We start from the raw sequence: 144,179 nt of genomic DNA, 5'->3' as shown, positions 1-144,179 counted from the left end.
TAGAAGACTACTCAGCCACCTCAAAACCATTCTCTGTGGCTCCCACCTCAAATCCCTATGCTTCATTATTTTCTACTTGTTAAAAAAGATCAATATCTGGCTTTTTGGTGAAATGTTGATCCCTCCCTCATGACCCAGTGTCGACTTTATAATTTAAAGATACTGTCAGATTGTCAAGAATGCCTTAAAATGGGATTAAGTGTGCCTGAAATCAGTGTTTGGCTCTCTGGCCTATTATTTCTTTATATAGTAAAAGAGATGGATGAACTGATTGAGGTCTTTGGATTTATGAAATAATTCCATACTGTAAAAGAGTGGAAGATGAGAATGCTTTTCCTTTCCTATTCAGCCCATGATCATTTCTGAGTCCTAACCTCAGGCCATGTCAGCATCAGTAACGGGCACTACTTTGAAAGCTGCCAGAGGAAGTGATGGTTCCAGGTACAATTACAACATTTAAAAGATATTTGGACAGGTACATGGATAGGAAAGGTTTAGAGGGATATGGGCCAAATGCAGGAACATGGGACTAGCTCAGTTTAATAAGTGTGATCAGCATGGACAAGTTGGGCTAAAAAGCCTGTGTCTATGCTGTATTCCTCTAGTTGGGCCAGTGTTGAGTTTAGTTAGATATTAAGGAGTGCCCTAAAGTAGGAAAAAGGTGGCAACAAGGATATTTAGGAAGAGACATGCAGAGCTTAGAGTGAGGTAACTGATGCTGTGATTGTTCTAAGTGTCAGGGTAGTCAATGGTCCTGGAATTTCTAGGTGTGCCCCATTGTTTGGCTCTTTGACCTTTGTCCTGGATCAGGCATAGGAAGCATTATGTATCCTGGATTTCTTGTTTTTCTCCAAGGATGGTCTCTCCACAAACTTTGGCAGTGACAGGCTGGTGATCTGTACCTGGGGTGATCCAATGTGTCCAGGGGTCAGGTATGAGCTGGCAGCATCAGCCTTGAGACAGGTCAATTCGATTGCAACAGTAGTCTCATGTATGAGTCAAGGGCCATCTATTCCTCTCCCCCACCATTTTCCTTCAGCATCTCACCTGTCAAGAGAAATTTACCCAATAGAGATCACAAAACACATCTCGAAGTGAAATTGACAAACAGTTTATTACAAGCGATATCGCTGGAAGGGAAACACACTAGGCTGACACAGAACTGACAGTCCATACAGATACATCAGACTTTCTCTTCCCAGGTCTGAGGATGAGATCAGTTTTATAATGATGCTGCACAATAAGGCTGATTAAGAAATGGGGAAAATACAATGTATCTGTAAATAGAGTAATCTAGTGACAAAGATGCTAATTAGAAAACAGTTATCGGATAAATGTCCTGTTCCTTCACACAATGCAACATCCTGTCAGTATCGATGGTACCATTCCTCTTCACAGGGAGGTGTTAATGTCTCCTCTGAAGTGGTGAGGTGCTTCCATTCTCCTGTTCCTGGAGCATGTCCTTGCTGGTGTCTCTCTGTCTGACCTGCTCTTTGTGTGGCTTTGGTATTGCTGGGTTGTGAAACTGCCCTTAGAGCTCTAAGATGTCCGTGGTGCTCTATAATTGTTAGCGAGCTTAAAGTGTATTCTCTTTTCAGTGTGGGCTGTCTGATTTGGTTTGTGAACCTGCTTGGGAATTCTCGGTGTTTTTGGTACAGTTTGGCCAATTTTGCTTTTGTGGGCCTCTTGTGGGTTAGCAGATCTTTTCCCATATCACCCTTCCCTGCTCCCAAAGTCTTTTCAACAACTATTCATAGTGAAATATCCCTCTTTGGCGCACCCAGAGCTGATCACCCTGATTGGTGGAGTGATGAAAAATGATGATGCTGTTAGAGAGTACGTTTCAAGAAAGAAGGCATAGGTAAGTATTTTTCTAGTTGTCAGGATGTAGCATCATGTGCTATTAGATTTGGAGTTGGTGCCTCAACTGTTTACAAATTTATATAAACGACTTCGATGTAGGCTCAAAGGTCTGATTGTCCAATTTGCTGATGATACAAAGATGGCTAGGAAAGGAAATTGTAAAGAATATGTAAGGAGGCTAAAAGAAGCTATAAGTATTTGTGTGAGTGGGCAAGTTGGGCAAATGGAGTGCAAAGTGGGAAAACATAGAATTGATCATTTTGGCAAGAAGAATAAAATGGCAAGAGGAAGCAGAGGTGTTTGGAAGTCCTTGTGCAAGAATTGCAAAAGGCTACAATGCAGGTGCAGCAAGTAATTAGGAAAACTCATAGAAGGATGTTGTTTGTCACAAAGGGTATTGAATACGAAAATAGAGAGACGATGCTTCATTTATACAGGGTACTGGTCTGACCACAAGTGCAGCGCTGGGTGAAATATTGGTTATTTATTTTAGGAAGTAAATACATTGGAAGCAGTTCAAAGTAAGTTAACAAGACTAATAACTGGGTGGGTCACCTTATGTGAAAAGATGGCATGGGTTAGGCTTGTAACTGCGGAAATTTCGAAGAGAACTGAAATGTGTAGATCTGAGGTATCTTGACATTGGAGGAGTGAAGAAGTCGTTTCCTCCACGGGTGAATCTAGAACTAAGGGGACACTGTTCAAAGGTAACAGGTTTACGGTTTAAAACACAAATGATGCAAAATAAGTTCTCAGGTTCATGAAACTCTCATCATGAAAAAGTAGAGGAAGCACAGCCTTTGAATATTTCTAAGGCAGATGGGGATATATTCTTGCTAAGCAAGGGGTAGGTTACAAGAGGTAGGCAGAATGTAGATTTGAGGTACAATCAGATCACCATAGCCTTTTTAAATGGGGAACACACTCGAGTGACTGAATGGCATACTCCTGCTCCTTTTGTGTATGTTGTCTGGGGAACTCTTGGAACAGGTAGATCTTTCATTTGATGCAGCTTTAACTACAATCGGAGCAAGGTAGTGGAACCTGAGGATGAATGCAAATTATTCCCTATTACCTTGAACTATCATTGTAACGTGTTGAATTTTTCACCACACCAACTCTCGGCCTGGCATGCTACATTTTAATGCAGCTATGTTCTACTGAATTGTCCTTCAGGGCATTAGAAGCACCCAAACTTAACATCTTCCTACTTTTCAAGGAAATGTCTCCTCAGAGAGGGGAACGAATACTCTGTGCACCACATGCTAAACTCAATAATAAAATCCATTTTTCATGATCAGTTATATAAAGTAGGTGAGAAACACTCTTCATTTTAAATATCAGATACTTGAGTATTGTATTCTTCAAATCTATATAAAATGTGAGTGTGTTATACATAAATGAGGAAAATTAAGCAAATAATTTTTCTATGAATTGGAAATAGTAAACTCATTTTCTGTCATGGGATATTAGGCCATACGGTTAACATTTTGTTTAGATGCTTTTGAAAGGATTGGAAGGAGCATCTACAATGTAGAAAGAGAAAGCTGTATAATTGTAGCCTGTGAACTTCTTTAGGACATTAATATCTCAGTAATATCTCTGATTAGGTTGGCTACATCATTCATGATAAACAAAATATCTTTTTTAAAAATGCTGACAATGCACATGTAGGCTAGTAATTACCTCTCTGGTGTATAGTTTGTATGCTTTCTTGGCTGCCTTGTTACTGTTTATCGTTTGAAACAAGAATCCAATCCTCTGAGAAAGCAGCATTCACAGAACAAATAATTATCCTTACATTGGCAATCTCTGAAGTAAATTGAGGTATTGTATGTGCAAATGCCGACTGCATAGAATAACTGCTCTGAGATTGGACTTTTTCCATATGCATTCCGCATTGTTGGTTTAGTTGAAATTTCTGAATTCAAAAGGAATATTGTTCTTGTGACAAAGTCTTCTCATTAATCTTTACTTGCCCTTCTGACTGCTGGCTTTTGCTGAGTTCACTGCTCTCAGTCAGGATGACATTAGGAATGCTACAACTGGCAGCCACATTTTTGGCAAGGGAGGGGGTGGATCAGCAAAGTTTTCAGTCCCTTATTATGATGTATGATCCCTGTTAAAACTGTATGGAATTTGGTAAGGCCAAATTTTTAATATCTGTGATCATTCCCATGGTCAAATAGTCACTGCCTTGGCTTATACAGGATGAATGCCTACTTGGGCGTGGGATCAAACGTGACCGATGTTTATTCGATTTTAGGCCAGTGCTGGATACTGCCTTCAAGAGTGGATGATGAAGGATATATTGTGTCATTTGGAAGCACTGAAATTTATGGCACAGAAGATACCATTTGGCCTATCATCTCTATCAACTGAAAAAAAGAGTTTTATTTCTACATTCAGCTTTTGATCCCTGGCTGTAGAGGTTATGGCACTTCAGCTCTACGTAGATCAAAGTGCTTTTTTAACAAGATATATGGTTTGAAAATTTCTGACTCTACCACACTTTTGGACAGTGAATACCAGATGCCAGACACCCCTTCCCCACTCTAGAATCTCTAGGTGAAAGAAATGTCCTTAATTTCCTCTAAATATTTTGCCAATTCTTTTTAAATCTATGCCTCTTGGTTATTGATCTTTCTGTTAAGGTAAATAGGTGTTTCCTTTCCTCTCTATCAATATCTCCCTTACTTTACACACTATTATGATTCCTGGCTGGGCCACCAAGTTTGTGTTACAACCTGATTAAGGACCAATGACTATTTTTTGTTTAAAGAAACAAAGTTGAAATCCTAGATACTTGATAAGCTAATAAAGTCACGGGTTTCTGTGGTTTCAAACAAACAAAATACACTTTACAATGTTAGAAAGATAGAGTAATCTACAATATACAGTATGTACAGCATCCAGAATTAACATGAGGTAACAATGGGCTGACAGATTGGTCAAACACATCTCTGAATACATCAAAAGCAGGTGCAGGAAGAGCAAATCACCACCATTTCTCAACAATTCACCCAGGTGTTAATGAGTCTATGGGTCACCAAATCTTATTAAATCTTTGTCTCCTTTAAAAGGGATTCTAAACCTAACTGTTGAAGATATAATCTTGAGGCTCCTTCAGAAGCTACATCATCATGGACTATCTCAAGGACTACTCATCCTGATAGTTCAATCTCTTCCGTGGAGACTTATGGAAGTTTATACAATAATGAGGGGCATGGATAAGTTGCATAGCAAAGGTCTTTTACTTGACGTGGGGGAGTTCACATTTTTTACACAGCGAGTGGTTCGTGTGTGGAATGAACTGCCAGAGGAAGTGATGGATGCAGGTACAGTTACAATGTTTGATAGATATTTGGATAAGTTCATGAATGGAAAAGATTTGGAAGGATATAGGCCAAAGAGTCTGTTTCCATGCTGTATGAAAGTATGTCTGTGTTCCACTGGATTCAGATGCTGTACCCCAGCACCTACTCATTGGATACACCAAGTTAGTGCTGATGCTGAATTCTCCCAAGCTCTAACATGTGTCAGCTGCACTAAATAAAGTTAAAGATCACACAACACCAGGTTATCGTCCAACAGGTTTAATTGGAAGCACACTAGCTTTCGGAGTGCTGCTCCTTCACCTGATGAAGGAGTGGCGCTCCGAAAGCTAGTGTGCTTCCAATTAAACCTGTTGGACTATAACCTGGTGTTGTGTGATTTTTAACTTTGGACACCCCAGTCCAACACCAGCATCTCCAAATCAGCACTAAATAAAGATTGCTTCTGGGTTTCCTTCACCCCACCCCCAGCTAACAAAAGGTTCCTTGGACTTCAACCAGCTCCAGCTCCTCAGAGTTAACCGCAGCACTGTAAGTCTCCTTGACTGCTCCTTTTACTCCTAACACACAGGCAGCACCTTTCTGCCACCTTTCCCAATCCTGACACCTTCTTCCAGGCTGTGACTGCCTACAGACTGCTAACACCAGCACCCCTGCTACCTGTAGACCCTTCCCTTGTACTTGCAAACATACACGTCACGCAAGTGCCAGGCAATGGCTATCTCTAACAGAGAATCTAACTTTCTCCCTTTGAAGTTCAATGGCATGACCATCACTGAACCCTTTTCTCCCCAAGTAGCTGATGCCATTCAAGCTGCTTGAAGCTGCTTGGCTCATACTCAATGCAAAAACTTAACTATCCAATCTTTCTGCCACCAGTGCACAGCGACAGTACTGTGTACCATTACAACCTGCACTGCAGTGAGATTCTTTGGACAGGCTATTCCAAATCTGTAACCTCTTCTGGAAGGTCAAGGGCAGCGGGTATATGGGAACACCACCACTTGCAAGGTTACACACACCACACTGACTTGGAGCTATATCGCTGTTCCTTTACTGTCACTGGTCCAAAACCATGGAGCACTGTGAATGTAGATACACCACATGGACTATGATAGGTCAAGATGGCAGCTCGCGAGTGATTTCTGAAGGATAACCTAGAAATGGCAACAAATGCTGGCCTTGTAAATTATCTTCACAAGCCATTAAATAAGTATTCAGTTTGCTTTCAAACCACATTTTCCATGTCCCCTGCTGCCTTCAAGGTTTTGTGGACATGAACTCCTAGGTCCCTCTGTCCTATGCTTCTTAATATTCTATCATTTATTATAAATTCTTTTGTCTTGTTTGATTTTCCCAGTTGCATTACCTCACTTTGCCAGTTTTAATTACATTTGCCACTTTTTTTGCCCTATCCCCTGACCTATTTCTGAATATTTCCTGGTGATCAATTATTAATAATTAAGTAGATTACATTACACTGTTGATCCTTCAATGGTTTCATTGTGGCAGTGCCTTGGAGTGCATGGCACCAGGATTTGACCTGTGAGTTACCGTCTGCAGCAACGTCAAAATACGCTAAAGCAGGATGAAGTGACTTGCATGCAACTTACAAAATAAATATTTATTATAAAATTAGAAGCTTGGAGTGATTTCAAGGCTTGTAATCCTATCCTGAGGTTCAGGTGAATAAATAATGTTTTAAGTTGCTCTTGAAAACAACATCTAAACCTTGCCAGCAAATGCCCGGTTTATCATCAGTCCCATCCATTTGCAATTTGACTGTTTCCTCATCATGTTACACAATTCACACACATGCTACAATTGCTGGCATTCTGCTGCACAGTCTTAGACTGATAATGCAGTTAAATGAACAGAGGCTTGGGGGTATATTGGAGTTTCTGATATATCTGTTTCATCTAATTACATTTTCAAACACTCCAAAGAGAAAAATGTGAGGAATCAAACTTCTGATGCCATGAATAATGGATGATACTCTTAACCATCACTGACAAGCCTGCACATTTCATATGTTAATGAAATTACTAAATGTTGGCCTTTCCCTTTCAAAGAAAACCTACATGTTCAAAAAAGACCTGCTTCACTGTGCAAATATGCAAAAATAAAGATTGCTCTGAGTTAATATTTTATGAATAGATTGAGCAAACTGAGCATAAATGTTTAAATAGGGTGCTACTGAAATTAGCAGAACGATTAGGAGCTTATGGGTTTATTTAAGTTAAAGATGTGAACTGCAGTCACATAGATTTCTTCAAGTGGTTTGCAAACAATATTTAAGGAGGGCGAAACCATGATGTACAAGTAGGATAAAAATAAAATACTGAGGTTTATAGAAATCTGAAAAGAAAGCAGAAATTGCTGGAAATACTCTGGGTATCACCTGTAAAGAAAGACCCGGTTAACAATAAATGACCTCTCATCACAACCCTGCAATGTTCTAATGGAGTTACCCCTCATAGGGTATAAATAGCACAGTTTAGGTGGTGTAAAAAGGAAAATGAGAGTAACCAATGGAGAGTTGGACTGAAGCATTCAGTCTTGCTATGTGAATGTTAGAAACACATACAGAGAAGAATGTCAAGCAGGTGCTCTACTCCCAGTTCTGAAACGGCAGGTGAGCCCCAGTGGGACAGAGAAAGCACCTCAGGGATACTCACAAGGCCTCACTGGAGAAGTGCAACATTCCCACAGACATCTCGGAATCACTGGCCCAAGACCATCCAAAGTGGACGCGGCGATTCCAGGAAGATGTCAAGCACCTCGAGTCTTGGCATCAGGAAACAGTGGAAACCAGACAAAAACAGCACAAGGAGCATGCTTCCACACCAATGTCCCACCCACCCCTTCCTGAAACCACTACCTGCCCCAAGTGTGACAGAGTCTGTGGTAGGCATATCAGTCTGTACAGCCACCTATGAACTCACGCTGAGAGTGGAGGAGAATCATCCTCATCTGCAAGGGACCACCGATGATGAAGACATGCACTCAATGACTTGGCCTCTACAACATTCTGTGGCAATGGGTTCCACAGATTCACCCTCTCTGGCCGAAAAAAATTCCTCCTCATTTCAAATTTTAAAGGGTCGTTCCTTCTCTCTGAGGCTGTGCTCTCAGGTTCCAGTCTCTCCTATTAATGGAAACATAATCTCCATGTCCACGCTATCCAGGCCCCTTAATATTCTGTAAGTTTCAATTAGGGACCCCCTCATCTTTCTAAACCCAATAGAGTATAGATCCAGAGTCCTCAACTGCTCCTTACATGACAAGCCCTTCATTCCTAGAATCATTCTTATGAAACCCCTTTGAATCTCCTCCAATGCTAGCACATCCTTCCTTGCATATCAGGGTCAAAACTGCTCACAATATTCAAAATGCAGTCTGACTAGAGCCTTATGTAGCCTCAGTAGTACATCCTTCTCTTTATACTCTAACCTCTCAAAATGAATGCTAACATTGTATTTGCCTTCCTAACTGCCAAATAACCTTAAAAGAATCCCGGACAGGCAATCCCAAGTCCTTTTATGCTTCAGATTTCTGAAGCCTTTCCCCATTTATGCTTCTATTTTTCCTATCAAAATGCATAGACTCACACTTTTCCACAGTGTATTCCATCTACCACTTTTTTGCCCATTTCCGAGCCTAAGTAGTTCTGCAGTCTCCACACCTCCTGAACACTACTTATCCCTTCAGCTAGCCAGTCATCTGCAAACTTAGCAACAATGTCCTCAGTTCCTTCATCCAGATTATTAACATATAACATGAATAGTTGTGGCCTTCCTTCTGAACTCCACTAGTCATTGGCCGCTGTGTTAACAAAAGACCTATTTATCCCCACTCTCTGCCTTCTGCCAGTCAGCCAATCCTCTATCCATGCAGTACCTTGCCCCTAACACCATAGGCTCTTATTATGTTTACTAGCCTCCTGTGCAGCATCTTATCAAGGGTTTTCTGGAAATCCAAATAGATCACATCTACTAGTCCTCCTTTTTCTAACTTGCTCATTATCTCTTCATAAAATTAGGCATGACCTCCAGCTGATGATGTCATGCAGACTCAGATCTATTTTACCATGCAAGCCCAAGAACTCTGCATCCTCATAAAATATTATCAATGACCAAGGTTTGGCTAACTAGTCTATAATTTCCTATCTTCTGCCTCCATTCATATCCTGACTACTGCTCGGAGGCTTGCACAGAATTACAGAAGAGTCTTTTTCCCTTTGCAGTACCTCAACTCAACCAACACAGATTCAACCTCTTCCAACTCCTTCTTGATACTGATTTAATTTAAGTTCTCACTAACAAGGCAACCCCACCCTCTCTGCCCACCTGCCTGTCCTTTCTATAGATGTATACATTTAGATCCCAACCCCGATTCCCCTGCAGTCATGTCTTTGTGATGTCCACATTGTACCAGCCAATTTCAATCCGCAATTCAATCTCTTTTATCTTGTTTCATATACTGCACCTGTTTTAAGTACAACATTGCTTTGGACTGATGTTACGGTGACAATGCAGCTGTACTCTTAAATGAATAACTGATGTTACTTTGTATCAGTCGGAATTTTGGAATTTGCAAAAGCTAACATTGGAATAGGCAGAATTGGCATGGAGATCCACAGTTAAAGGAAAACCTAAGAATAGTGACTGATGCCAATTGGCAGTAGCTTGGTATGTACAGGCCTAGAATGTGGTTAGTAGCCTGTCCCAAGAAGCCAGTTTGGAACTTAGTGAGGATGTAAAACTGGTCATTCAAGGTCAATTGAATTGAATCTATCCAATGGCACTAATTAAGAAAAAATCTCCTGCAATGATAATGCTTTCTATAATTCACGTGTATCAGGAGGTAATGTTTCCCTAGAGCAGATTAATGGCTCAGCATGATGGAGATCATACTGCTTATAGATTTTAGAATCCAGATCTGCCTTTGTGAATTTCCGCACAATAGTTACCAATCTCTGTCAGATCACTGAAACAAAATGAAATGCAGCCATTTTCTAAAACAAAGAGGAAGGAACTTGGAGGGAAAATCCAACCTGCAAATGCTAATGGCTGATTGTTGAGTGTGAAAAGAAGTTGAGAAAGAGGCATAGAGATGTACAGCATGGAAATACACCCTTCAGTCCAACTCATCCATGCCGACCAAATATCCTAAATTAATCTAGTTCCATTTGCCAGCATTTGTTCAATTTCCCTCTAAATCCTTTCAAATTATGTATCCACCCAGATGCCTTTTAAATGCTGCAATTGTACCAGCCTCCACCGCTTCCTGTGGCAGCTCATTCCATACACACACCACCCTCTGTGTGAAAAAGCTGTTCCTTAGGTCCTTTAAGTCTTTCTCCTCTCACTTTATGTGGGTTTCAAGTCAGTTCCATCATTAAATAAGAGCATGCCTGTTCTTCTATCTCAATTTGAACTTCCTACACCATCCCATTTTACTTAATTCTCCTTATATCCAAAGATCTGTCAAACTCTGTCTTGAGAATGATCAAGGGATGAACATTCACAGCTTTCTGGGGTAGAGAATTTCAAAGATTCTTAATTCTTACAGTGACGAAAGTTCTCCTGATCTCAATCTGAAATCACTTATTTGAAACACTGACCCTTAATCCTAGACTTTCCAGGGAAGGGAAACCTCCTACCACTTTCTATCCATCCAGGCCCCTTCAGAATCTTATATGTTTTAACTAAATCACCTCTCATCTTTAAATTCTGGAGAATATGGGCCTGATCCTCCAAATATATCCTCAAGGACAAACGTCGTAACACAGAAATTAGAGATAGAATCATAAAAAAAACTGGACACTACATGCAATTTAGCATGGCCAACCCATCTAACCTGCACATCTTTGTACTGTGGGAGGAAACCCATGTAGACATGGGGAGAATGTGTAAACAGACACAGAGAGTCACAAGTGGCTGGAATCGAACCTGGGTTCCTGGAGCAGCAATGTGAACCACTGTGTCACCATGCTGTCTAGTGAATCATTGTTGCATTCCATCCAAGGAAATCCTATCCATCCTCATGTAGGGAAACCAGAGCTGTACATAACATTTGAGATGTGATATCAACAAGGCCCCATATAATTGCAATAAGGCTTCATTACTTTGATGCACTAATATTTGTAACTGTGGCAACAGCTGAGCATTCCAATGATAAGCAGAGACAATATAAGACAGTAGGGTCTTCTGCTCTGCATTGTTTTTTTATAAAAGATTCAATGGCACTGATTTTTCATATCATTAGAGGAAACAGACTAATTTCATTCCAACATCATGAAATACAAAGATTTACAACTGCATATGAAACATTGAAATCAATAACCCAACAAGGATTAAATGAAAAGTATACTCACTGTGCAGAAATTCACAAAAGTAGATCTGCATTACAAAATCGACCTTCAGTACTAAATATATTGGATGCACTGATGAGCGAGTAAGCTCTAATGGAAGGTCAATGATTAGATATTTTAATTCAGATTCTCCCTATTTAAATGTTGCATGATCTGCTGAGTTTTGTCAGAATTTTCTGATCCTTTATTGTATATTCTACTGTATCACTTCGTAATCCTCTGATCACACAGACTTAGAGAGGTCTAACACATGTGGTGGCTTTAGTCTTGTTATTAAGTTGAATATCATTTGAAGTGATTTAGAACAAATGCTTCAGTGTCCTTCTCCAATGATACGTTATCAGATGAACCCTTAGCCCTATGTTCCCAATCAGAATCTCTCTGGTGTCTTCAGATTACATGAGGGAGAATTGTGATGTAACGTATTCGTTCCCAGTCTGCATCTGATGAGAGATTCTCAATACAGAGCAAGGTAATAAATATGGCTAAGCAATATTGGGATCAGTAATGGTGTTTCTTGTTAAAGAAAGACTTGCATTTAAATAGCACCATTCATAACTATCGCTTTCTTAGGGAACTTTAAAGCTAATTAACTAAAATCACTAGAATTAGCAAGCAAGCCATTTTGCCTATTGAGTCCACACTGACCAGCTGAAGAGCACATTACCCATACCCATCCCTGTAAACCTGCATTTCCCATGGTTAATCCACCTAGCCTGCACATCCTTGGACACTATGGGCAATTCAGCACAGCCAATACACCTAACCTAAGCATCTTTGGACTGCAGGAGGAAACCAGAGCAGCCAGAGGAAACGCACGGAGACAGTCATTCCAGGATGGAATTGAACCTGGTGCTATGAGACAGCAGTGCTAACCACTGAGCCACTGTGCCATCTCTAAGTATTTCAGAGTGTAGTTGCTGTTGTAACATAGGAAAGTGATGAAGGGTGGATGTGCGGTGGAATGTCTTTATGCAGCAAGTGCTAATGAATTGGAACTCATTGCCCTTGAGGTAGTGGAAGCGGAGACGATAAATAATTTCAAAGCTGAATGTGAATTTGAAGGAAGTAAAGTCCTAGGCCTATGGGAAGAGTGCAGGGAATGGTCCCAAAGTGGCTTACTCTACAGACAACCAGTATGAACTCGATGGGTTGAATGGCTTTTTTTCCTTGCTCTGAATGAAATAATTATTAATTGACATACATAGTTTTTTTTAAAATGGAGCATGTAGTAAGGCACTCCCTTAGGGTGCATTGGAGACAAGTTCAATTCTGCATTTCAAAAAGGAATGGGTTATTATTTGAAGAAGAAAGGCTTGCAGGCTGTGGGGAAAGGGCTGGGGCATGGCACTAGTTGGTTTGTTCGTGCAGAGAGCAAGTACGAACACGATGGACTGAATGGCTTTCCTGCGTGCTGTACCCATTCTTGTGATCATGGTGAGTGCTTCACTTCCTTGGTTGCTAAATGGTAGTAGTTGTTTGCTAAGTAAATAAGCACCTGTGACTTATAATTACCTGGATTGTGTGGGTGTAAGTATGTTATTTTCTACTAAATTTAGTTGACGAGAGTAACATGGTGTTTCTGCAATCATACCTATATCTGGTTCGCAATTTATATTGGATAACAATGCTTTTCAAAACAAATATCGCTGACCAAAAACAATCATGGCTTCCTCATGTGTGTTACACATCTTAGATATGCAGAACAAATCTACTAAGTGACCAAAATGAATCTCCTTCAGAATAGATTATTTGAATCATTTATCATTATCATTGTGTGAAGCATTGGTTTTGTTTCAGATACAGAGGGATTTAAGTTTTGTGCCTCCTAGTCCTAGTCCTAGTCCTTGGATGCTGCCTGACCTGCTGTGCTTTAACCAGCAACACATTTTCAACATACATTTGGAAACCATAGAGAAACTTGTTTCTTCTAACCTGCCATTACTGTTTTCCTTAATCTCTTGAAAACTTCAATCAAATCATCCCTCACCTTTCCAGGGATTGTTGAGGGTAAGATGGTGGTGTGAGGGCAATATCACTGTATTGCTTGTGGCTAGCCTGGGATTGAGGGTTCAAATCCTGTCAAGGAATTTAAAAATTCAAGTCATAGATTCTTGACTACTAACATAGTTTCTTTATAGCGAAAACACTTGATGTCATCTGATCTCAGAAGCTAAGCAGACTCAGGCCTGGTTAGCACTGGGATGGAAGACAATCTCAAAATATCTGCAGACGTCATTGTCGGAAGGCAGTGATGCATTGGTAATGTGGCCTACGAACGCTAATGTGCTAGAAAGCCAGGGGCAAAGGATCATTCTTTGGGGACATTGGTTCAAAGAGCAGCTGGTGGAAGGTAAGTTGCAAGCTCTTGAGGCACATTAGTGGTGTACACTACCCTTCAGCCAAAATAACCAGGTTCAAGTCCCACCTGTTCCAGAAGTGCATAATATCTGAACAGGTTGATTAAAATTTACTATAAACTGGTACAGTTGTAATGTCCCTACTTCTGGGCTAGAAGACATGGGTTCAAGTCCCATCTTCTGTATGTGCCCCATAACAAACTATAGACTGGTGAATCTGACATCAAGGCTGGATAAGTTGTTGGGGGGGATTCTGGGAGATAGGATTTACGTGTATTTGGAAAGGCAGGAACTGATTAGGGAAAGTCAGCACGACTTTGCACATGGGAATGGTGTCCCACAAACTTGATTGAAATACCAAAAAGAGTGATGAGGGTAGGTTGGTAGAAGTTGTCTACATGGCCTTTTAGAAGAAACAAGTTTCTTATGATCTCCAAACGTATGACAAAGTTCTGCATTATAGACTAATTCGTCAAGTTAGATCACATGGGATTCAGGGAGAGCTTATCAATTGGATACAAAATTAGGAGACAGAGGGTTGTGGTGGGTGTTGCTTTTTTGGATTGGAGGCCTGTGTTCTGCAGGGGTTGGTGCTAGTTCCACCATCCACCGTCAATTGTCGTTTATATAAACAATTTGGATGAGAATTTAGGAGGAATGGTTAGTAAGTTTTTGGATGACAGCAAATTGGTGGTATAACTGACAGTGAAGAAGTTATAAAGGAATCTTGATCAATTGGGCTAATGGGCTGAGAAGTGGCAGACAGAGTTTAATTTGGATAAATATGAGGTATTTCATTTTGGTAAAGTTAACAAGGGCAGGACTTATACATTTAATGGCAAGGCCCTGGGTGTGTTGTTGAACAGAAAGACCTATTGGTTCCAGTACCTAGTTCTTTGAAAGTTGAGTCACACATAGACAAAATGGTTAAGAAGACATTTACCCACAGGGAGGTTTCCTGTATTTAGGCAGTTTTATCACCCGGGCCTTCGATCAATTATATCAAGCTAACTTTGCGCAGTTGCTAGAGAAGATAAGACAGGATCTTTGGCGATGGGAGGATCTTCCAATATCCTGGTTGAGTAGAATAGCTCTGGTCAAAATGAATGTTCTTCCTCGCTTATTACATCCCATGCGAATGCTCCCTTCGATGCTGCCCAGGCAGACGTTACATAGGCTTAATAGTTGGCTTGGTTCTTTCATCTAGGCGGCCTGTTATTGCTAAATTGCAGCTTCCACAGGGGTTGGGGGGGCGTGTGGATTTCCCAGACTTTAAGAAATACCAACTAAGTTCCCTACTATCCTATGTGGCTGATCAGGCTTGCCAGGACTCGTGGTCAATCTGGCTGGACATTGAGGCCTCCCAGGCAAAACGCCCCCTCATTAATCTGTTGTTCATGGACAAGATGAGGACTGTTATGGACCATTGCAGAAATCCGCTTGTCCTTAACATGGATAAAGCATGGAGAATGAGGCGACAAAGTGAGGGCAATTTACAAAAAACTTCCCTTTTATTCCCTTAGTAGGAACATTAGGGTTCTGGCCGGGACTGATGGATTCTGGCTTTAGGCTCTGGGATTCTAGAGGAGTTTTCTGTTTGGGAGATTTATTTGACAGGGAGGACATGATGTCTTTCTACAGCTGAGCCAGAAATATGAACTATCCAGGAGGGACCTCTTTGGTTATTTTCAGATTAGGGATTTTATATAGAAAACTCTCCATTAATGGTTAGTCCGTACAAGTCAGATAGGGAAAGGAGAGTACTTCGGTCCATGGGCACTCTCTTGGTCAGCACCCTCTATCATTTATTAGGAGGTAGTGCCTTGAAGGACATTGAACGACTGTGCAGAATCTGGTCTCAAGAAGTGGAGGTGGAGATCTTGTCAGAGGCGTGGGAGTATATTTGGGATAACATAAGGAAGATTCCAATTTCCAACAGGACTCAGGCTAAGCAACTGAAGGTACTCCACAGGGCTTATTTGGCACTGGAATGGCTTGTGAAATTTAAGACAGGAGCGTCGCCAATATGCCCCAAATTTAAAACAGATATTGATACTCGTCCTCATTGCGTTTCATCATGCCACAAGCTTCGCAAGGTTTTTGGGGCGCTATAGCGAGTGTTTTGGAAGGGGTCTTGAGAACCAAGGTCAAGGTAGATCTGGTGACCTTCCTCTTGGGTTTGATGAATTTCCCCTCTTTGGACATGCATGGGAGGAAATTGTTTAATATTTTTTCATTTTGTGTGAGGAAGAACATTCTGATGAGCTGGTTGTCGGGAAATCTTCCAGGACTCTTGGGGTGACGTAGGTTACTTAGGGAGCATGTCCCCCGGACTTCCTCACGATTACGATGCATCAGAAAACAGAACTTTTTTATAGGACATGGTCATCATTTTTGAACCAAATAGACGCGGACTTATCGACTATATTGGTCAGGGCCTTTGTGTAGCCATGACAGCAGTGTTTAGTGGGCCGGGGCCCCTGGGAAGAAGAATTCCAAATAAATACAGGTACATCAACCGATGCTCCCGGTGTTGGGGAGCTTTGGTGTGATTGCGCTGAATGCGGTAACTTAATTTAATTTAATTTGCCTTGGTTCAACTTGGTTTAATTTAGTTTTTTTTGACTTAGTTATTTATTGAATTGTAGCTTGCATAGGTTTTTTTTTCTCTTTATTCTTTTTTTCTTCTCAATTGTTTGTGGAGTACAGTAGTTGTTTGTTTACTGTTAGTTATATGGAAGATTGTTACACTTTGTGGGCGGCACGGTGGCACAGTGGTTAGCACTGCTGCCTCACAGCACCTGAGACCCGGGTTCAATTCCCGACTCAGGCGACTGACTGTGTGGAGTTTGCACGTTCTCCCCGTGTCTGCGTGGGTTTCCTCCGGGTGCTCCGGTTTCCTCCCACAGTCCAAAGATGTGCGGGTCAGGTGATTTGGCCATGCTAAATTGCCCGTAGTGTTAGGTAAGGGGTAAATGTAAGGGTATGGGTGGGTTGCACTTCGGTGGGTCGGTGTGGACTTGTTGGGCCGAAGGGCCTGTTTCCACACTGTAAGTAATCCAATCTAAACTATTTTTTCGTAATTTTATAATTCTGTAAAAAAAATGCAATGTTTTTCTCAATAAAAATATTTTTAAAAAGAAAGAAGACATTTTGCATGCTTGTCATTCATCAGACCATTGAGTATAGAAGTTGGGATGTCATATTAAGGTTGTATTGCGTGTTGGTGAGGCCACTTTTGGAACACTGTGTACAGTCCTGGTCATAGAGTCATAGAGTGGTGGAGATGCATAGCATGTTTAGTCCAACTCGTCCATGCCGACCAGATATTATAACCTAATCCAGTTCCATTTGCCAGCACTTGGCCCATATCCCTCTAAACCCTTCCTACTCATATACCCATCCGATTGCCTTTAAAATGCTGTTTTTGTAGCAGTTTCTACCACTTCCTCTGGCTGCGCATTCCATACATGCACTACCCTCTGTGTGAAAACATTGCCCCTTAGGTCCCTTTCAAATTTTCCCCTCTCACCCTAAACCTATGCCCACTCGTTCTGGATTCCCCCACCCAAGGGAAAAGTCTCGTCTATTTATCCTATCCATGCTTCCCATGATTTTATAAACCTCTATAATGTCACCCCGCAGCCTCCGACATTCCAGGGAAAACAGCCCCAGCCTGTTCAGTCTCTCCCCATAGCTCAAATCCTCCAACCCTGGCAACATCCTTGTAAGTCTTTTCTGAACCCTTTCAAGTTTCACCACATCCTTTCAATAGGAAGCAGACTAGAATTGCACACTATAGTCCAAAAGTGGCCTAACCAATGTCCCATACATCCGCAACATGATGTCCCAACTCTTCTACTCAATACTCTGACCAATAAAGGAAAGCAAACCAAACACCTTCATCACTGTCCTACCTGCAACTCTACTTTCAAGGAACTATGAACCTGCATTCCAAGGTCTCTTTGTTTAGCAACACTCCCCAGGACCTCCCCATTAAGTGTATAAGTCCTGTCCTGATTTGATTTTCCAAAATGCAGCACCTCACATTTATATAAATTAAATTCCGTTTGCCTCTCCTCAGCTCATTGGCCCATCTGATCAAGTTCCCATTGTAACCTTCTTCACTGTCCACTACACCTCAAATTTTGGTGTCATCTGCAAACTTACTAACTGTACCTCTTATGTTCACATCCAAATCACTTATGTAAATAATGACAAACAGTGGACCTGGCATTGATCCTTGTGGCATGCCACTGGTCATAGGCCTCCAGTCTTAAAAACAACCATCCACCACCACCTTCTGTATTCTACCTTTGTGCCAGTTCTGCCTCCAAATGGCTAATTCTCCCTGTGTTCCATGAGATCTAACTTTGCTAACCAATCTCCCAAGAGGAACCTTGCCAAATGCCTTACTGAAGTCCATATAGATCATCAATCCTCTTTGTTACTTCCTTAAAAATCTCAATCAGGTTCGTGAGACATGATTTCCCATGCACAAAGCCATACTGACTATCCTTAATCAGTCCTTGCCTTTCCGAATACATGTACATCCTGTCCCTCAGGATTCCCTGCAACAACTTGCCCACCACCGATGTCAGGCTCACTGGTCTACAGTTACCTGGCTTTTCTTTACCACCTTTTTTAAACAGTGGCACCACATTAGCCAACTTCCAGTCTTCTGGCACCTTTCCTGTGACTATCGATGATACAAATATCTCAGCAAGAGACCCAGCAATCACTTCCCTAACTTCCCTCAGAGTTCTGGGGTACACTTGATCAAGTCCTGGGAATTAATCCACTTTTATGCATTTCACGGCATCCAGCACCTCCTCTTTTGTAATATGGACATTTTCAAGATGTCACCATCTATTTCCCCACATTCTAGGTCTTCCATGTCCTTCTCTACAGTAAACACTGATGCAAAATACTTGTGTAGTATCTCCCCCATTTCCTGTGGCTCCACACATAGGCTGTCTTGATCAGCCCTATTATATCCCTAGTTACCCTTTTGTCTTTAATGAATTTATAAAATCCCTTTGGATTCTCCTTAACCCAATTTGCCAAAGCTATCTCATGTTCCCTTTTTGCCCTTCTGAATTTCCTCATATGTATACTCCTACTGCCTTTATAATCCTCCAAGGACGCACTCGTTCTATCCTGTCTATACCTGACAAATGCTTCCTTCGTTTTCTTCACCAAAACCTCAATTTCTCCAGTTTTCCAGCATTCCCTATACCTACCAACCTTTCTTTTCACCCTAACAGGGATACACTGGCTCTGGACTCTTGTTAGCCCTGCTATAAGAAAAATATTATTAAATTGAAGAGAATTCAGAAAAGATTTACCCGAACTGGAGTTTTTGAGTTATAGGGAGAGTCTGGATAGGCTGGGACTTTTTCCACTAGAGTGTAAGAGGTTGATGGTGACCTCATACAGGTTTATAAAATCATGAGGGGATGGGCAGTAGAGGTCTTTTCCTTAGGATGGGAAAGTTCAAAAGTGGGGGCATATTTTTAAGTTTATTGGAGAAAGGTTTAATAAAGACCAGAGGGGCAACTTTTTCACACAGGGAATGGTTCATGTGCAGTTAACTGCCAGAGAAAGTTGTGGATGCAGATGCAGTTACAGCATTTAAAAAACATTTGGACGGGTACTTGAGTAGGAAAGGTTCAGAGGCATATAGGCCAGATGTAGGCAAGTGGGACTGGTTTTGTTGGCAAACTTGGTCAACATGGACAAGTTAGACCAAGGGTCTGTTTCTGTGCTGTATGACTCTATGACTCCATTCTGCAAGCCTAAACAGGTTGATTAAAAAGAACTGAAATGTGCTTTGAGCGACCCTTGCGACACTGTAGTATTGTGGACCAAATGGCCCAGGACTCAAATCCCATTTCCTCCAGACTGTGGCATCTCTGAATAGTTTGATATAAAATATCTTCAGGAACTACAACCTTAGTTTGTTTAACCTCTCCACATAAATTAATCTTGGAGTCCAGGTATGGTTCTAGTGAATCCACAGTGCACACCCTCCAAGGCCAATATATTCTTCAGACACAGTGAATCTTTCCAACTGACTGTCCAGTGATGTTATCATTACTTGATTTAAAGTGACAGATTTAGAAGCAAGATGGAAGAATTTAGCAATCAATCATGATTCTATTTTGGGATATACTCTTGCAAGAAGCTTTGATGATTAAATTCTACAAGCGCGTGGATTTGACCACTTTACAGTGATGTTAAAATCACAGCAGCTGCTAAAGCAATGTGGCTTTTTGGTGTTAAGATTAAAGTGGTTGAAATTACCAGTAATTATATCAATGTAAATTGTATTAGTTTTCTTGTGGGTTAGATTATTTCTTTGTGAATGTTTGGAAGGTTAGATATTGACGATAACCAACCAGTTGACGTTTTCCGCTAACTAAATTACGAGTTCATTGTGTCCTGGGTCCATCTGTTTATATTTAAAATTTATACATTCAAATTCTTTTATGAGGCTTTTAGGTTGTTGTGCTGCCATTGTTGAGAGAACTTTGATTTTCTTCTCAGCGTAGATGCAGCCTAGTTTAAATGTATCTTCAACATTTTTTGTTTTTATTTCAAGTTTCCAGCATTCACAGCATTCCATTTTATTTTATTTCTGACCATTTTGGTTCTTTGAGTAAATAAAAATCCATTGTCTACTCAAAGAAAACCTTTTAATATGTGTTAGTCCTATTCTAATGGTGGTACAAGAAGCCAGGCCTTTGGTTCCCATATTAATCAGCATTTTATTTTTAAGATTAGTTTAGTTCAGCAGAAGTATTCCCAATGTAGGTTAGGTAACCCAAACGGACTTTCCATTTTTGCTTTAGCTCATTACTTCATCCCTTCTCCTTGAAGACTATCTGACCGGAACTAGTTCACAAATGTGGTATCTGATTTGCCATGAAGTGAGCTTTTAACAGCATAGCTGTGTCATCATTAAGACTGCTATTTTCATTATTGTAAGTGCACTGCACATCAGCACTGCTTCAACTCATCAATGGTGAAACTCCATTGATGTCTTTTTTTAACCTCCAGATTTGATTAGGAGCAAAGGAAGTAGAGGCCATTCATCCCTTGGGCCTGCTGAACCACTCAGTTAAATCACAGCTGACCGTCTATCTCAATGACTTCTTCTCACTCTATCCTATGTTCCAATGCAACCCTAATCAGTCTCTTATGTTCTGTTTACTATAATCTTAAAGTCAGTAAAATTTTGTCCTCCATATCTTAATTCACACCAATTCCAGTGAGTCCATCATCCCTGTTTTCACATCCTTCCAATGTTCCCCCACCTACCTTCTTCCCCCTTATTGTGACATCAAACCCAGGCACAAAGCCCTCTGAAGTAACTGAGCTTCCCCAATCTTGGACTCTTGAGTGTTCCCTGCTTGTAACCACTTCACCATTGGTGGCTATGCCTTCCGCTGTCAAGATTCTAAGCTCCAGAACTCTCCTTTGTCAACTCTTCATGTTTTTAACTGGCTTTCCTCCTTTAAGATGCTCCTCTGAACTCTTAAAACTTAACTGTTTGACCAAGTTTTCTTTCACTACTTTAATATCTCCTTATTTAGATATATGGTCAATGTTTACTTGACAATGTTACTGAAAATCCTTGGGATGGCTCATTATATTTAAGATGCTATATAAATATGAATTGTATTGTTTAGGTTGTATTTACAAGTACTTGGTTGAATGTTTTGTGATTTGTTTCTATTTAATTTATAAATAATTGTAATAAATAATGTTATCTGCATATGTCATTGTAATTTTACCAGGAACGATAGTGTAATATGAAGCAATTATCCCATTTAACAGATTGCAATGAATAAATAAACTTGCTAAACTCTTTAGCAGCAGCATTTTGCAAAAGCAGAATATACAAATTGCAGGATTTGCAGGGAAAGATGTCTGTTCAGGGGAAACACAGAAAAATCACTGAAAAAGTGAATGAACCGTTGTATAAAATCAAAATTTATAACAGTATGACTCGCGCTCCAATGCATCTCCTATTTAAATCAATCAGTGTAGAAATGGATCAGTTATGGTGTTGCCTAAACTACTGCTGAGAAGGCAATAATCTCAAACTATAAACTATAAAAAAGCATTTTCCATTAACACTTGCAGGGAATAAATTTGCTTCATCAAATATCCTTCTTCATCAAGTATTTCAGTTAACAAGGTACCCATTAACTGACTTATAATGAGTACTGAAGATTACATTTCTGTACACTACAATTATTCTAGATATAGGTATAAATTTATGTTATAATTTAAGTTTTTATAGTGTTTTCTTTCCCCATGGATCCCTAAGCCAACATTATCCCCTGTGATCCAGTATCAACATTCATCATGATCATCTATCCTGAACTGGGGTTCACTTAAGAGTAATAATGTCTACTGAAAAGGTTTGAAGGGATATGAGCCAGGAGCAGGCAGGTGAGACTAGTTTAGTTTGGGATTATCACAGCAGATCAGGCAGCATCCGAGCAGCAGGAACATTTTCCTGCTGCTCAGATGCTGCCTGACCTGCTGTGCTTTTCCAGCACCACGACTTTAATCTCCAGCATCTGTAGTACTCACTTTCGCCTAGTTTCGGATTATGTATGGCATGGACTAGTTAGACCAAAGGGTCTGTGTCTGTGTCTATGACTCTATGAATGAGACATGTTTTATAGTTAACATCAAAGAATTAAAATACAATAAGACAATTACGAACAGCATAGATATTTGGTTAATACTGAAGTACTATGTATCTGAATATCGTGTAACAGAAAATGCTGTAATGAGCAGGTAACTCTCTATGAATTTTGAAGAATTATAATTCTGTAAGATGACACACAGGTTTCATTTTTCTATTTACAGAATCAATATTTCATAATATTGTGCTGTTTTGAGAGGGTGGATAAGGAGAGATTGGTTGCATAGGCAAAGAAGCAGTAACAAGGGTACACTGATTTAAAGGAATGGTGAAGGAATCAGAGAAAAGACAAGGAGAATTAATCAAGAAGTTATTATAGCTTTGAAATGCATGCTCGGGGGGTTATGGAATTGGATGATTACTTGAATGGAAAAATACAGGGAAATGGGGAAAGAGTGGTAGGATTGGGGGAAATGTGTGGGGAGTACTGCTGGGGGAAATGAATGGAATTAATTGACAGCTCTTTCAAAGGTTCTGCAGGAGCACAGGGGACTGAGCGATTTCCTTCCTGCTGCCTTATTCTACGACTATGTCTCAGAGTAGAAATAGAATCCTCAGCTGATTGTGAAACCAAGTTTTTAAAGGGTGTCTGAGGTGTTGAAATACATTTCTGTCTGCAGCGATGAAGACACATTGAATAAGACTGGCCTTTAGAAAGTCAATGTAAATACTTATATCTTTGAACAAAACTGCTTCTTAGCTTAAAAATGAAATGGATATGAAAGGATCCTTGAAGCCTTGCACTTACTACTGTTGAGATTCAAACAGTATATTAGTTAAAGGGAATTCTGTAAAATAAGTGTGGAGACTCAGGCCTCATATTCTTCTGTATTCCTATGTGTTCTCGACTGGTGTAAAAGGAAGATATTTGCATTGATACTGGCAATCTTAATTTTGGTGTTTTAATGGACATTGTGGACTCACATGTCATAGCTTTAGTATGCTGGTGGTTTCCTACTACTACCTCTCATCAGAACCATGGAAAAGTTACAGCGCAGAAAGAGGCTATTCAGCTCATCTTGTCAGTAGCTGCAACAGTAAAACGAGCCACCCATCATAATCCCACTTGCCAGCACCTGTTCTGTAACCGTGCAGGTTCCAGTGCTTCATGTTTAGATCTGTTTCTGCCTCAAGCACTGTAATGGTCAGCAAGTTCCAGACATCACCATCCTCTGGGTGAAAAAAGATTTTCCTCAAGTCCCCTCTAATCATAGAATCATATGGAACCATAGAATCCCTACAGTGTGGAAGCAGGCCATTTGGTCCATCAAGTCCATGCCAACCCTTTGAAGAGCATCCCACCCAGACCCAACCCCCCTCCTCCCCCAGCCTATCCCTGTAACCCTGTTTTTCCCACCTAAGCTACACATCCCTGGACATTATGTGTAATTTAGCATGGCTAAACCACCTAACCTGCACAACCCTGGAAACTACAGGCAATTTAGTATTGCCAATCCACCTTTCCTGCACATTTTTGGACTGTGAGAGGAAACTGGAGCACCCAGAGGAAACTATACCAATCATCATAAATCTGTCACTTCTAGTAATTGGCCACTCCACTAGGTCTTCCCTGACAAATCTACCTAAGCCCCTCATGATATTGTCTCAATTGTCATCCCTCAGTCTCCTCTGTTTTAAGTAAAACACCCCTAACCTACCCAGTTTTTTCTCATTGCTGCAATTTCAAGCTCTGCTAACAGTGATCAATGTTCAAAAAGTATTTCATCGATAAGTCATAGTGTAACTACATCTTAAGTTACCCGTGCAAGTTTAAGACCTGTCATAGAGACCTTTTTGGATTCAGCAAGGCTTACAAATGTCTTCCAAATGCCATAATCTTAGGGGAGATCGTTCACAATGTCCCGTACCTAAAGGCAGAAATGTGCAACATCACCTTGTGACAATAATGCCCACTTTTTTTTATTGACTCAGACTTTCTCATCTTTCAGTGTGTTTTAGAATTTTTGCATTGGCTGATGGAGTTCCTGCTGCACTCAAAATCACAGGTATGCTTGGGCAGCCATAAGGAACAGGATAATGTATTGCCTCTTTCCTCCTCACCAGTTTCCTCCTCGTGATAAGCCAACCCTGATAACACTGCAATCTGATGCTTGGCCAAATGCCTAAGAGCAAGTGACGACTGCAGATGTTGGAGATCAGAGTCGAAAGTGTGACATTGGAAAAGCACAGCAGGTCAGGCAGCATCCGGGGAACAGGAGAATCGACGTTTCAGGCAGAAGCCCTTCATCAGGAATGAGGGCTTATGCCCAAAATGTCGATTGTCCTGCTCCTCGGATGCTGACTGACCTGCTGTGCTTTTCCAGCACCACACTCTCAACCCCAATGCCTCCCACTCACCGCCTCCTCAATCATTCAATGTAACAAATGCAGAGAATGCTGGGGAAACTCAGCAGGTCTGGCAGCATCTCTGGAGAGTGAAATAGAGTTAACATTTCAGGTCATTGCAATGCTCCAACCACTGATGGCAACCCACCCATACCCCACAATACCCCCACCCGCCTCCATTCCCAACTAATCAATTCCTTGTCAACCCTCCACCTCCACTTCATTTTATTGGTACATAGTCGATGGACAAATGGACCTCTTCTGGACTATAAGATGATGACTGTCCCAGCCCCTCCATCAATGTCCTCCACACACGAACTCTCCCAGCCTTCCGTCTTCCTCTGTGCTCCCTACCTGTGGCCAGATAACAGATTCCAAAGCGGTAATCAGGTCCTGCTGTTCATTTTACCCGAGGGTTTCCACTAAACTGCCCACCACCCTCCAACTCCCCTCTTTAATTCCCTGGAAATTATCAACGCTAATGAGTTGAATCACTGCATTTTTCCTCACTTAAAACATAAAACATTTTACTGAAGAAGAGGCCATATTTCCTCACAACAGTGTCTTGGTTGAAAGAAAACTATTTCTAATGCTATGATGCATTTTCAAATATTGCCTGCTTCTGATTTCCTTAGTCTTTAGATAGGTGAGGGTGGGATATGTAAGGTAATTGTAAAGTTGCACTTGTCCTACTGGATCATTGGGCTGCTCTCTCATTAGGCGAAAGAGTTGACTGATGGTGGTTTAACCTGAGAGTCACCATGCCTCAGGCAAGTGGAGAGGTTGAGAAGGACAGTCCTTCATAGTAATTTCAATCAGTGCAGGAATTGAACTTAAACTGTTGTCATCACACTGCATTGCAAACTAGCTGTCCAGCCAACTCAGCAGAAGGTTGGGAGATTGCCAATATGTCAGAGATATTTATTTGTGAGCAAAGTAACAAATGACTTAGTGTTTATTTATTATTACACATCAGCCATCCTTTATTCATGAGCCTTTCTAAAAAAAATGGAAACTATTTTGCTTTGAAAACTGAATTTTTTTCCAAATCATTTCTGTGCAAATAATGGTTAAATGAATATTGGAATGTGATAGTTTATTCTTACAAGGAGCACTTTATACCTTGGCATCACTGCAAGTGGGACAAAGGAAGAAAATTCCGTACAAAGTATATCTGTTCCCTTGCTATCTTGACATAACCAATATTGAGCAGCGTTGATCAACTGGACACCTGGCAGCCATTTTTTGTTTTCAGTTAATCTTTCATGGGATGTCAGTATCACTGATAAAGACAGCATTTGTTGCATTATCTGGGATTGGCCTGAACTGAATGTTTTGCTAGAGTCATTTCAGGGTGCAGTTAAGAGTCATCATGTTCCTGCGGGTCTGGAAACACTGGGTAATGGCTGCAGATTTCCTTCCTACAAGGACATTACTGAACCATAATGTCTTGATCAGTAGGGGTATCAAGGTTTAAGGGGAAAGGGCAGAAAAGTGGATATGGGGAATGTTTTTGATCAGCCTTTTGAATGGCAGACTTGGCTTGAGGGGCTGAATACTCTACTCTTGTTCCAATTTCTTATGGTCTTGTGGTCCAATGGCAATTCAGAATGGTCATGGGAGATTGGTTTAACTTGGTTGGCCGGTTTGCAAAGCAATATGAGGCCAACAGCATGGGTTCAATTCTCATCATCAGCTGAGATTACCATTAAAGACTCTCCATCTCAAACTCTCTCCTTGACTGAGGTATGTGGACCTCAGGTTAAATCACCTCCAGTTGTCTCTTTCTAATGAGAGAACTGCTGTATAGTCTGGTTCAGACTATGGCAACTCAATACAATGCAACTGACCATGATGGTCATAGTCACTATTATTGAGATCTGCTTTCAGTTCCAAATTTATTAATTTGATTTAAATCTCACCAGCTGCCATGGTGGCATTTGGATTCATGTTGCCAGAGTTATAGCCTTTGAATTACTCATCCAGGCTTGCAGTGATTACATAAATAAAACTTGCACGGTTGCTGAATTGATTAAATGTTTGAATTAATTAATTCACTTTTTTCTAAACTAAGAGAAAAGGTGATTTGAATTAATATATTTACATTTTTTTCTAAATTAAGAGAAAATGTGTTTTCAAATACAATTTGCAAATAATGTATAAATAAAATTCTCACTTCCCACTCACAATTTCCTCAGGAATGTGCGAAAAAGTAATGTTCTGACAGTAGCTGCTCACAAATGCATTTCCTCTTGTTTTACTCAATTAATTGACCTAAAACAAATAGATTGCCTAAAGTTGAATTCTTGTGAAACGGGAGATCAGCATATGCCTATCCTTCAACCTGCCAAGCCTCATAAATGCTCAGCTTTGAGGTGTAACATTGGACAATGCAATGTTCAGACTACTCAAAGCAGTACCGAAATGTCATGTTTTCAATCACATCGTGAACAAGTACCTCACTTTGCTTCTTGGGTTTTCTTGCTTCCTAATCAACTTCACGTACAGGAGCCATCTAAGTTTACTGGAAGTAAATTTTGAATGTGATGTCTCTAATTATAACAAAGGAATGTTGCTTGATATATTTACTTTAATTCATAATCTATGTTAGGGCTGAGCTGATGCTGGCAGATGTTGTAGAACAGATCACTGACTAACTTCACATACAACAACTTGTATTGATGTATACCATAAATCATGCCACTAAAGAGTTACCTAAGGTTGAATATTTCCATATACACAATCCTTTATGTGCGGGTAGCATAAAATGCTCTGGTTTACAATTAGCACCATTTCTATACAATTAAAAGGTTATAACCATTTTCAGTTTCATTTGTTTTACTTTCCTCAATGAAACTATGTGATAGTATATAACATGAAATTCACGCCTGTGTAACAGAAAGATATTTTTAATAATTCCAGATGAGTTAACATTTTTATTGCAAATGGATTTATTGTTTTGCTAATGTTTATAAGACTAGCAAATGTTAACTGTTTGTGGTGTATTCGAGACGTCATTTCTAGTTCGGGGACTCTGTTTTTGGAATGTGTTGCCTCCATTCCTCTCTCCCACTTGCACCAAGTTTTGCATTGGGCCGGGGGGGTCTGTCACCAAATATTATTGAAGCAGTTAGGTAGTCAACATTGATTAGTGGGACAAAAAAAAAGAACATTGGTGAGGCCACTTTTGGAATATTGTGTGCATTTCTGGTCTCCCTACTGTAGGAAGGAGGGTGAAACTTGAAAGAGTTCAGAAAAGATTTACAAGGATGTTGCCAGGGTTGGAGGGTTTGAGCTATAGGGAGAGGCTGAATAGGCTGGGGCTAGTTTCCTTGGAGCATCGGAGACTGAGGGGAGACTTTATAGAGGTTTATATAATCATGAGGGACATGGATAGGGTAAATAGACAAGATCTTTTCCCTGGAGTGGAGAAGCAAAGCATTAGAGGGCATAGGTTTAGGGTGAGAGGGGAAAAAGTTAAAAGGGACCTAAGGGGCAACTTTTACACGCAGAAGGTGATGCGTGTATGGAATGGGCTGCCAGAGGAAATGGTGGAGGCTGGTACAATTGCAACATTTAAAAGGCATTTGGATGGGTATATGAATAGGAAGGTTTAGAGGGATATGGGCCAAATGCTGGCAAGTGGGACTAGATTAATTTCGGAGATCTGGTCGGCATTGACAAGTTAGGCCAAAGGGTCTGTGTCCATCCTGTACATCTCTATGACTCTACCAGGCTCCAAGTTTACGACCTGGTCAGGAGGGTGCTTGCAGCACATGGTAGTGTTCAGGTGGCCCAGGTTCATGTCTCACCTGCTCCAGAGGTGTGTAATAATATTGCCCAACAGATAAAGTGGAAAATATTCACATAGGAATGAGGAGATCATTCAGCATGACAAGTCTGTTCTGCCATTCAGTCAGATCATGTTGACTGATATTGCAAGCTCATTTTCCCACTCTGACTCCATAACTTTTGATATCGTTAGCTAATAACAGCTTATATCAATCACAGTTTTGAAATCTTCCATCGTGTCAACAACTTTCTTTGAAGAGAAAGTTTCAGTCTGTAATCTACTTTGTGTGAATAAATGCTTCTTTATATCACCTTTGAATAATCTAACGCAAAAGTCAACATCCCTTTGTTCTAGCCTCCCTCAGAAGAAGTAGTTTTTCTTCATTCACCCTATCAATTTCTTTGATGAATTTAAACATCTTTATTAGATCAATCCTTAGTCTTCTGAAAGAAATACAAAACTGGTTTATATAATGTTGATTAGATTACTTACAGTGTGGAAACTGGCCCTTCAGCCCAACAAGTCCACACCAGCCCACAACCCATGCAGACCCATTCCCCTACACCTAACACTACGGGCAATTTAGCATGGCCAATTCACCTAACGTGCACATTTTTGGACTGTGGGAGGAAACCGGAGCAAACCCATGCAGACACAGGGAGAATGTGCAAACTCCACACAGACATTCACCTGAGACAGGAATTGAACCTGGGTCTCTGGTGCTGTGAGGCAGTAGTGCTAACCACTGTGCCACCATGCCACCCGTGTTGCTTCATGATTTCAAAGACCATAAGATCCTAAGATGCAGGAGCAGAAGATATCTCTTCAGCTCATCGAGTCTGCTCCACCTTTTAATGAGATCATGGCTGATTTGATAATACTCAATTCTAATTTCCTGCTTTTCCCTATAACCCTTGATTCCTTTACTGATTAAAATTCTGTCTATCTCATTCTTTAATGAAGTTGTCCTATTGTTGTAGTGTCTTTGTATAACTGGACCTCCCACTCAGATCTCAAATTTCACTGCTCAATCATAAAGACCTGACATATTAAGTTGTCTTTGTTGTGGTTCTGTTCGCCGAGCTGGGAATTTGTGTTGCAGACGTTTCGTCCCCTGTCTAGGTGACAAAATTCCATGCAAGGACTGCACAAAACACTACATAGGACAAACAGGAAGACAGCTAACGATCCGCATCCATGAACACCAATTAGCCACGAAACGACATGACGAGCTATCCTTAGTAGCCACGCACGCAGATGACAAGCAACATGAATTCAACTGGGACAACACTACTATTATTGGACAAGCCAAACAGAGAACAGCCAGGGAATTCCTAGAGGCATGGCACTCATCCACAGATTCAATCAATAAGCACATCGACCTGGACCCAATATACCGACCACTGCAGCGGACAGCTGGAACTGACAACCGGAAGCGGCAGAGACAAACCACTATAAATGCCGGAGGAAACATCACAGAAGCGCTTCACAGGAGGCTCCCAAGCACTGAGGATGTCACCTAGACAGGGGACGAAACGTCTGCAACACAAATTCCCAGCTCGGCGAACAGAACCACAACAACGAGCACCCGAGCTACAAATCTTCTCACAAACTTTAAGTTGTCTTTCCTCAACCACATACTTTCAATACATGTACCTGTATTGGTAAATTCTAAGAGTCACAGTATAAATATATGAATTAGGAGCAGGGGTAGACTTCTTAGTCCCTTAAGCTTAGTCTACCATTCAAGAAGATCATGTTTCTTCTAATTACTCCATCCTGCCTACCAACCTGTCATCACATTGCACATCAAGAAAATGAAAGAAACAAAGTATTGATGTTAGAGATCTGGAGTGAAAACAGAATATGCTGGAGAAACTCAGCAGATCTGGCAGCGTCTGTGGAGAGAGGACCAGAGGTAATGTTTTGACTCAAGTATGACTCTTCTTCAGGATGGAATACCAGACTGGAAATGATAACTGTTTCCCTCAGATGCTGCCAAACCTGCTGAGTTTCTCTAGCATTCTCTAGGTCTGTTTCAGATTTCCAGCATTGGAAGTATTTCGCTCTTACTTGGCTCTTCTTCTGAGCTGTTCCAAAGAAGAATCTTAGAATTTAAAAGGTTAGTTTTGTTTCTTTCTCCACAGATGCAGCCAGATCTGCTGAGTTTTCAGTGATTTCTGTAATTGGACGTGCCCCATCCCAGCCCCATAGCTCTCAGTCACAAATACCTGACATATTAACTGTCCCGTTTCAGTTGTACACTTTCAACAGAAACTGGTTTAAATCAACAAACTGGAGGTGATGATGTTCAGGGCCCCTGAGTGGCACAGTAGTTAGTGCTGCTGCTGCTGCATAGCGATAGGGACCTGGGTTTGATTCCAGTGTTGGGCAACAGTCTGTGTGGAGTTTGCACATTCTCACTTGTCTATGTGGGTTTCCTCTGGGTGCTCTGTTCTATTCTTGCAATCAAAAGATATGTAAGCTAGGTGGATTATCCATGGTAAAATGGGGGTTAGGTCTGGCTGGGATGCCCTTTGGTGACTTTACACTTTAATAATTTCAAAGTTTCCTTTTTCACTACACCAAATGACACATGGAGATATAATTTGCAGGTAACATGGAATACTCCTGGCATATGGAGGATATTGCCTTTCCCTTTTTTTCATGCACAAACTTCAATGGCCTATGCTCCAAACCCCTAATTCAGGATTGATTACGTGTAATATTTCTTGGGGTCCATATTAATCAACTGGTTTTCTTTCTAATGTCAATTCTCTGCGCGGCTGTACAGTGCAGGACTGCTATACCCCTTCCCCTTCCCGTTCCATACCGCCATAATACACATTTCCATAGCCACTGCTCCCAATGTCATGTCCTACTCACGATTCGCAATTTAATTTTCCTATTACAATGTCATACATGCAATCAGAGTTCTCTTTCTCTGGTTCTGTTGCTTTCAGAGTAGGGCATGCCATTGGGAGCAGTGACAATGACATTGGGTATTATGGCAGTATGGAACAGGAAGGGGTGATGCTGGCTATGGCAGCCCTGCCCTGTCCAGCTGCACAGAGAATTGACTTAAGAAATAAAGCCAATTGATTAATATGGACCCCAAGAAATATTACATATAATGTAATATTGTCTATTCCCAAAGTGGGTGACAGTGGCAGCCAGCAGCTGGTCAGGAACAAGGATCCAATACAACTTGCCTGAAGGGTTAATGATCATGCTTAAGCTTCATGTAACTTCAGTTGGGACCAGTCCTTCAACTTCAGCCCTCTCCTTTAATATCCACTAGAGCACATGTAATAATTACCTTGTAGGGCCTGACCCATTGCCATCGCAGTCACAAACATTCTGGTAATATTGTCACTCTGACTTGATCTCCAGGGTTAGGATTGTCAGCTTGGATGTTGCTGTGCTCCCTTTCCCAATCTCTGATTCTCTGTCTGTTTGCAACTTGCAAAATGTCCAGATTACAGAGGAGGAAGTGCTGGATGTCTTGAAACAGTTAAAGGTGGATAAGTCCCCAGGACCTGATCAGGTGTACCCGAGAACCCTGTGGGAAGCTAGAGAAGTGATTGCTGGGCCTCTTGCTGAGATATTTGTATCATCGATAGTCACAGGTGAGGTGCCAGAAGACTGGAGGTTGGCAAACGTGGTGCCATTGTTTTAGAAGATTGCAAGGACAAGCCAGGGAACTATAGACCAGTGAGCCTGACTTTGGTGGTGGGCAAGTTGTTGGAGGGAATCCTGAGGGACAGGATGTACATGTATTTGGAAAGGCAAGGACTGATTCAGGATAGTCAACATGGCTTTGTGCGTAGAAAATCAAGTCTCACAAACTTGATTGAGATTTTTGAAGAAGTAACAAAGAAGATTGATGAGGGCAGAGCAGTAGATGTGATCTATATGGACTTCAGTAAGGTGTTCGACAAGGTTCCCCATGGGAGACTGATTAGCAAGGTTAGATCTCATGGAATACAGGAAGAACTAGCCATATGGATACAGAACTGGCTCAAAGGTAGAAGACAGAAGGTGGTGGTGGAGGGTTGTTTTTCAGACTGGAGGCCTGTGACCAGTCGAGTGCCACAAGGATCGGTGCTGGGCCTTCTACTTTTTGTCATTTACATAAATAATTTGGATGCGAGCATAAGAGGTACAGTTAGTAAGTTTGCAGATGCCACCAAAATTGGAGGTGTAGTGGACAGCGAAGTGGGTTACCTCAGATTACTACAGGATCTTGACCAGATGGGCCAATGGACTGAGAAGTGGCAGATGGAGTTTAATTCAGATAAATGCAAGGTGCTGCATTTTGGGAAAGCAAATTTTAGCAGGACTTATACACTTAATGGTAAGGTCCTATGGAGTGTTGCTGAACAAAGAGACCTTGGAGTGCAGGTTCATAGCTCCTTGAAAGTGGAGTCGCAGGTAGATAGGATAGTGAAGAAGGCATTTGGTATGCTTTCCTTTATTGGTCAGAGTATTGAGCACAGGAGTTGGGAGGTCATGTTGCGGCTGTACAGGACATTGGTTAGGCCACTGTTGGAATTTTGCGTGCAATTCTAGTCTCCTTCCTATTGGAAAGATGTTGTGAAACTTGAAAGGGTTCAGAAAAGATTTACAAGGATATTGCCAGGGTTAGAGGATCTGAGCTACAGGGAGAGGCTGAACAGGCTAGGTCTGTTTTCCCTGGAGCGTCAGAGGCTGAGGGGGTGACCTTATAGAAGTTTACAAAATTATGAGGTGCATGGATAGGATTCATAGGCAAGGTCTTTTCCCTGGGGTTGGGGAGTCCAGAACTAGAGGGCATATGTTTAGGGTGAGAGGGGAAAGATATAAAAGAGACCTAAGGGGCAGAGGGTGGTACGTCTATGGAATGAGCTGCCAGAGGAAATGGTGGAGGCTGGTACAATTGCAACATTTAAGAGGCATTTGGATGGGTACATGAATAGGAAGGATTTGGAGGGATATGGGCCGGGTGCTGGCAGGTGGAACTAGATCGGGTTGGGATATGTGGTCGGCATGGATGGGTTGGACCGAAGGGTCTGTTTCCATGCTGTACATCTCTATGACTCTATAACTTCCTCTCTCAGCTCATGAAGCTGCTTTGCCAGTTCTTTCACAAATTGTTTAACCATATGCTTAAATTTGCACATCTCTGGTCCTCTCATTACCATGTCTTCTAGGAGCAACATAACCCATCCAATCACTAATTCAAAGCAGGTTAGCCCCGTTCCCTTTGCTGGTGTTGACCTCAGTTTCATGAGGGTGGTGGGAGTACACTAACCCATCGTTGCCCTGTCTCTGTCAGGGTGTTAGTCAGACTAGATTTCAGTGTCCGATTCATTTGCTCTACCATACCTGAACTTTGAGGATGGTAGGGGATTTGGAATTTCTGTTTAATACCTTACAGGGCACATACCTGTTTAATTACTTTCCATGTAAAATGTGTTCCCTCACCAGAATTTGCAGGGAAATGCTTCTACTCACCGAGTATATCATGGGTGAATTGACCATGCTGAATTAACCAGGGATATGCAGGCTAGGTGGGTCAACCGTGGGAAATGTGGGGTTACAGGTATAGGGTGGGGTGGGCTACTTTTTGGAGGGTCAGTGTGAACTTGATGGGCCACATGACCTGCTTCCACACTGTAGGGATTCTATAATCTATGAGCTGAGACTGGATCAACTGGGCTAAAGATGATCAAGTAGGCTTGTAATCACTGGAATTGTTGAAGAATGAGGGAGGGATCGCATAGAGACAAATAAAATCCTGATGGGACTGGCAGGCTAGATATGGGAAGAATGGTCCCGATGTCGAGCAAGTCCAGAACTGGGGGGGCAGTCTAAGAATAAACCATTCAGGATTGAGATGAAGAATTTCTTCACTCAGAGCATTGAGAACCTGTGTAATTTTCTCCCACAGGAAACTGTTGGGGCTGACTAGTGAGATATATTCGAGAGGGAGCTGGAGATGGCCCTTGCAGCTAAAGAGATCAAGAGGAATGAAGAGGGGGGGGGGGGGGGAACGGGATACCATGATTGCATGATCAGCCATGATTGTGTTGAAGGGCCGAATGAGCTGAAAATGTGTTGCTGGAAAAGCGCAGCAGGTCAGGCAGCATCCAAGGAACAGGAGAGTCGACGTTTCGGGCATGAGCCCTTCTCCTGCTCCTTGGATGCTGCCTGACCTGCTGCGCTTTTCCAGCAACACCTTTTCAGCTCTGATCTCCAGCATCTGCAGTCCTTACTTTCTCCTTGAAGGGCCGAATGGCCTACTCCTGCACCTATTTTCTCGGGTTTAGTTCGGGAACGCGGTCGGCGTGGACCGGTTGAGCCCAAGCCTCTGATCTCCACGCTGCATGAGCCAGAGGGAAGAAAGGCGGTTTCCGGGGGAGGGGGAGATGTTTACAGATGGGCGCGGCCTGTTGCTAGGATACCGCGTGGCCGGCTGCGTGCGGCAACGTCACTTCCGTTGCTAAGAGGGCTGGTTTCCGGTGCGGTCGAAAGCTGCGCTCGATCTCGCCTGCACTTGGGCACTGAGTGAGGGGCGGGGAAGAAACCGGAGGGCGCCGTCGCTCTGCGGAGCTAACGGGCAGGTAGAGGAACGCCGTTGTATTTAAATTTTGTTTCGTTCACTTTCTCCCCCCCTCCGCCTTCCCGGGGCAGGGGGTCGGAAAGGGCAGAGTAAGGGCCGGAGTTTTCAGCAACCCCCTTAGCGACGGCCGGGGACGGGATTAGGCGCGCCACTGCGCACGCGCGCCGTTGGCAGCTCCTCTCGGAGCGGGCGGGCGCCTGAAACGTGAAGTTTTCCCAATCCGGGAGGGTGGGAATAGAAAACTTCAGAACTTTCTTCCTTTTGAGAAGTTGTTTCAGCGTTCACCTCTACCAAACCCTGTGCGGGGTAGTGGGATTCGCAATTGCTCTGAATGCCCTTTTTGGTTGCTGCCCACTTTTAGAAACTGCCTCTTGTTCCCCTCCACCATGGCTTTCTGCTCCATTGGAATAGGCTAATTCAGGATGCTATGCATGAGCGGATGTTTAATCATCCCATCAGTGCAATTTTTAATTATTTTACATTATATCCTGTTTAACGTTTGTTAGTGTAGACGTCTGTTTGTTCGTAATCTTTAATCCATTTTTGGAAGCCTCCGTTGACACACGTCTTTGGTATGTCCATGCATATTTGCCTAATACAGTAGTTACTTTTTTTCCTGCGAGGAATTGACTCTCGTTAAGAATTTCAGATACAGTACGAGAACTGTACTTGTGCGTATTTGTTGAGATTTATTGGGCTAGAAATGATTCATGGTTTTGCAGGTCTGGTTGAGATCATCTGTGTGTTTCTGTGCACGTAGTTTAACTACATATTTTTTGCAATCTGAAAATGCTGAGGTGATTTTTAAGAAATTACACCAACGCAGGGTTTGTTATACGGTATAGATTAGTGCAACATGTGACTTATGATTGCAGTGAACTTAAATTATTTCAATGTCGTACCGCTAATGTAAAATGGACAGTATTCTGATTTTACTTTTTACCCTTCACCAGTAGATTATTGAGGTATTTACTATTTGATATGGGGTTTGCATATGGCACAATGCATTGACTTGGCATTTATACTCTGGTAGATTATTTCCATCAATTTAAAATGAGTATAGTGGATAAATGTCTCCGTTCTAACTGTGCACCAGGATCTAATGTGAATTTTCTGAGTTGTTCAGTAATGATGGTACACTGGAATAGAATAGTCATGTGGATTTCCCTTTGGATATATTATGAATCAGAGCAGTGAGATATTGGTATCAGGAAAATCTAAGCAGATCTGGCAGCATCTGTAAGGAGAGAAAAAAGCTGACAAAGGGTCAGTTAGACTCGAAACATCAGCTCTTTTCTCTCCTTACAGATGCTGTCAGACCTGCTGAGATTTTCCAGCATTTTCTCTTTTGGTTTCAGATTCCAGCATCCGTAGTAATTGGTATCAGGAGTTTGAAGTGTAAAAATGAGTGGATCTGCCATTTCATCCTTGGAGGTCACAGCCAAGACTTTTACAAAACCTTACATGGATGACAAAGAACGAAACTTGGATAAGCCTTCTGTGACATGGTATCAAAATTTGCTTGAGAGTCATCTTAGTTTCAATCTACAGATATTATCTCATTTTGAATATAATGTCTCCGGGCATAGTGCCGTGGGTTTAAGTTTAATGTTTCTAGTGGAAGGAAAAAGTACAATTTGAGGTTACAGAAATGAATCTTCCTTGACAGTGTATTGACTGGGTCATCAATTTTGCTCATGTATGAAGCTGGAAATTCTGCAACAGAAAAGCAGTTGTGTAGGTATGTTCAGTCATCAGCCTTTTAGTTTTTGAAAACGGTAGGGAAAGTGAATGTATCTTGCTATAAATAATCTGATTTTAAAATCATATAAAAGCACAAATATGTAATTAGTTGAAACTGAGAAAAGGCCACTCGGCCTATCAAACATTATTGTTCATATGCTGAATCTTGTGCAATCTTGAATCCATTTACACATCGAATGCTGCTCGAGTCTGGCTGTTCTCTTTTTTTTAAATTAACATAAATGCTCTTTAAAAAGCTGGTTTCCATAAATATAGATGGCCTAAAAACATACATTAGTTTATAATCAACTTTTTAATAAAACTTAGGTCTTAAAATAGGTTCGGGTGCATTTTGTTATTTGTTTTAATAAACATTAAGTCAAACTGCATGGCTAAATGGTGCTGATGGCAAGTGTTATCTGAGTAAGCAGTTTACAACATTTTTAATTTGTTTTCACTTGCCTGAAGTAAAACCTTCAAAATATGTATTGAGGAATCCCAGCCTAAAATGGAGCATTATGCTCTGAATTATTCAAAAGTTTAAAAAAATTATATTAAAGGCCAAGCCATTAGAAATTTGCTGAAGTTTTAAAAGTTTTAAATCATCTTATGAGTATGTTACAAATTTCAGTTCCTGAAGATGCAACTAAAAAAAAACTTTTCAAATGGAAATTTGTTTAGGTAATAACTGAATAAATCAAAGAGAGGCAATATGTTTTTCACTTTTGAAATATTCACAATTTCCTCTGCAAATTTCCTTTCCATTTTAAATGCTGCTGTGTTTCTGTGGGATTTTTCCATTATAAATATTTACATAAAATGCTGGCATGGAATCAGATTTGTGGGCTGTGTGCGTGTTTACACTCTCTCTCTCAGTTCTGAATATTGTATGGTTATTTTAATCAACCTGTTCAGACAGGTATGACACATATCTGAAGCAGGTGGACATTGAACTTGGCCTTTTGACCCAGAAGCAGGGATACTACCACTGAAGCACTGAATGTACTGATGCTAAATAAACTAGGGTTTTCAAGATGGCACACTACCACCTTTCTCAAATGCACAAGGAATGAGTAATAAGTATTGGCCTTTTCAAGGATGCCTACACCTCCAGAAATACCTCCCACCTGTGCTTGAGGTTATTCTTGTTTTGATTCTCACCAATGCAGGCATGGTTGGATTTTGAATGCATAGTAACCAAAATTACATAACTCCAGAATGTGTTCTGCTCCGTGTTCTAAATCGTTTTCAGCTGGGTAGTTTGCATCTTTTTGCCGTTTCAATAATGCTTTCATAACTTTGTCTCAGTTATGGACATATTAAGTCGACTGTTGCTTGTTGGTCCCTTTCTTAGTACTTTCTTAGTGCTATTTCAGTTCCTTTTGTGGTCTTATTTTTCTTCCCATTGGTCTGTTCAACTGATGTGAATCTTCTATCAAATAGTTGGTGACAAATTCTGTCTCAGTGAGTTAGATAGACTGGAATTTTTTTCCACCTAGAGGTTTTTCATTTGCAAAACTCAATTTCAAGCACATGTTTTGAAAAGCATTTTGAGTTGATTTAGTTCTCTAATGATGAGTGTTTTTGCCATATAATTCCTCTAATTCCAGTTGTAGAGCCTTTCTAGCTCAGCATTGGAAAATACCATAATTTACACAATCAATTCAAAACTGTTCACAAAAAGCTAATAGAGCAATATGCTAACTATATTGCAGAAGGCATTTGGCCAATAAACTTAAGATGTCATTCTGAACTCCAATATTCCCTTGTTCTTACTCAGCATCCCCTGTGCAAAAGTCTCATTAGGCGTTTTGTGTATCTTGGTTAGACCATCTTAAGGGCTAGACTGTTTAGGAATGTATTTTCATTTCTAGACCAGACACAACAATTTAAAGGATGATCTGTTGTTTCTCAGCCCAGCATGGTTTGGTGAGTGGTGCATGGCAGTCAGCACCGCAACCTCAGTATCAAGGACCCAGTTTCACTTCCAGCCTTGGGTGACTGTCTCTCTCTGTGGAGTTTGCATATTCTCCCTGTGTCTGTGTGGAGTTTGCATATTCTCCCTGTGTCTATGTGGGTTTCTCCGGGTGCACAGGTTTCCTCCCACAGTCCAAAGATTTCTAGTTTAAGTACCTTGGTCATGCTAAATTGTCACATAGTAGCCAGGGATGTGCAGATTAGGCACTTTAGGGTAAATGTAGGGTTGTTCAGGGGCGTCTCTGTCGGAATGCTGTTTGGAGGGACAATGCAGTCGATGGGTTCAATGACTTCTTCTGCACTGTAGGGATTCTATATTTTTTTAAAAAAGGCTCTTGGTTATTCAATATTTTAATATTTTCTGAGCTCTTATTACATGTCCCAAATGCTTACCCAACTTTGTCGTTTAAAAAATGAAAAGACAGCAGTTAGTGAAGTGTGCATAGGTACAGATAGCTAAGAGGAGACACACTGTTGTATACCCTTAGCATGGAATAATGGTAAAGCCTTGCTGTAAGCTTGCACAATGAGCTGAAAGGTTTGTTTTCAGACATTTCGTCACCCTACTAGATAACATCATTAGTGAGACTCTAGTGAAACACTGGTGTCATGGCCCGCTTTCTATTTGTGTTCAAGTTTCCTGTAGTAGCGTCACTTTCCTGTTCTTTTTCTCAGAGGATGATAGGTGGGATCCAAGTCAATGTTTTTGTTCATAGCATTCCAGTTGGAATGTCATGCTTCTAGGAATTTTCATGTGGCTCTCTGTTGGCTTGTCCTAGGATGGATGTGTTGCTCCAGTCAAAGTGATGTCCTTCCTCATCTGTATGTAAGGATATGATAGGTCATGTCTTTTTGTGGCTGATTGATGTACATGTATCATAGTGGCTTGTTTTCTGCCTGTTGGTCTGATGTAGTGTTTGTTACAGTTCTTGCAAGCTATTTTGTAAATGACATTTATTTTGCTTGTTGTCTGTGTACAGTCTTTCAAGTTCATTAGCTGCTGTTTTAGTATGCTAGTGGGTTTGAGGTCTACCGTGATGCCATGAGGTCTGAGTAGTCTGGCAGTCATTTCTGAGATGTCCTTCTAGGGGAGAGTTTTGTATGCTGCTTTGGGTTTGTTGCTGAGAAATCGATGGACTGTGTTCATTGGGTTCTGTTCTTTTTGAACACGCTGTCTAGGTGGTTTTTTTCTGCTCTTCATAGTTCCTCGGTGCTACAGTGTGTGGTAGCTCGTTGAAATAATGTTTTAATGCAGCTTTGTTTGTGGGTGTTGGGATGATTTGTTCCTGTCATTCAGTATTTAGTTTGTATGTTAGTCTCCTGTAGACGCTGGTTCGTTGACCAAACTCACTAATAGTAAAGCCTTTTTAAATTTGTAATTAAAAATTGTTCAATAAAATGATTTGGTGAGTTGTCGAAATGCAAATGTATCACTCTAATATTCCAATTTTAGTGAGCTAAGGTGACATGCTATGAATTCTTACTAGTTTTGTTGCTTAGTCTTTAAATACTGTAACTTTATTGAATTTTCTAAATCCATTGGTAAACCATTTAACATGTTTTGGTATGTGGAATTTTGCTGAGCTTCTAAACCTCTGTTGTTAAGAGATTTAAAAGTGGTTTCCTTTGTGAATTTGCTCATGTTCTCATACAGCATAACTCATACAACAGACTGGTAAGTAACTAGCAAGCACTGGTTCCCTTGCCCACTGTTTTTGAGCAATGCATTTAATAAGATGCAAACTCCAAAATGTAGTCTTGTGCCTTCTACAAAGAAACAAAATATATTTTAAGTTAGTGTCACAGTGTCTGTGAAAAGAATTGCTGATAGGTTCGTTAAGACTTAAAATACTTTACAGTAGGAGCATGCTGCACTGAATGTGGGTTCCTAAAAAAGTGCAAATCTTGCTTTGAGATGTGGGAATATTATGCAGTATTGATTTTAATCTGTGTATTTTTGGCAGAGCCAGACCTAATGTTCATATGTGATTGAACCTGTTGGGTTAGCAGTTTCAATTTTCCTGTAGTGGATATGTCCTTTTGTGATATTAAGTGAGACTATCTGTATTCTGACTACTGCTTATGACATCTGCCATTAAGTTTAGCTCTTTGATCTTATTGCAGTCAGGGTGCCCCTTTTTTTTTCCTTACATTTTCCTCTGCAGCAAGACTCTGACTCTATTACCCCTCGCCATACTTTTTTTTCTTTTGCTGAAATCATGTTGGTATTCCCAGCAGGAACTTTCCAACACTTCATTTATTTCCATCACTATGTATTAGCTACTTGTCCATGGAGGCATATACAGCATTCTCCTCACTCCAGTTGTTCCTTTTTCTAACAATATTACAGTGTGGGAATCACTCACTGATTTTTGTACTGTCTGGTGTCAGCAATGCCATCTTTTGGGTGAACCGTTCAAGCCTATTTGTGATCTTGGGTGGATGTATCTGATTCCATGTATTATTTTGAAGCAGAGTAAGGGCAATCTCCCTGGTGTCCAAGCCATTAATTATCCATCAATCAGTATTACTTGCATGAACTTGACTTTCGCTTTATATGAATGCTGACAAAATTTAAAAGAATATTGTACTAAATTTGAATGTTAATGTCAAGTGTCAACATCAACAGAAGACAATATGTTGTGACTTAAAAGTCTATTGGCATGGTATTTTAAAGGTGGAACTGAGCTTCTGAACCACATGATTGATAGCAACCCTTGGAGTTAGTGAAGCAGGATCCAGTTACTGGAGTCTTTTGGGTTTTAGATAAAAGTTAAGTTGGCAAAGTTCCATTGCTAATAAAACTCTTCAGAGCTTTTGCATAGTAAATGCTTTCATAATCATGAAACTGTTTTTAGCAAGAGTTCAAATGTGATATTATCACAGGGCACAATGTGAATCAGATGGTTTGGAAGTAACATCTTTGCCTCATGCAGTGATTTTAAATGGTCTTGCCTCTTTCAAGCAGTTGGAGTCATCTGAGTTTGCTGACAATAAAGTGGTGATTTCTGTGACAGCTGTTTCACTTCTGATTAAACTAACAGTTCAGTCTTTTATTTGCATGACTTAGAATAGAAGGTTAAATAAAATGTGCTGGCCTAGGCAGTGGCTACGCTATGTAAAGAGCACAATATGTGCCTTCAAGTCATTTCACAACTTCCTAAATTGATGTAAGGTAACAGCATGGTTTCAGTATGTGGGCTGAAAATACCATTTGCTGTTCATACTGTTAATTAAATGTTTTAACACACAGTATGGCAGAATGATCCTTCCAAGTCTTAACTACTGCAAGCAGTTTAACTTGCAGCATTGCGCACAGTGGAGCGACAATTCATAATTGGCTATTCATTAAACAGGGAATGTGTGTAAGATTTTAGTTTTCCTATTTCCCCCCATAATTTGCTCTTTTATTTCAGTTCATGACATCCCATTTTATTCTCTTGTCTTTTCAGTTTATTAATTAAATTTGGTCAATATTTTCATCTCCCAGGCAATTGAATCTGAGCAGAGATGGTGTGGCTGGCAGGGACGGCACTGAGAACAAATTTGGTAGAGATGGGCTGGAAGTGTGATTTTTTTTTTTCAATCTGTTTTTTAAAATGAGTTGCTGATTGCATTTAAACTGAATGTTGGGAGAGATCACAAAAAAGCAACTTTTCACATTGATTATATGTGTAATGGAGTAGTTGATTTATGTGAGGATCCCTCCCATTAAATGAAATGGCTGAAGACCTACAACAAAAGCTTTATTTGCAGATTGTGACATTTTTTTTCCCAGAAAATTAATTAATAGAACTTACAGTCTGGCCATTGGCAGAGTGAAGGAAGGTGTCATCAACAGTGCTATCAAGTGATTCTTACAAAGCCATAACCTGCTCGTTGATGCTGAGTTTGGACTCTTCCAGAGTTGCTTGGCGTCTGATCTCAAGCTTTGACCAAGCACGGGTAAATTAGCTGAATGCTTAAACTGAGGTGAGCAACTGCTGTTGAAACATCGAGGTAATATTTCACTAATTGTGAATTTAAGGAGCAAAGTTGGTATCGCTGGAAATTTAAAGAGAGAGAACTCTCCATTGATTGGAGTCGAACCTTGCACAAAATGTTCTTGAAATTCTTAGAGGTCAGTCATTTCCAGGTCAAACCCTGCAACTGCTTCATCAATGATCATCTCTGCATCAGGAAGTCAGAAGTGTGACATTCATTTTGCATAATGGTCATGTTGTTTATTTTGTTCAGCAACATCTGTGTTGACTGAGATACTGAAGCAATCTGTAACCACGTGTAGCAAGACCTGGACAGCATTCTGGTTTGACACACGAGTGCTAGAAAGAAGCTAAGTAGACAAGAAAATTTTTAAAAATCTCTTGTGACGTTCAATGGCATAATGATCTGAATTCTCCACAATCAATAACTGGAGGTGACCATTGACCAGAAAGTGAACTGGAGTAGCCATATTTGCATCATAAAAATTGAGCTACAACGTATGTTGTATTGTAATCTGATCCTGTAGAAATGAGAAATCTGGGTAAAGGATGATTGAAAAAATTAACATTTACAGATTTCTTCTTTATGGCTTAGGGACTTGTGTTTTTGAGTCAAGTATTTGTGCTGACTGGAGACTATCTTCGAAAGCTAATGAATTTCAAACGTTGCTGACCACTCGATGATTGGTGATTAAATGTGGGTTCAAGGAAGTGTGATATTTTGTGATAAGCAAATGATGGTATTGGCTCAGTTTTGAGGGTACACTTTGTTTTTGATACGTTTGTATTTATTTAAAAAATGTTTCTTAAAAACTTTAAAGGCTAGAATGGGAAACAGTTTTTTTTTCTGTGGTCTTCAGAAACTTTTTTTTTGCACAGTGCAGTTGGAAGATTTCGCAATTTATATGCTGGACACTTCTTCACTCAGGAAAATGTGTTGGTGTGTGCCAATCTCAGAAGGCTCTATAGTGCTAGTGTTTCTATGACAGAGTTTCGTTTCTGTTTTTTAATCCTGTAAATTTTGCATAAGCAGTTTTCAAGAAATTTTGCTATGTTGCTATTTTACACATGGCTACATTCATTTCAAATTTTTTTGTCAATTTTGGTAAAAGAGTCATGTACTTCACAAACTTTTATATAATAACTATAGGAAGATTGTACAATACAGCATGTTTTTCTAACCATAGTTGTGGTTGTCTTGTTTTAGATATGTAGTGATTTGATAAAATGTAGCATTGCTCAGAATATTATGTCCCATGCATATAAAAGGCATGATGAAAATTATTGGTATTATGCTACATTCCAGGTATTGGAGCTGAAAACTCAAGAGCAGGAAGGAAAAGCTTGCATTTATGTAGCACCTTTCTTGACATCTGTTTTCCAAAATGTTCTCTAAAGCCAACAAAATTGCTTCTGAAATGTTGTTGCTGTTGTAGTCCAAAATTCATTGCCTTGGACTTAATTGATTTATGATAAACTCCTGGTTTTGGCCAAAGCAGTTGTTAATTTTCACATCTGTTCCATGTTAATCCATTAATAAAACCCAAAAAGTAACTTTGAAAATGCTGTGGTTATGTTTGGAATCATGAGGTAACTTTGTAGAAAACTCTGGTCATGTATTTGCACAATTAAAATTGTGCTTGATTAGAATACTTTTCTTCTACACATTTATGGCACATTTGCATCACATCACATCTTTAAATCTGGAATGTACAATATTAAATGCATACACTTGAAGGTCAAACATACAACCTGTTTTTAGAAGCAGAGAAATTAACAGCAGTAGGGATTTAGCCCTTCAAGCCTGCATTTCCAATCATTATGATCACAATTGAGCATCCAACTCAATAGCATGTTCATGCTTTTCTCCCCTATTCTTTTTGATCCTTTTTGGCTCCCAAGTGCGATATGATTTCAAGGAGGAATCGGACATGATGTTTTGGCCTTGTCTGCTTTCTGTGGCAGTGGATTCCACAGGCTTACCATATGGATTCTAGAGTATTACAATATGGAAACAGACCCTTCAGTCCAACTAAGTATATGCAAATTACTGCAGATGCTGGAATCTGAAACCTTTGACAAAGGGTCAGTTGAACTCGAAACGTCAGCTCTTTTCTCTCCTTACGGATGCTGCCAGACCTACTGAGACTTCCCAGCATTTTCTGTTTTGCCTTCGGACCAACTCATCTGTGCCAACTAGACATTCCAATCTGACCTAGTCCCATTTGCCAACATTTGGCCCATATCTCTCTAAACCCTTCCTATTCATATACCTATCCAGCTACCTGATAAATGTTGTAATTGTACCTGCCTCCACCACTTTGGCAACTTGTTCCAAATGTGCACCACCCTCTGTGTGATAAATTTAAATCTTTCCCTTCTCTCCTTTTAATCTATGCCCTCTAGTTTTGGACTCCCCAACCCTGGGGAAAAAGATCTTGACTATTTCACCTTATCCATGCCCTGCATAATTTTATAGACATGTATCTATAGTCTGTATAGGTCATCCCTTAGCCTCTAACGCTTCAGGGAGAAAAAAGCCCTAGCCCATTCAACCTCTCCCTGTAACTCAAACCCTGTAGTCCTGGCAACATCCTTGTAAATCTTTTCTGCACCATCTCACCATAACATCTTTCCTATAGAAGGGCAACTGGAATTGTATACAGTATTGCATAAATGACCTCACAGTTGCAACATGACATCCTAACTCCTGTACTCAGTGTTCTGACCAATGAAGGCAAGCATGCCAAACACTGCCTTTACCATCCTGTCTACCTTTGACTCCACGGTCTTTGTTTGGTAGCATTCCCCTGGGCCCTACCATTTAACTGTAGAAGTTCTGTCCTGCTTTGCCTTACCAATATGCAATTTGGGTGAAGAAATTTTTCCTCATCTGTGTTAAATGGCAAACTGTGTATCCTTGGAGTGTGTCACCTGTTTCTGGACTCCCCTGTCATTGGGATCAATGCTGTCTAATTCTGTTAGAATTTTATAGGTTTCTGAGATCCCCTTCATTCTTCTGAACTCCAGCATATATCCTGACTGATTCAAATTTGTTTTTTAAAAAAATGTTTTCTCCTGTTCTATTGCTTGTTTTGAATGTTTTGTGCTGAATCAATCTGGAGTTACCAGGAGTAGTAGTGAGTCGGTGGGCAGTAGTTACTAGTTGTGGACATTGTGTATTATCAGGATTAGAGTGAAAGATTGTACTAAGCAGGCATCTATTCGAGCTCTCAGAAACTTCTAGCTGTGCAATTAAATTATAGTTTTTCACTTTCAACTTTAGGATGCATTTGGAGACAGTATTTCGAGCTGTCAGTCACCAGGATAGCCTGGTAGTTATCCCTTCTGATGGTGACCATAAGAACAATTTGAGATGTTGAATCCCAAGCTTCAGCCAAAATCATTGGGGTGATTGCCATTTATATCAGTAAAAATCAATGCTGTAGCACATAAAAACTTTTCTTACTGATTCCTTTCGATGCTGGTTCACAATTTTTCCTACAGTAGTCAAAGTTTAAGATTTAATTTGCCCTTTGTACAGTAATTGAAATGGAGTCTTATTTTGTGATGAGTAAGTATGTGTGAATGAGGAAATATTTTGCCTATCCAATGACATTCATCTTTGTGTGTGATCTAAATGCCAATTTCATCTGTATCCAAATTCAGGATCCTGATATTTACCTTGTTCTTTCTTCCTCCCTTCTTAAACTGTGATTGAAATTAAATGTAGAAATATGACTGAAATGTAAATCTGTCTTTGTTCACTTCAGGTGCTGATGGACTTGCTGGGGATTTGCAGTCTTTTCCGATTTGATTATTGCTCAAGTCTCTGAAGGAGGGCAGAGGTAATGTTTTCATTCTTTTAGTCCGCCTGTAAACAATTTTGCCTGAATTGCATGGATGAATTTCAATAAAATGTAAAATAGTCCAAGGTTGAGCTCATTCAAGATCTGGATCTTGAATTGTTTTGGAAGGATTGGTTATAGAAACTTGGAATCTCTTCACTCCTTTCAAATTTGTCACAGCTGTTTAACAAAAATAATGTAAACAGAAATTTCAGAGCATCATCCAGGTAGAGAAAAGCTGCAAGGAAGAGATGTGTAAATAAAATATTAGTGAGTTAATGCTGAGTGGCAGAGAGATCTGCTCTACTAAGTGCCCACTTAAAGTATTTGGGTTTTTTTAATCTTGTAGATTACAATAGAGACACAGGGAAACCTGCAGCTTAAGAAATGTTATTTCTTATATTGAAATATAATTTGCACAAGTGTGGAATGTTAATCATGGGCTGTATAATTCAAAAAAATTCAATGGAAGTTCAACTACCTGCTTCAGTTTTTCAAACAACTTACTAAATGAGTGGCAAATGATATTCTATTCCTTGACTATCTCACTGGACCACTGTTCCCCCAGTTGGGATATTTTGTGTTCCTCAGTACTCCAATTGTTGTGATAATAATAGTAATAGAAGAAAATTGCATTGAAACGCAGGGAGCATGCCCACAAATATCTGTTCAACAGAGCTTTGCAATAGCTGAGGGAACAATATTTAACCTGATTTGGGTACAAACATGTAGTTTCAAAAGAAAATGGAGGATTTGTTTTAATAACTACTTGAAAATCTTTTACATTTTTCAATTTCTCAACATCTTTACAATGGCTTGACTTTGTTCAGTAAAAGATATTGAAAAATGTTGAGAGTTACTGTGGAAAAACTGTCATCTTTTTCTATCCGCTGTGCTATCCTCAGATGAGTGTGATACCATCTGCCATGTCAGCACTGCAGTCAAAGGTTGCTAGTGCTTGGCAGAGTTGGGATGCAGGAAAGTTTCTTCCGCCTTACAGCATTGTTTTTCACATGATGTATCAGCTTCACCTTCTCACCAGTTGACAGCGATTTTAACTCTCTATGGTTCAGATGTACGTGCAGGATTTGAGCCTCTTCACAGAGGGATCCCTGTATTGAATGATGGCTTGCCTGTGATTTCACACTCTAATGTGGCCTAACTTCACTCCAATTGGTTAGCATTGTCATATAACAAATGTGCACAAGTTTGGTTAATCTGAAGCTACAAGTCCAGAGCTTTGATTTACGTGCATCCCTCATTTCGATATCCTGTTTTGGCTATGTGAATGCCAACAACTTTGCCACAGCCAGAGTTTGTCACTATCTGAGCTTAATCACCATGAAATCATAAGTTTTGATCATTGTGATATATGTCCCTTTTGCCTCAGTACAAATTTGAAAACCTGAGGTCTTGGGTAATGGAAGTGGCTTCCGCTTTGTAGTTCAGCATTGATCTAGCCAGTGCTGATAGATTATTTTGCTATTTCCAGCCTTCCATTTAAGGTGAGGAGTAGTTCGAATCTGAGCGTTATTGGAAAAGAAACATTTTGTTGAAATTTTCCATCTAGCACTCATCATGACAATTCATGAGACATGCTGAACAGATACATTGCAGACAGACGCATGCAAACACTCCTCCTGTTTCAATGCAGAGTAGGTGACAGCCGTTCTCAGCTTCATTTCTAAAGGCAGTGCCTTGACCAGTCAGTCAACCTACCTCGTTTAAAACTTGATTCTTGTCAGTTAACTACCAGTCTTTATTAACTGGTGCATTTCTCCATAAGAACTCCTCTATCCATTACTGCACTTTCTCTCCAGCAATTTAAGTGTTGATTTTCCCCTTTTTCTGTAGTATTCTTGTGGATTGTCCTAATGAATTGCAAGCTGAAAAGCTTTGTCAGAATGTGTCTTTTGTCAGCAATACTTGAGTTTGCATTTCCAGAAACCATTTCAAGGTTGTAAGTCTGCATAGTTTCTGGAGGAGTACCATGAGTCATCTGGAAATCTTTAGTACAACTTAAGCCTGTGAAGTACATTCCATTTCATTACAAATGCATTGGCAGCTACAGCATAATACTGAGGGTAATATTTAATACCAAATATAAGCATATAAATGCTATGACGAAATGAAAGTTGTGAATGAAAGTTTGCAACTTTAATGAAAATGTTTTTTTATTAATAAAATAAAGTAATGTTGAATTCAAACCTTGACACACTTGCTTTTGTCAGAATCTCTCTAGTGGAGTAGTTTCTTACCATCTCAATCTTTTCTCTCTTGTCCAAACTACAGACTTTTTAAAGACTCCATAGTGTCATCTAAATACTGCTACTTTATCTGTTATACTCCTCTCCGTTTTGAGCTGTGGTAGTCCTATGGACTTTTGCATAATTTTATAGTTTGGAAAATGTGCTTAGTTCATGAATAATTTTGTAATGTGTTTTGAGTCTTCTCTTGCAGGCAATGAATAGACCATAACTGAGCATCGAGTATGATGGCACGGTGCCAGCTGCTGCACCTAATCTTCTGTAGGCAAACCTGCTAACTCTGTAACTATGTTATTCAAAATCTAATTAAAGCCTTACATAGAGTGCATCTGTAGGGTCTTACATAAGAAATGTATGTAGTATGCCCCTCTATTGCGACACGTGGGTTGCCAATAAAACAACATTGCACACTTTTATGGAGGCAGAATTGACTAAGGAAATGAATGTTCACTTCTCCACCCTCAAGTATAGACAGATCGAAAAACTTCATTCGATGTCAAAAAACAAACCACTAGTCTGGTATAAAACAGCTGGAGAAACCTGGTAGGTTTGGCAGAAACTGAAGAGAGAAAACAATAACGTTCTAGGTTCAGTTAACATTTTGCAATATTTAGGTATAGGTATGTTTCATTTGCAATTTGGGCAAACGATCCACCAAAATAAATTCTTCAGCTTATTTCAGGAGCCACCTTTAGTGTCTTACCCAGTGAATTGCATACCCATCTAAGTAGTACTTATAGCAAGCAGATTTAACTTTAATCCTGATTAAATAAACTTGCCCACAATAGTGTTTCTTTGTTTAAAATCCCACCTGCAGAGTCTAGAGGTTTTCCTTAGACCGGAGTGCCAGGCTGGTTTTGTTGCACCACTCTCAAAACCCAAGTTTGCTCTGCTGACATGACTTTTTTGCTGTTCTTTTTCTAATTTCATGTTTGATCTACTCTCTCACAGACACAACACATCAGTTGCATTTGTTACAGTTTTTGATGCTTTGCTGACCAGATTTCATTGTTACAATAGCAACTCTTATTTGGTACTTTTAAGTTCAGTGAGATGCTTCTCCTTGTTAAACACAATATAATCTTGCATGTGTGTCATTAGACTTGATCACTCATACTCTATTACATTGTTGGTACTCTTGATTATCTTTAGCTCTATCAATTAAGAAAAATAAACTTTTAGATTTACATTGGTCTTTTTGACATTATCAGTGAAGTACTTTAAGTGTAATTGTTGCAAAACAATGCTTTTGAGTCTGCATTTTAAATTGCTGCCCTTTTTTTGCTCCCAGATTTGATCTAATCCATCTCCGTCCTGGTCTCCACATGGTCTGAAATCCTGCAAAGTATAGTCATTTTAATCAACCTGTTTGGACATGTTATGGTACATGTTCGGGCAACTTGATTTCAGTCCTCCTGAATCACAGGGAGATTTACTTCTGCATTGCAAGAGTCTGATTCTATAAAGTAAATATTTGGAGCAAAATGTCTTTTACTATTAATCTTTTTTGAATGCTTCTTTTATGTATCCATTGTTCTCTGTAGAACCTAAAACTTTGTTAATCTTTCATAACACATTATCTTCACACTTGAAATGTATTTAATGATACATCCTGTCAGTGGCATTTTTATGTATTTCATTGTTTCCAGTGAGACCTGGATGACTGAGGAACAATACCTAAAAGTAACTATTCAGACTATTAAATCCATTTTGTTAACTTAAAGTTCAGTGTATTCTAAGCATCCATATATCTCTCAATCTCTTGTACCCCTTAATTATTTCTTTCTCCAAAAATAACTCCAGCTGTCTCTTGAATTTTCCAGGACTGTCTGTTTGGCTGTCAGTTTGACATATTCACCAAGCTGCCAGAAATACACCATGCTCTTATTTAAGAAGTACTTTATTCAAAATGCACTGAACATTTAGCACAAAATTTCACTATGCAATGTTCTTTGCATTTAGTTGATTCAAGTTACTGGCTAATTACAATTTAAGCATGAAAAGTTACTGTCAGGAGTGCTGAACAGCTATCAGTTTACTGAATTAGGCAGCTGATGACATTGTGATCTAAAACTCTTATTCTTAATCTACAACTCTGCACAAGTACCAACTTCCACCTTTCATTTCTTGATCCTCTCCCTATCCCTATCCATAGACAACGTTCCAGCTGTTTTTTTTTAATTAAGCTATTCAGATATGTTATGTCAACTCCCTGGAAAGGGTAGGATTTGCACTCAGGCCTTTTGACTCCAAGGTGGGATGTTACGGCTGCACTATAAGAGCCCAATTCTTCTGGTACCCACTCCTAAAACGCCCATTACTTCAATGAGCTTCATCTACTCCGAACTGACTCTGAAACTATCCTGGTTTACACTTGGGACCTATGTTTCTAGCATTGTCAAAGAGTAGGCTAGTTGAATCTGACCAGCTGACTTTTCTTCTTCCACAGTTTAATCCATGTTCCTTATGGGAGTTGATAATTATTTCTACTCACTTTATAAACTTCAGAATTTTGTCCTTTCTCAAAATGAAAATCCTCTCAATTTAAACTCTGCTCATTGCTTGGTCAGCCAAACCTTTTCAGTTGGTTTCTGTACCTCTTTCAGAGTCAGATAGTTGCACTGTTCAGTATTGCATGTAAATTACTTTTCTCTGTGGTATTTTCTGTATTCTTTCTGCATATCTAGTTAGTCTTATCACATCATGTTTGTCCATATTAAATGATGTCTACCACACCAACCTGAACTATCTGGATCATTCTGTTTAATTTGTGTGCTATCCAAAAGTTGCACTGCACCACAATGTCCCCTTTGTTCTAAAATAGTGTGCACTTGGAACACCACTAGGATGTCTGTTAATGTGTTGAATATTACAGTTGATACACTTCTATGGATATATAGAGAACTTAAAATTCCATTGCCAGGTTATTAACATAGCAGTGCAGTTCCTTCGAGCCCACTAATCTGGTCTTTCAGAACAGAAGTCTTTTTTTTTCCCCAGATCTGGGAGCTTTATGACTCATGATTGAAATGCGTGCAGGCACTGCAATGTGTTGAGGCTTATTAATTTTGAATTAGATGGAAATTACAAGTCTAATTGCATGAAGTGGAAGCTTTTTGCTTGGCATGGTGACTGCTGAATAAAGTATAAATTTTCCCTGTGTGAAATTGGCTATGAATAAGAAAATCCCTTTATTACGCCAATTTTTCCATTTGATTTACCTTCTTCCTGCTAAAACAGCAGGCTCTGCCAGGTGGAGCACAAAGGGGATTGAAAAATACTGCTTTGGGTTATAGATTTCATGGTATGGTTTCAGTTAAATAATCCCAATTATATGGTGGCCAACCTAATGCAGAAGTAGAGAGGTGAATGGTAATTTAAAATGATTTGAGATTTTGCTCAATTGGCCAGGTGTCTGTATCTTAAACCAACAAGCAATGTTATGGCAATATGCTCCTATCACAAAAGTTTAAGATTTTCTTACTTGCTATTGGTATGAATCTTTGAATCTCATGGACTTGTTTCAATGACATTTCATTTTCTAAAAGACTAAGTATTACTCTGCAAATGCTACTAGTCTGAAATATAAACAACAATGCTGGAAACAGCATCTGTGAAGAGAGAAACGTAACAGTTAAGGTGTGTGACCTTTTGTCAGAACTGTATAATGTAGCAGGTTTTGAGCAAATCTAGATTAGAGGTCAGATAATGGGGAAGGAATGAAAGAGAGGTCTGGGATTGGATGACAAGCAGAATTAATTTATTGATCAGCAATATCCTATTGTCACTTACGCTTGGAAAATGACATAGTGGTTCTAATGTAATGTTTGGTTCCAGAATAGTGTCTTTCCACCTGCTGTGGAAATACTTATGTTATTCCCCATGACACAATTTGGGACATAGGTTATGTAGTATTGAAAGATCCAAGAGGCGTGTCTGAAGTAACATTAGACTTTTCAGTGACAAGGAGCAGGCTTCCACCAGTGCATCATGCTTCAAGTAACCAGATTCAACCTGGAGACTGAGATCTTTACACATAATTCACATGTAAGGCCTTGTTCCTCTAGTTTTCATTGAGTTTCTTTGGAATATTGTAATAAACAGCTGTGAGATCTGAATGGAATTGAGAATTGAAAGTGTAAGAACTGGAGTCTGAGAGCCATGTTTGCAAACTGAAAGGAAGTGTTCAGCAAAGTGATCACTTGGACTTTGTTTGGCCTACTGAATGTAGAGGAAACTAATGTGTACAGTGATGCAGTATGCAGAGTTGAAAGATGTACATTCTTTCATTCAAGGAGTGATTTATGGCAGAGTTGGAATTGTTTCAAGGAATAGTATGGAATAGACTGTCACAAAGGAGTTCCGGAATACGGGATGGGAAATGATATCGTGGTGCGTGTTGTACTGGAGGTAATTAAAAAGTCAGGTTAATTGCTCAATGTAGAGGCTAGTGGCTGGAAGGTGCCCAGCCCCCTCTATCCCAGAATGAAGTGCGGAGAATTGGGTGGATACTGTTGGAGAGTTGCAGGAGAAAGGAATGCTCCTTGAGCCCCTCAAGCCTGTTCATCCATTTGACTAGATTATAGCTGATCTACCTCATACCATTTTGCTGCACTATCCCCGATGTCTTTACTATTTAGAAATCAATAAACTCCTTTCTAACCTCAATGACCATAAAGACCTTTCCCTCTGCGACTACCTAGTCAGGTTCAGATTCAGGTCCACCCCCCGCCCCACCTCAAACAACACACCCTCCCCTGCCACCGCAGGAATTGCAAAACCTGCGCCCACACCTCCCCCGCTTACCTCCATCCGAGGTCCCAAAGGAGCCTTTCACATTCATCAAGGTTTCACCTCTTCGACACATCATTTATTGTATCCGTCACTTCCGATGCGGTCTCCTCAACACTGGGGAGACCGGACGCCTTCTCGCAGAACACTTAAGAGAACATCTCCGGGACACCCACACCAATCAACCCCACTGCGCCATGGTTGAACATTTCAACTCCCCCTCCCACTCTGCATGCAGAGGACATGCAGGTCCTGGGCCGCTTCCATCACCATTCCCTCACCACCAGACGCCTGGAGGAAGAATGCCTCATTTTCCCTCCCCCACCTTACCCCAGCTCCAACCTTCCAGCTCAGCACAATCCTCATGACCTGTCCCACCTGTCAATCTTCCTTCCCACCTATCTGCTCCACTCTCTTCTCTGACCAATCACTTTTTTTGCCCTCCTCTCCATCCACCTATTGCACACTCAGCTACCTTCTCCCCAGCCCCCCCCCCCCCCTTTAATCTCTCTACCTCCAAGGCTCTCGCCCTCATTCCTGATGAAGGGCCTTTGCCCGAAACGTTGACTTTTCTGCTCCTCGGATGTTGCCTGATCTGCTGTGCTTTTCCAGGACCACTCTAATCTCCAGCATCTGCAGAACCCACTGCTGCCTATACTCCATGACCCTCCACAGCCCTTTGGGATAATTGCAATCTTCTGGGTGAAAGCCAACTTCTTTCACCTCTGTCCTAAATAGCCAATTACTTATTCTGAGGCTGTGTAAAGGACACCCAAGTTTCATTGCATAGCTGTACTTTCCAAACTTTCATCATTTAAGAAACACTCTGTATATCTGTTCTTCTTTCCAAAATGCATATTTCCATGTCATAATCCCATCAGCCATGTTTTTGTCCATTTGCTGAGTCTATCCAAATCCTTCTGGAAATGGTTTGCATCTTCTTCAAAATACGTGTTCTTGCATAGCTTTATTATGTTATAGGAGGAAATGGTGGTAATGTTGCTGGGTCTAGGCATTGATCCCCGTGGAGCCCCACCAGTCACAGTCTGCCAATGTGAGAATGACCTATTTATCTCAACTCTCTTTTCTGTCTGTTAGGCATGCTGGTTAGTCCATACAGTACGTGCTATTCCCTTTAATGTGATAAAACATCCTAAGGAACTTCACACCAATATTGTGAAATTTTGTGATATTGAGCAGCCAAAGGTGATGTCAATGCAGATAAATGAAAGGTACGCCAAAGAAGCCTAGACGGTTGGTCCAGGAATCGGCTATTCGTCCCTTCTGAGTCTTTTCTGCCATTCAATATGATAGTGGCTGATTTTTGAACTCCATACAGTGATCCTACTTCCTCTCCATAATTTTTTGATCTCTTCAGCCCCAAGAACTATATCTAACTGTGTCTTTTAAAATATGGAATGTTTTGGCCTCAATTGCTGTTTGTGGCAGAATTCTACAGGCTCACGACTCTCTAGGTAAAGAAATTCCTCCTCATCTTAGTCCTAAATGGCCTACCTTGTATCTGTAATCTGTGAACCCATGGTTTTGGATCCCCCATTTACTTTCAGTGACTAATGTCCGAGGCCCCCTCTCCCCTGCGCCCCCCCCCCAGGAAAAAAAAACACATCTCTTGCCATTCAGATGATCTACCAAAGTGGATAACCTCACATTTATCTACATTATACTTCATAACTGTGCATTTGCCCACTCACTCAACTTGCGCAATCACACTAAAGCATTTCTGCACCCTTCTGACAGTTCACTCTCCCAATCTACTTTGTGTTGTCTGCAAACTTGGAGAAGTTGCATTTAGTTCTCTTGTCAAAATCATTTGGATGTATTGTCAATAGCTGGGGCCTAAGCAATGATCCCTGTTATACCCCACAAGTTACTGCCTTCCATGCTGAAAAAAACCATGTATTCCTACTTCGACTTCTCCATGCCAATCGCTTCTTCATCCATGTTAGTACACTGCACAGAATTTGAGAAAAATTTAAGGAGTATCATAAAGGAAGAAGGAAAGAGGCTGAAAGGTTTAAGGAGAAAGGGTTATGGGTAAAATCTTTGTAACTTTGGTGGAGTGAAGAAAATAGGGTACATGCTGGATCCCCTTTGACCAATCTTGTCTTTCCACTTCCTTGCTCAATGCCTCTAGCCTTGCAAATTTATTTTCTTCAAGTGCCTATCCAGTTTCCTTTCAAACTCCTGTTTTCTATTTGCAGTACCCTTGTGAGCAGCAAATTCCAGGTCAGTGATGTTTACTGCAGAAAATAAGTTGTTTTACACACAACCCCAGTATTACTTGCACAAAACCTTAAAATCTCTGCACAGCTGGACCATAAAAAATAGGAACAGAGTAGACTATTTGGCCCGTCAACCCTGCCCCAACATTCAAGAGGATCATGGTCGATCTGACATTCCTCAGATCTACTTTCCTGCAATTTCCCTGTAATCCTTGATTCCCCCTATTGATCGAGAATCCGGTTCTGCCTTAATATACACAAGGATTCTGTCCCTCAAGTTCTCTGTAGCAAGTAGTTCCAAAAGTACTTAACTCTGAGAGAAAAATTCCTCCTCATCTTGATCTTAAATTGGCGTCCCTAAATTCTAAGGCTTGCCCTTTGGTCCTAGTCCCTCTCATGAGGGAAAGCATTCCTTCAGTATTTACCCTGTTAAGCGCCTTAAGAATTCTGTATGTTTCAATACAGTCACGCCTCATTCTTTTAAACCCTACTGAGTAGAGTCCCAACTTGTTTAGCCTTTGCTCAAAAGATGATCTGTCCATACTGAGGATCACCCAAACGAATCGTCTGAACTGCGCCCAGTAAAATGATCTCTTAAATCAGGAGATCAACTCTGCTGTCAGAACTCCCGGGTGTGGTCTCACCAGCACTTTGTACAGTAGCAATGTGAATTTTGTTCCTTTGTTCTCCTTTTCATATGAGCAACTTCACATTCTCCCATTATTATACTCCATTTGTCAACATTTTGCTAACTCACATAACATATTAGTATCTGTGTAATCTGTATCCCCTTCGCAACTTGCCTTTCCACCTCTTTTTGTGTAGTCCTTATGTTGTCACCTGATGGGAAGTGTTTTTCTTTGCCCCTTTATCTAAGCCTGTCACAATCACGTTAAATCTCTAATTCTTTTCTTGTTCTCCTGAGAGCTAGAGAGATTATCTTCAGCTTGTCCTACCAAACTTTGTCACTGAAATTGAAAGCTTGTTAATTCACACTGGCCACTAAATCCGGTATAATTGGCAAATCTTAAAGCTTTACATTATACTCAAAGATTCAAACTATTTACATAGAGCACGAAAAGGGTATAATACCTCGATACCTTGTCAAACACTTCTGTAAAATTAACATAGTCATGATTACTACATTGAAGTAACAGACTGAAAAGCAAATTAAATGAGTCAAGCAAGATCTTTTCCAAATCGGTTGGCTCACAATTAACTTGAACCTCTAAGTGCTTGATGATTTCTCTCTCCTTTTTCTCCACACCCCCACATTAGTGTTCATGTAGTCTAGTCTAATTTCTGTTTGCATGGTTTATAGTGAAAGATAGCAAGGGCTCATCATTGTATTATCATCTGACTTGGTCTTGAATGATCGTGGGTGACCAAGACAAACCTTTTACAAAAAAAGTTTTTTATTTTGGAGCCACCACCAACTTTCAAGAAAATCAGTGGCAAAGTGAAGATTATTCAGCTCATGAGAGTTTTCCAGGCTAATTCCATTTTCCACCTCTTGATTTGTAACTCTGTAGATGAGGGCACTTCAAATGAGTTAGCCATATCCTAGTTTGTTTTAGGTTTAGAATTTCTGCCTTTACTACCCTAGGCAGTGAGGTCCAGACTCCTATCATCCAGGTGAGAAATGTTCTATTCAACCCCCCTCTAATTGTTTTACCAGTTACTTAAAATCTATACCTCATCATTATTTATCTCAGATAAAAGAAACCGATCCTTCTTACCCACTGTCTCACTACACTTTCCAGTTTTATGCACCGCAAATAAATAGGCAAAAGTGAGGACTGCAGATGCTGGAGATCAGAGTCTAGATTAGAGTGGTGCTGGAAAAGCACAGCAGGTCAGGCAGCATCTGAGGAGCAGGAAAATCGATGTTTCGGACAAAGGTCCTTCATCAGGATTAAATGTCCACTTGACCTACTTTGATCTAAAGTAAATGCTGTAGCCTATTTAATCTATTTATAATGAAAAATCTCCATTTCTGACAATATTCTGGTGAATCTCTAGATCCTCTTTAGTGCAATCATATACTCTCATGTTCTGTCCTTTTGTGATATTCTAGCTATGACTTAACTGTATAAGTAGTTCTCTCACTATATTCATTCTCATATTTGCGATACCTTTGGCCGATAAGTTTCCCATACACTGCCTTCAAAGATCTGAGTCTGCATTTCAAAGTCCTCTGCTGTGTTAGTTTCCAGTTTTTTCTAATCAATCATTTGTGTATCCCCTTTGTTTTCTCTTTCAATGCATTAACATGCATTTCTCTGAATGTAATTTCATTTGTCACTTCTCTGCCAATTTGACCAATCTGTTGACTATATTCCTGCTGTCTAAGTTCAACTTTTGTTGCTCCTGCCTAATCTTCTAGAAGCATTTTTCTGGTTTTATTAACCTATGCACAATTGCTTCTTGAATGTCTAACTCAAACAAATTACAAGACAGATGTTCAACTAGGAGAGTCCATTCATTGGAAGAAGTAAGATGATTGGCTGTTCCTGTCACCCTTTTCAGTTCTGCCATCTTGCTACTCTTTATTTCCCTTTATAATTGGAAAGTTGCCACGTTTAGTTTAAGATGGTTGGTAGGGTAGTAAGGTTGTGGGTATCAATGATGCAGCCTTTCTACTGTTGGTGCCGTATCTTCCATTAATTTTAAAATACATCTGAAGTTGATGGCTCTCTATTTATATTAGATTCAAAGTTTGCATATCTTGTGACCTGCCTCTTATGGTGTTTCAGGGTGAAAGTAGCCAGATATTCAGTAAGAGCACTCAGTACTGAGGTTCCTCAAATACACTTTATTTTTTTCAAACCAAATTAACAAAACAGCATTTTTTTTGCTTTGTTGGTGGCTTTTGTAATTTCATGTGATTGAATATCAATCATTGAAATAGCCTTTGCACTTTAAGCTTATTTATGATTGATTTGTTTTGGAGTTTAGTTTCACTCAACTGCAGGGCTATGGGGAAGAGCAGTGTTTATCTTTTCTAGGTGTTTATCTAAATTGTTGAAAATACAGGGGAACCCCTATTTAGAAATGTCTGACTTGGGAACATTCGTACTTCTGGATTTTTAAATATCTGGCGTACAAAAATTTCCTGAGTTTACAATTGGTTGCTTTATGTCCTCCTGCATTGTGTTCTGTCTTGTGTACAAAGGACTTGCAAACAGACTCAGGAGCTAAACACAGGAAAAAGTGGACTGCAGATTCGGAGATCAGAGTCAAGAGTGTGGTGCTGGAAAAGCGCAGCGGGTCAGGCAGCATCCAAGGAGCAGGAGAATCGATGTTACTGGATGATGAAGGGCTTATGCCGTAACTTTGATTCTTCTGCTCCTCGGATGCTGCAATCCCTGTGCTTTTCCAGCTCCACAGTCTTGATTCAGGAGCTGAACATGTTTGCAACTTCGGGATTGCCTGCAGTTATTTAATCTGCTTCCACAATCCCTACAGGTAGTGCACTCCAGGTCATAATTTGCTGCATATGTAAGCAAAATTTTTGTCTTCTCTCTGATTCTTTGATCAGTTAGCTTTAAATCTGTTTCCTTTGCTTGCTGAGATGTAGCAAACCCTCTTAAGTCTGAACTTGAATTAAATTTCCTCTTATTTAATTTGTAAAAAAAAATCATATTTGTTGGATCTGAGTGTTACTGGCTGGGGTAGCATTTATTGCCATTGCCCTTGAGAAAGTATTGGTGAGCTGCTGCATTTGAACTGCTACAGTCCATATGCTGTAGGTAGATCCCCAATGCTGTTGGAAGGAATTCCAGGATTTTGACCCATTGATTGTGACATATTGCCAAGTCAGGATTGTGAGTAACTTGGAGGGAAAGTTGTAAATCATGATGCTGCAGACGATGCAGGTTTTTTTATTCTGGAAATCATTAAAATTTATTTTGTTCACCATCTTGTGGTTCCTCTCTTTGTAATTATTTTGATTCTTTTTTTACATCAAATACACTGGAGTGTTATTCTGGACCAGCAGGACAATAAATCTGAATTTGTGGGCTGGTTCGTTAATGTTCATCTGATGGCCAAACCTAGACCCAGTCTGATGCAATGGTTGTTTCAATGCCCTTGGCAGCAAATATGCTGTCTACATTCCATGAATTTTTTAAAAAGTTAGCTTATGGATAGAATGTACAATAAAATAGGATTTTAAAGATTAGTGATCAAGAGATAAAGAAGTGAATAAATGCAAAGGTTTAGCGAATCCTTGAGTGAGAGTGGAGCAGGATTTTCACTGTGCACCACTGAAGGGGCAATGAATAGTGGGCTTTGCCAAAGTACAAGCCTGTAAAATTCATGTAGAACAAGCTCGTATACGATTAGAAAAATCACAGGATTATCATCCTCTTGTTACTGCATTACTAAACTTTGGAATGTGAAATCCACCGATGTAAAATTCCTGGGGAAACATTTGTTCTTAGAACAGAACATAATGAAAATTACTTGAATATTGGATGCCTTTAAACACATGTTGGTGTGTCTTATTGGAGATTGTATCTTGTCCAAATTCTGCTTGAATAATTTTAAACGCAATTTCTGTCGTTGTTGGTAGGAAACTATTGTAGTGATTTAACTGTGGTTAACAAGCTGCAATAAGGCATTTTCGGTCATTGTGACAGAAGGACACTTCTTACTGCTAGTACGAAATGATGGCCCAAGAATTGTACTGCTGTTACTTTGTTTGGAGCTGGCTTAAATAAGACTTTCTTTGATCAACCCAAATTAACCCTTAACTGAGGAACTGAACACGTGCTCTGGGCTGATATGCTGTGAAATGCTTTTTAAAAAAAAAAGAGGGTTGTTGGCTGAGGTGGTGTTCAATGAATTTAGAATTTTTCTCCACATTCCACTACTTGAGATGAATGTCTTGTATATAAAACAAAAACCCTGTTATTTGAAAAGTAGCAAAAAGGTTGGTGCACTGGCCATTCAAAATTGGCTGAAATAATTCTAATAGAAGTATGCCACTTGATGTTTACCACGTGGTGTAAGCATGAAATTGGTGCTACATGATGGTAATTGCACTTTTAAGTGAATACATTATGACATTGTTGTTTGACACATGATAATGAGCTTTTAGAAATTAAATTTTATCCAAATATACAGGACCTGAAGGAAGCCAGTGACATATTAATTGTTTTTATAACTCTTGCTTTCTGCACGGAAACTTTTTTAAGTTGCTCAACTGTTGCTGTGAGTGATTTGAATGTAGTAATAATAATTAATTACAATATCCTTTAGTGTGGGTCACTTTTTCAAGTTTTCAGCTAGTTAATGACCATTGTTTTGGCCTAGATTAATTGCAGTTTATAATTTTTTTAGTGCTTTATTACATCATTAGCTTGCTCTACTTTTATGAAGTAAAACTTCAACTGGAAGGTTTGGGATTCTTGGAAAGCAGTAAACAGATCTGAGATTTAATTGCATAGGTGGGTTGCTCAGTTTATGATGACCTTACTGATACTTATGCAGAACATTGCATTTTTCAATGTGCCTCCCCAAATCAGTTGTGCCTTGTGAATGGCAGAGTCAAGGGTGTTACGAATTATTCCCCACTTGACTGGTTGAATGTGGCTTCATCACCATCCAAGACAAAGGAACTCACTTGATTAGCACCCCACCTTTAAACATTTACTCCCTCCTCCATTGACTCACTGTAGAGGTAGTAGTATCTCTCATCTACAAAACACACAGCATCACCTCACCAAGGCTCCTTCCAAACCTGTGACCTCTGCCATCTCAAAGGACAAGGTCAACAAATGAATGGGAACGCCATCACTTGCATGTTTCCTTTCAAGTCCTATGCATCCTGACCATGTCACAGTTCCATCACTGTTCATGTATTTGAATCCTGGTTCCTCTGCCCATTAACTGCAACAGTTCAAGATGATGGCCTACTGCATCCTCCAGCGCTATTGCTGACAGGCAATAAATGCTGGTGTAGCCAGTTCCATTCACGTCCCATGAGTGTTTTTATTTTAAATAACTGAAAAATTCCAATTACCTGCATGAAGTACAAAAGGAAGGCAATTTGCTCCTTTTCCCACTCCCTAGCCTCTGAGGACAGCTCCTTCTGTATATCAACATCCTGTGTTTTTTTTTCACCTGGAAGCTGGCTTTACAAACTCTCTCAAACTGGAAAATCATGTGCACTTCTGTGCTATGGACTTGGGGCCAATGGAAGTTGAGAACTTGAATTGTTTAATTGTCTGAGAACTGTGCAATAGCACAAGAGAATTTCTGTTTTATTCTGGATGTATTGCAATTTTTAATTCATTTCAGGATGTGGGTAATGACAATATTTATTGCCTGATTATATTCCATTGTTTGCTAGGTAGTTTTAGTGGGCTCTTGAGAATCGACTGGATTCACATTTGGGCTAGTTTAAAGATGGTATTTAGTGAACCAAGTGGGTTTATATAAAATTCGGTAGTTCCATGTTAACACTCAATAATTCAAGCTTGCAATTCCTGATTTATTCCGTTCACTGAATTTAAATTCCCAAATTGCTGTGATGGAACTCATACACGTGTCTGAATTATTAGCCTTGGCCTTCTGGATTATTAGGCTCGCAAAATAATGACTAATGTACTGTGCTCCTACTTTACCTGTACTTGAACACTGCCTATAGGAGGTGCATAGTTGTTCCACTGCCAACATTGCACTCCAGTATAAAACTAGCAACCTCTAGAAATCTACCAGTAATTTGGATTTGCAAGTTTTCAAATTCTTTTGTGCTGTTGCCAGCTTCAACTTTGCTCAATAGGGAAAACTATTTTGGGAACAGAGGTGTTAATTAATGTTGTCCTTTTTCCACTAATAGGTGTATATAATTGCAAGAGTGTTTAATAAGCAACAGTGGGGGAATTTCTTTCCTCCAACAAGTGAGTCAGCAACTGAATGTCTTGGGTTTCAGTATTGGTCAAAAGAGCTATGAGGGGAAATTAAAACTTCTGCCACATTGGATTGTTAAGGTATGCAATTGGCAGCCTGAATGGATTGTGGGTTCAAATTCTATAGGAACTTCTCAAAGTTAATTGGATGTATACTTGAGGGCTAATTTGCAGGATTTACTTTGGAATACAATGGTGATTGGGGAATGTTGGGGTATGGGACTAAAATCGAAGTTTATCAGTGTGTTGGCACAGTCATAATTGGAAGCGTTTTTCTCACACAAATAAGGACAGAATGTGAAATCCTGATGCAATCTTTTGATATAGTTCCCAAGCTCACGTTAGTTTTTTTTCCACAATCACATGTAGCAAAAAAAAACTCAAGACCCTGCTACTGTGACCGTTATTGGAATAGGAGATTAGGGTGATTTTAGCACAGAAGTTTAAAATTTGAGGGTATTAGACAGACTATTGAGAGAAACAGTATCAGAAAAAATAGACTGTGGAATGCACACTTGAAGTTAATTGAAATGGGGACGTGTAAATGATGGGGAATAAGCTAGTTATGTTTTCTTTTGTTCATAAGGTGGGTGTTTCTAACAAGCACAACTAGCACTTGCTGCTGTGCCAAATTGCCCTTTTAACTTTAATTTTAAAGCTTCCTAGTGGGAGCAGATGAGAGTCCAAGCACATTTCTGGGGCTTTAGCGTCACGGCTAAAGATGGCAGCTAGTTATCAATTCCAGATTTTATTCATTTGAATTTAAACTGCTATAGTGATTTGAATCCACACCCTTGGGACATTAGCTTGGGCCTCTGGATTACTTGTCTTGTGATGTAACCACCACATACCATCTTTCCACATGAGGTGTTGGGATAGGCAAGTTCAAGATTACAATTGAAGAGAAGAGTGGAATTGAAGTAATAGAAGGAAAGGATGGTGGATGAGTGGTCATGATTGCAAGCCTAAGACCAACATAGACAATAAATCCTTTTCTCGGTTACAATTTTTCTGTCTCTGTTTTTCACTTTTTTCCACCCTCTCTTGAGCAAATTATTATTCAACATCTATTAGAGTTGTTGTGTCATCAGCATAAAGAGGTCATTCGGCTGAGTATTTCTATGATCAACAAACATCAAATATGTTAATCCCATTTTTATTCTCTTGCAGAAGACCTGTTTGCTGATGCCATTTTGTCCTTCATGGTTTCAGTTGATGCACACACTGAAACAATTTTTTTAAAATAACTAACTGTTCAAGTTCATTACTTCTGTTTTAATTTCCAGTCATTTGCATTATATTAACAAATGTTAGTTGCAATTTGTTAACACTGCTCAAATTGTATCTGATTGTTTGCTCCCTTTCCCTCCATTTTATGCTGATTGGAGTTCAGTACTATCATTATAAAGTTGGCATTCCTCCAGATCACTTGCAGAAATTTCCATAGTTCCTTCTGGGTAAAAAAAAAATATGTACAGCATTACTGAAAGTTGGAGCACTGAAATGATCACTCTTCTGTCAAACTGATGAATCCACTGTCACTTGAAAGCTTTTTTGGAAAAAAAATGCGATCTCATTTTAGTGCTGTGAAATTGATAGTTTTAGGTACTGTATCCATATATAACGAAGAATACATGAGCAATGTATTTTGGACAATTGTTTAATGAAATTAAACTGTATAAATCCTTTTGTGGCAGAAGTATACATCTGTTTGGTCTATTTAAAAACATTTTTTGACCATTATTAATCAACCAATATATTATGAGTAACAGCAGACTTTGCTGCTTTGCTCCAGATTGCAGAAAATTGGGTGATCTGGAGTGTCTGTCTTGAACGAAACTTACCTGGTCGTTCCTGCATTAGCTGTGGTTAAACTTGTAACTTCAGTTTGTTTGCTGTTGTGCCTTGGGTTCAAATCCAGAAAAAAGATTCCTCACTAAGTTCTCTTAAATAGAAATGCACATTTCCAACCCTGAAGTTGCTTACACTCATTGATGTATTGTTGATTTTCGTAAATAACTTGGCCAAGTGATGTACTAGGCTACGTATTCACCATCAGGCCATGGGATATCACAGCAGAACTCGGTTTAATCATCATCTTGTACATGTGCAAATTGACTTCTCTTTATTACAGAGTAGCCGTTCTGAACAGGAATCACTTTAAAAAATCTTTCCTTCTCTTTCTTCTCTCTGCTTGCGCACAGCTCCAGCTAAGAAAATATTAAGCAATATTTCTGCTGATCCAGCTGGATTTGCTGCAGAATATATCAAGCACTAAATGCCCCTTTTGACTGTGTGGCTGAGTTCTCCGGTAAGTTCGAGTTTTCATCATGGGATAAGTAAATATTTCTATGTCCTTGTTTTAAAACACATTGTTGTATCAATTAATGTTAATTTTTGAAACTGAAATATATAATTATTTAATCTGGATTCGTGTCTGTTTATATACTGAGACCAATGTAAGTGTTTTTCTTTTCAAGAATGCTAATTTGACCACCATGGCACAAATTGTTATATCACATGGAAGGCTATCAACGCAATTTGTATTTGGTTCCTTTGGGTTTGGTGTCATGGGTGGAAACATTGGAGATAATTTCCTTTGACATGAATTATTAATTCTTAATATGCAAGTCATGTACACATATTGTGCTGTTTGCTTAAATTCAAGGAGTTAACTAAACTGCATTAATGTAGAGTTTTTTGCAAGCATTGGAAGTCTCAAAGCACTTCATACCTAATTAAGTATGTTTGAAATATACTCATGCTTGTATTGTAGGAAATGTATACCCAGTATCTGGATAGCATACACCAAAGGAGAGTAGTTGTGATAATGACCAATAATCTGTTTTTGTGATGTAGATTGAGAGATGAATATTGGTTAGGATACCGTGGATAACTCTTGTGTTCTTTTTCAAAAAAATGCCAAGGGATCGCTTATAGCAATCAGAATAGAAAGACTGGGTCTGGGCCTTATTGACTTAAAGGCAAAAATGCTACCAATTGAGCCACAGCTGACACTACAAAATATGTATCACAGTCAATTCTTTGCCAGTCTTAATAACAGTTCAGAGTTCAGTTCTGCAGCTCATCTCATTTGGTGGCTGAGTTATGGTGATCTTACACATTTTAATGGGTGAAATTTAAGTCCTTTAATGGACATTGGGACTGAACAGTGGAATAATTGTAATGAAATCATATCTTCTGGTTGGAATCTAGACATCTGCTTAAGGCGGAGGCAATGCTCTCTCAATGAGGCTGCTACCTTTTATGTTATAGCCCACAAATCTTATCCACATTAATTTTTATGTAAAATCTTTGCAGGCATGTGAAACTATCATATCCGTTTGGGCTGACCTAAAACTCAGGTTCCGTTGTTTGTGGCAGTGTAGGTGCAAGTGTTGGTAGGACCTGACACACATCTAAATGAATTTGGGATCATTTTGTATTGTCAATACTGATCATTGATTGATTCACATAAAGAGTTATAGTGCTTGGACTGTCACATATTAGAAATATTAACCTGACATCCATTGAAATTTAATAGTCTCACCCACTGAATCAAGCCTTTCCCTCTTAAGAAATATGGAGCACTTAGAGGCAGGGAAAGATTATTGAGCTTAATTTCATCCTTGGCTAAAACCATCCAAATGTGACATTTGCTCTGAGCAAATAAAACTGTGCCTGTTTAATACTGCATGCTAAATTTGGAGCTTCTTTTGCTTCATGAATGATTGTGATTTTTCTCTTCTGAATCAGCATGATTTACAGTACATTTTAAAAAAAGTGCTGCTATAAATATTGAAAGAAATTGTTGAACCATTTTGTGTTGAAAAGCTGAATGCCTGAGTATGGAAAGTTTTTCTCTCTTGCATCATTGAATTTCCTACTGTAAACACTAGTTAAATCTCATTGTTGCGTTGGTGTAGATGTAAATATTTTTCTGCTTAGAAATTTGTTATCTGGTATCTAGAGAAGCTTTTTTTATTCTTTTTTCTCCCACCCCGCCCCCGCCCCCAAAACCATCAGTTGTTTTGCAACAGAAATGTCAAATCATCGCAATCTAAATCATTTTATCAGCAGGGACTTAACACAATTGAACTATTACAGTGTATGTGTGAAACAGAATTTTTTTGGTGTAGAATGTGTTTTGTAACCCACTAACAACACACAAAATAGATGACTGTGTGTTGTTTCCAGTGTTTGAGTCTGATTAGTTGAATGTTATATCCAGAGTGCTACAATAGTTATCACAAGGTTCTTTACACCTGGACTTGTTCTGATTCTGCTGTGATCCACTTCCTGTTTTAGGGATCCACCTAGATGACCTAGGTTAGTCTTGTTTAATTTCACGTGGGCATGAATGACACATGCTGTCTCATCGATGCTACTGGTCAAAGAAAACCGGGTGGTTGGTGTGGTAAAACTCCCCACCTGTGTCAATCATCCCACTGCCAAAAAAAACTCATCTTGCTTGCCTCAATGAGCACTGCCCAGTGGCTCTGGCCTCTATAATTATGAAGTGCTTCCAGAGGTTAGTCGCATCAACTGCTGTTCGCAAGACTGCAAGAACCTAGTGAGTCATGAGCACAGCACAGTGCATCAAGTAAACCAGCCTTCCATCCATTGACTCCACCTTCACACTGCCTAGGGAAAGTAGCCACATAATCGAAAATTTCTCCCAACCAGGCTATTTTTTTTTCATCCTCTTCCATCAGGCAGAAGATATAATAGTTTGAATATGCATACAAACAAATTCAAGAATAGCTTTTTAACTGTTATCAGGCTTTTGAATGGCCCTCTCAAATGTTAATATTGACCTCTCGGTTCCTTCTCTCCATTTGTAACACTATATTCTACACTCTGTTCGGTTACCTGTGCAGTTTGTATGGTCCTTAGAAGCAATACTTTTCACATTCTCAATATATGTAACAACAATAAATCCAATCTGTAAAAATGAGCTGAGAAAAAACAGTATTGTGCCCTGACCAGGCTGGGGTGTGCTGGTGAGAATAAACTTCATTGCAAAATATCACTCCCCTGATAGGATGAAGATTGAATTGATTTTTAATCCTATAATTTTCCATGCCAGATTTGCCTGTGGTAGTGCCAATTCAATGTGAAACCAGCTGAATTGCATTCTCCTTTGCCTGCACAGCTTTTAGAAATGCCTGAAGAGGCTTTTCCATAAATGGAGAATAGAAATGTTAATAGGGAGAACACCATTGGTGCATTTTACGGTGTGTTGCACAACCAGAGGTATGTAGGAAATTTTGGATATTTCTGCTGTCTTGACCAATTCTGCAGACAGCAGCTGGTTTGACAAGTTTGAGCCCTGGCTGGAGACATTGCAATACATCCACAAAACTGAGACCTAGATGAATAGCATATCTTTAGATGTGGACACCTGTTGGCTTAAGAAATCGGTGACCAACAGTCAGAAGAGAGGCAGATAGTCAGGAGAGCCCAAGTATGCATCTCAAAATGTTTGTGTTGGAAAATGATGGGAATGACTGTCTGCACTCCACAAAGGAGCAATGGCCAGCTGTACAAGGCGAGAGCAGAAAGCCAGGGAAAAGCAATAGGTGGCAGGCAATTTGATAGTGAGGAGTGCAGACAAGGATATACAGACAAGGAATGTACAGAATGAACTACAGCAGGACGCTGAGAGGGAAGGCAGTCAGAGGTCATGGTTCACATTGGTCTCAATAACATGAGATGAGGAATGAGATTCTACAGCAAGAATTTAAGGAACTGGGTAGAAGCAGGAGCTTGAGTGGTGTTATCTCTGGATTACTTTCATTGCTGCATACTAACGACTATAAAAATTGGTGGGTAGGGAAGGTGAACATGTCATTGAAGAGATTGGTGCATGATAATCCCTGGGTCACTGGGTAAATTAATGTTTTTAAAACTACTTTTAGTCGCGATGGATATGGAGTGAAAGTAAACTAAGGGATGATGCACAGAAAAATAGAATTAAAAAAACAAGTCTCGGTATGTATAGACAAATTAAAGCACAAAGGAACTCTATGCTACTTACAGTAATGCAAGAAGTCTTGCAAGTAATGCAGATGACTAGAGGGTGCTGATCATTGTTATCAGAAGACATGGTCGAGGGAGAAGCAAGTCTGGCAGCTCAATATTTTGGGCTATAGAATCCTCAGACAGGTCAGGAAGGATGTGAAAAAGCAGGTAGAGTTGCAATATTCAATTACTGCAGTGAGTAAAGGTAAATTTGACATAATCCCACTGGACCATAGGCTGTCCTACCATTAGAGGCAGGTGACTGGTAGTGGTTTTAACCTGAGGATCATGACACATCAGGCGAGGGGAGAGGTTTAGAATGTCGGCCTTTACAATAACAGCAACAGATGTAGGGATTTGTATTGTAAACCAGCATCTGGGGGTGATACATTAAATGGGTCCTCAATTGAGGCCATATGGAGAGAACCTAAAAGCAAAAAAAGGAGCAATCACGTTGGGAGATTTAAATGTTAATCAGTTGGAGAACATATATGTAGGTAAATTTCAGAAATGTAAAAATAAAGGTAAAGTCACCATAGGCTGAGGTGACCATGGGGCTGCGCTCTCAGTTGACTTGTAGTGAGTTTAACCTGAGGGTCACTACACCTCCAGCAAGAAATGAGGTTGCGAAGGCAGTGCTTCCATGGTATCAGAATTGAAGTCTCACTACCAATGTCACTGTGTTTCACAAACCAGCCACCCTGCCCATTGAGCTAACTGATCCTCCGTTAAAATAATAGGGATTCCAACTTCAGTTTTGCTTGGAGTAGACAGTGTGAACTTTACTGAAAAAAATAAGATGATGCATTTAAAGAGCAATAACAAAACAAGTGCATGAGAAATAGATCCTTTAGAATTTCAAAGAATCAGAGGGACCTAGGTATGTATGTCCACAGGGCAAGTCAATAGGATGGATAAGACTGGCAAATAACTTGCTGAAGTATTGAATAAAAACAAGAGTAGGGAGATTGTCTACAGCTCCTTCACAATGATAATTTGGTCATAGCTGGAATACTGTATGTAGTACAGTAGTTGTGTCTTGGGAAGGATATGATTGCACACAGAGAGGGTGCAGAACAGTCTGATCAGGATGATTCTGGGTTGGAGTGCTTTAATTTAAGAGATCAGGTAGTTTGGGATGTTTCTCTGGAATAAGGAACGCTGAGAAGTAGGCCTTGTTTACATATGCTGAATTATGATGGGCATAAAATCATGCAGTACGGAAACAGACTGTTTGTTTGATCCAACTTGTCTATGCCGAACAAATTTCTCAATCTAAAACTAGTCTCATTTGCCTGCATTTGGCCCATATCCCTCTAAACCTATTCCTGTTTTTTTTGTGTGTGTGTGTACGTTTTCCAAATGTATTTTAAATATTGTAACTGTACCTGAATCTACCACTTCCTCTGGCAATTCATTCTACATAAAAACCACCCTCTTAAAGTTGCCCTGGGATCCCATTTTTAACCTTTCTTCTCTCACTTACGTGCCCCTGAGTTTTGATCTGCCCCACCCTAGGAAAAAGGTCTTTGCTGTTCGCTTTATCTGTGCCCTTCATGATTTTAGAAACCTCTATAAGGTCACTCCTTATCCTCCTCCACTCTAGTGAAAAAAGTCACAGCCTCTCTCTGCAACTCAAACTGTCCTGTCCTAGCAGCATTCTGGTAGATCTTTTCTAAACCATCTCCAATTTAATATCCTCAAATGGGAAGGCACTTTTCTCCTCAGTCAAGAGATTGATAACTGGGCAAAGATTTAAGGTAAGGAGCAAGGGGTTTAAATGAGTTTTTAAGGAAGTGTTTGTTTCACGGAGGGTGGTGTGTATCTTAGACTCTCTGCTTGACAGGGTGTTGATCTGAGAATTCTCACCCCAAATATTTATGTAGTACTTAGCCTAATACATGAAATACCAAACCAAAGGAGGTTCTAGGCCAAGTGTTGTCTAATAACTAAAGTAGATAGATACTCATGACTGTAGATACGAAGAGTCTGTTTCCAATCAGCATACAGTTAAGGTTTTACAATTTGCCTTTGTAAAGCTGAATCCTAGCTTTGTAGTGTGCTTGTGCAACCAGGTTACTTATGCTGTGCTCTTTGATTGTCTGAATACTTTTCAAACTCCTGGTGCATATATAGGCTGCATTAATATGTTCCTCTCAGCTTCTGGCTAGTGTTTGGTGTAGTGAAGTGATTCTATGCAATGGAGCTTATTTACACAGCATAGATAAATGTAACTGAGGTTCAGCAGTTTGCGTACATTGAAAAATTTCCCCAAATGAAGTGTTACAGTATATTTTGCATGTTGAGCTATTTGTATTCTGAGTGATGAATGGTAAGAATTTTTTAAAAAATTGTCTTCACCTGGTACCTGAGCTGCCTGACTTTGAACAATTAATATACAACTTAATTGCACCATGCTTGTATTTTTGAGTTGGCCTCTAAAACCAGGATTCATTGATGTGTTTTGCTCAGGGATTGAGTTTCAAGGTAAGGGTGTAGGCAGAGAGCAAATGATTAATGATGCTGGTAGAAAATATGCTGCCCTCAGTGAAGCTTCAATATTACTTAAATCAAGAATTAAAAAGCAAACGTGCACTGGGAGGTTTATACTTTTTGGCATAAACATTTTCTTTTCTGAGAAATTAGTTCTGAGTCCAGCTTCTCTGATTCAGAAGGCTTTATTGTGCATATAACTAGATCTTGTACAGTCGGATGAAAGACATTTGGGGAGGTTTTTGCTTTGCGTGTAATTGACCATCTGGTTGCACATTGTAGTATAAAAATGAGCTTGCTTTTGTTGTTTGGCTTAAGTCTGTGATTGAGCTAAAAGACACGTGCATCACAGGAAGTGATGCATTGTAACATGACCTTGCTATTTCTTGCAGCCTCATGGCAAGATAAAACCACAGTAAGATGATGCTTAAAAATATTCCCCTTACCTCACACTTTAAGTATTTGTTAGCAGCACAAGGAGACCCAAGAATACTGTGCTCATTTGCATTTTGTTGAATGCACCAATTCGTGGTTTACATTATGTAAATTTTAAAATGGTTTATTTAAACAATACCCTCAATTGTTTTGGAAGACCTAGAAGCAAGTGCATCATGTGGTGACAAAAAGTTGATCTTTGACTTGGCCAGTTTTTATTGGTAGAATTAACTTCTTGTATTATGACATCTTTTTGTAGAAATTCACAGCCGCTTTAATTGTGCTGAGCATGATCTGCACTTAAGATTCCAGTATAAGTTACGGTTTTACAAAGCCATACAGCATGGTAACAGATCCTATGGTTCAACACGTCTGCAGCATCAAGCCATCCCAATCTGACCTATACCTATTTGCCAGCATTTGGCCCGTATCCCTTTAGACACTTCCTAATCATATACCCGTCCAGATGCCTTCTAAATGTTGTAATTGCACCCACCTCCATCATTTCTTCTAGAAATTCGTTCCATACATGCACCACCCTCTGCGTGACAGTTATTTGAATGGTCACTTTTTAAAAAAAATCTATCCCCTCTGTGTAGTTTTGGACTTCCCACTCTAGGAAAAACCTTGGTTATTCACCCTAACCATGCTCCTCATGATTTTAGAAACCTCTAAGGTCACTTCTTTATCTCTGCTCCAGGTATTCAGTCTCTCCAAAAACTCATCCTCCAGCCCTGACAATGTCCTTGTAAATCTTTTCTGCACCCTCTAAGTTTAACAACATCCTTCCCTATAGAAGGATGTACAGAATTCTAAAAGTGGCCTCACCAATGTCCTGTACAGCCGTAACCTGTCATCCCAACTCCTATACAGTGTTGTGCTGGATGTCTGACATATTTGCCAAAAAAAATAGAAAATCCAGACATGTTATCTGTAACAAAACCAAATAATGACTAGAAATATAATTTTTCAATTAGTTTATTTATTTTAGGATTCTCAGTGGGTGATGGTGCACATCGAACTTGGTGTCAGTCTCAATGGTCACTTTATCATCATTATGCTTCACTGGGGTACACTGCTGGTAATCAAGCCCTACTGTTCCTGAAGTTTTCATAAAAGATGTCATAAAAGTCTGTAAAATGCTCCAAAAATCTGCCTTTTAGACCCAGGTTGACAAAAGCACAAACCGTGTTTTATTCTTAAGATTTTATCCCAAATACGTAGTATAGTTACGGACGAACCACATAGATCGATGATTAGTTAAAAGTCTAATCCCTTTTATAAACATCACCCTACGCATACATTTAGACAAACTAACATGGGTATGATGGGAAGGCAATTCAATGGGCCCTGCTCACATTGTTCTTTTGGTTTAGCAAAGCATGCTGCTGTTGATTCTCCTCTCCAGATCTTTCCATTTGCTTGTGGAAAGCACAGGATGGCTGGTTCATGCACAGTTTTTTGGCCTACTTTAAGCTTGCATCATCTGCTGAGGGAAAACAAAACTATCTTCAAACTTGATGCTTTTACACTGCAGAGGCAAAATAACCCACTTCTTTCTAGAGGTCTGCCACACATTCACATAGCCAAGCTGCTCAGCTACCTGGGAGCCAATCAGTTGTTGGTAGGCAGGAGTCCGTTGCCATTAATAACTGGTCACTAGTCTACATACCAATCAGCTACTTGTAGCCAGCTGAATTCATATTTGATTCTGTGTCCAGCTTTTCTTCCATTACTGCTTGAGCAAATAGCTGTGTAAACAAAATGTACAATGAGTATTTTGTTACTTATTTTTAAAAAAATGTACTGTGACCCTTTAATGATCTTTTGGATTTTAAACCAGTCCTTTATCTATTTCAGTCTGCAATCAAAAATACAGAAAACTAAGAAGTTATAATGTTTACATCTAGGAATGGTAAAGCCTAGTGGTATTACCATTGGATTATTAATCCAGAAATTCAGGTAATGACTGGGGGACTTGGATTTGAATCGTGACACACAATGGAGTTGGAATTCAATAAGTATCTGGAATTAAGAGTCTAATGATGACTGAAACCACTGACAATTTTCAGAAAACTTATCCTTTAGCACAGAAAATCTACCATCCTTACCTGGTCTGGATTATATGTGACTCCAGACCCACCCAATGTGATTGACTGCGTACTGGTCTTTGAAATGGTCTAGCAACCCATTAGATTTTAACAATTGCTATAAAGTGTTGAGAAAGAATATCACCCGGTATCGATTTTAGGCACCAGACACTGCAATGACATGAAGAAAACAACCTTGTCAAATCTTCGAAGTTTTCCTTAACATCTGGGGCTGGTGTCAAAATTGGGAGATCTGCCTCACAGACTAGTCAAGCAAAGCCTGGTATTATTATCTTACAGAAAGTGTCCATACAGATGCTGCTATCACTATCCCTGGTTGTGTACTCTCCCACCAACAGGACAGGCCCAGCAGAGGTGGCGGCACAGTGATATACAGTCAGAAGGGAGTTATCCTCTGTGTTTTCTTCATTGACTCTGACTCTGACTCTGACTCTGACTCTGGATGCCATGAAGTCTCATGGCATTAGGTCAAACATGGATAAAATTTTGAGCTTCGTATTGTGCACCGTTCTCCCTTGGCTAATGAATGAATGGCCAACGTTGAAGAGCGCTAGGTGGAAGCACTGAAAGTACAGAATGTACTCCGAATGGGAGATTTCAATAATTGACCACCAAGAGTTGCTCAGCAGCAGCACTACTGATTAAGCTGGTCACGTCCCTGAAAGGCATTGTTGCCACACCGGGCTGTAGCAGGTGATGAGGGGAAAACATACTTGATATTGTGTATTTGCCCATCTTCCTGCAGCAGATGTATCTGTCCATGGATGAGTGACAATAGACAATAGGTGCAGGAATAGGCCATTCAGCCCTTCGAGCCTGCACCGCCATTCAATATGATCATGGCTGATCATTCCTAATCAGTATCCGCTTCCTGCCTTATCTCCATAACCCTTGATTCCACTATCTTTGAGAGCTCTATCCAACTCTTTCTTAAATGAATCCAGAGACTGGGTGACTGCTGCCCAGTCTTTGTGGTGACAAAGTCTTATCATCACATTTGATAATACTTGCACTGTTAAATGGCACATTCATTGTACTAAATGGGAGCGACTTCTGACAGATCTAATAACTTGAGACTGAGCTTTCATGAGATGCTTTGAGCTATCGGCAGAAGCTGAATTATGTTCCAACTCCATCTGTAGCCTTGTGGCTGGCATTCCCCCAGTCTACCGTTACCATCAGGACATTTTCCTTAGTTCAATGAAGAGTGAAGGATGGCACACCTAAAAATAGTGTCATAAAGCTGCAAAACAGCAAGTGATTGGTTGTGAGAACACTTAGCTCAATGATCAAATTTAAGTTCTGCAGTGCTGCCAGTTCAGTCTTGAATGGTAGTGGCCATTTAAGCAACTTTAGTAAAGAGGCGCATCACTTATCTCTATTCTCTATGATCGAGCATAGCGCATCAGTGCAAAAGATAAACCTGAAGCATATGCTACAATCTTCAAACAGAAGTGACAGATCTCTCTCCTCCACAGGTCCCCAGTATCTCAAATGCTGGTCTTCAACCAATTCAGTTCACCGCATGTGATGTTAAGAATGGTTGCACTGGATGCTGAAAAGGCTATAGCCCCTAACAATATTCTGGCAATAGTACTGAAGGCTGGTGCTCCAGAACTTCACCCGTAGCCAGGCTGTTCCAGCACAGACACAAAATAGGCATCTTGTCTATTTTTGCATTCTGCACGCAGCAGGACAAATTCAATCTGCTGAATTACCACCCCATCAGTCTGCTCTTGCTAATCAGGTAAAAACAATGACTACAGATGCTGGAAACCAGAGTCTAGATTAGAGTGGTGCTGGAAAAGCACAGCAGTTCAGGCAGCATCTGAGGAGCAGTAAAATTGACGTTTTGGGCAAAAGCCCTTCATCAGGAATACAGGCAGAGAGCCTGAAGGGTGGAGAGATAAGGTGAGAGGAGGGTGGGTGTGGGGAGAAAGTAGCATAGAGTACAATAGGTGAGTGGGGGAGGGGATGAAGGTGATAGGTGGAAAAGAAGATAAGCAGGTAGGACAAGTCATGGGGACAGTGCTGAGCTTGAAGTTTGAAACTAGGAGGAGGTGGGCGAAGGGGAAATGAGGAAGTTGTTGAAGTTCACATTGATGCCCTGGGGTTGAAGTGTTCTGAGGCGGAAGATGAGGCGTTCTTCCTCCAGGCATCTAGTAGTGAGGGAGTGGCAGTGAAGGAGGCCCAGGACCTCCATGTCCTCGGCAGAGTGGGAGGGGGGAGTTTAAATGTTGTAAAAAAAAATGTTGGTGTCAAGTCGGTCGTCATTAATGGAGATGGAGAGGTCCAGGAAGGGGAGGGAGGTGTCAGAGATGGTCCAGATAAATTTAAGGTCAGGGTGGAATGTGTTGGTGAAGTTGATGAATTGCTCAGCCTCCTCGCGGCGCACGAGGTGGCGCCAATGCAGTCATCAATGTAGCGGAGGAAGAGGTGGGGAGTGGTGCCGGTGTAATACGGAAAATGGACTGTTCTACAATCAACAAAGAGACAGGCATAGCTGGGGCCCGTATGGGTGCCCATGGCTACCCCTTTGGTCTGGAGGAAGTGGGAGGATTCGAAGGAGAAATTGTTAAGGGTGAGGACCAGTTCGGCCAGACGAATGAGAGGGTGGAAGGGTACTGTTGGGGACGTTGGGAGAGGAAGAAATGGAGGGCTTGGAGGCTCTGGTCATGGCGGATGGAGGTGTAGAGGGATTGGATATCCCTGGTGAAGATGAGGCGTTGAGGGCCGGGGAAATGGAAGTCTTGGAGGAGGTGGAGGGCATGGGTGGTGTCTCAAGCATATGTGGGGAGTTCCTGGGGTTGGGGGGGTGGGGTTGGAAATAGGACAGTGTTGAGGTAGGTGGGACTGAGTTCAGTGGGGCAGGAGCATGCTGAGACAATGGGTCGGCCAGGGTGGTCAGGCTTGTGGATCATGGGAAGGAGTAGAACTGGGCAGTGCGGGGTTCCTGGACTATGAGGTTGGAAGCTGTGGGTGGGAGATCTCCTGAGGTGATGAGGTTCTGTATGGTCTGGGAGATGATGGTTTGGTGATGGAGGGTGGGGTCATGGTCAAGAGGGCAGTAGGAAGAGGTCTGGGAGATGATGGTTTGGTGATGGGTGTTTCCGCCACCTCCCAAACAGACCCCACCACCAGAGATATATTTTCCTCCCCACCCCTTTCCGCCTGCTGCAAAGACCGTTCCCTCCGTGACTACCTGGTCAGGTCCACGCCCCCCACCCCCCACAACCCACTCTCCAATCCTGGCACCTTCCCCTGCCACCGCAGGAATTGCAAAACCTGTGCCCACACTTCCTCTCTCACCTCCATCCAAGGCCCTAAAGGAGCCTTCCACATCCATCAAAGTTTTACCTGCACATCCACCAATATCATTTATTGTGTCCGTTGCTCCCGATGCGGTCTCCTCTACACTGGGGAGACTGGACACCACCTAGCAGAGCACTTTAGGGAACATCTCCGGGACACCCGCCCGCCCCACACCGCCCCGTGGCCCAACATTTCAACACCCCCTTCCAGTCTGCCGAGCACATGGAGGTCCTGGGCCTCCTTCACCACTGCTCCCTCACTGCCAGACGCCTGGAGGAAGAACGCCTCATCTTCTGCCTCAGAACGCTTCAACCCCAGGGCATCAATGTGGACTTCAACAGTTTCCTCATTTCTCCTTACCCCACCTCACTCCGGTTCCAAACTTCAAGCTCAGCACTGTCCCCATGACCTGACCTACCTGCCTATCTCTTCCACCTATCACCTTCATCTCCTCCCCCACTCACCTATTGTACTCTATGCTACTTTCTCTCCATCCCCACCCTCCTCTCACTTATCTCTCCACCCTTCAGGCTCTCTGCCTATATTCCTGATGAAAGGCTGTTGTCCGAAACGTCGATTTTACTGCTCCTCGGATGCTGCCTGAACTGCTGTGCTTTTCCAGCACCACTCTAATCTAGTCTTTGCTCTTGATAATCAGTAAAGTGATGGAAGGTGTCAACAATGCTATTAAGAAGCACCACCTCACTGCCCAATTTGGGTTCTGACAAGGCTCGTCAGCTTCAGCCCTCATTACAGCCTTTGTTCAAACCTGGACAAAAGAGCTGCATTCCAGTGGTGAGGTGAGAGTGACTGCATTTGACAGTGTGGTATCGAGGAGCCCTAGCAAAACCTGAATCGTAGATTATCGTAGTAAAATGTTCTTTGCACATGAAGATAGTCATGGTTGTTGAATGCCAGTCATCTCTGTCAGAGTTCCTTGGTAGTGTCATCAGCCCCAAAATCTTCAGCTGCTTCATCAGTGGCCTTCCTTCCCTCAAAGTCAGAAGTGGGGTTGTTTGCCAATGATTGCATAGTGTTCAGCACAATTTGCAATTCCTCATATGAAAGCAATCCATGTACAAACGTATCGAGATCTGGGCAATATTCAGACATAGGCTAGTAAGTGACAAGTAACGTTCATGCCACACAAATGTCAGGCTATGACATCTCCAATAAGAGACAGTGTAACCACTGCCCTTTGATATTTAAAGGTGTTACCTTCACTGAATCCCTTAATATCAATATCCTGGGTCTGACAATTGACCAGAAACTCAGCTGGACTTGCCACAAACACAATAGCTACGAGCAGCTCAGAAGCTAAGAATTATTGTGCTGAGTAATTCGCCACCTGACTCTTCAAAACCTATCCAATAGGCACAAGTCAGGAGTGTGATGGAGTACTCCCCACTGGCCTGGATGGGTGCAGCTTCAGTAACATTCAAGAATGTTGATGGCATCCAGGACCAAAGAGCCCACTTGATTGACACTACATCCACAAGCATCCAACCTTCCACCATGGAAACTCAGTCCCCACAATATGTACTATTACAAGATGCACTGCAGAAATTCACCAATGATACTCAGCATGTTCCAAATCTACAGCCACTTCCGTCTCGAAGGACAAGGGCACCAGATAGATGGGAATGCCACCACCTTCAAGTTCTCCTCCAAGCCACTCACTGTCCTGACTTAGAAATGTATCACCGTTCCTTCACTGCTGCTGGGTCCAAATCCTGGAGTTCCCTCCCTATCGGCATTGTGGGTCTAGCCACAGCAGATGGACTGCTGAGATTCAAGAAGACAGCTCACCTTCGTAAGAGCAACTAGGGACAGATAATAAATATCCCACATGAATTTAGAAAAGAAAAGCTGTTCATAATGACTGTTGTGCACCCGTAGACCTTGGACCATGTGGTTTTTCATGGGTAAGCAAAAGAGGATGGAAGGAGAATTTTATGCAGCAAGAGGCAATGACCTGAAACTCCTCCTATGAGGGTGAAGAAGGTAGGGTCAGTGATTTCAAGAGGAAATTGGGCACTTGAAGAATTTCCTATAAAGTCGGTTGGGACTTGTAAGGTCAAATGTGGCCTGTATAGTAGTACAGACAGACTTCAAATTACGATACAGTAATATTAAAAATGTTCAGTCTGAAACCTCATTCTGTCTCTCTTAGGAAGTGAAATTTATTTGAGTCTCTATATAAAGCCTAGGTTTAGGATTTATTTTTGTCAAAATCTGTGTGATGCCATAAACTGAGTTATATTGTTCGTGTGAGCATGTGATGTACCTAAATTACCATATGGTGTATATTCACACCCTTTAGTCAACTGATGGAATTGATTTTTGTATACATCTCCCTCAACACTCAGTTGTACCAAATCTGAACTTGTATTTTATTTATGCTAACAAATTTGTCAAAACAAAATTAAAGGTGCTGGAAATAATTATCAGTTCAGACAACCTCTGTGGAAAAGAAACTAACTTGATGTTTCATGTTGATGCCCTTACATTAGAATTAATGAAAACTGATGATTAGTCCTGCTGAAAGGTCATCGAGCTGAAGCAATAGTTCTGGTTTTCCCTCCAAGCTATTGTCTCTCCTGTTGAGTATTTTGAGTACTACTTATTTTTATTTCAGATTCCTAGAATTCACTATTTTCATTTTTTTATTTTCTGTGCATGTGTATGTCTGTCTTGTAGCTGAGAAAGGTAATGTAAGCATGCTAATAATCAATTTGTACCAAAACATTGAATTTTGAAAGCTTTAATCATCAGTATTTATGGAAATTCCTTGATCAAGTGCCAAATGTGGTTTTCACCCACAGAATCTGTTCCCTGCCAACAAGCACTAACCATATCAGTACACCAAACCTCTCATTCAGTATCAATTTAAACCATATCTCTGGTTCGCTGTCAAATACATCTAGGCATGCTGTGGTAAATCAACCCCAAAAAGTTACATCTGACTTCTGTGAAATCTGAGGATTACTCCCAGATATTGCTGAAGTAGTGCACTGCTGACTAGGGCAGCTAAATATTTTTTGTCCAAATTATTGCTCAATACCAAATTATTCATTAGCTTTAAAATAACTATGGGATAAAATATGTAAATAAAGGAATATAAGAAAAATAGAACAACAATGCCATTGAAATAATGGACCAATGTGGAATGCAGTCCCTAAAGCACTGTAAAAATAATCCACACCTACAATTTAATAAAATTGGGATTCCGCTTTTGCAGTCCCTGGAAATGAATGTTATGCCAATGTTGTTTAAATACCTCTTTTGTTAGACCAGCAGCAAATCCTGTCTCTCATCAAACATACACTAGTAATGTCTAAAATGTATTTCATTGCACATATTAAATATTATAATGCTTTTTAAAGGAAATTGAGTTGACCAGCTAGTGTATTTCATTGAAGATTTATATCAGTCTTTCCTGATAGCATTTTTAAAAAGCTTGAATCAAATTCCCATTGTGTTTCTAGGGAAGATTTATTCCTACCAGACCAATGACATTTGTTTTTATTCTGAAACCCATGACTTTGTGGTGGCAACTTAAAGAAAATACCTTCTCGAGCTTGGCACTGTTGGGGGGGTCGGAGGATAATTACTTTATCTTTTGAAGGCAATTTTGCAGAATGGATAAATTAACAGCAGATTTTAAGCAAATCTTGAATTGTGAAGCTATTTTCCTTTTTGGCTTATGCTTACCAAGGGTAAATGGTCAATGAATACTTGTTCTGCCAAAAAAACATTTTAGTTGAATTGTCTGTGGGAAAACTAAGCTTGTGCAGAGATGCAGCAAACTTTAAATGAGCATTGGCATATTTACAAATGTACTCTTGTGGTGCTTCAAACAGTTAGTCTTGTGACAGCTGAAAGTAAATTATTCAGCAATCGTTTCTGACTTGTTAATGATCCCATTAAACATGTTCAATGCTGTGGTGTGAAGGTTAAACTTCTCTGTAATTCTGTTAACATTTTTTCTACCTTCTTCCTGATGAGCATTTCTTTGGATCTTCAACTTGCATGGTCTGAGCTGATAAAACCCTTGGGTTCTAATTTTTTAAAAAAATTTGTTTACGAGTAGAATTAAGCATTGAGATGAATGTTGTGCTCTAAGCTGAAACATTAGTGCTTTTTTTTTCTACCCTGACTCAGCATAAATACTTTCAAGATTGAGGGATATCCTAACTGAATGCGGGAAAGTGCTACCTATATTTTATTGCATCAAAATGCCTCCATTTTCTGAAGTGAGCTGTGACACTGGATCGCTGCATTTTCCCCAACCTGCAATTTTGTACTGAACTAATTTGTTATCCACCTACTGCTTTGGAATAACACCCAATAGGAAGTAAGTTTTTAAAATGTTTGTTCAGAATTATTAGAGAAATGAGCATTTCATCTCTAGTTGGATTCAGTCCAAGCCCCAGCGGTGAAAGAACAGTAGATGTCAAACAATTCAATGTGTCATGCCTGTTATTGATATATCAAGAAATTGTCAACAGTCGTTTTGGTGGTTGGGTAAGCTCTTTATTTTTTTAATGCCTTTTTGGTAAAGTTCAGATTCCATATTTGCAAGGAATTTTTTGGTTTTGTACTTTCACAGCAAAAATCCTCTTCCAAAGCTGTACCATATTGTGTATAAGAACCACTACAATAAAAGCTGTCTTTAGTGTAGTGAAAGATTCTAAAGCATTGATCGAAGAGCAGATGGCAAGCAGTAACAGAATCTGAATGTTCCAACACAGTAACATTTATTTTTCTCCATGTTAACTAGTCTACTCCCACTTAGCTGGTCAATCCCTGAACTCTTTGATATTCCTTTTTCTCAACAGCAGCAATAACTTGTACTTTAGCACCTTTATAAGTGATAAAATGCCCCATGGTGCTTCATGGAAGCCTAATAAATTAAAAATATGACATCAGCACCACCATAGGAAGATGTTATTTGGTGAAATATCTGACATTTTGGTCAAAAACGCAGGTCACATGCAATGCTTGAGGTAAAGAGATGTGAGGAGAGCACCTGAGCTTGGGCTTCAGGCATTGAACACCTGCCCACTAACCGTGGAGCAATGAAAATAGGGGATGCTCGAGGCAGAGGAGCACAGATATCGCAATTTGTGAATATAAGCAGGTGTGACACCATAGAAGCATTTGAAAATCTGGATGAATTTTTTAAAATAAAGAATCCATTGTAGATCAGTTGTGCACTGGGGTGATAAAGGAATGAGATTTGCTGCAAGTTAAGACATGGGCTCCAGAGCTTTGGATGACCTAAAGTTTGAAGAAAACATACATTGAAATAGTCAAAACTAGAGGAAATGAAGACATGATTGTGGGTTTCAAGAACTGATAATCTGAGGCAGGAGCCAGATCAGATGATTATATGGAGATGGCCTTCGTGATGGTGTGTGTATAGGTGGTGTCAGAAATGGCAAAGTTTCTGAGGATCTGATTTAATTTTTGACCTCCCAGGAAATGTGGGGGGGGGGGGGGGGGGGGGGCGACAAAAGGTAGGGAATAGTTTTGGTTTTTGTACAAACTCCGATGGTTTCTATCTTCCCATTATTCAGTTGGAATAACTTGAGCGACTAATTCTGTTTTTGAAGGCTATTTCTGAACTCTGCTTTAATGTTTTATGGTGGAAGATTCTGCACCAGGATTCTGAGAATGTATTTTTCTAATCCATGTTATCTCATTGTAGACATTGGTCCCATGTTCCCTCCCATAATAGTCTGATCATCTCTACTGCCTGATTGCTGCTGTAAAATCAGCGTTGGCGTTGCAATAATTTTTTTTCCCTTCATGGAACGTAGATGTTGGCTGGGCCAATATTTATTATCCATCCCTAATTGTTGAGAGCCACGTTGCTGTGGGTTTGGATTCACATATTGGACAGACCAGGCAAGGATGGCATATTTCTTTTCCATAAAGCATTTTGATGAATGAGATGGAGTTTTTCTCGGCAATGCATAATGGTTTCTTCATCCCAGAATTCTATTGAATTCAAGTTCTACCGTCTGCCGTGGCAGGGTTTGAACCGGCTCCCCAGAACATCACCTGGATCTATTAATTTGAACTGGGTCCCCAGGATGTCAACTGGGCCATCACCTCCCAGATGTGATTGGAATCAGATATTTGTGGCTTTGACATATGTCCTTGAGAGGTCTCCAAACGTTTAGAATATAAAATTAAGGAATACTTGCTGAAGTAAGGCTGAGAGGTGGCTGATGGATTTTAGGTTAGGTAAATGTGAGCTGTTGCCTTTTGGTAAGGCAAGCCAGGGCAGGATTTGTACAGTTAATGGTAGGGCCCCGGGAAGTGTTGACAAACCAAGACTCAGGTGTGCAAGTGCACAGTTGCTTGAAAATGGAGTCGCAGGTAGGAAGGGTGGTGAAGGAGGTATTTAGCATGCTTGCTTTCATTGGTCAGAACATCAGAGTATAGGAGTTGAAACATCATGTTGTGGGTGTACAGGACATTGGTGAAACCACTTTTAGAATACCACATACAATTCTGTTCATCCTTTCATAGGAAGGATGATGTTAAACTTGAGGGTGCAGAAAAGATTTTCAAGGATGTTGCTGGGACTGGATAATATTTTCATGTAGAGGGTGATACCTGTATGCAACAAGCTGCTAGAGGAAGTGGTGGAGGTAGGTCCAGTTACAAGATTTCAAAGGCTTATGGATGGGTATATGAAATGAAAGGTTTAGAGCAATGTGGGCCAAATGCTGGCAAATGGGCTTTGGCTAGATTGGGATGTTTGGTCATGGTGGACGAATTTGACCAACAGTTCTGTTTCCGTGCTGTATGACTATGATTGTATGACTCGACATATAAGAAATGAAGTTATGTGTTTTCACAGATAAATGCATGGAACCAAATAATTTTTGTGGATTTAATAAGTGCTACTTATTTTTGTTATAATCCCAAAAACATTATGCTGTGCTTCTGTCAAAAGCCTCACGTATTTTACATCACTGACTAGGTGTAGCTGATTGACCTTGTCTGTCTTGTCTTTTTAAACTCTCCAGTTCATTGGTTGATTAAAGACTTCTGGCAAGCCAGGGCAGGATTTGTATAGGCATGAGATGTTCATTTAATTACTAAGGCAGTTTAGCAAACTTTACTGTCTACATTTCTTCTCAAAAACAAATGTACTTGCAATATATTTTTCATTTTCTGATTTTGTGAATGAACTCTTTTAAACATCGAGTTTTAATGGTTACTCATGTTTCCAAGATCTCTGGGAACTGACACAAAAAATCCAAAAACCTCTCTTCCATTTTTATGCTTGTATAATTCTTAGATTGGAGCTGCGATATTCCAGCTCGTCCACTAAAGAGAATAATCTAATATTTGTAAACTTATCAAATCTTTCTTAATCTTGAAACCTCTGACCATCCATTTTTCTTTTCAAATTGGAGTGAAAAATATCTCTAACTTGTCAATTCACTTTCTTCACAATTGTTCATGACTATGACTCCTTAGCTGTGGTATTATCTTAATGAATCAGTACATCTTTTCTCATTGATTTTATTTTTAATCCTTTAGTGGCTTCCTACAGTGCTGGAACAATAGTAAGGCACAAAGAATGAGCATTGTTTTCAGGCAGATCGTATGTGACGATAACTTGTAAGAGCAAAATTAGGCCATTCAACCATTTGAGTCTGCTCCACGATTTAGATGATGGCTGATATGTTTCTCATTCTCCTGCATTCTCTCTGGAATCCTTGCTATCCTTACCAATCAAGATCCTTTTATCTCTGTCTTAAATACACTCCATACCTGCTCTCCACATCCCTTTGTGGAAATGAGTTCCATAGATTCATCACCCTTTGGCTGAAGAAATTCTCATCTCAATTCTAAATGGTGACCCCTTCACTTTTGAGGCTGTGTTCTCAGGTCCTCATCTCTCCTACTAGTGAGACACCTTCTCCAGGTCCATTCTCTCCAGACATCTAACTCTGGGTTGAGAGTGTGTTGCTGGAAAAGCACAGCAGGTCAAGCAGCATTCAAGGAGCAGGAGAATTGACGTTTCAGGTATAAGCCCTTCATCATGGAAGCAGTCCTCACTTTCTAATAGACTTCTTCTAATTCTGAAAATTTCACTGAGATCACCCCCCCCCCCCCCCTTCCCCCATTTCATCCTTTAAACTCCATTGACTACATTTCCAGAGTTCTAAACTCTTAACAGATCCATCGGGCACAGCTTCCCCATGACATGGCTGTGCTTGCTTAGTCTTATTTTACCGTGGTTGACTGTATCAGCACCACCTTGTGTTTCCATAAGGAGGTGGGACAGTGCATTAACTTGGCTAACACCTTCCACCCTGACCTTAAGTTCACCTGGACCATGTCTGACATCTCCCTCCCCTTTCTGGACCCCTCTGTCTCACCTCCGGTGACCGACTCAACACTGATATCTATTTCAAACCCACCAATTCTCACAGGTACCTGAACTACACTCCCCCCTCCCCCCCGACCTTCAATTTGGCACTGCAATCTTGACCTGCCCCACCTGTCCATCTTCCTTCCCACCTCTCCGCTACACCCTCCGCACTGACCTATTGCAATTACTCCTGCCTGCATCCACTTATCAGCTTCTCAGCTACCTTCCACCTCCACCCCCACCTTATCCCTACCCCCTATGATATCTGTCAGCACCCCGCTTCTCCCCTTGCCTCCCCAGCCAGTCTCCCTCCCCTGCTTTTGAAGGTCTGTCCTACTCCTCGGATGCTGCCTGACTGGCTGTGGCTACGCTTTTCCAGTGCTACACTTCTCAACTGTGACTCTCCAGTATCTACACTCCTCACTTTCTCCTATTTTACCATGTACTTCCAAGTTATCATTATCAATGGCCCCTCGCAGACAAGTATAACACTTTTGCTCTCTGGGTGAGTCTGTAAGTTCATAAGATAAGGCTATACAAACCAAATGGCTACCGCAGGCTGTATTACATTTGGGGCAAATAGTGATTACAGGAAGGGATGGTTGGGGCATTGCTGTGGCAGTGTTCCTTTCACTGTTTTTGCTTGGCTTCCATTTTTTTCCCAATGACAACTCTTGAGGTGCTCGACCCATTCCTGGATACTCCTACTCCACTTTTGATTTTGTTATGTGTATTTTACAGAGACAATTACAGTGAAAAGCTTCCACTGTCGCTGTCATTCCAGCACCATTTTGAGTAATTTAAAAAAAGCTTAAAGACCATCCTTAATCCTACCACTACTGCATCATTATCACCAGTGCCAGACCCAATCAGCACTGAAGTCCCCATTCCTCATGCGCCATCTTTCAGCTGGACCTTCCTAGTTAACGTTGCCTTCACCAATTGTAGCAGCTGTTGCCAGGTCCTGCTGTTCGCTCCTCCACCAGCCACCTCGCCACTATCTGTCAGGGTCCCACTCCAGGCTCACCAGCACTGTCACATTCCAGCGACCAATGAAGTTGCCTGCCTGTCTGTTGGCTGTGACTTCACAGTTCAATTTTCATCTACTTTGCCTTTACCCATATGTCTTCAGCAACTGCAGTGGTTTGCTTCTCCTCTGGTTGCCTTACCTTGCTTCTGATTGCCTTCCCTGAAGCCCAGTCTTCACTTGAACTTGCACTTAAACCTCTAGCAGCACTTCAATCGAAATACAGCCCTTCTCAAGATAGCTGCTCTGCTATAGCTTGTCTCCCTTTTATTCACTCCTGGGTGACCAGTGACTGAGAGAGCACCTCCCAGAATCCTCCTCAGTTGCTTCTCAGCAACCACTTCTCTAGGATAATCTTGGGCCAGTGATTCCCAGGGGTCTGAGGGAATGTTGCACCTTGCCAGGAGGCCTTGCAAGGATCACTGCAGCAGTTCCCTCTGTCCATCTGGGACTTTTCCTGCCATTTCAAACTGGGAGTACAACACCTGCTTGGGGAGTCTCATCCCCAAGATTGACTTCCAAGTACTCCGCAATATCATCTTTAATATCTAAAATCTTCATCACTGACTCAGGTCAGGTTAACTGACCTACGGTTTCCTGTCTTTTGCCTCCCTCTCTTAAACAGAAGTGTTCTATTAACCATTTTCCAGTCCTCTGAGAGCCTCCTTTTTGAGTCTAGCGATTCCTGAAACATAACCATCAATGTCTCCACAATCCCATTGTTTTTCTCCTTCACATCTCCAGGGTGTAGCCCATGCCTTTCAGGTGATTTCATCCACCTTCAGACCTTCCAACTTCCCCAACACCACCACCTTCATGATGACCACTGCACTCGCCTCTGCCCCGACACACTCGATATGCCGCTAGTGTCTTCCATTGTGAAAACTAATGCAGAGTACTTTATTCTATTCCTCCACCATCTTTGATGTCCCCCATTACTTCTCCAGCCTTGTTTTCCAGTGGTCCAATGTCCACTCATACCCCTCTTTCACTTTTTAGGTATCTTAACAAAAAAACTCTTGCAGTCATCTTTTAAGCTACGAGCTAGCTTACACTCATTTCATCTTGCGAAGGATTGTTTTTAATTATCCTCTGGTTTTTAAAGGCTTCCCAGGCTTCTGGCTTCCCACTAGTCTTGACTAATCATATGCTTTTTCTTCTGCTTTATGCTGTCCCTAACTTCCCTTGTCAATTATGTTTGCCTCATCTTTCCCTTAGTATGTTTCTTTGGCATGAATTACTGCTAAAACTACTGAATTATTCCCAGAACTCCTACCATTGCTACTCCACTGCCTTTCCTGCTAGGCTCCCCTTCCAATCAATTCTGGCCAGCCCTTCACTCATATAGAACATAGAACAATACAGCGCTGAACATGCCCTTCGGCCCTCTATGTTGCGCTGATCTGTGAAGTATTCTCAGCTCATCCCCCTACACTATCCCATCATCGTCCACTTGCTGCCTATGACATCTGTCTTAAATCTATCACCACTCAAGTTGTAGTTATGCCCCCTTGTACAAACTAGGAAAAAGACTTTCACTGTCTACCCTATCTAATCCTCTGATCATCTTGTATGTCTCTATCAAATCCTCTCTTAGCCTTCTTTTCAATGCAAACAGACCCAAGTCTTTCAGCCTTTCCTCCATAAGACCTTCCCTCCAGACCAGGCAACATCCTGGTAAATCTCCCCTGCACATTTTCCAGTGCTTCCATATCCTTCCCAAAATATGGCTACCAGAACTGTATTCCAAGTGTGGCTGCACTAGTATTTTGTATAGTTGTAGCATGATATTGCGGCTCCGGAACTCAATCTCTCTAACTCACTGTATGTCTTCTTAACAGCACTATTAACCTGCGTGGCAACTTTCCGGGATCTAGGTACATGGACTCCAAGATCCCTCTGCACATCCATCTACCAAGAATCTTTCCATTGACCCAGTACTCTGCCTTCCTGCTATTCTTCCCAAAATGCATCACCTCACATTTAGCCACATTGAACTCCATTTGCCACCTCTCGGCCCAACTCTGCAGTTTATCCAAGTTCTTGTGGTTCTGTTCGTCGAGCTGGGAGTTTTTCTTGCAAACGTTTCGTCCCCTTTCTAGGTGACATCTTCAGTGCTTGGGAGCCTCCTGTGAAGCGCTTCTGTGCTGATTCCTCCGGCATTTATACAGGTTTGAATCTGCCGCTTCCGGTTGTCAGTAGCTGTCCGCTGCAGTGGCCGCTATATAGAGTCTATGTCAATGTGTCTGTTAATCGAATTTGTGGATGAAGTTATGCCCCCTTGTACAAGCTAACGTCCTTGCATGGGATTCTTTTTGTGCAAGGACTGCACTAAACACTACATAGGACAAACAAGAAGACAGCTAACAACCTGCACCCATGAACACCAACTGGCCACGAAACGACACGACCAGCTATCCCTAGTAGCCATACACTCAGATGACAAACAACATGAATTCGATTGGGACAACATCACCGTTATAGGACAGGCCAAACAGAGAACAGCCAGGGAATTCCTAGAAGCATGGCACTCTCACGAATTCAATTAACAGACACATCGACATAGACCCTATATACCGGCCACTGCAGCGGACAGCTACTGACAACCGGAAGCGGCAGATTCAAACCAGTATAAATGCTGGAAGAATCAGCACAGAAGCGCTTCACAGGATACTCCCAAGCACTGAAGATGTCACCTAGAAACGTTTGCATGGAAAAACTCCCAGCTCGGCGAACAGAACCACAACAACGAGCACCCGAGCTACAAATCTTCTCACAAACTTTATCCAAGTTCCCCCTGCAACCTGTAACATTCTTCTAAACTGTCCACTACACCACCAACTTTAGTATCATCTGCAAATTTACTAATCCATCCACCTATGCCTGCACCCAAGTCATTTATAAAAATGACAAACAGCATTGGTCCCAAAACAGATCCTTTTGGCACAGAACTAGTAACCGGACTCCAGGCTGAATATTTTTCAGAAAGCCAGTTTCTAATCCAAACTGCTAAATCACCCTTAATCCCATGCCTCTGCATTTTCTCCAACAGACTACCATCTGGAACCTCCATCAAAGACTTTACTGAAGTCCATGTATATCACGTCAACTGCCCTACCCTCCTCTTCATGCTTGCTCACCTTCTTAAAATAACTCAATGCCCTTGACAAAACCATGTTGACTATCTGAAATCAAATTGTTGCTTGCTAGATGATGATAAATCTTATCTCTCATAATCCTTTCCTAAAACAGAAGTAATGTTCACTGGTCTATAATGACTTGGGTCATCTCTACTGCCCTTCTTGAACAAGGTCACAATATTTTGTAATCCTCCAGTCTTCTGGTACTAAACGTGTAGACAATGACGACTCAAATATCAAAGCCAAAGGCTCTGCTGTCTCCTCCCTAGCTTTCCAGAGAATCCTCAGGTAAATCCCATCCGGTCCAGGGGACATGTCTACTTTCATCCTTCTAGAACTGATAAAACATGTTCGTAACTAACCTCGATCTTTTCTAGTCTGATATCTCTTACCTCATTCATCTCCTCTACAATATTCTCCTTTTTCCTGAGTGAAAACTGATGAGTAATGTTCATTTAGCACCTCTCCGATCTCCACAGGGTCCACACTCAACTTCCCACTTCTGTCTTTGGCCTACCCTATTCCTACCCTAGTCATCCTTTTACTCCTCACATACCTACAGAAAGCTTCAGGGTTCTCCTTTATTCTATTTGCTAAAGACTGCTCGTGTCCTCTCTTTGCTCTTCTTAACTCTCTCTTTAAATCCTTCCTAGCTGGTCTGTAACTCTCCATCACGTCATCGGAACCATCTTGCCTCATCAATACATAAGTCTCCCTCTTCTGCTTAACAAGAGATGCAATTTTTGTAGTAAACCACAGTTCCCTTGCCTCGTCACTACTTCCCTGTCTGTCAGGAACATACCTATCGAGGACATGCAATATCTCTTCCTTAAACCAGCTCCACATTTCCATTGTCTGCATCCCCTGCATTTTGCTACCCCATTCTATGCATCTTAATTCTTGCCTAATCGCATTATAATTGCCCTTGCCCCATCGATAACTCTTGATCTGTGGCATGTACCTATCCCTTTCCATCGCTAAACTAAACGTAACTAAGTTATGGTCACTCTCTCCAAAGTGCTCACCTACAACTAAATCAAACACCTGGCCTGTTCATTACCAAGCACCAGATCACCAGATCCAGTATGGCTTCCCCTCTTGTTGGCCCTTTGACATACTGTCAGGAAACCCTCCTGTATACATTGGACAAAAACTGACGTACTAGAGTTATAGCATTTCCGGTCAATGTTGGGGAAGTTAAAGTCCCCCATAATGACCACCCTGTTCCTTTCGCTTCTACCCAGAATAATTTTGCCAATCCTCTCTCCCACCTCCCTGGAACTCTGCGGAAGCCTATAAAAAGCCTCCAAGCAGTGTGGCCTCTCCTCTCTCGTTTCTACTTCAGCCCAGCCTAACAAGGCCACACCTCCCCCTCTTTCACCACCTTGCCTGTTCTTAATGAAAGATCTAAACCCTGGAACATGCAACATCCATTCTTCACCCTGCTCTATCCATGTCTCCAAAATGGCCACAACATTGAAGTCCCAAGTATCTATCCATGCTGCAAGCTCACCTACCTTATTTCGGAAACTTCTGGCCTTGAAGTAGACACGCTTCAAACCAGCTTGCTGTCTACCAGCGCATTCCTGTGACCGTGAAATCCTGTCTCTGTCCTCTCTACTCTCATCTTCCTGTGCACTGCAATTACGTCTCAGGTTCCCGTCCCCCTGCTGAGCTAGTTTAAACCCACCTGAATAACACCAGCAAATTTCCCACCCGGGATATTAGTACCCCTCTGGTTCAAATGAAGACTGTCCTGCTTGTAGAGGTCCCACCTTCCCCAGAATGAGCCCCAATTATCCAAGTATCTGAAAACCTCCCTCCTGCACCATCCTTGCAGCCACGTGTTCAGCTGATCTCTGTCCCTATTCCTTGCTTCGCTATCACATGGCCACAAACTAGAGATAGCAGCTCTTTGTTTCTAGGTCTCAGCTTCCACCTGAGCTCCCTAAAATTCTGCCTTAATCTCTATCCTTCTTTCTACCTATGTTGTTGGTACCTACATGGACCACGACTTGAGGCTGGTCACCCTCTCCCTTCAGGACCCTAAAGAAAACACCTGACTTTTATATAGCTGGATGGAAATAAAAAGAAGTCCCTCCTTTCCCTGAAACCTCTGCTCTCTGATTTCAAATCAGTGACTCACCGCACCCGACAGGCCCCTGGTCCAAGCTCCTGCCCTTCGAGTTGCTGCTGCCGCTGAGAAACAGAAATCTTTACAGTTGTCTAGTCCTGTTTATTTTTAAAAGCAAAATACTCTTCTGATGCTAAAAATCTGAAGAAAAATTAGAAATTACTTGAAACAACCATCATGTCTGACAACATCTATGGAGAGAGAAACTGAGTCCTAACTTCAAATCTGGGATCTTTCACCTGAGTTTTGACCTTGTTATTTCGGCTGGAAGAGGTTTGGGTTAATCCACAGTTTTAGTAAAATAGACTTGCGATCACTGATTACTATTTACCTGTTGAGTTCAAATGTGGTGTGAATAATTCAACACTTGTCTGCTGTATCTAATTGAGTAATGGTCCATCTCTTGAAAAGGTTGATCCCCAATATCTGGCCGAAGTCATTTATTTCTCATGTACCTGACCAATAAATTGATCGAGTTTTGCTAAAAAGTCCAAGCTCTTCTAATTGTCCCAAGTCAGTCAAGTCAAACTCTTCTTGGTGTTTGAATCATGCCTGCATGTATCAATATGTGATGTCAAATACTTCTTGCTACTTCGGTGCCAAATTTAGGGATGGGGTTGGCAAAACAGTCTCTGATCTGGCTGCTCCGTGATGGTGAGGCAATGGGAGAAGGTGAATTTCAACCTCTATGATTATGTAAATGTAGGCACCCTACTTTCTGACAAAAGGAATGAGTCTTTTGCACGAATACCTGCAGCAGTTTTTTTCATTTAGACAGCTGCGGGTCTGGCAAACTGGCAAGTTAAATTCCAGTGAAGCAAGCAAAGAGCGATAGCTTCTACTCTTGTGCATCACTGCTTTTGTAAATAATTGTATCATTTATGGCAACTAATCATAAGTCACTAATCAGTAATACCTTGTTAAAAATCTGTTTTGAAAACAATGTAGTTGCCATATTTGTAATTTAAAAAGAAATTCAGCATGGATCTGAGTCAGTTTGGTGATACTTGCATTGTAGATTGCTATTAAACATTAGTTCACCAGCTGCAAATATGTTTTTTTTGCCAGCATTGCTGACTGCTGCATAGTTTCGGGTGGGGGGTGGGGTGGTGTTGAGGGAGAAACAGAGAAAAGAGCACCAAATGGGAAATGAACTCATCCTCGGTTGTAAATTTGTAAACTGGCAGAAGCAGTAATCTGTAATGGAGCACAAAGGGGGAAATAAGTCATGGCACAGGTCCCACTTAAACTCTGTTTTCACAAAATTCAATGCAAAATAAATGGGCATTCTGTCCTGATGTTCTCATGTCGAGTAATGCTGACTCAGGAGCTGATTTGCTAATAAAGTACCAAACTGTGCCACCATAAATGGTAATGAAGCAATGAAAGTGACAGAATCTGATTCATTGAAGCTAGTCACTAATTGACTTTTTATGGTATTGACTCATTTTAAAGCTAACTTTAGGAAACCAGTCTCATGAGTCATACAAGATGTACTGTATTAGGTTGAGAAAGCATTGATTTTTTTTTTAACGTATATATGAGCCAGCAATGTTGGGATTGTTTTCTGCAAATTTCATGCCACACTGATGGTATGAATGCAAAATATTACATGAACAAGGGGCAGGGTGCAGGAAAAAGGAAACGTGAAGCAAAATGATATGACAAGCAAGGAAAGGTGTGCGGACATGATATTCACTGAGAAGTTCATTGACCTTTAAGTAAATTGGGGAGCTGGCTTTGGTTGCTGAGTATGACTATATGCTGTGGTAATTCTCTTGCTAGAAATATTTAGAATGAAGAATTTTCTAGTTATTTTTACTGAATGTAGGCAATACTTTCTTTGCAATGTTCACTAAAATGTGTGAAGACTTTTTTTTTGCTGGATTCTTGTGATAAAGGCAGAAATCATTAATTAGTGAGATCAAAATAGCTAACTGCAAATGCTTCACAGATTTGGTTTTATTGAAGCTAAATTTGTATCTGAAGTTGTCATGTGGCCCTGTTATTTTCATCTCTTGATTATTCATGTTGACAAGTATTACTGGTTTCTATCCAATTAAAAATTAACTATAACATAATACAGACCTATTTTGGTGTGTTAAGATGAAGTGGCACATCTTGTTTCTGGTTAAATCTTGAGCTGGCAATTTTGGATGTAAAAGGAAGCTAAAGATTGTATAAAGGTAAGCTGAATTAAAGTATGCAGAGCAATTGTATATCTTTCCTGAATTAGTACAGAATTATACTTGTAAAACTCATGTTTTTGGACTGAGTGGTATTTGTTTTAGCTGAACAGGCAGGAAGAGTGACTTAGTATTTATAAAACACCTTTTGCAATCTCCACACGTCCCAAAGGGCTTCACAGCCAATGAAGTACTTTTGAAAAGAAGTTGCTTTTATGATGTGAAAAATGAAGCATGCAATTTGTGCCCAGCAAGCTCACGCTCAAAGCAATGTAAGAAGGGCCAGATAATCCCTATTTGTGATGTTGATTGTGGGATAACTCCCCTGCTGTTAGATGTGCTGCTGAGGGCTCTTTTTCATTCGTCCAAATAGGCAGGTGGGGGCTCAGTTTAACTTCCCATTTGAAAGACTGCACTGCAGCACTCACTTAACTGCACTAGAAAGAGAATCCGCTTATTTTGTGCCCAGGTCCTGGTTTAAACTCCACTTGGCATTCTTGCCTGGAGTCAAAATACTACAACAAATGATGCAATTCAACATTTTGAATCGTCAAAAGAAAATGTACCTCAACCGCAGTCTCCCTGATGATGTGGAGATGCCAGTGTTGGACTGGGATGGACAAAATCAGAAGTCGCATGGCACCAGGTTACAGTATGGCAGGTTTATTTGAAATCGCAAGTTTTCGGAGCATAAACCTGACGAACGGGCTATACTCCGAAAGCTTGAGGTTTCAAATAAATGTGTTGGACTGCAACCTGGTGTTGAGTGACCTGATCTCTTCCAAGGAGACTAATCTGTCTTTGCTGCAAGATATTACTGCATTTGTGAGTAATTGTAGAAACCCAGAATTGTTAGGATGCAGAGGAGGTCATTCAGTCCACTGTGCTTGCAGTAGTCCTCCAAATCAGCATTTAGACTTAGTGGCATTCTCCTGCTTTATGCACATAACCTTACTCATTGTTTCTGTTCAAATGATCATCTAATGGCCTCTTGAATACCTTGACTTCAACCTACCTTCATTACAATTACAATTCCAGTCAGGGTATTCCAGATCCTAAATACTCTGAGTGAAAAAAGTTTTTTTTCACATCCCATTTTCTGCTTTTGCAGTTACATTAAAACTATGGTGTCTCAATTTTGAACTTTCTACAAGTGAAAACAGTTTCTCCCAATACACTCTGTTCAGAACTCTTTTTGAAAACTTCAATCACATTTCGTCTGCTCTCTAGGGAAAACAGTCCTAACTACTTGATCTGTCTTCATAATTGAAATTGCCTCTGCATGGAACCATTGTCAGAAAGCTAAGTGTTACTTTATTTTCCATAACTATTTGTGTGAAATTGCTAGATCTCTGCTTTGCCTTGTGTTTATTTGATTTTTATCTTACAATTTTAATGGTATTCCAAGAAATTACTGTTAGTGTTCCATGTCAACCATTGTGAATCTTTGCCCTTTCTTTCCCTAGAATGATTCTATTCTGTTAGGATTATTTGTGATTTGAACAACTTAGTCAGCTACTTGATGGGTTTTAGTTAATCACCTAACGTTGAACTGGAGTTGCGTGGACCAGACAAGGCTTAAAAATATCCCTGTTGGACAGTAGTGTGCTAGATAGTTCAGGGAAGCTGGGCAGTGTTTATAATTATTTTCCAGTTGCAAGCTCATATGTGGCCAAACATGTTGAATTTCAAACTTACAACTTACTGAAGTGGGGTTTGAACTCCTTGCATGAGTTCTGAGTCCTATATCATTGTCACTATGCTCTGATACCTTGTTTTCTTGGACATTTTAGTTTGATTTCTTCATGTCTCCAATCTCATGTTCTCTTATACCTTCTACTGAATCTGCAAACAACATGACATAGAAATTATTTACTGTTTTAATATTTTTGCTGATTGTGATAATTTAAAGATGCACACTCAAACATTACATGTGCTTTGTCCAAAACTAATTTTTGCAATGTTATGTTGATAACTTGTAAGGATTCAAATAAATGCTTTTTTGTAGGATTTTAAATTTAAACTACCCTATTTAATGTGATTTGGAGATGCCAGTGTTGGACTGGGGTGGACAAAATTAAAAATCACACAATACCAGGTTATAGTCCAACAGATTTATTTGGAAGTGCTAGCTTTTGGAGTGCTGCTCCTTCATCAGGTGGTTTGACAGCCACCTGATGGAGTGGCGCTCCGAAAGCTAGTGGTTCCAATTAAACCTGTTGGACTATAACCTGGTATTGTGATTTTTAACTATTAATGTGGAATTTGAACCTGATAATATAGGAGTTACAAACCATCCTTTAGACCCTCCATCTTTGGAATAACTTTTTTTTTGTGTTGTGAACTGATGCAGTATAATACTTCTAAATGAACTCCTCTCCTTCCCTTTGACAAGATGGTTTGCCCAGTTCCAAAAACAAAATATTGCAGGTGCAGTCGTGGAATGGCAGTCATTCCGGCAGTAACTTTGGAGAGAGAAACAGAGTTAATGTTTACACCTTTTGCCAATGGAGGTATTTAAAATTAACAAGGGCTTGATAGAGTAGATAAGGAGAAACTGTTTTTAATGTTCTGAATCCAGACAACAAAAACTTGAGACAATTGGGAAATGAGATGTTACTTTAAATGCTGCAAATTTGTTTGAATCTGGAATGCACTGCTTGAAATGACGATGGAAGCTGATTTAGTGGCATTTTGGATATATACTTGCAGAGGAAATTTTGCAGGGTTGTGGGAAATTAATGAGAGGTAGGACTAATCGGATAACCCTGAGTACAAGCATGTTGATCAAAACAATGCTACTGCCCCATAAGATTCAAATAACCATGTTTAAAAGTAAAATTAAGAGGTTTTTAAGCCCCCAATTTAATACTGCCTTTTCATGTTTAAAATAGTGTAAATGATTTCATTAATGTTACAGTACTGCTTTGTCACTGAATAGTTCAAATTATTGGCACATTTCCTGCACTGAGCTTGCTGTCTAACATGACACATGACTGCTGTAGACTTGCGTGTGTTGGAATATTTAGTCAGACCACATACGGTATTTGCATTAATAGAGAAAAGGCTCAGTGGTATTAATCCTCGTTGATAGGTGGGTACATTGGCTACTGTGACGGCTGTAAGTTTTAACAAGGTTTAATGTAACGACCTGTAGTTTTAATGGGCTGAATACTTGAAATGATTGAAATGTTTTAGCATTGTGAATGGCTCTATTGACTAAACTGCAGTAGGAGCTCTTGGGTACATACATAATTCAAAACGATCTCTGTTTCCCAGGCATTGCTCAACGGTGAGACAAAGCATACTGCTTACTGCCATCTTTGCAATGAGTCATCAAAGCTTGTACCAAAGCAAAACTTCACTTTAGCAACAAGATAACAGTACTGTGTTTGGAAGTCTCGTTTCTAAGCTGGCGGGCATTTAGGGCCGTCAGTCAAAAGCTCCATTCATTCAAGTGTGTAGCCTGAATGTTAATCGCTGTCCTCCCTGTTAATTTACATTCAGTGCACAGCACTACAAGGAGCTGACTTGGATAGTCTGAGCTGTCTAAAGCAGTGATTTGATCCTGTTTTTAAAAATCAGGTAATTTGTGCTGACATTCTTCAGTGGCTATAGTTTGAAAACAACTGTACAGAATTTTAAAGTTTTTGCTTGTGATTCTGGTTGCTTTTCTTTGGGATGTGGAAATAGAACGAGCTCTGACCTGTTGATTTTTTTTGTTGTTTCTTCCTCCCCAACCCTTTTATATTTTGTTTGCAGCTGTGCTTCGATGTTGTCACCCTAATTCTTGCAAGGACCAGCACTTCAACTTAACCATGGCACAGATCCTCCATCTCGAGATTCCAAATTTTGGGAACAATGTCCTGGGATGCCTCAACGAACAGCGGTTAATGGGGTTGTTTTGCGATGTCTCTATCGTTGTCAAAGGTCAATCCTTCAAGGCGCACCGTGCTGTGCTGGCTGCCAATAGCCTTTATTTCCGGGACTTATTCAGTGGCAACAGCAAAAGTGCATTTGAGTTGCCCGCCATGGTGCCACCTGCCTGCTTTCAGCAGATCCTTTCCTTTTGTTACACTGGCAAGCTTACCATGGCAGCTAGTGAGCAGCTGGTGGTGATGTATACAGCAGGCTTCCTGCAAATACAACGTATTGTTGAGAAAGGAACTGAACTGATGTTCAAAGTGAGCTCCCCGCACTGTGACTCTCAGACCACCTCCATTGAAGACACTGGTTCTGAACCACAGAGTCCTTGTCCCCTACAGCCACCTGCCACTCCAACAGTTGTCTCTCCAGCTTTGCCCATTCCGTTGCTTTCTCGAGTGAAGAGTGAACACTGTGAGCAAGATCTGACAGCGCCTGGCATTCATACACTTGCAACAAAGCGCTCACTGGATGCCAACCTGCGTGAAAGTGCCAGTCACCTAAACTGTGCAACACCTTTGAAGTTGCCCAGAGTTTCCTATTCTGGATCCTGGGGAACCACATCTTATGTGCAGCCGGTAACCTATGTTCAAGCAGAGCGCACAAGCCCAGGTGGAAGCAGCAATCAGACTACAGACAGTCCAACCTCCTACCATAATGAGGAAGAGGATGATGATGATGAAGCATATGAGACAATGGGAGAAGATCAGTATGGACAGATGTACATCAAGGCATCAACAGGATATCCTGGTAAGAGATCCTGACTTGTGTGTCTATCTATTGCTAATTGACACTTTTTCTTTTGGCTATTGGTACATTCTCTGTATCTTCAGCCTTTCTTCCCTGAATTTGATTTCAGCCATTTCACAGAAGTGAAAGGTTGAGAATGGAGTGCTAGCAGCAGAGACATCTGCAGGTCTGAGGGATACAGGTGAGAGGAAAAGGAGCTGCAAGTGATCTTTGGGTCATAGTATGTATACTACTCCTTCAAGTAATTGCCCATTTAAAAGGATGATTGTGTAAAGAATATGATCTTCTCCAAATTAGACTGTTTTATTATGATTGGGGAAGCTCCCAGATTTAATATAGAGCAGTTTATATGTCAGGAAGCAGATAAGTATGGAATCTGCTCTTTAAAATGGATATCATATCTGACCCAAACATCCATATTTCCATTATTTCAATAACAGTATATGGAAATAATTAAATCAATTAAGGACTTGCACAATAGCAAGAACACGATGCATGTTATTACTTAAACATGGATTTATAAGAGTTTTGTAAGAGTATAAGAGAATGATTCACCTCAATTTGTGATTTTTATAGGCAGATGCAATAGTACATACATAGTGTAATAGTTTCTAATTATTTTCAAAAACCATGACATGAAAGATGCAGTTGTTAGATTGAAAACACTACAAATCTAGGATAAAGCATACAACCAAACAAGAAGCTAGTCTAAGAGACAAAAGCAGAAACAGAAACTGCAGTTAGCAACAAATGAGAAAAGCAGTTAGGTTTTTAGACTCATGACCTTTAATCAGAACTGGCAAAAAGTCATCAACATGCAGTGTTAACTATGTATCTCTCTCCACAGATGTTGCCAGACCAAGTATTTCCCGTATCTTTTATTTTTGATTTCTAGTGCCTGCAGTATATTTATTTTGCATGTGTTAAAATGTAGCCAGGAAACAAAAAGACTATGGGAAGAAGTATTGATTTAAGATTTGATTCAGGTTGTAAGTTTGCTCGCTGAGCTGGCAGGTTTTTTTCCCAGACGTTTCATTACCGTGCTAGGTAACTTCATCAGTGAACTTCTGGTGAAACACTGGTGTTCTGTCTTGCTTTCTATTTTTGTGTGTATTGGTCTCTTAAGGTGGGTGATACCATTTCTGCTTTGTTTTTCCCTCAGACTTTGGTAAATGGGGTCCAATTCGATGTGTTTATTAATGGAGTTCCGGTTTGAATGCCAGGCCTCGAGGAATTTCCGTGCATGTCTCTGTTTAGCCTGTCCTAGGATGGATCTGTTGTCCCAGTCGAAGTGTTGTCCTCCTCAATCTGGATGTAAGGATGCTAGTGATAGTAGGTCATATCTTTTGGTGGCTGGTTAGAATTCATGTACCCTGGTGGCTAGTGTATTTTACCTGTCTGTCCGATGTAGTGTTTGTCACAGTCCTTGCATGGTAATTTGTAAATGACATCTGTTTTGCTGGTTGTTGGTATAGGGTCCTTTTTTTATGTTCATCAGTAGCTGTTTCAGTGTATTAGTAGGGCTACCATGATGCCAAGGGGTCTGAGTAGTCTGGTAGTCATCTCCGAGAGGTCTTTTTTTTTTGGTAGTATGGCTAGAGTTTCTGGGCGTGTTGTGCCTATTTGTTTGGGTTTGTTCATAAATAAGCAGACTGTGTTTATTGGGTACCTGTTCTTCTCAAATACACTGTATAGGTATTTTTCTTATACTTCCTGGGTGCTGCAGTGTGTAGTGGCCTGTTTGAATAATGTCCTGATGCAGCTCCATTTCGTCTACTTCTGCAGTTAAGTATCTGGTCTGTGTGTGTTGCTTTCTTGCAGATGCTAGTCTGCAATTCTCCATTGACTGCTTGTTCCAGTGTGACATCTTTGATGGGGAGTCTGTTCTTCTTCTCTTCCTGTGAAATTTATGCCAGTAAGGATGTTAATGATATTGTAGGTTTCCTTTTAATTTGTTCCATTTTGAGAGGTGTCATCCACTTAGTAGATCCAAAGTTTGAATTGGATCGTAGGGAGGGCTGTTCGTTCAAGTCTCTGCATTTACTGCTTTTGCTCAGAAGCTTGATATTGGTGATCCCATGGGTGTTCTGTTGATTTGATTTGTTTGTAGATCTTATCGTTGAAGGTGAAGTGGGTAGTGAGGCACAGGTCTACCAGCTTGAGGATGTTGTCCTTGCTGACAAAGTTGATGATGTCTGGTACTTGTGTCCTTGCTTCGTCTTTGGACAGGCTGATGTTAATTGATGTGAATAGGGCCGTTACATCAAAGGAGATAGCGGTTACGTCATCCGACTGAGCGCCACCTCCGAACAACTGCATTTCTTACATGAATGCCTCAGGAAATAGGTATTACCAAAATGTCTCAAGTACAAACCACTGCTCAACACCCCACAAGCCAGAAGAATATCAGAATAGAACAGCTGCAGAATGCTGAGAGAAATGATTAACGATACCCACAACCGACTCCACAAATACAATCTGGGAATTGCGGCCAAAAAAACTTTATACATCCATGCGACAGACCATGAATAAATGAAGCGTCAGCATCAAACAATGGCAGACCAAGAAAAAGAAAAAAAACTATCCCGACAAGAAGAACTGAATAAGCTCACAAAAGAACAACACAGACAATTCAGAAGCTTGTATTAAAAACATATCCACCGACCACCAACAGACATGGAAAAAACTATCCTAGTAAGAGGGATAAACTACAGCTACAGAGATGCGGACAAAAAGGACTTAGCAGCATTAGAATCAATCCTGAAAGGCCATGGACTCGCTGAAGAAACCCAGCAGACCATAAGACAGACAGTTGCACCAATACCAAGCTGGAAGAAGAAAGAGAATGCCTTCAACACACAGGAGAGGAAAGCCCAAGAAGGACTCAAAAGACAAAGCTTCTAATCCAACCTGCAGACAAAGGGTGCATGACTGTCATCCTAAACAGAACACAATACATTGAAAAGGCGAACTCACTGCTTGCAGATACTGACACTTACCAAAAGATGGCGATAGACCAGATTCCACAGCTAGCAAACTGTATCACAGCTACATTGAAGGAGCTTCATAAGTCTGGTGAAATTAACATGACAGATCTCCAAAAAATTAAACCTGATGGATCTAACACACCCTGCTTCTGTGGAATACCTAAGGCAAACAAACCAGAGGCCTCCCTGAGACCTATAGTCTCACTCCCCAGCATATTGGCTTACAGACTAGCAAAGGAACTCCACTGAAAATTGAAATACCTAGTACAATGTTTTCAAGAAAAATGGGTACCCAATCCACCAATTCCTCAAACTGACCCAAACAAAGAGAGAATGCAAGCAAAATCTATAGCCGCATTATTTTACATCAAAGACGTATCAGAAATGACTTCCAGATTTTACAGACCCTTTGGCATCATGGTGACTAATGAACCTAAAGGATCCATAAGATACTTCCAGTAAAACTAACGTCATTTACAAGATACCTAAGAACTGTTTAAGAAAAAAGCTACATCGGACAAACTACCAGTAAACTTGCCACCAGGGTATATGAACACCAACTAGCCACCAAAAGACATGACCAACTATCACTAGTTTCTATACATACACAACGGACGCCACTTTGACTGGTAAAGCATAACGGGCGAAACAAAGACACGCACGAGAATTCTTAGAGGCATGGTTTTCTAACCAGCACTCCAACAATTAACGCATGGGTTTAGATCCCATCTACTTTCCTGTGGGGGGGGGGGGCAAAGAAACTGGAAATGGCATCACCCACCTTAAGAAACCAAGACCTATAAATAGAGGGGCGGGACATATCACCAACATTTCACCAGAGACTCTCACTGATGATATTACCTTGTATGGTGACGAAAAGTCTGAAAATAAACCTTCCAGTTCAGTGAGCTAACTTATATACTTATCATTAACTTGAATTAGAAATTTTCTCAAAAATCGCTAACCTAGAAGACTTATGCCACTCATCCACTCCACCCAAGAATATCATCACATACACCAAGATAGAGGACAAAGTAATGATGTCCTTTGACGTAACAACCTTATTCACATCAATTAACATCAGTCCGGCCAAAGAAACACTGACCGCACTACTAGACGAACCAAGGACACACACACCAGACAGCACCAACTTCATCAACAAGGCCAACATCTTCAAGTTAGTAGGCCTGTGCCTCACTTCCCACTTCACCTTCAATGACAAGACTTACAAACAAATCAACAGAACATGTGTTTTTTAGCAGAAGCAGTAATGCAGAGACTTGAAAGAACAGCCCTCCCCAAAATGCAACCCGATGGAACGCTACGTGGATGACACTTTTGCCATCACACAACAGAACAAATTGGTTGAAACCTTCAATATCATTAACAAAATCCTTACTGGCATATATTTCACAAAGAGGAAGAGGGGAATAACAGACTCCCCTTTCTAGATATCACAATGGAAAGAACAATTAATGGAGAACTGCAGGCCAGGGTCTACAGAAAAGCAGCACACAGACCAGATACTTGGAAGCAATCATCCCAAAACCCACAAACTGAGCTGCATCAGGACGTTATTTAATCGAGCCACAGCACACTGCAGCACCCAGGAACAATGAGCAGCAGAAGAAAAATACGTATACAGTGTATTTGAGAAGAATGGGTACCTGAAACACAATCCATCAATTCTTAAACAACAAACCCAAACAAGTAGACAACATACCCAGAAATTCTAGCCACACTACCATATATCAAAGACCCCTCGGAAATGACTACCAGACTACTCTGCCCTCTTGGCATCGTGGTAGCCCACAAACTACCAACACACTGAAACAGCAATTGATGAACTTAAAAGACCCCATACCAACAACCAGCAAAATGAATGTCATTTACAAAATATCCCACAAGGACTGTAACAACACTGTCGGACAAACAGGCAGAAAACTAGCCACCAGGATACACAAACACCAACTAGCCACCAAAAGACATGACCACTATCATTAGTATCCTTACATACAGATGAAGAAGGACAGCACTTCGACTGGGACAAGACATCTATCCTTAGTCGGGCAAGCAGAGACACGCACGGGAATTCCTAGAGCCTGACATTCAAATCAGAACTTCACCAATAAACACATCGATTTGGACCCCATTTACCAATTCTGAGGGGGAAAAAAAAGCAGAAATGACATCACCTGCCTTAAGAGACCAAGGCGCACAAATAGAAAGCAAGCCAGAACACCAACGCTTCACCGGTGGCTCACTGGTGATATTACCTAGCATGGTGACGAAGTGTCTGAAAACAAACCTGCCGACTCAGTGAGCAAACTTACAACCTGAGCTAAACATCTCCTCAGCAATCGCAAACTAGGATTTGGTGTTTTTAACTGTAATGTTTTGTATTTTGAGCTTTTCTAAATTAACTATTCAGTTAAATTTGATAACCATACTGAGCATGGGCAAAGGAACTCAAGAATGTAGCTAAATATTTACCTGGAAAAAACATCTAAGGCAGCAGGTAAGAGAACACCACACCACCCAAGTTCTTCCCTATGCCACCCGTCATATTGCCTTGAAAATACTGTATATTGCCATTCTTCCAGTGTTGCTGGATCAAATTCCTGAAATTTCTCCTTAGCAGCTTTTGTTGGAGTAACTACAATGGTTCAAGAAGGCAGCTCCTCCACCCTCGAATATTTAAGGATCGGCAATAAATGCTGGCCCTGCCAGTGAAGTCCATATGCTTCAAATGAATTATGACAAAATGTTGTTTGGATTTACTAAAGTAGGGTGGGAGGAGACTTGCATGGAGCAGGTGCATCGGCATCAACCAGTTAGGCCAATTTTCCTGTTGTGTTGTAAATTCTGTGTAATATATTATTGGACAAAATTAGATGTAACGTTGAATAATGCTTTTTTTTAAAAAAAGTGTTAAATTTGCCAAAGGAGATTTGGAAAGGAATCTAGGATTAACAGATTGCTATTAATGTTCATTCTTTAGACCAAAACAATGGTCAAATTATTTTAATTCTTCCTCTGGAAGAATGTTGGCATTGATGACAAGGCTAGCTTTTATTGGCATACCCAATTGTCTTGGAGAAGATGGATTTATTGACAGTCATAGTTACCCCACAGAAGTTTTTCTGAACTGTATAATGCACTGAGCAGACAATACATTGAATGTTTTCAACTTTGACCATAACACAAATGTAAGATCTGGGTTGCAAAAAAGGATCTAGAAGCTTAAGATTGATCTCTAAAGTAAAGATATGAATTGAAAAACATTTAGAAAAGTAAGTTCTGCAGTCGAAAGTGTCAGGTTTTAGGGGGTATTGTGACTGAGTACCTCAAGCATTGGAGGAAAAATGTTTGCAAACCTAGGAACAGGACTAGGAATAGACCAGTTCAGCCCTTGCTTCTGTTCCAGTATTCAATGACGTCATGGCTAATCAACAATCAAATGCCATTTCCTGCCATTGCCGCATGTTCCTTAATGTCTTTTGGATAATAGAAATCTATTAATATCCCGTTTGACATTTGATCTAGTATCAATTTGCATTATCCAAAGAGAATTCTAAATTTTCACCAGCTTTTGTTTGCAGGAGTGTATTCTAAAAGTCTTGCTGTGAAGATGTCCCACAACTCAGGCCTAGACTCCTCAACCAGCACATTTAGTCTCTGTGCCTACTCTCTATCTGTTCCACTTAAATCAAATCACCACTTAACTTTCCAAAACCTGGTAAATACATTCCTGGTTTGTATATAGCTCCCCATCCAAATCGACCCTTGGACCCCAGGGCTTATTCTGGTAAATCTATGCTGTACATTCCAAGACCTATATATTTTTGCTGAGATGTATCTAGAACTACTCATCATACTCTAAGTGTGATCTAATCAGAATAGGCACCCTTTTAATGGCTTGTAGGTTGCTTGAAATTCACAGGTTGATATTATCTTCACTGAAGGTTACTCGACTGTATAGATGTTTCCAGCTTTTCATTTGTTCATAGGATTTGGGTGTCACTGCTAGCTCAATCAGCACATATTGAGTATTCCTAATTGCTGTTGCAGAACCAGCAGCATTTTTTTTGGAATAATTTAATTGTTTTGTCTTTTCTGTTCAATGTTGACATCTATTCCAGTTGTTACCAGTTTTTTCTTTATTTTCTAATCAACCTGTTCAGAGATATTATTGCACACTTGTAATAGGTGGGGCTTGAACCTGGGTCTCCTGATCCAGTGTTAGGGATACTGACACTGTACCGGAAGAGCCCATCTGTTATCAGTCTTAAAATTTACCTTTCAATAGTTTGAACCTGTTGTGTGTTCATTCAAAATTGTGTTACTGCTTTCGCCTTTTCTCTACTTATGATCTTTAAAATCCTGTCAACTGATTTGAGACTAGAAGTTTAAATTTTTAATATAATCCTTAGATGTTCAGCTTCCTTATAAATTGGGGTCAGTGCTATGACTCTATTCTGTACCATTTCCAGGATTCAGTAGTCATTCTTTATATTTGTGAGCAGAATAGGACAGTACCCAATTGTGCTCTGTGCAGAGCTTCTGTATGTGTAGCATAGCTTTCTTTAGTTGTTTCAGTGATTAGGCATGTTCAATTCAGATCTGTTTTACCCTTGGTATTCAAAGATGATAGTGTTCACATTTTATTCAGTGTGCTATAATCTATATTTGTATTAAATAATTGGCTTCTCTTGTCCCTACTAATTCATTTGACTTAGTGTGTTAGTCTGTCAAAGCCGTATTGGATGCAGCTCTCACAAGCCCCACTTATAGTTGGCGTTGTCTGTCAATCTGGTGGATCTGTACAAAGTTTCTGAGCCCAAAGTTGTATTGTAAATGAGAAATGTTAAAGATTTCAAATGCTTTCTCTGTATTGTTCCATTCAGTCCCCCATACAACTTCAATATTGCACCTGTCAAAGTACTTGTGACTTCATACCCAAAAGTCAATTTGCCATTTATTCCCAAACTTTATTAAATAATACCAAGACCATTCAACACACATTAAGCATGAAATAGATACAGTATTGTCAGTTTCCTTTGTGGTAGTTCACTGTTGCCAGTTCTATAATGAGTCATTAGTGTAAAGCTATTGGTAAACCTCTAATGCTGACTTTTATAATAAATTAGTGAAAGAGAAGTTTCTTCTGAATATTGTAATATTCACAAGCCATATGTCGGATTTCCTAGCTAAATACATGTTCTGCACCTTAACATGCAGTTTCTTTGTTTGGATTAAGTTCTTGGCTAAAATATAATTTGCCCAACCCAATGAAACAATCTATAAATATACTTAAGCTTTCATCCCTTTGGTTGCATGAAAATTGCATGGAGATTATACATGAAATCTGTGGTTCAATCCAATCAGCTGATACTTATTCTTTCAGCAATTAGTGCTCCTTACCATACCTTCCCATCTCACTGTCCCTTTAGCTTCAACCACTTCCTTTAACTTAATCTCAAAAAATGACAAGGAGTTGTCTTTAATCATAACTTAATGCATTCGTTCCATAGCCTCAATTCTTTTACAACAAAATAAATCTCTTCCATTTCAAAAAGATAGTGTTTAATTCAATATTATTTGAACATAGTCTGACCTTTTTTTTAAAAACTAGTCTTGAAAACTTTTGAGAACTTCCCTTTGAAGGAAAGGATTCCTTCAAAGTGATTTGTTTCATTTCTCCGATATGAATTCTCCTGTAATGGGCCCGCTTTTGTTCTTGTTAATCTTTGCCTTTCATGTTGTTCGCTTTTGGAGACCACCTTTATGTTCCTTATTAGTTTGCATTCAAATTCTTTTATTTTTTCCTTTGCCATGTTTTTTGTCTTCCTTTGCTGGGTCTTAAGTTGCTCCCAAACCTCACTCAGTCTGACATTCTTGTAAGCCACTTCCTTTGATCTCATGCAATATTTATCATACTTTGTTAATACAATTGTTTCGCCTTTCTCTTGGGTGTTTGTGCCTTAATGGAATGTATGTGTTGTAGACCTTAGTTTATTTTTAAAAATACTTGCCATTACTTATCTACCATCAAGTCTTTTATGTACTTTTCCTGATCCATTGTAGCTAATGTGCTCCTCAACACTTGTGGTTTCCTTTGTTCGCATGCATCGTTCATTCATTCAACAATGTAAAATTGTATTTTATTTTGGTTGCTATTTCCCAAAGACTCCTTTACGTCTAAGTTATTCATTTTCCCCTTTCTACCTGCACAAGATTTAAATTCAAAATAGCCCAATAATTTATTTCCTTACTGCACCTCCTTTTACAAGTTTAGCTTCCCTTGAATCTGAGCTCATTTTACATTCTCGTCCCCTGCCAATCCAGTTTCAACCTTTTCCCAACAAAGCTTGCAAACCTCCTTGCAAGGATATTAATTCTTGTCCAACTAAAAAAATGGTGTATCCATCTCGTACAGGTCCCAATGCCTCAAAAATCTGATGTATTTCCTTCTCCTCCAGTTTTCCAAAGAAGTCCCCTATTAGTACTGCTCTTCTATTGAGCTGCGGTTGACGTGACCCTGACTGCGTTCCTGTGAGGAACAGTTGTCCTCACCATAATCCATTGGCGTACTCCTGTATTATTTTCCTGCCTCTCTTAAAACCCATTCCTCATTTGTCTGCATAACTCCAAGGTGTGATGTGCCCACCTCCTGTGTTGATGCTTTCTGCCTCAGATGCATGACAGTACATTCCTGCTGCTTGAATTGTAGAAAGATATGCTGGATGCAAGACTTACTGCTGAGAATAGAGTATTGGATGTGAATGTGTTGGGTCATAATCTTTCAATAGGATAGTGCAGTGTTGTAATCCCAGCACCATTATATAATCCTGTCTGAATTAAAGTCAACCTCAAATATAATTGTGAAAAAAATAATTCAGTAGTTTCTTAGAAACCAAAAGAACAGTTTTACACTCTCCTGACAGCCTATTTTAAAAATGTTTGTATACTGATGATGAGAGTTTACTCGAGACCGGCATCCTAAAGAGTCAACTTTAGTCTTCTGTTTGCACCACAAATGATTAGAAATGCAGGAGGAGGCGCCAAAACGGCAGGCGCTCTGTTCATTTCAACAATGGGATTTGAGGTTTTAGAAATAAATGACAGAGCAGATAGGGTGAATTCAATTCCAATTTGATATGGAAAGAGATTTGGGGATGCATATAAAGATTGGATTGAGAAGAAGAAAGCAAGAAGGAAAGGAAATAACAGTTTTCAAAATAAGAGAAATCCTCCGAGTAGTTCACATGCAGGAGATGGGCAGCACAGTCTCATTTTGTTCCCTCTCTGGACTGCTAGGTTTGGCAATAGTTATAAAAGTTATAAAACTATCTGCCATTATCAGGGTCTTTATGCAATGAGTTAGGAGCCCTAACTTATTGCAACGAATTTACTTCATAATTGTGGCAAAAAAATGCAGTAACCCTGTATTGCAGGGGGGTTTGATGAGAAGTTTCTATTTCTCACATGGTCCAGTAATATTATGATTTTTCCCAGCTAATTCTGGGCCCTTGCTAATACAGTGGGCTCACCAGACTTTTATTCGTCAATTAAAAGGTGGGTTGTGATAAACTTCAAGGTTGTATTATCAAGGCACTTACATTATAAGGGCGACGGAGCAGTTCTCTATTAAAAATTTAGTGTTTGGAATTACCACAACCTGAATTTTTGTGTTAACAATATTTGCTGGTCTCTAGTTTGTCTTTTTTAAACACAAGATTTGTTATTGAATCATGCTTTCTGCTGCTGTACCACCTTGTTGTTTAAGTTTGTTCCACGTAATAGACTGGTAAATTTAACATCATTATTGGGTAAGGTTTTGAAATCCATAATCAGAATGTTAGGTGGAGGGAGTTTCAGATAAAAGAATTTGTTATGTACTTATGAGGCTTCAGTTAATTAAGAGTTTGAAAAGGGCAGATTTTGTTTCTTCTAAATTCAAGGGATGTTGACATCGCTGGCTCGGCCCATCATTTATTTATTGCCCATGTCTAGTTGCCTTATGAGAAGGTGGCAGTGAGCTGCCACCTTGAAATGCTTTGGTTCATGTTCTGCAGGTACACCCATAATGCTGTTTGAGAGGAAGTTCCAGAATTTTGACCGAGTGATATTTCCAAGTCGAATTAATGAGTGACTTTGATAGGAATTTGGAGAGTGTTCTCGTGTATCTGTTTCCCTTAACTTCTGGATGGAAGTGGTCATTTTGCTGATAAATTCACAAAGGCTGATGAAAGGCACGTGGTGGATACTGTCAGGTCGGAATTCAAGTAAATATGAGTAAAAACCACGTGCAAGGTTGGTTAACAAAGTTGAGGCATTATTGAATGGAAGAATCATTATCCAACTGGATGAAAAATAGGCCTAATGGCAGAATGTTTTTCAGACTTAATTAGTAGTGTTCCCTAAGGATTTGTGTGTGCCAGTATTTTCTCTTGCTATATTTGTATATGAATGACTTGGATTTTGGCAGCCAGAAGTTCAAAATTTGCAGATGATACCAAACTTGGAATATAGTTAAACAATGAAGGCTTCCTCACCAGTCTACCATGAGGAACCTTGTTGAATGCCTTACTGAAGTCCATATAGGTCATGTCTACCACTCTGTCCTCATCAATCCCCCTCATTACTTCAAAAAACTCAATCAAGTTTAGTGAGATACTATTTCCCATGCATAAAACCATTTTGATTATCCCTAATCAGTTCTTGCCTTTCCAAATACATGCAATCCTGTCCCTCAGGATTCCTTCCAACAATTTGCTTGCTACTGATGTCAGTGTGTGAGCAGTTTAATTAATAAGATATGTACAGTGGTGATGTATCTTTGTGGAGGTGCCAGTGTTGACTGGAGTGGACAAAGTCCGAAGCCACACAACGCTAGGTTATAATCTGACTGGTTTATTTGAAATCATAAGCTTTCAGAGTGCTGCTCCTTCATCAGGTGAAGTAATGTATCTTGGCAGAAAAATTTGGGAGACAAAGTATAATAGCTCAGTTCTAAAGTGAGGAGGAACAGTGTGGTTAGTAAAGCATACTGAAACCTGTGCTTCATATTATGGTGGAGTACAAAAATAAGGCAGTTATGCTGAACCTATATAAACCTCTAGCTGGAACCTCATCAGACATTTTTGCATCCAAGTAAATGGAAAATCTCTTCCTATTAGCTTATGGTAGAGTACAGGTGACACAGATTTAATACTTTGGGCAAGCCATGCAGGAGAAGTGTGAAGGAGAACTTTTTCATCATTGAGTTTGAATGGTACTTGCTGCCCACAAGGATGGTAGAAGCAGAAATCAAAAATCTTTTTACAGGAAATCAGGTGTTTGAAGAAAATAAGCTTGCAAGGCTGTGGGAATGAATGAAGAAATTGGGACAGCAAGATAGCATTTCAAATTACTGGCATTAGTTTGATGGGCTGAAAGGCTTCTCTGTATGTTGTAAATGATTATGATTCTGTCACATCCCCACTTTATTTCATTAGATGTATTAGTGAGACCATTTGTTTTACGTGCTTTCAAGCAATTAATATCATAGTTCTGCATAGATATTGCCTCATTAACTGGGTGACTGGACACTACCATCAATCCAAATATTTTTTAAATTGAATAGACTTTAGTATCTGGATTCTAAAAACAGTTTTGAATAAATCGGTACTTAATCTTGAAGTTCTTTTGTACTTCATTTTTTCATGCTGTGCTTTTAGTGTGAGCATAGGTAACTGTCTTTTCTGAATTAGTACTAACTGCAGGTCAGTTGCTCCATTTAAAGGTCAAAGCTGATGTTTCTACTTGACCTCTGTTTTTATTCCTTTGTGTGCCCAATGATCCACTAAATGAAATGTTCTGATCTATTTAACTTTGTTTCATAGAGCTAGTTAAATCTCTGTTTATGCCACAAGTCTCTTTAAATGTCATGCGGTTCATCTTGATGGGATTTCCTCTTGTGATTCGCATTGATAAACCACCTGCTTTGCTTACTACTTGACAGCTCATTGAAGCCAATCAGCTGCTTTAGCGTTGCATTATACTTCATAACCAGTTTAACAACCATGCCATGACTAAGAAAATTTTGCTTTACTTTTAAGGATTTAGAGTAATTCTGTAGTTATTTTAATAGCCTGTTCGATATGTTATAACATCTAGGGAAGGTGGGACTTGATCCCAGAAATCCTGCCAGAGATGGGAGCACTACCACAGCACCACAAGAACTGTGGTGTTATTTTGTAGAATTACCATTATTCACATTGCAATTTGTGTTCTGAGTTAATTGCCAGAACAATTATTGCACAAAAAAAAGCCCTGTATTAGCAGTCATCCCATTGGACAGTCTGATTTTTTTTTTTGTTGATGGGTGGTGCATGTTCTCTTGCACTACGTTTTATCTTCCCACTACATTCAGATATTCTACCCGAGCAAAAAGAGTATATTTTGTCAAAACTCATCCAACTATTGGTATACGCCTCTTGTGCCCTAACTTTTAACCACTGCAGTATTCGAACCTGTTCTTCAGTTGGTAGACCTCTAAGTCTCTCCAACACTCTCTTCCTTTTGAAACTTTTTTGACTAAACTTTGTTACATGAAAAAAACTATATATAAAAGAAATTACATATATAATTTAATTTGTTTTATATAAAATTTGTTTTATATAAAACAAATTTTATATGTAAAAATAAATAAAATAAATTATAGTGTGTATATGCAAGTTGTTAATGGATGTATTCACTCTGGGAGAGTTCTAATGAACTTCAGCATTCCTTCAAAACATCAATAAGCCACTTACTCCGTATTGATTGATTTGCATAAAAGTTGTACATGGTTTATAATTGCACAAAAGTAGCTGCATGGAATAGAGAATAACTTTTTGAAAACTGAAAATCAATGCGAAGGTCAGTTTCTTTTACACAGCAAAGAAGCTTGTCAAACCACTTCCATTTCCATTCACTTTATAGTGATGGTTCAATTCCCCAGTGCCCACCCCCACCTCTGTGTCCTTTAAAAGAAACTCATTTGAGATTTAAAATGTTAACTTTATTTTAAGTTTAAAAATGGTTGTTTTAGTTTCAATTTGTTATACAGGGAAGATTTTGAACTTGGTCGCTTAAGAGATTTCAAACTGTGGCGGCACGGTGGCACAGTGGTTAGCGCTGCTGCCTCACAGCGCCAGAGACACTGGTTCAATTCCCGCCTCAGGCGACTGACTGTGTGGAGTTTGCACATTCTCCCCGTGCCTGCATGGGTTTCCTCCCACAGACCAAAAATGTGCAGTTTAGGTGAATTGGCCATGCTAAATTTCCCATAGTGTTAGGAGAAGGGTTAAAAATGTAGGGGAATTGGTCTGGGTGAGTTGCTCTTCGGCAGGTTGGTGTGGACTTGTTGGGCCGAAGGGCCTATTTCCACACTGTAGTTAATCTAAGTAAATTAACCGGGGCAGGTTAGAAACTTTAGTTATCAGAATGTAAGACTTTTTTTTGATTTGGGGGGTTTCCAGTTTTGAAATATCACCATAGATACCCTCTGTACTACTGGCCATTTTAAATGGAGTAATAGTGATAAAATCTCAATTTGTTTTTGCATCGTATAAAAATAATCTGAGAAGGTTTCTTCAGAATGTTCCACTTAAAGAAAAATGGGGAATCTGTTTATACATAGTCTGAGGGTTGCTCAGGTCTCTGCATTTCATGCAAGACCAACTGTACTTGTTACATTATCGCAATAAACTATATGAATAGTTGAAATAATTGTCAGTTGGGAAAATGAAAATGTGATTTCTAAGAATTTACAAGTTGCCTTAATACCACTGTTTTAAGATTTAAGCTAATCAAATTTTGATGTACAATTGTTCCTGTTGATTTTAGTAGACACGAATATGCAAAGTCATGAGTTAATATTTGAAGAACTTAATTTCAGGCAAAAGAATAATGTTATTGAAATTTGAAAAAAGAATTGTTTTCATTTTGCTGCATCTTTTCAAATCCATGCCTGGTGTATTTTATAGGAGTGTCAAACTGCAGGCCTCAGATTCTTGCTTGAAGCAATTTAGTGATCTTAAATTCACTTAACCTCATTGTACTGTAGTTAATGATGAACCCCTATCACTCGGTACAACTGTTCAAGAAGCTCATTTATATGCCAATAGTTTTTCTATCATACAATTTGAATGAATCATGAACTTAAATTGAGATTTGCAGAATCTGCAGAGCTATAGTTTGAAAACCCCAATCTTGCCTAATTTGTTTTGGTACTGTAGTCTGCTTTAATGTAGATCACCTTGATCTTTGCAACAGGAAGAAATCAAGAAGTTTGCTTTCCATGCCTAAGAATTTGTTATTGATATCTGTGCTGAAAGGAATATATTTCTGAATGATTAGTGCTTCCGTACATTAGGCTATTCTCAAACATTCTCAGATTGTATGTTACGAGAAAGTACTTGCATTTTGTAAGCAGCAATGTTGCACTTTGAGGATTTTCCACTCTGCCAGAGATGATATTTTAACACCAATAACTCTTGGTTAGTTCCACTCAAAGCCTAATGCAAATGTACTTGTTACAACACTGGGTTAAACCACCTCCCCCTACTAATTTAAGCCAGCGACAAAAGATTTACCCCATATGGTAATCTGTGAAAATTTGAGAGGCTAAGAACTATTGGCCAAGGCTTAAAGGTCACTCTTTAAAGTAAAAATTAACAACTTTATTTCTCAAAGTATAACAAAGAATAATTAGCAACTATTTACAACTCCTTTCTCTAACCTATCTTTTAGCTTGCGCTTCTATAACACTAGTCCAATAAAATCCTTGATTAAGATTTACCAAAATACAACTTTCAAAACTAGCCAGCTGTCGAATTTTCTCTTTATAACCTTCTTCTGTTTTCTTTTCTCCTTTTGGGATTTCTGTTTCACAGGTCACTGATCGATAAAGGTACCTTTTACGAGAGCTGTTTTTCCTTGTCCTATGCCCCCAAAGTATTGGATTGTGTCATTGGCTTTTAATATTGTTAGTATACTCAATTCAAACTTGATTGGAGTTTGCTATTTTTTTTGGGTTGTAAATTAAACTGATTGGCCTAATTCGAATTTATTGTTTTTGTCTTCAGGCAACCAGCAGCTAGATCAAAAGGTTACATTATATTTTGTTCAGAACAATTGGTGCTGTCAGGTAGTCTGCTAGCTTTAATTTTCTTAAATGTGCAGTACACCCACATCTTTGTAACATACTTGAGACAGAGGATAGTGGGGAAGGTATAACTATTTTAGCCCCAAAATACACCAATAATCAAAGAATGGTAATTGTCTACAATCGTCAGTTTGACTTGTAGAGTGGAAATATATTGGCTAATTATTTGATGGAGACCACAATTGATAAATGTGATATTTGATGGAGCTTGAGTATATCTGAAAGATTTAAAATTCCTGCTTAATTAATTGTTCTGCCTTGGGTGAAAGTGAAAATGAAATTGTCTTGACAGAATGGTTTGACTTGGATGAGGGGAGGGAAGGCATAGAAGCTAAATTTGCACGGACCAAGATGGGTATGCAAATCTCTTGTGAAGAAGCCATAAGCAAGTTGCAGATAGATATAGGCAGATTGAGTGACTAGAGAAATCTCAGCTAAAATATTATGAGAAAATGTGAAGTTGTTCTCTTTGGCAGAAAGGAATGAAAAAGTGTATAATTTAAATGGAGAGCAGCAGGATTCTGGGTAATCCCAGATGGAGAACAGGAAAAAGTTGTGGCTGTCAGAGCTGGGTTTTTTTAGGTATTTTAGTGCTGGAGCTAATTTCTCATTCTAAGAGCAGCAATTTCTGTTTTATAAGCTGTTGCATTGTTTTGGAACTTTGGAAAAGTAAAGATCAAAACAGCAGCACTTTAAAAAAGAGGAAGAGAGACAAAGCAGTGACCATGTCGGAGGATTAAAATGGTCAGCAATGTTTGAAAGGCATCTGGATGGGTATATGAATAGGAAGGATTTAAAGGAGTATGGGCCAAATGCTGGCAAGTTGAAGTAGATTTATTTAGAATATCTGTTTGGCATGGACGAGTTGGAAGAAGGGTCTGCTTTAATGCTGTACTGCTGACTGACTCTAATTGCAGATTTCAGAGGTATGTGTGTGTTCTGCATAAGTCACTAAACATTGATATGCAGGTGCAATACAGAAGGCAAATGGGGTGTCTCTTTTATTATTAGAGACTGTGTTGAATATAAAAGTAATGGTGTTATGCTTCAGCTATACAGGATGTTGCTGAGATTATATCTCTAATGCTGCATGCAATTTTAGTTTCCTTACTTAAGGAAGGATAGAAATGCACTGGATGCAGTGGGTGGGAGGTTTCCCAGATCGATACCTGGAATGAATTGTTTGTCTTGTGAGGAAAGATTGAACAGACTGAGATAATTTCCACTGGAGTTTAGAAGAATGAGATCTGACTTGTTTGAAATGGTTCCAGAATGTTTTTGAAAAGGATGCTTCCTCTTGTGCGTGAATCCAGAATAACATTATTTGGATGAAGTTCCTGTTTTTAGCTTGAATGGATAAAAACAAAAAGTGACCTAAATCTTTGAGAGGCATTAAATAACAGCTACCTGATAACATTTTAATTCAAATACCATGACCAAATATTAAAACCTCCTGTTTAAAACTGCTATTATGTGACCTAGCCAAAAAACAAATGCCATGGCATAGAGGGAACATGTAGTCTGTATTCAAATTCTTCCATTGAAAGCTTCTAACTGATTGTTATTTTTGAATTATCACTCAAGATTTTGCGTGAAAGTTCCTCTTTTTTTTTTAAAGTGACACTCCATTGCAGTTGCTTATATTTTACTGCATGGAAACGGGCCATTTGACGCAAGTAGATTGTATTAGTATTTAGGCTCCATATGAACCTGTTCCCACTCTATTTATTCTAACCCGATCAACATAACCTTCCATTCATCTACAGCTCCCTCTTAAATGCATCTGTGCTATTTGACAAAGCTTCTCCATGCAGCAAATTTCACATTCTAATTGCTCCATGGGTGATGGCGTTTTTCCTTTTTATATCCCCTTGTTATTTTCTCTGTCTACCCGATCAAACGGCATCATAAATTTAAATACCTCCAATAGCTTACCCTAGCTGTCTTTAGATAAAAGAGCCATCAACTGAAAATGAAAGCTAAATTAAACATACTCAAAAGTATCTTGGTTGGTCAGATTATTCAGAGACTATAGTTTTGGTATGGGATGCTTCCTGTTTCAAATCACAGACATTCATCAGTATTGCAAAAGAAATCTCAGCACGATAAGTGTAGGATTGTTTCATCAGTTTTTCACTGAAACTAACTAATTGCTTTTGACAGATTTATTTTTAATTATTTGAACATGGGTTAATAGAGTCAGTTTTAACAAGTTTTGAAATACTTCAGAGCAATTGCCAGTTAGACTTTTAGCTTTATCATAAAGAAATTCCTTGTGAATCACAGGAGGTGATGAATGATTTGAAGCTGCCTAATGATTGCTAACATCATACTAAGATGACAAACGTCTGACTGAACATTAGTCATATTTATACACAGATTTGACTATATATTTCCAGTTAAAACATTTTGTTGAGAAGAAACAGCTGCTTGTTTTTAATTGAGCTGTTTAAAATCTATCCTTGTTTTGCATTGTAAGATGGCTGCACACTAACCTATGTTACTTTCTCTTCAATTACTCCAATTTTGTTAAATTGACTGCCACATCTGTGTTATGATACATCAACTGTAATTAAAATTAACAATTAATCTTTCTAAAATTATATTTTTGTCTTAGTTCAAGAGAAGGTTGGGCAGTTGGCAAACCACATGACAGAGAATCGCTCCTGTGTGCTTGTTCGCCGTGATTTGGTTGCACTCCCTGCTAGTCTCATCAGTCAGATTGGCTACAGGTGTCACCCGAAGCTATACTCTGAGGGTGATCCTGGTGAGAAGCTAGAACTTGTCTCAGGTAAACATAATTTAATAATCTTGATTAATTACTTGTGAAAGGTCCATGGCTCAGTGAATTACTGAAGCATTTGTTATAATTTTCCAAAAACCATCAGTTTCTGCAGAAGTACCAAAAGATTGGAAAACCACTGATTTGACACCCCATCCCATTCAAAAAGGGTGAAAGCAAAAAATGGGTGACTATATTCCAATAAGCCTAACATTATTGTAGAAAGGTATTGGAATCCATTGTTAAAGAAGTATTTGCAAAACATTTAGAAAATCATAACTTAAGCAAAGTCAGCATGCTTTCACGAAAGGAAATTCATGTCTAAATAGTTTACAAGTTGTTTTTGAGGAAGTCTGAGTGGATAGAGGGAAACAAGTAGATTTTTTGTTTGACTTCCAGAAGGCATTCACCAAGGTACCTCACAGAAGGTTGTCATAAGATAAGAGCCCACAGTGTTGGAAGTTTCTTTTGGCATGGATAGAGAATTGCTAATGGGTAGGAAACAGTGAGTGGGGATAAGGGTTCTTTATCAGGTTGACGACCTGTGACCAGTGGGGTTCCACAGGGAATACAACTGTTTACAATAGATAATATTCACTTGATGGAATGAAGTGAATGTTCTGTCGCCAAATTTGCAGATGACACTAAGATAGATGGAAGGACAGATTGTGAGGGGGATGCATATGGCTTACAGAGAGGTATTGATAGATTAAGTAAGTGGGCAAACATTTGGCAAATGGAGTGTAATATAGGAAAATGTGAAGTTCATTTTGAAAGGAGAACAAATGAGCAGAATATTATTTAAAATGAAAAAACCTGCAGAAGGCTGCATCAGAGGGATTTTAGGATACTTGTACACAAACCACAAAGCTAGCATATGTGCAGCAGCTAATCAGGAAAGAAAATGGAGTGTTGGCGGGAGGTTTGAGTATAAGAGTAGTGAAGTCTTACTGCAACTGTGCAAGGTAATGATGAGACTACATTTGGTGTAATGATAGCAGATTTGTCCCCCTTATTTAAGGTATCATTTCATTGAAAGCAGTTCAGAGAAGGTTAATGAGGATGATACTCAATGTGGTGAGATAGCCCTTGTTTATTAGGCTAAGTAGGTTGAGACATTGCTTGCTGGAGTTTAGAAAAATGAGAGGTAATCCCATTGAGATATTTAGGATCTTTACGGGTTTGAGAGGGTAAATGCTGACTGGGTATCTCCCCTTGTGGGAGAGTCGAGGACCAGTAGGCATAGCTTCAGAATAAAGGGGTGCCCATTTAAGACCGGTGAGGGCCAATTGCTTCTGAGTTGAATGCCTTTGGATCTCCATGCCACAGAGCTGTGAAGGTAGAGTTCTTATGCATACATATAAGGTTGAGATAGGTTTTTGACCAGGAAGGGAATCTAGAATTATGGGGAAAATGCAGAAAAGTGGATGCGAGGAAATTCAAATCAACCAAGATTCTATTGAACAGCAGAGCAGGCTTAAGGGACCAAACTGCATACTCTTGTTCCTGTTTCGTAGGTCTTGTGGTTTTAAGGAACAGGAATAATAGATTGGGCCTCCTGACTCATTGCTTCAGAAGGATTCTTTGTAATGATTTTCAGTGAACCATTGAGTCTAGTGCATGCTTTTTTGATGCCTCATTTTAATTCATTGTGCTTGTTTTTAAATACATTTACTCTTTGCCTATGATGGATGGAACCTCATTATAATCTGTATTGGCAAGAGGGCGGAGAAGTGGAAATCCTGGCAAATTCTGTTTTTAAGGGCAGCTGGGAAATACTGGGACTGGACAGAAATGCGTACAGTCCAGTGGAGAAGAGAATGAAGTTGGAGAGTTGAACCTAAAAAACAGATTCAGTGAATGGATGGAGGGCATGAATGAATCTTTGATCAATGCTCATTGATCGACTGTGCATTTGTGCTATAGGTTTACAGGTCTGTCCTTGTGGTGATTCATCATTTGGCACTGCATCTTTGGTTGACCTAGTTTAAATTCTATACTACAGCACATTGCTAAAATCCAGTGAAAGATAGTGCTATTCATGTGCTAACCAACTACCAAGAAAAAGATGCATGTTAAATTTTGTACTATTTGGAACTATTTAACAAGAATAGTCTTGAGTCATTGTTCTTTATTGCATTAGAACTAAATGGGACAGGCTTGATTAGTGAGCTAGTCTTTTCTGTCTGCTACCTTTTGGCTTGTAGCTTTTAAGCACATGCTGAATGTTTTTTTAATGTCTAAACAACAGCAATAGGTTTAAACCACTTCAATCTATTAGATGTTTTGGTAAAATATAATTTCATTTGAACAATCTTGTTTTGTCTTCCGTACCTTTTGTTCAAATCTGTATATATACGATGTCAGTGGAGCCAATGCAGTTCATAGCATAAACAGACCAAGAGAACATCCATCAGGTTTTGAACCACAATGATTATCTTTTCAGTTAGCATTTCTAACAACGAATTGTATTTGTGGCATTTTAAATGCTCACGTTATGTTTTTGTGTCCAACACAATTTGATGTTTTTTCAAACAATTGGCCCTTTCATGCTATAACTTACTGGCCTGTCTCTGTGCATGGTGTAATCCTGCAACATTGGTTGTTTTCCATTTGCATTCCATCATTATCTGTCTGCTTGCCTATTTAATGTCTTCTAATTTGTTTATCTCCATGTAGAAAACCTTCTCACCCAAGTGTTCCAATCCCTTTTTGCTCCTTCTTAGTAACTTTCAGCTATATATGTTTAAACCCTTCCTATTCATGTACCCATCCAGATGCCTTTTAAATGTTGTAATTGTACCAGCCGCCTCCACTTCCTGTGAAAAAGTTGCCCCTTAGGTCCCTTTTAAGTTTTTCTCTTCTCACCTTAAACCTATGCCCTCTAGTTTTGGACTTCTCTACCTTGGGGAAAAGACCTTGACAATTCAACCTATTCATAGCCATCTTGATTTTATAAACTTATATAGGGTCACCCTTCTGTCTCCAACATTCCAAAGAAAACAGCCCCAGCTAATTCATCCTCTCCCTTTAGCTCAAACCCTCCAACTTTAGCGATATCCTTGTAAATCTTTTCTGGACCCTTCCAAGTTTCACATCTTGCCTATAGCAGGGAGACCAGAATTGAACACGGTATTCCAAAAGTGACCACAACATGATCTCCCAACTCGTACTTAATGCACTGAACAATAAAGGCAAGAATACCAAATGTTTTCTTCAGTTCTGTCTACCTGCAAATACACTTTCAAAGAACAATGAATCTGCACCCCTAGGTCTCCCTTTTTCAGCAATGCTTGCCAGGGCCTTGAGATTAATTGTGAAAGTCCTGCCCTAATTTGCGATACCAAATGCAGTACCTCACGGTTATCTAAATTCAACTGTTTCTGCCACTCTTGGCCCATTTTCCCATCTGGCCAATATCCTATTGTTTTGAAGTAATCACCTTTGCTGTCCACTTCACCACCACTTTTTGTGTCATCTGCAAACCTTCTGACCGTGTTGTCTATGTTCACATCCAAGTCATTTATATAAAGGACAAAAAACAGTGGATCCAGCACCAATCCTTGTGGTACACTGCTAGTCTCGGGCCTCCAGTCTGAAAAGCAACCCTTTGCCACTACCATCCTGAGTCTTCTAACTTTGAGGCAATTTTGTATCCAGATGGCTAGCTCTCCGTGTATTCACTGTGATCTCAACTTGCTAGCTAGTTTACCGTGTGAAGTGCATATAGGAAATGTCCATTGCTCTGCCTTCATCAATCATCATTATTTCAAAAGAAAACTTGATCAAGTTAGTGAGATACAATTTCCCATATACTCAACCCTAATCAGTTCTTGTCTTTCCAAATGTATGTAAATCCTGTCCCTCATCATTCCCTCCAACAAATTACCCACCGGTGATGTCGGGCTCACTGGTCTATATTACCTTGTCTTTTCCTTACAGCAGCACGTTAGCCAACCTCCAGTTTTCTGCCACCTTTCGCTTCAATTCTTACATTTTGCAGTACCCCAAATTTCATGGTTCTGCTTGACAGCTGTGTATTTAGCCTTTAAGGTCATCTAGGCCAATGCTGTTTAATCTATTTCCCAACATGACCCTGTTTTGAGCAGTGAGAATGGGTATCTGTTTAGAGTACAAGTGCAGCTTTTGTAATTAAATCAAAATTGTGTGGTGACCGTTGCTGCCTTGGAACTTGGGACCCTAAAATTTCACTTGGAGTCCCAACCCTCACTTTGGGAAAACCTGCCCTAAATTCTGGGTCCTCTACCTGAACACATCTGCTTCTTGGCTTTTTTTAAAAAAATAATTAATTGTAAGCTACTATTTTGCCTTTATTTCTCCTTTTATGACTCAGTGATTTTGTCTAATGTTCTCATGCACGGCCTTGGCACATTTATTCTATTTTTACTTTATAAATGATTCCAGTCACTTACATTTCCTAAATAAATGCAATATGTTTTGAAGATGATATCCACTTTAACATCCTGTCATTGTAGTTTCAATGTAAGATTGTTATGTCAAAATAAATAACTACTGGCATTTGCTGGTAGAATGTTTTCAAAGGATAAATAATCTTAAAAACGTTTGCTTTAATTGTCAAACAGTTTAGTTTTCTATGTACCCCTACCTTTTGGCCAGCAAATGATTCAGGAGACTTCTCATTTCTCCAAGTGGGTGGTACACAACTTCCAGTAACTTTCTTCCAGTGCAAGGCTGAGCTGAGTTATAAACCTGTGCAATACATTTGTTAGTATTTACACCAAAGTGTATTTCTGCATTGTCAGTTGCTAAAATATATTTCTTCTGATTTTGCTTTTGAGCTCAATTAAATCTTTTATTTTTAAACAAAAGTCAAAAATTTAGAAACCGTTTTGAGATTACGCCAGACCTTTAATGAGAGCACTAAAGAGCTTGTTCAATAAAGATTCCTCCAGTGCAATTAATGTTTGAAAGATATACTATTACTTCCCAGTCTCACCTTTTTCATTGTGTTTATCTAGCACATCTTGACAGACGCAGTCCTCATGGACTTCACTATTATAATTCCTTATGCCCTTTTCCTTCTACAGTACTACTGATGCTTCTCCTATATATTTGGATTACTACATTTAAGTGTTTGAGTTTGGAAGTTATTACACAATGTATTATAGTTCAGATTTGTCCAGTGGTAAATTATATTGTGTAATCCAGATCATGTTACAGGTCAGACCCCCTCAAAACATTTCAGGGGGACCCTAACTTTGCTAGTTATTTTAAACAGGTGCAGAATGGATATTCCACGAGTGATGCAGCTGACCAACCACATAGATTTGAACAAAACTGAACGTATTTGCAAGATTACTGAATGAAATACAGACAAAAGAGAACAGAACATAGGTTAAGTTATTCTATCTGAAAACCCAATTGATCATCCCAACTTAATGATGCTGTTCCAAATAATTGCAACAATCCCCATGAGCACCTCTTTTTAAAAAAAAAAGAAAAATCCAACCCAGGTTCTTACAGGAGAGATATCCGAGAGAGGGAGGATCAGCATGGACCTACTTCTTTGGGTCCAGCAGTTTCATAACGGCTTGCTTGCTAAAACCAAACCAGAGAAAAGTTGAGCTGGGAGAACTGGCCACTCCCCTTTCATTGGACAAGTTTTTTTTTAAACTTGAAAGCCTTTTGCCTGAGGTAATATGTTAGCTATAATCAAATTGACATAAAACCCACCCAAGCCAGACCTCTTGGCAATTCTATGACCCCTGTGGAAAAAGAACCAAAGACGACATTACCTTGTTAAATGAGCAGCATAATTGCAAGATGTTGTTCTTAAAGTGACAACTGTGTACAAAACAGTATAGTCAAGTAGTTTTGGGGTCAATATCTTGAAAATGTCATTAGTTTGAGATTTTAATACCTCTTGGTTGATTTAGAAATGTCGTCCATTGTTTATTGCGGTTAAAATTTGGTAACATTAAATTCCCAGCTAGTCTTGCACCATGTTCTTTCAAGTGGCAATGCTTGTAAAGTTCTTGGAAAGAAGCAGTACCAAATGAGTTAGGAGAACCCTTGAACCTGCTCTACCATTCAATAAGATTGTGGCTGATCTAATTGTGGTCTTAACTTTATCTTGCTATGCCAACCTGTGATACCTTTTGCTTTCCTTTTTAATCCAGAGTAAGGAATGTTCAGAATCATTACTGCATGTGCTATTAAACATAGAGCTCTCTTTCTTCTACTAAATTCCCTTTGGTGTTTTTGTAGGGTGGCCGTAAGCAAACAAAATACACAATACAATTTTCAGAACACTACATCCCTCCCCTTCTTAGTAATGGAGAGGCATAGTGTGTTTCTCTGGTTTGGTTTCAAAGGTGTAAACAAACCTAAGCATACTTAAGCATTCAACTTCACCAAGAGCAGCATTTCCTATGTAAAGTTTTGCATTAATTTAGCAATGCATTCAGTTGTATACAACAAGATCAAAAGTTTGTTGCCCAACCAAGAGTAGTTTACTTTATAACAACTACTTAAGTATGGTGGATGTCTTCTCTCGTCATTAGGATATTGTCATTTAACTTTTGTTCTTTTTCTGAGATGTTTTGTGTGCAGTGAAGAATGATTTGCAAACTGGGCTTAGCAATGATGATAGATCCTTTTTGAGTTGATCACAACAAATGGTTGGATATCATAAGCGATTCTTTGCTTTCCAACATGATGTTCAGGGTACAGAAATAGTTTCAAATTTCGTGTTTCGTTTTGCATTCACTCTCCTACTTGTTATTATTTTTGTACATCTTGATCCTTCGTTCCATGGGGTAGCTCATGAAGGTGTGCAATGATGAGTGTAGCTGAGGGCTTCTCAGTGGTCAAATGTATTTGTTGCTCTGTCATTGAGAATAAAATTACGCTTCTGCAATTTTCTGTCAGCTGTTGAGGCACACTTTTTTTTTCAAGGTGTGATACAAATCTTTAGCTTTTGGCTAATTGTCCAATTCTAGGAGGTAATATACTATGGATATAGGAGGGAATCCGATGGATATACTTTGATTAGATTTTCAGAAGTAATTTTAATAATGGTAAAGTTGTCATAGTCCCACTGGACTACAGGGCTGCAGTTCAGAGCGAATCAGCTGACGGTTTAATCTGAGGGTCATCATGCCTTGGGGAAAGTTTAGGAAGAGTCTCTCACAGTAACCTCAGCCAGTACAGAAATTGAACCCAGTGAATCACGCTGCTTTGCAAATCAACCATCTCTGTCTGTGCTAACTGATTCCCATGTAATTTGATGATGTGCAATACCAAAGATTGTTACAGAAAAATTAAAGTCTATGTCAACGTGGATGGAAGATGTGATAGAATAGTCTGAATGGGTGCAATTGCAGCAACACTTGAAACTCAACACTATCGCGGGCAAAAGTCAACCCACTTAATCAGCAGTTCTTCCATTCTACACACCATTCGTGTACCAGAGCTGCAGTTTACACTGCAAGAAAATGCCAAGATTTCTTAGGTAACACTTCCCAAGCCATGAACTCTGACATCAAGAAGGCTTCAGATGATCTCCCCCATACACTATTGTCAAGTTTCTGTCCAAATCGGACACCTATCCTGACCTTGGTGCTGTATTTACTGTTGCTGTTGCTGTTGCAACATTTTCTGAAACACACTCCTGAACAACACCAATAGGAGTACTACCATCTCTCAAACTGCAGCTGAAGTGGGTTCACCATTAGTATTGGGTAACAGATTTTGGTGCTGGCAGCGATGCCCTCATCCTGAGTTTTTTTTTAATGGGCTATTACTAAAATATTGAGCGATTCTGAAAGCTGTTTTACAAGCATACTGACCCAAAACCGATAGGGGAATAAGAATTGTCATTTTATGATTAAATTTAGAGTATGTCTACTCTGTACTTAAGATCATGCTCTGAAGCACTGTATAAGATAAGGGGATGTGGGACTATTATGATATTGAGTGTAAAATATAAAGGCAGCATTATGGATGTAACCACCTTTTTAACAAGAAATTCTGACCACAAATTTTCTAAATAGTGTACATTACATGGATTCACTTAAATATGCATAGACTCTGCACGTGAAAATCAATTACTACCGAGTAATAATTTTTATTAAGGATTCTGCAACAATGTGCAAAATTGGAAATATGCTACATTCTTCCAATCTGTCCTTAACACTCAGTGTTGCATAACTAGTGGTGATATAAAGCTCGTCAGTGGAACAACTGCAAGTGTTTCTAATGCATAATGCATTTTATGTAAATTAAATTTATTCATGACTTGTGTGCCCTAATTATTCAAACCTTGGTTTCTATGTCTCACCAGTCCCGCCAGTGATTGTGATGAATTCGGTGCCAGACAAAAAATTACAACGTAAACACCGTTTCCTTCAAAAAAATCATCATTTATTCTAATTCCTAAATAACATTGAATTTTGCATGTTTCCATAGACATGAAGCTCACTTCAAATAAAATTAATGATTTTTGAGTCCTAATAGAGAGATGACTATAAAATTATAAAACTTGCGTATTTAGGATTAACTAATATGACATATGTTGAAGAAAGTTCTAGTAAACAGCTAAAACATGGAAAATCTGATTCTCCTAATGTATTGGTTTGAAGTAGAATGTGCAAGTAAATGCAATTTCCCTTTTTATAAAGAAGTGTTTTCTATTGCTGGTATCGTCACCCCGTGACTTGCCCTGATGTCTAATTTGAATGGAGTATGTAACTTAATTCTGACTATATCCAATAATAACAGCACATGGCCCTGCAAAAAAATTAGTATTGTAGTCCATTATGCATAGCTTTTGGTTATTAAATGGCTCATCATCCTTTTTAATGAAGGCAGTTCCAATTTTTCTTTGAGTAGCCATCTGAAGCAGTTGAGAATAGTCAACTAAATGGTAAACTATGTGTTTATCATTCATTTTGAAGGCAATATAGCACAAGCGTGGGTAAAGCACAAATTGAATAATGTTGCCATTTCTGTCCAGGTTCAGGAGTTTATATCACACGAGGTCAGCTCATGAACTGCCACCTCTGTGCAGGAGTTAAGCACAAGGTCCTCCTCCGGCGCCTGCTTGCCTCATTCTTTGACCGGTAAGTGACCACTGCTTGACCATGTACTGTTCATCTTATGTTTAAGTCTTCTGTTTTGTACAATGAACTGTAGGTCTACCAAGAATAATGTCTACCATTAACTCTACAGCAACACTTTGGCAAATAGTTGCGGCACAGGGATCCGTTCCTCCACAAGTGACCCCAGCAGAAAGCCTCTGGATAGCAGAGTCTTGAATGCAGTGAAATGTGAGTTGGAAATGATTTATCTTATCAAAGGTGAACTGTGAAGTTGTGGAATAATTCGTAAAAATGTATGTACTGTTTGTGTTGGGATTTTGCAGATAAATTTGATGTGAAGATTTTTATGGATTATTGTTACTCTGCTTTCCTCTTTCCAGTAGAAAACCCCAATTTGATAGCAATTAAATTCTTTTTAGTTCTTTCAAGGCATGTTGGCATTGCTAACTATTTCCCATTCCTGATTGCCCTTTTAAACTGTGTGGCTCGCCAGACTATTTCAGAGGGCAGTTAAGAATCCATTCTGTTGCTATGAAGTCACCTGTAGGTCAGACTAGAGAAGGATGGCAGACTTCCTTTCCTAAATTAGATTAGTGAAGTCGATTTGGTTTTAATGATGGTTGAGCCTTTTCATGGTGGCCATTACTGAGACCAGCTTTCAATTCCAGATTTTATCAGTTGACTTAAAATTCCCCCAGCTTTTGTAGTGGAATATGAATTTATCCTCTGGAGCATTAACCTAGGCCTCTGGATTTGTAGTCTAGCAATTACTCTCCTTACCTTTTTTGTAGTAAACTGTGTAACTGACAATAGCTCCTTGACAGCATCTTCCAAACCAGTGATCTCTACCTCAAGAAGGGCAAGTGCTAGAGATGCATGGATGCATCACCACTCCATGTTCCTCTGCAAACCACACATCATCATGACTATAAAATATACCATTTCTTCATAGTCATTGGTTCCAAATCCTGGAACTCCCTCCCTGTTCCTACACTCCAGACTGTATCAGTACTGCTGCCTCCCGGGTAATTAGGGGTGAGCAAAGAATGCTGGCCTGGCTGGCGATGTCCACACCCCATGACAAATTAAAGAATCGCAATGGAAGAATTTGGAGAACAATTTATAACTCTAAAAATTGCAGTGACTAGGAAGGGTAAAGTCTGTGGAGAATTTTGAACATTAAACTAATGGTTTTAGGATGTGGGTAACAGATTTTTGAACGAGCTGACTTTATGGTGAGTAAGAGATGGGAATTTGGCAGGACAGTGGTTCAACCCTGGGGCTGACTAAAATGACCGTAATTCTTGCATGTGTACTGTGGTTATCATCAAAAATATCTAAGTGAGCTAATTAATGGGAAAGCAAATTTTATGCTGAACAAAACCAAAGTCACTTCCACCAAATTATCCAAAGTAAGGCTTGAATGCTTTCTGAAACAAGAGAAGTAGCAAGATTGCTATTTTCCCTCCTGGCAAATATTAGAAAGCTCTCTGCTTTAGCTTTTGGGTTTTGGAATCCTACTTAAGGATTGCCTTGTATGTGCCACTTCTTTTTAAAACTGTTTGCAAGAGTGGTGTTTGCAGGTGTGTTGAATTCTAATATGCAGATGCTCAAAACATAAATGTATAGAACTGACTTGGTGCATTGTCATATCATCAAATGTATACTTTTTTAAGCCAGTGACGTATTTTTAGGCTCAACTTTTCACATGTAAGTCCCTGAATCTGGATTGTTGAGATTTGAAAGCGAAAAAAGGTAACAAACAAGGGACAACTGTGAACCACTGAGTTGGAGAACTGGGAGAAAGTCACTTAAAAAGGAGGTCGGGAATGAAATATTGCAGTGGACCAATTCCCAATTTGTGATTTTGTTTTAAACAAAATCATAACTCTCCTGAATCATAGTATAACCATTTAGCCAGTAGTGAATGCTTCTAGTTCTGTCATTAATTCTATTGCTGCAGTGAGGTCAGAATGCTCAGCTGGCAAATTCTGCATTGCAAGGCAGCTGGAATAGAGTTATATAGAGTCATAGAGCTGTACAATAGCATGCAGGATAAGGAAGTGCACAAGCCTAAAAGTAATTGGAAGCTTCTTGCTAATGTAACTGGCTGTGTGTATTACAATGATAGGAAACAGGAGTAGGCCATTTAACCCCTTGAGCCTGTTCTAGCATTCAGTGAGGTCATGTCTGATCCAAGCTCCAATCAATATACCTGCCTTTGGATCATATCCCTTAATACCTTTTGCTTAACTTTAAATCGGAGATTTATTTCTGTTAACAACTGAGCATCAACTGCCATTTGTGGAAAAGAATTCCAAACCTCCCTCTCCCTTTTGTGTGTAGAAGTGCTTTCTAACTTCTCTAATGAATAGTTTGACCCTAATTTGTAGACTTATGTCCTTTATCTCCAACCCATGGAAAATGAACAGTTGTGGCTATATCTCCACGTGGTGCCTTTGTGCCTGCACCTAAGAATGGAAACATTTTGGGTGAATACCTATGTTTTGATCTTGTGTGTCAGCTGAAGCTTAATTCCTAGCACTGTCACATCTGAACTACGAGGTTCTGTGTACAGTCATCCCACTCTAGGGCTTGAGCACAAAAGTCAAGGCAAATGCTCCAGTGAAGTGGTGATGGCACATTGCACTGTTAGAGGTGCCTTCTTTCAGCTGAGATATTAAACTCTGTATCAGTCCGTCTGATTGGGTGAATGCAAAAGACCTCATGACAATATTTTGAAGAAGAGCGCAAGTTGTCTCTGGTGTCCTGACCCATGTATACCATTGTACCTCGATCACTATCACAACATTGCTTGTGGGAGTTTGCTTATGCACAAATTAGCTGCCTCCTTTCCTATATTATAATAGTGACTGCATTTCAAACATTACTGTGTCAGCTGTGAAGAGATTTTCATGAAAAGTATTATATCAATGCAAGGTCTTAGCTTTATGATGGAATATAATGTGGGAAAATTTAAGTTCTCTTTGGCAGGAGACTAAAACAGCAGAGGATTCCATAAAGCGAAGCAACTGCAAAATTGAGGTGTAGAGAGATTTGTATGTTCTAATGTGTGATTCACAAATGTTAGGTACAGTACAATTCAAGAAGGCTATTGAGATGCTTTCCTTTTGTTACGAAAGAAATTGAAATTATCTCAGGAACAATTCATAGGGGGCTCAAGAGATTTACTAGACTGACGTCTGGAATGAGTGAGTTGTCTTATGGGAATAGGTTGGACTGGCTATGCTTGTTTCCACTGGAATTTAGAAGAGTGAGGCTGACTTGATTGAAGTGTCTAATATTCTGAATGGGCCTTGATAGCGCAGAAGTGGATAGGAAGTTTCTTGTGAATCAGTTGATAATTAGGAAGCATTGTTTTAAACTTAGGTGTCATCCTTTTAGGACTGAGATGGGATTTATTTTTTCTAAAGATGGTATGAACTTTGAACTCTGTGCCACAAAAGGCAATGAAAACGGGGCCATTAAATTTTTTAAGGTAGGGGTAGATGGATTCTAGTTAGGTAGGGAAATCGATGGTTATTAAAGGTAGATGGGAATGTATAATTCAAAATACAAACAGATAAGTCAAGACCTAACTAAATGGTGAAGCAAGCTCAAGGGCTCAAATAATTTTATTTCACCTACTTTGCATGTTTGTAGGCTATCGAAGCATTTTTAAATTGAAATTTTACCTGCTGATAACATTAGTTCCTCTGTTAGAAGGTTGAGTGCAAATCCTTCTTCACAAGTTTGCCCAGAATCTTAACTTCAACAATACTGAAGGAGTGCTGCACTGTTTAAGTGGTCATCTGTCAAGTGAAATAGTTGAGACTCCTATCTTCCTTTCCAGGTGGACATGCCACTATTTCATAGAAATTCTCTCCAGTGTCATGAACAATATTTTTCCATAAACCAATGTCATTTAAACAGATGCTGATATTTGCAATATTTCTATTTGTAGCATTCTGTTGTGTGCAAATCGACTGCTGCATTTCCTACACTTTAGCAGTTTGAAAACTGCATTTTGAAATATACTTCACTGTGAAACCTTGGAATGCTTTGAGGTTGCAAAAACTATGATACAAATTAAAATTCTTCTTTGTGTTTTTACAAGAATTGAAGCAGTTTTATCACTTGTGTAAATCATGCGATGACATTGATTATTTAATCATAACTTTTTGATCCCTGTGAGTTTTAGTGTTAAATGTTTTGTTAAATTCAACAGATTCTCTGTGGTGGAATTCGCTAATAGACTATTATTTTGCTCAGTGTTTAATTTTTGTTTTAATCTGTTTTTACAGTATATTGTCAGAACTTTGCTCCCAACTTCAAAGAAAGTGAGATGAATGTGATTGCTGCTGACATGTGCACTAATGCTCGACGGGTTCGCAAGCGTTGGCTTCCCAAGATCAAATCAATGCTGCCTGATGGAATGGAAGTATATCGCACTGTTATCGGAGATGCAAGTGGTGGAAGCAGCTTGGACCCGGAGCTCTATGGAACTGGGTCAACATTTGAGCAAAGTAGTCAAGCTGAGAAGAGGAATGATTCTGGGACTGTACTCGGAGAAAGAGCAAACCCTGTAAGCATAGACGTAGAGTCCCCCAAATCTGAGCAGTCATGTGAACAGAATGAAATGATGGAGTCAGTAATAAGAGAAGCTGCTGGCACTAATGTTTTGCCCCCAGACACACCCAACACAGTCCACACTTTTGATCAAGAGGACACTTCCTCTAACAATAGATCTGAAACACCCATGCGGAAACTGGATGGAACATATGCAGGGACTTTGTGAAGATTTCCACTGTGGTCAGAAGGAAACGCATCTTGTTATTTGAAATGGCTTGCATGCATACTAACCCTCTCAACATTTGGCAGTGTTATTAAGCCACTGACCTGTACCCGTTGCCTGAAGACATAACTTTTATCCCACCTGTATACGGTATGCCGTGAAGAAATGAAGACGCCTTTATAACACTGAAACAGATCTTCCCAGTTCAACTTTGTCTTAACAAAAAGACAACAGAATTTGCAGTCTCTCTGCCCTTTGAAAGGCCCAAACAAGGAGCAGCTGTGGTAATTTGAAAGTTGCCTTTCAAGCTGATAAATGGTATCCAGATCATTTGAGCACTGTTGGTCCATTAACAGACTCCTAAAATGGAACTGACTTACACATAGCAAAACACACTAACTGGGTGAAAAATAAGATTGGAAAGTGTATAGTTCTTAGAGGGGGAAAAAAATGTTCTCATCGTTATCAGTCTGGACATCAACACTCTTCTCATATCGCCAAGGCCAAGTAACTGCTCCAGTGTGTGATCGCTTATCTAGCTAGAATTTGATATTTAGCATAATATGACATTTTTTCCAGACATATAAATATATATACAAACTGATGTCATAAATGATTATGACGCAAGCATTTGTTTTTCAGCTGGTGAGAAATCATGGAAGTATTCTGCTCATGTTTACTGGGAATGTTTTGGGCATTTTACAGGTCAGAGGGCAGCAGTTTCAGGAAAGCAGCTTGGACTTTAAACCTCCCTGGGTTTGATGAAGTAAGAAGTGTTTAATGTGGTGGGCGGGGGAGTGAAGAAAGGTCCAATCAGAATCTTAAGTTGAGTGAAGAATGCGTGACCAAGGGTGTTTGCATGCTGTGACTAGACTGATCATGCTTAAGATGTAGATTATCATAAAATATTTCATAGATTGTAAACATGCAAAACCATGTGCCTTAGATATTTGATTTATTCCCTGTTTGGAAAGAAAAGTCCCATCCTATTTGAGCTGATTATTTTTGTGAATGTGTAAAAGAGTACCCATAGTATTTAAGTGACTTAACAGTATTTATGTATAATACAGATTTGTTCACTAGTATGTGAATTTTCCAAATAGTTCCTACTTTGTTTGAGCAGCACTGGTATAAAAACAGTGCTGTTAATAAGACTGTTAGCTAAATGCACTTTGCGGAAAATATTTTTGTTTTTCTTCTGACCAAACTGATCATTCCCTTGACCGATCTAAGTCATTTTTAAATAGAAGTCGAAAGTGCCATTCGACAGCTTGGCCATATAACCTTTGCAACTTGAACATTTTGAGATACACTGTAACGATGCACTTTATCGTACATGCTAGAAGGTTATCAAAACATTTTGGTCAATTGTGCGTCCTCTAATATAGTTAATATTTTCCTAGTTTTTATTTTTGAAGAGGAGTTGCCAAGTTGATTAAACAGTAACTAGACTTCTATCTGCATTACTAAAACAGGAACACTTCCTTAGAGTGAATAACAGTGATATCATTGTCTGAAATGGGCCTTCAGAATGCTGACTCTAATGCCATTGGTAAATTGTCCTATCGTTATCCTATCTCTTTCCAATTCATGTGATGCTTACTGAATAAAATGATAGAATGTATAAATTTATTTTCTCCCCTATCACTTTGTATAGTAGATTCATTACCTTTTCCGACATGAAGTCAGTATTGTTTCCTTTATATAAAAAAAACTGCCCGTTATAACCAGACTAATTTGTGTTTTTGTGACCAAGTGTCAACTTCATGGAGTTTCCTGGAGAATTTCTGTCTGCAGGACCTAATGCATTTACTTGTGCTGTTGTCCCAAACCTACCTCATTACCTATCCATCCCGCCTCATGCCTGATGCTGGCTCCACCACTTATTGCAGCAGAACTTACTACTGTCCACATATCCTGGAATAGACTGACATCCACGGTGCCATCTTACAATCCTGGCCAAACATCTAGTCAAGTATTGGCACAATGGAGCTATCCTTGCCCAGCCGCAAACCTATGCTGTTTATGACATCTGGCTGATACTTGCACATACAACTCTACTTTGTTGACTCGGGCCACGCAACTTGCTGTTCTTAGCAACATCCCATCTTACTGCCCTGTCAAAGTCAGTGCTACTGTGTCCCCAAAAGCCCACTGAAATTAGCATCTCTCCATTGTCCAATATTGGACCATTACATTGACAGCATCATTCAAACAGTGCCAAAGTTTATCTTGCATTTGCAATCAACAAAATCAAACAGAAAAAAAAACAGGCACCATTTTACCCCCAAAATACAAATGAATTGCTTCCATATTGACCAACAACTATTTTAGCCAATGATTATTAGATTCACTTAGCCCTTGACTCCTCGAACCAGAGTCTCAGTCAAATCTTGTCTGGCTTATAGAGCTTGATGCAGCTGATCTCTGTCATGCATGAGGTGAGCTTCCACCTTCTCAATGTCCTTTTTCTCCTTTTAAAGTAAACTGCTTCCATTTTCCCAGCTCCTCAGCATTAATCACATCTCTAGATTTCTTCCTCCAAACTTGCATAGTGCAGCATGCTGGGATGATGCAGCATGCACTGTCCAAAGTATATTGCAGCCCCCCACCCCAACTCGAAGCTTGTCCCAGCAGCGGAAATGTGTTATCAGCAGCCATGGCCACCGTGTCCCTCATTGAAGCATGGGTGCGATTTTAACTGTGCTCTGCATCATTGGAGGTGTTCCACAGAAATGGTGTTAGTCATGCTTGAATGGGTAACTCAGAAATCAGGCTTGTAAGTTATCTGAACTGTCAAACACAGCAAGAACATGAAACTATTACAGTCATGGCTGCTCCCAGGGTATTAGGTGCACTTCAAGAACAGGTAATGGTGATTATTGATCACTTGATGATTAATGGAATAGAACCCTTCCTGTTGTTGAAATCCACCATGTTGTGAAATGGCCCTTTCAGTGCAATCTGTGTGCAGTCAATGGTGTCTGCACATGGGGTAGGTCGGCTGTGTTGCCAGATCCTGCCTGTGCTTTAGCACTGATATTGTTATGGGGGCAAGAAAATGAACCAGACCAATCTTGCATAGTTGTCTTGTTCACATACAAATGTATCCAGAAATGATCAATGGAGCAATTACATACAGGACTCCTGTGGCTTTTTGGTAGAAACCAGTCGCGTAGGAATTCACTGCAGTTGTCATTCTTCACAGTTACCAAGAGAGGACAGCTCCCACCCCAACCCACTCCTTCACGTTTCTGGTCCTGTTCCAGTAGGTAACACAATTCAGTTAGTATCCTGGGATGCGTGCAGTCTATGTTGACACTGTAACGCACTCATTCCAAGGAAATGGCTTTGAGCATGAAAGATAACAGCCCTCTTGTGTTCCCAGTGCATCTTACAGGGTCCTGCAGCTGAGACCTCTTCCTGTGATGAAGGCTCATCACCCTCTGCTGTTGCTTGCTGTTGCTCCTGGGATCGATGTTTCACCTATCTGTCTTTGGCTGTCGTAGCAAGATAGCCATTGTGACAAGCATACCATCTGTGGCTGAATTCATCAGTTACAGGCACTGATCTGCGTTATCAACGTAAGGAACAAATTAGGTTCTTAGCTCTGACAAGAGTTAATGCTGGCATACCCTGCAAATGATGGCTGCCTGCATTTCTCCAAAGAACCAACATAGTGCATGGATGAGGAGGGCCATATTTCAAGTTGTCACAGCTCTGAGATAGATGCTTGCTTGGTAGAGGAACTCCATTGGCTGAGTGACAAATACATAGCAATATAATTGGGAGACCTCTGACCTCTGAATCCTTCCTATTGCAGCCCCCATCAACAATGGAAGTTATGTCATGATACTCAGTGCAGGTCGAGAGGGATTCAGTTCACTGCCACACAGCTCCCTTAAGTTGCACAAGAATTGTTGGTTTTCATCAGTGTCCCATGTCAACCTCTAAGTCTGTTGCAATTTCCTTCATTGGACCTTGAAGAGGGACAGACATTTTAATGATATGGTGGGCATTGCTTGTGACCGGAGTTTGCAACATATGTGCACTCCATGCAAATCGCATGCACAGTGATGTGATTGTAAATGATATGAAGCTGCAATGTGCAAGAGCATAATTGATGTGATTATCCCTTCAGTGGCCTTCCACCAAGCTGTAGTGAAGTCTGCCCTCTGCCTATCAAGTTGACACAGGCTCTGCCCAGCCGAGGCATTGTCTTTAGCATCTTCCAGTTGCAGGTCATTTCTGCTAATTGGGAAGTGATGGCAGCAAAGTCACCTCATGATGTACGCCCTCACTACCGGGTTCAGCCTGGTCATTGAGTACCTCCCACTTTTGAACTTCCACGTTCTGTTTTATCTTGCTGTTTTTAATCTTGTCAGTCTAAATCCAGTGATTCTGACATCTCCACTTACACATGTGAACACACACCCTGCCCCCTTGTCCCCTCTTCAATTTATGCCTCTTGTCCAGCCTGAGGACTTGGTGCTTTTCCTTGCATGCAAAGTGTCTTTGGTGCACCCCACAGTGCAACTTTAAAATGGAGAAATGTACTGTAAATCTGGGCGTAACAGGCATTTGATATCTCTAGGTATGAGATGTGAGCAGCTATTGCCCATTGAGCAAACCCTGAAATGCTGGTGTCAGGTATTCAAACTGGCTAGATGGAGTAGCGACCAGCGAGCTGGTCACCAGCTGCCGCCTTCAACTTATCCAGAATCCTAGCCATTTAGTTTCCTCATGGCAGGTTGTGCAGTAGTGCGCTGTTTATTAATGAGATAGCTTGCTTCATCATCTTTAACTATGTTCCACATTAATAGGCATCTTAACGTTTACCTAGTGGGAATCTTGTCTCATCGCTCAGAACTTTCTTGGAAAATACAACTAGTTGTTCTTAGCTTAAGAAAGATCTTGCTGAATTTGTTATTCTTCCAGATTGTGGACAGGGGTTTGGGCTTATGTCTTAATAGGCATTGATTAAAAATTTGGCTCTAGGTTTTTTCATCAGCCTTCTATCGTTTCAGAAGTTACTGCAGCCTTGTGTTCACTTCTCTTCCTAAGTGTGTTTAGTCTGGGAGCTGAGGAAACAGGAATGCATTGACAATTTCTTGTCATGTTGCTAGTTCAATTGTGTTGTCCAGTACTTTGGTTCTCCTTTGATTTTGAAGCAATTTGATGTTCATCTTATGAATCACCGCAGCAGCATTTTTGCCTGACTACCAAAAATATTTCCATTTGACGATTGTGATATGGATGTGTACTAAGAGCACTGTTTATAAGCCTTAAAATATTTTGCTGAAAAGTCTGTGAATGAATACAGATGTCTTCCTTCATTATAATTAATACTGACCTTCCATCCAAACTTAGTAATTTAGATTGGATAAACCAGAGTTAACTGTGCACGTAACTGCAGTCCTAATTTCTGGGCTGAGGATGTTCGGCTTTTACCTAATTGAATTTCTTTACTGACTAGCATGTTTTCAACTCTATTTTTATGTTTCTATTTGTTGATCTCTTCCTTCTCCCCACCAACCCCCAAAAAAAGCAATTCAGTAATTACAATAACAGAATGACAGCACATTCCTTCAGTTCTATACTGATATACCTCTTGCAGACCTATTTAAGTGTTTCAGTAATGTCTTTTGGTTTTCATGCATTCTCTTCAGCATTCTGCAGGCCAGTGCACATTACTATCCCAGCATAGCAAGGCATATTTCAGACAGTGGAATTGCTGACCAGATGAGGGCAGCCTGGTCCCTCTGAAACCACCATATTGTCAGAAACTGCAATTTGTTGGGAATGCTAAACTTTAATATTGAAGAAATGAAGCAAAATATGGTTATACTCCCTTCAAAGTTGCCACAAGTACAGACACTGAATTTTAAACAAAAATGTGATGTTTTACTGCTTGGTATTTGCAAACCATGACATCCAATGCAATGGTAAAGGAATAACTTTCAATTGCAGGAGCAAGTCATTTGCATTTAAATATCTTCAATGCAAGTTCCAGTAACTACAAATTAAAGTTATTTCTTAATAAGCTCTGTATTAACCATGGGAGCACGAGGTTGACTAGCACCTTACCTTAAACACTGTAAAATGTTAATTGGCTAGCCATAGGATCAACTGATTTTCATATTTGCAGACACTAATTTGTTAAAAAATTGTTAATTTTTTTGTTTCAAAAGGATTTTAGTTTTATTTTGAGGAATTTCACTACAGAAAAATGCAGTGATAACAAAAGTATTGACCCCAATCGAAGTTCTGAAAAAGACAAACTGCTGTAGAAGAGACTTGCTTTTAGTTCGTTGTGGCTGCCTTTGTACTGAGATTATTTTGGCTCTCTCATTGTCCCTTTCAGGCTTAATTATCCTAGAATCCATTTGAGAAACATTCAGTTAAATTGTGAGCTAACCTCTTGACAAGATTACTTTATGAAAATACCTCCTGGTCAAGGCAAGCAGACCTATGTTTTGTTGAATCGTTGGTATATGGCCTGATTGAGATGTCAAAGAGATGGCAGTCTATGCCACTCAAAATAACAAATTTACCACGTGCCCAGAAAGCTGTAACAAACTTTGAAGGCAAGCAGTGCTTCTGTGTGGAGTGGAGTCAGTTGACACATAATCAGTATATATAATCATTTCAAAATGTTAAAAACACAACTAGAGGAATTTGGCAAACTTGAATTATAAGTTGTGGTTAAATATTAAACTACAGTTTCTGATTTTGAAATATTCCAGGCTATTGTTCTGGAGTAGTTTTGTAATGTCAACCTTTACATGAGCATTTATAGGAACGGTATCAATATACTGATTATGAAAAGCAACCATTTGAACTGTGGTAGCTGCAGTTGTAAACTTAGCATCCTTTACTTTTGACAAGCGGGTTTTAAAAGGCTCTTGAATCCTTAAACTTTGAGAAGAACTAAAATAATTATTTGTCAAAATGTTCTTCAGTCAAGTGTAGTGTGAGAGTGAATTGCACTAGTTAAAGATTACAGTAATCAGGGACAAATGTAAAATGATCAGCTTCAAAGCTTTAAAAAAAATTCTGAATGAAAGGATTGAGCAGAAGAAGCTAAAATGAACATCGTGACAATTCCTGAAGACTTGAGGATATCAGGGGTTGGGAAATGGGGTGTGAATTGTCTGAATTATTGGAGCATCTAATGGTCAGATAACCAGACCATTGAGCATGTTGTCAAGGTATGTTCGCAAGTTATAACAGAATTGCAGGTTTTAATATGTGTAGGATCCCCAACCTGTTCCCCCTATTCTGATTTCTAAGTAGAATTTACAACTGGTGATTCTGTGGTTGTGACACATTTTCCCGTGTGCAAAGAGTTCCTTTTTTTGCATGCAGTTGTGAGACATGTTATGTTCTTGTCTAATGATTTTATTCACTTCTCAAATCCCTCCTTTGTCTGAAGAGGTGCCAATCTGTGCACATTATTTATAGGCTTCTCTTTTGCTCAGCATCAAGATGAATGCCATATACTCCCATGTTTAATCAAGTACATTTCTTATTTTGAAATCACACAATTAAGATAACTAATTGTCAATGAAGTTCCCTGTATACATGTTAGATATTAATTTTAAAACCATTGTGTTCTAAAAACCTCTAATTGTGTATACCAGCAATTCTGGATAATGCTAACCAGTAAAATCTGGAGCCTGTTGCATCCCTGCATTCTTCATCATTTTCCAACTGGCAGTAGTTATGTTCTTACTGGCAGGTAAGAATAGTTGCCGTCATTGCGAATGCAAACTTGTGATTAGTGATTGACTCAACTTGAAGGAACTCTAAAGATGGTGAAGTCTGTTTTTACAAGAATTTGTAATTATATTTTTCCCTCTCTTAAATCTATAAACTGGCCTGCTGATTTTCATTCACTGGTTTTGACCTTGTTCCTCACTGTTGGAATCCCTACTGTGGATGCTTGCAGGCAGCAGTCTTTGCATTTTGCTCTCAAACATTAATCACTAATGTGTGAAACGTTCTTCTCTCGAACATTTTTTTTGTGCAGTGATTATTTTAACATTTTATTATTTTAAAAATGCAGCGTAGAAATGCTTTTGAATTCTAGAATGAGAATCTCAAATGTTATTGATTTGCAAATTTTGTAAGTACTGTAGACATAAGAAAATAATTGGTGTTCCCTGTCTGTAGTGGCGGAATGAAGGGGTTTGTTAAAACTGTTCCAAGAGTTGTACCATCTTGGTATGGAAGCTTGAAATTGTAACCCTGAATCTGCTTGAGACCCTGTTCTCAAATGCATCTGAACAGGGGAATTCGCAAGAGAGGAACAAAGTGAAGAAATCTCTCTAGACCTGCTGAATAAACAGGACCTGGTATGGTTAGCACAAGAAATGTTATGAAATGCAAGCATTTACAGTTTAAGATTTTGTAATGTTTGGTTGGTTTGCTGTTGAATCACTTTATTCTTGTAAATTTATTTTTTTTCTCCCTTTTTCTTCCTGATCATGCAGGCAGTTTATTCCTGCCAAAGTGCAATTCTTTTCCATGTTTGTAACAATTATGTATCTTCCCATGCGGCGCTTCTTTCAATATATGAGACTGACCAGCATTCGATGTTCAGTGTGGGTATAAAGGCCTCAATCCAGTCCTTGTTCCTACCTATAGTATAGCCATTTGTATCATTGCCTTGTTGGACAATGCATTGCAGAAGGCATTCTGGCTGATTTATTTATCTCTCTGCCTGTTGACGTCCACAACCTGAAGCCAAGAGCACTAATGTTAACTCGACTTTTTATTCCTGAGGTCCCAACTTGGTTTAGACCAAGCATCCAGCCTTCCTCACCTATATGATCTCCCAGGGTTAGCAATGGAAGAAGCAGCATTATGTAAAATAAATATTTTCAGAAAGCAAGTAATGTTCTGTCTCTTTAAAGAAAACATCTTGAGAGCTGAATTACCTCACAATGCTTGAAGATTGTGAGGGAATCCTTCACAAAAGATTGTTGATGGCAAAACTGACCATTTACAATCTTGTCATTATTGGGTTTAAGACAAAGTTGAAGTCTTTAAATGCAAAGACTTCTGTCAAATGTCCCCATATGCAATCAGAACATTTGTAAGTCCATAAGTTCTAATTCCTGTGTCTTAGTCCATCTCCGTAATCTAACAGTGTTTAATTGGAAAAACATCAACAATGAATTAACTTGTTTTTTTCATGTAAATACAAACTACTCTTCAGGTCCATAGTAATGAATTTATAGGAAAGCATATTCATTACACCAGCAAAAACAAAATTACCTTAATTTTTTCAGAAATCAATTAAAAGTGTACTTCTCTGGACATCTTGCACAGACTTGCTTTGAAAGCATTTGTGTGTGTTCTTTAAATGTTTTTGCTGCCCCCTCCTCAACCAAACTCACTGAGCAATACCACAGAAAATTAATCTAAAACTTTGCACCCGACTTTTGTATTCCAAAGTTACTCGTCACCTTTGATACTCAGTGCCAGGCAGGGATGCCATCTTTTGGATAAGATGTTAAACCAAAGTCCTTTCTGTTTTGTGGCAGCTAGAGTTCAAAAGTACTTGGCTGTAAAGCATTTTGGGACATCGTGCAACCATGAAAAGCACTGTTTAATTGCAAGTAAGTTGGCTCTGTACAAGGGAAGGCATTCCATTTTGATAGAAATTTGTCTGTCGAGTACTCAAAGCACTAATGCTCATTCTTTTCCTTTTGTTCTCCCTTGCCTTTTTCACGTCTGTAAAGCAGAGCAACCAAACACAAAATCACACTTTAACTGTGATACAACTGCAGAAACCATTCTGCACCAAAATAAACGCAAGACCTCGAACTTGTCTGAACAAATTTTTCAAGATTTGAAAGAATGTTTTGTGTTCCTGAACCCTTCTGTCAGGCTACAGATGGAAAGGGCAGTCAGTATGCAAAAATGAGAATTTGTTGAGATTAACCTGACCTGCTGCAGGTTCATAAAAAAATGTGAGTTTTTATTTTTAAATGACGCTGTAAAATGTCTATGAGCCATTTCAACACATTTGCACCTTTGAGTTCTATGAAAGATTGTATTGGTAGAGCTGCCTTACTGAAAATGGCACTGTTGGGACTGTTACCTCCAGCAAGATGACTGTTAAATTCTGGGACTGTTTCTAGACTTGGCCAAGATATAATGTGATCAATAAAAGTAACACACTTGTACTGTTTAATGTCTGCTGTCGTGCTTTTAGTTTGTTCAGTGTTTTTTCCGATGTGTGCAACTTTCTATTACTGGATTTCTTATTACTGCACCCAAGAAATCTGATACAGTCCAGGAACACTGGCCTCTTGACTGGTACCCCATGCAGCACCTTAAGCTTTGACTCACTCTATCACTAGCCTGTTAGGAGTGCAATGTGTACCAATGTGCACAGCAGCAACTGGAAGGTTTCTGTGATAACCTTGTGATTTCTCAACCTCTGGCATAGGGCACCAGATGCTTGGCTGCATTGCCACTTGTAAACTTCCTTCTGATCATGCACCTCACCTTGGGAAGGGCGTGTTGGCCTTGGAGGGAATACAGCACAATGTGACAAGAATATTACCCGGACTTGAGAGGTTAAGTTTTAAGGAGAAAGTATGGTACTTTTGCCTGTTTTCTCAACAGTTTAGAAGATTCAGGGGCGATCTGATTGAAGACTTCAAAGATATTAACAGGAAAAGACAGGTTACATTAAGATAAACTGTTTCTATTAGTTAATGATCTAGAACTAAGCGGCATAGTCTGAGAATATTGGCCAGACCATTCCATTTTGCACCCTGCCTCTTCCTGATGAAGGGCTTTTGCCCGAAACGTCGATTTTCCTGCTCCTCGGATGCTGCCTGACCTGCTGTGCTTTTCCAGCACCACTCTAATCTATACTCTGGTTTCCAGCATCTGCAGTCGTTGTTTTTACCATTCGGGAGAAATGTTAGGAAGCACTTCTACTTACACTGATAGATCTTTGGAACTTCATTCCACGAGTGGCAGAGGATGCTTTTTCAGTTAATTTTAAATCTGAGATTTTTTTTTATTTAAGCAAAGCTATAAAGGGATTGGAACGAAAGGCAGGTATGTGGAATTAAGCCACAGGTCAACCATAATCCTATTGAATGGTGAAACAGGCTGAGGGTCTGAACAACCTACTGCTTGCACACACCCATGTATCACTCTGACTTTATGAAGAAATGGTAATATATTTCCATCACTAGATCAAACATTTGGAGTTTCTTCCTTTTATAGCCTGGGATCTGCAGTGGTCGAAGAAACTGGCACACAGCATCATCCTTCAAATGGATGATCTGTAATGGACAATAAATGCTGGGTTTGTTGTTTTTGAAAGATGTTTTTCAGGCCAAAGGTCACAGGTTTGATGTGCTTGGGTAACATTTTTGAGAGAGATTGACATATGTCTGGTTGGAGCCGAAGGAAGTTAATGGATCATTAGTAATTACGGGTAAGTCATGATTGCAATTTGGTTGCTGTTCTAACCTGATCTTTAATAATCTGAATAAATAACTTAAACACAAATGGTTTATGTATTTAATTGCAGACGCCCATCTTTGTTAATATTTGTACATTTCCAATTGAATTGAGTCATTAACAGTTGCAGAATTTAACTTTGGGTTTCAATTTTTGGCTGTTGATGCCTTAAAAACTAGATTTATCCCTTTCAGACAAAGATAGGAATCAGAGGGTAGGTATTGATGGGCATTTCTCAGACTGGAAACAATTTGAAAGTGGTATTCCTCAAGGATCAGTGTTGGAACCTTTACTTTTTCCTCTCTGCATAAATGATTTGGAGGTGGATGCTGAAGGTAAAATGTCCAAATTTGCAGATGATATTAAGCTAGGGAGAATTGTGAGGAAGCTGAGTGACTTCAGTGTTATTGATAAATTGGCCAAATGGATAAACACCTGGGAGATGAAATTCAATGCAGAGAAATGAGAGAGAAGACATTATGGTAGAAGAAACATGGCGAGACAGTACAGGCTCAATAATGTAATTTTGAGGAGTACCAAGCGCAGGGGGATCTCGAAAGTGTACAATTCTCAAAGTGGCCAGGAAATTGAAACAGTTATTAAGAAAGCTTGCTCATAGGATTCTTGGGTTTATAAATAGAGGCATAAAGTGTAAAAGCAAGAGAGTAATGCAACACCCCTCCAAATCATTGGTCAGACTATATTAGGAGTGTCTGGGCACCTTATTAAA

General features: G+C 39.8%; 1 protein-coding gene across 5 annotated transcripts; it reads left to right on the top strand.

Annotated features, from left to right (window-relative positions):
- Positions 1–35,320: 35,320 nt before the first annotated feature.
- On the top strand, positions 35,321–142,157 carry LOC132825915 (nucleus accumbens-associated protein 2-like). 5 transcript variants are annotated; one of them, XM_060841539.1, is made up of 8 exons: positions 35,321–35,403; positions 46,879–46,953; positions 65,376–65,482; positions 98,200–99,111; positions 117,911–118,084; positions 127,074–127,179; positions 127,289–127,386; positions 131,463–142,157. In XM_060841539.1, exons 4-8 carry the CDS (start codon positions 98,256–98,258, stop codon positions 131,954–131,956), a joined length of 1,728 nt encoding a protein of 575 aa, XP_060697522.1. In that variant the 5' UTR covers positions 35,321–35,403; positions 46,879–46,953; positions 65,376–65,482; positions 98,200–98,255; the 3' UTR covers positions 131,957–142,157. The 5 variants fall into 5 exon arrangements, with proteins under 5 accessions (XP_060697522.1, XP_060697523.1, XP_060697527.1 ...); XM_060841541.1 differs by lacking the exon at positions 35,321–35,403 and adding an exon at positions 35,909–35,974; XM_060841540.1 differs by lacking the exon at positions 65,376–65,482.
- Positions 142,158–144,179: the final 2,022 nt, after the last annotated feature.

The sequence above is a fragment of the Hemiscyllium ocellatum genome, chromosome 21 (genome assembly GCF_020745735.1).
Source record: "Hemiscyllium ocellatum isolate sHemOce1 chromosome 21, sHemOce1.pat.X.cur, whole genome shotgun sequence".
NCBI classification, from domain to species: Eukaryota; Metazoa; Chordata; class Chondrichthyes; order Orectolobiformes; family Hemiscylliidae; genus Hemiscyllium; species Hemiscyllium ocellatum.
This window is presented reverse-complemented; position numbering and strand designations above follow the sequence as displayed.

Coding starts and splice junctions, on each gene's coding strand:
- LOC132825915 (XM_060841540.1), top strand. CDS start 98,256: ATGGCACAGATCCTCCATCTCGAGATTCCAAATTTTGGGAACAATGTC. Junction 99,112..117,910: donor GGCATCAACAGGATATCCTG/GTAAGAGATCCT, acceptor TTTTTGTCTTAG/TTCAAGAGAAGGTTGGGCAG. Junction 127,180..127,288: donor CTTGCCTCATTCTTTGACCG/GTAAGTGACCAC, acceptor TTAACTCTACAG/CAACACTTTGGCAAATAGTT.